Source organism: Rhopilema esculentum, chromosome 20 (assembly GCF_057945365.1).
Source record: "Rhopilema esculentum isolate cy_ngs chromosome 20, ASM5794536v1, whole genome shotgun sequence".
NCBI lineage: Eukaryota > Metazoa > Cnidaria > Scyphozoa > Rhizostomeae > Rhizostomatidae > Rhopilema > Rhopilema esculentum.
In genome coordinates, this window is record NC_142834.1 from 2,390,919 (window position 1) to 2,519,109 (window position 128,191).

Below are 128,191 nucleotides of genomic sequence, written 5' to 3' on the forward strand. Positions count from 1 at the left end.
AAAATTGCCAAGTACTAGAAATCTTGCTGAACTTATGTTCCTTAAAAATGGGCTGTGCCTCCTCTAACTTTTTTATAATCTTGATCAATGGCATGCTCCTCAAGTCCCTTTTCTACGGAAAAAATGTATCTGAAAAGATTCGATACAGCATTCGTTTATATTTATGTACACAACCTAACTTACTTGCCTGTTGATCGCATTAAACGTGAAACTCGGAAATAGCAACTTCGTACCGACATGTTCTAAAGACCAAACAATGTACAGCTTTGTCTATACGGTTGTGTTTAGGAAGAAAATTTTTTGGAAAAGACTATCCATTTGAAGTATGCACAACTTCCTTTTTCTCCACAATGTCTACCATTCTGCTCGGCAACAAACAAGTAAGGTAACAAGTAGTCAATATTGCATGGATTGGTTCTTTAGATGTGGTGGTATCTTAAAAAAGAGAATGCGATGTCGTGTTTCTTTTCATAGTTCTTCGCGCTCAGATTGTGCGTTTTTGGGAGTTTGTGATCCAGTAAAATTATTAATATACGCTTAAGTTCTTTTTCTATAACTTAAAACTTAATTGGTCAAGCAAAGCAAGATGAAATAAAGAATTAATAGAGATTAAAAAACGGAAGGTGTGGAAGTGAAACGTTGCACCAAGGATCGCTAAGTGAGTGAGTAAAGCCATGGGGGTTTTGGGACAAGGGGCAAAGAACATGAATTAAAAGGATCACCAATGCTTGAGCAAAATTTTGGAAACCAAAAATAACTTAAATCCAGCCATTATGAAAGAGATTTTTCAGTTAAATGAACTTGCATATAGTTTACGAAATCAATCGTTTATACAAAAAAGCCGAACACTGTTACTTATGGGCTAGATACAATATCCTATAGATGTAATGAATTGTGGAGTTCTATACTATTAGACGTTCATTCGACAGTAAATTGTAAAGTATTCAGAGCTAAAATTATATAAACGGATCTTGCTTGCTCGTGTAGACTATGCACACCATATATTTCTAGCATTGGATACTTGTAAACATCACGATTTTTCTAAGTTATATTTGTTATTGTTACAATTTGGTGTTAATTAGCTGTTTGTTAGCTAATATTGTGTAGACCAACATTAAATAAACTGAATAAAACAAAAGACCAGCACCTTTAATTCTTAACCAGCCTTAAGCCTATTGAATGTGTGCTGAAATTTTCTGACATCTCAGCACATTACTACTTATGCAAAAAGAGAAGGAGTCAATGATTTATTTCAGACAGCATCAGCAGTGGCAACGCCTCCAGGGCAGCCGGTTTGCTCGATGCAAGCCTTTCGAATATTCAAATGAATAATTCATCGAGATAATACTGTTATGTCTTATTGTAATGTGCTTTCATTAACTCCTAGATGTGCTAATAATTTTCTGTGGTAAGATCAAACCGTTTTTTACCTCTAATGGTTTACATTTTACATCACAAGTTATTAATAACAATTACAAAGGTTAATTATTCATCTGTAAAATCTTCAAACATTACTTTATTGGGTCTTTATCTCGACCAGCGAATTCTTTAAAGATAAAAAGCAATGTTGGATAATTGTCTACTCGAAAGTTTTTAGGTACTTGTGATCGATCGAAGGATCTATTACGTCATAAAATGTCAGCTGATTGAATAGCCGATGGAAATTGTGGTAACAGGTCGTGCTGAGATTTCTAATTTGCATCGTGGCACCATGATGATAAAGTTCCAAATTTGTGCACTGGAAAACAAAAATGGATCGATTCAGTAGGGCTTTTCCTAACGGAAAGTTGGTAATGCAAGGGAAATTTTATAGGAAGAAGAATTTGTTCACATGACTAATCGTATTCGTAAAGGGAAGATAACGGTGTTGTGTGCTGTACAGGAGATCATCCAGCAAGTTGGTGTTGGAATATAACAGATTCATAACGGGCTGTAATTAGTAGAAGCAGCATCAAGCAAAAAGCACCTTGTGAGAACGCTTGATGTGCGAGGAGTGCAAAGTGAAGACAATTCTTTTTGATTGATTACTGAAGAGCATTGAAGCATCAATCCAAAGCAAAGCATCGTAAAGGTGAGTGGTTTGTATCTTTCAACCTGTTTTGAGTGGTTTAATTCTACGAAGCATGGGACTCGATTAGACGTCAGAAGTTGTGTATGGAGCGGGACTGTTTGACAGAAGCTGCACAGCCGGATCCAGAGACATATTGAAGATCTCATCAAGCAAGCAAGCAAGCCCCTTTTCCAAGTGTCTTCGTGCAAGCACCTCGTTAGTGTTTTTCGCCTTTTATACTGCATAGATAAAAGGGTCTGCAAGACCGAGGTGGCTGTTATTTTTGGGGATGAGTTTTGATTCTAACACTAGACGGGACATGTTGTTTTATTCTATCCTCCAATCTATCCACAGCTGGGTATATATATTTCCTAGCGTAGAGTTCTCGATCTATGTTCTGACGTTTTAAACTCTAAAGAGTGTCAGACGAAAAGCTTTAGTTTACTCAAATGTTTGCTTTTTTCAAAGCCATTTTCAATTTTTGTACCACCAAAAGATTGTTTGCAAATTAACTTTCCGTTTCATGATTGCCGTCCAATTTTAAAGAAGGAAGAAGTTGTAATAAAATTTCCTGAACAGAAGCGGGCCAAACGTGCCGACTTTGTCGCAAATTTAAAAGAGTTTCTGTTTAAATGAAAAGCAGAACTCGCCGTTGAATCATTGAATAATATGGGTTCATTTCTTTTACATTAATCTTGCTTTTTGGCATCAACAGTAGATATTCTGTATAGAGCACTTTGGTGTATAGAACAGGATAGTTTTAAGTTGCAGCTCCGAGTTTTACCTTTAATGCGAAAACCAGGCAGCATCTTTGTTAGAACACAGGGCCCTATTCATTGCAGGACATCACGTGACAATTGCATCGTTGTGCTATGATTGCATCAGCATCTGTAAATATGTTTCTTTGTATTACGTAATTATTATTTCAAGGTTCTGCTAAGAGTATATAAAGGGTTGTTTCAAAAGTCAGGTCTAGTCTTAGGTCTAGTCGAAACTTTTTCCGTACTGCTAGAAGCTCTGTCGCTAGTTTTGTCGTGCCTGTTAAAGCCGTGCCGTTAAATGTCGAACTTGTTGTTTTGAGTCATTAGTCGAATCATCGCCATAAAAAGAAGAATTTTGATTTAATCCGCCGTGACCGCATTTTTGAACATTTCTGCCTTCAACGAACTCACGTTGGTAAAACCCCCTTTTAAGTGGTTTTACATCTATGCACCAGAGCATGAGCACCAAGCTCTATATGACAAACCGTTAAACAGTAATTTTCAATTTCCAGATATTCCTTCCCAATTCGAGTCTATCAAATCCGAAAATGGTTTACTTCGAAAATCTAAGATTCGAATAACTAAAAACATAGTCAATAGCTAAAAATTATGATAATGCAATGATCTAGCCAAAGTTGTTTCTGTAAGTCCGCTGGGATTCTAGGATCACTGGCTCTACTCTCCACCGCAGAGGCCAATGAATAGGGATAAGAGAGCGAGAAAAGGTTAAACTGCGCAGAACAGGAGGGGAAGGGGAAAGGAAATATTTTCTCCCACTATTTTCATTCTTCCTTCTCCCTCGCAGCTCCTCTACTTGTCCTTTTCTGCGGTAGTTCCCTTTATCCTTTTTTCCCTTCCGATCCCCCTCCACTATAGCCTCTGTAGGGGAGAGTGCATTGGCACCGTGCCACCCTTCTAATGCATTTTAAGAAGCTGCTACTTATGTTGTGGTGTGGCGTGGTGTGGTGTGTGCATTGTGATAGAGTGCAACTCGGCATATATATATACAACATATATAAATTGTTATTATTTTTCGGCAAATCGAGCCTCGGCGTTCGAATAAAGCGTGTTCTTATTGAAACAGAGTGGTGGGTTGTTTATCTGAGGAAAGTGGTACTTCCACCAATAAAAGGCATTGCTTGAAATTACACATACCTTAAAATCAATATAATCGACAGCTTAAAAACATTTTTATACTGTGTTTTGTTTTGGTGGACGATTTTTGAAAACATCGTATTTTAAAAAGCGAACAAACAGCAGATTGTCACCGGATTATAAACTACACATTGAAAAATTTGCTTTTCTTGTTCCTTAGGTTTGATTTAATGTATTAATTTGAAGGAGATGTGAATTTGACTTCATTTACCCCGAGGTATCATGGTGGAAATTGTTTAGCATTATTATCTAAAGGGATTTACATATTGTTTCTCGCATTTTGAGGGCTTTCATTGAGCGCAATGGGTATCAGAGATTCAGAGAGTCAAAGGATCCTGAACGGGGCAAAGAAATTGCGTACAAAGTATGTACCATAATTGTTTCGACTGGACAACGGGGACTAGGCCTAAAGTTTACAGGTGGTTCATAAGGAAAACAAGTTCATTTGATTGGTAAAACACGTTTTTTTATAAGAAACTGTGACCATAACTAACTGCTAAAAGTTTCTTAGTTTGGCATCCAAATTTTGGCATTTTGTAATAAAATTCTCTTAGTTGTTTTCTTAATTTCCGGAACTAACATTGCCCTAGTGTTTTGAAGTTGAGCTTTTTTTGGAAGAATATAAACGCAGATTGTCACGATGAAAACCAATGCAGATTAGAATTCAAAGTATATTATCTTTTCCGAAACCTTTAGACCCTTCTCCTAATAATTGAAATTTTACAGCTTTGAATGTTTTCTTCAACCTAGTACTAAAGTTTCTTAAACTCTTGCCCATTCTTTTACTAGGTTCTTATAAACCAGTTTCTTATATATATAAAAAAAACGTGTTACTGAAAGAAGAGAGGCACAAGGGCTTCAAGCCACCCTCAGGAACAGCTTTCTGAGGCCCAGACCGTTTAAAATCCAGTTTATCAAAAAGCTGGCCCTAGCTGCTGCGTCAATGTTTTCTGACAAAATTATTCTTCCATCAAACAAAAACACGTCCTCCACGATTTTTGCTATAATTAGCGACTCTGTTTTGTTTTTAAATAATGAAACTTCACATGCTTCGAATAATGTTTATCCTTAACTGAAAAACAAATATCGGAGTTTGGAGCACCTGCCTGGGGGCGTATGTGTTTAATCTAGGGAAGTAATTAATGAGGAGCGTATACAGAAAGGGTATATATAGAGAGGATATGACAGGGTAAGCCCGTTTGATAGTGGAGATGAGATGAAGGGGGGGGGGGACAAAGTTCCCTACTCACCAACGCACATTTTTTAATTATTCAACAAATCTTTGTGGATTTTTGCTTAAAGGGTCTTCTTTAAATCCATTATCTTGTTGTTTTGATGATGATTCGACCAGAAAAATTTTCAAAGGGCCAAAATTAAGCCAAGATGCCTATAGCAGATCTAACTGAAAATATTAGTTATAATTGACTGAAAATCAATTTTCCAAACGCCTGCCTCCTTGTCCTATAGTCGTTTGGCGTCCCCCTTTATGAAATTTCTGCATTCATATTTATGATTTTGAATCAAAGCCACGTAAACTGCTTCTTGTCGATTATTTAGAGAGCTGTTTCTAGGTATAAATCCTGAGATATGGTAAATAACTATCGAAACTAGAAAACTTGCTAACGTGTTATGTCGAAACTTTCAAATGTGCTTTCTATAATCTTGTTTTACGAAAGGTCTTCACCATTATCCTTGATCACGTGGATGGTTATAACCTTAAAACCCTGTTTCTCTTATCCAGAGGTGCAGTGATGTGAAAAACGAGGAACCTCCCCAAAAAATGATGAAATAGTATGACGAAGTAAAACTGGAATAAATTTTGGTATAAACAGGTAGAGAGCCTCCGAGCCCAGTTGGCCACATATCCCTGGGTTTATCCACTGAGAGCCGCTTAATTTGCTCTTTGACGTAGTTAAAATGTTAGGTGACATACATACTTCTGTTCATTCAACCATTGTTTTTAAAGTACGAAGGGACATCTGAAAAAATTATCCAATCGTGTTCGGTCACATTGTCCTGGATTCTATAATATTTTTGCATTGTGGTTGATGTAGAAGTTCAATGCCGTTTGCCATCGTACGATCGTGTGTCTTAAGAATATTATGACATTTTTAATCTAAACAAACAGCTCCAGGGACGCAGGAAATTCTGCAGATTGCGCCGAACAAAAAATGACCAGGTCTGTAAGCACTTGCTACAGATTGGAGAGAAACTCTGAGAAAAACATAAGGAAAAATATTTGCAAGGTCATGTCACATTGATAAATCGTGGAACATCAATTGTTCAGTTCAATCTGGAAAATTAATAGTCGAATCCACAATTAAACGGTCCGTTTGTGAAAGATCCAACGGAGAAAGCTCGTTTGCCTCACGTCGTAAAAATTGCAAAGAAGTGCAAAGGCTCCTGAAGGGAAAAAAAAGAATTTATTGAAAAGAGTGAGAAAGCCTTTGTGTTGTAGCTTCCTATCAATTGCTAAACTGTATTGAATTGTGCTAATGTTATGCTAAGCAGAGCTTTTCAAATCGCGGGTACAGAGTTTGCTCAACATTCGAAAACATCGTCTTCAGTTGAAAGTTAATCGGTGGTTGAACGCAAGGAAACAGTGATGGTAAGAGCAAAACCTAATTTGAAAAATTCACAGCAAAATCTATGCTCTGATGAAATTTAAGGTGATTTTTAATCCTTAACATAATTTTACAGCAACGTTGAATCCTGAATTGAAAGTGTTGATAATTGGAAAGGTAAGTCAACTGTTAGAGATAAGTATGTTAATCGTTGAGGAAAAGGCCTCCCTGAGTTTCTGGAAATCTTGTTTTTGTTGGGATGAAAATACCTTTTTTCGATTCAAGTAAACAGTGCTCCGACGCAGTTACGAATCTTGAGTAGCTGTGAAGCAATATTTTGCGTCACGCAAATTTCGAAAGGCTTTGAGGTAGTACCCTATTCCTACAGTATTTAAAGGAGTGAGTTTGGAAATCGTCCTTCTACTTGGAATTTCTTGTGGTGATGTGACGTTTTGATTTCTACGGCAACACAGAAAACTTTGGAAGCTTCGAAACACTGGATATATAAACGATTGTAATGTAAGGTTACTACCACATTTGTGAGATTTTATTGATTAATATGATGATGAAGAATTTATTGACCACTTAATTAGGCCAACGAGTTTGGTAAAGAACAATAAAGTCACTGATTTCTGGTTTATAGAATCACAACTATACACTAGCAAGATGTTTTCTATATGCGAAGTTCAAGAGCGAAATTCTAAAATTTTCTATATGTTTCATATTACACGTACATCTCCAACATGAATATTCCAGAATTCCGTTGTGCCTTGCAAAAATTCAGAATCGCAAAGAAATGTGCCAGGCGTTGTGCCTTGCTCAAGTTCGCCAGGCTAATTTGTGTTAAAATCTATAGCAAACCAAGAGAAAATATATTAAAGTGAAAGTATTTTTTCATCAAATCGTTTCAGTAAATAGTAAACCCTTGAACTTATGCATTTAGGCAATTAACTCAAAAATATGTGAAAACGGTACATTAATATCTTACATTGAAAAACTAAAATTTGGTACTTTGGCTCAAAATGCTCTTGTTCTCAAATACAATATACAATCTTTTTTTATAAGAACCAGTAAATTTCAGTTCAGGCTGACTGTTCTTAACTTTTTCGAAAATCTGAGGCTGGATTGTTCTTAATTTGTTTTTAAATTAAAAGGGTGTAAACAGTGCTTTTGCTAGATTTTTCGCTCTAAGGAGGTGTTCAGGCCTCATTTGCCAACAAAGTGAGTGAGACAGCCTTAATTTGCTGACAAATTTGAATATTCACCGAAAAAGCACCCACACATGGCTAAAAATCCTCGATTTTGAGAAAAAACGTTGTTCAAAATTGCATTTTGCAGAAGCTCAGCCTCAGCTTGTTCTTAATTTGTTCTTAACTTTTGATAAGTTTTTAGGCTCGTGTTCTTATAAAATTGTTCTTATAAAAAAAGAGTGTATTGTGTGTTAAAATTTTATTGTGCGCAATGCCGTATAGGCAGACTTGTTTACGCGTTGGTGCATAGAATAGGACCTTTTTTAATTAACAAAGTCCAATTTTTCACCCTTCATGTGATCATCAGGCAATTGTTGGTTTTTATTTTTATAGTCTTGTAAAGTAATGCACTGGTGTTCTTCACTGCTAGAACATTATGGATACCATTCTACCGACTCACCGCTGTCGATCCGTAATATTTTTTAACGTTATGGTTTTGCTAAAATGACAAAATCTAGCGCTCAAATTTTCCGAGTTGATACAGCGGCCTCCTTTTGGTTTTGAGGCTAGGACTTGCATCAGCCGGCCTTCCAAGAACCAACGAGGAATTTTTTATAAATGAAGTGATATTAGCCTGAACCCTGGCTTCATAGGCTTCAGAAATGTCCTTTGAATTGGACTGTAGCCAATGCATCGTAATTGCTCGAGTTATAATTACATCACCTGCCAAAATTTACGCCAGAAATTACCCAGTCTTCTGCGGAATGCGGAAATACTATGTAATTGTTAGGCGTTGCCTCTACACTCTTTTTTTATAAGAACAATTTTATAAGAACACGAGCCTCAACACTGGTCAAAAGTTAAGAACAAATTAAGAACAAGCTGAGGCTGAGCTTCTGCAAAATGCAACTTTGAACAAAGTTTTTTCTCAAAATCGAGGATTTTTAGCGAAGTGTGGGTGCTTTTTCGGTGAATATTCAAATTTGTCAGCAAATTAAGGCTGTCTCACTCACTCTGTTGGCAAATGAGGCCTGAACACCTCCTTAGAGCGAAAAAGCTAGCAATAGCACTGCTTACACCCTTTTAATCTAAAAACAAATTAAGAACAATCCAGCCTCAGTTTTTCGAAAAAATTAAGAACAGACAGCCTGAACTTAAATTTACTGGTTCTTATAAAAAAAAGAGTGTACGTGCGTTTGGAACCACCACGTATGTACCGCGGTGCAAGCATCGTGCGTTTGGTACACGATGCTTGCACCGCGGTACATACGGCACTGCGTCGAATGAGGGCAGGCCCACCCGTGTGCCCACCCGTGTTTAGAAAGGTCTAGGCGCATAACTAGGTTATTTTGTCCGGAAATAAAGCTTTATTCTCATGTGAATATATATTCTTAATCGGCTTTGTGAGAACATGCAAAACTGTCCCATGACATTCAAATGACGATCTCCTGAGATCGCACAAAACAAGCCAACCTCGATGCTATTGTTTGTTTCTACAACTCCTCAAATCTACTTGCTGCTAACAGAAAAATAATTAAGATTAACGAATTGATCGGTTTTTAATCTTCAGATTAAACTTAACCATTTCAGTAGTTTCTGGCTGTCTCTCAAAAGCGTTTCTATATACTGAAAAAACATCCTTGAGAACGCTTGGCTGTACTCGTTTCTGGGAAGCATTTGTTGAGTGAATGCAAAATCAATGGTTTCAAAATCGAGCCTCTCTGTACCCCAAAACAATAACCTGCAAAGGGTTGGAAGCATGGAAAGAGCACAGACTTAAAAGATGTGACCTCAAGTGGGACCAGACCAGGGCCATGGACGTAGCAAATGGTACACATTTAGTTAGGGGAGGTCTTAGAATGGTTCTTGCCCGAATATTGTTGCCTCATTGAGATAAGACTGCCCGAATGAAGCCTAAATGCTAAAACTTCTTCTGATTAGGGGAATGCAGCCCCACCTCCTATATTTCCTGCGCCTATGGACACGGCTCGATAAGAAGGGAATGTCGATCAGCTTTAAACAAGATGACTATCGTCAGCTATCGTCCGTCATAATGTTCTTTCGGACCGACATTCAGATTTCTATGGTGATTCCTGGTTGCCCCACACTCCTATAATTTGTGTTTCTGGTTGCATGTATGAGTCTCCTTTTCTGGAACAAAAAATATTGACTGACAATTGTTTTCACAGTGCAACTCTTTATAAAAGACTTTTTACTTTCTATGACATAATCATGTTGCTATTTACTCTAACTTTAAACTAATGTCACGTGTATATGACGTAATTTGCTCTTTCACTTCCTATTCAACAGTGTCATTATTCGACAATAATGAACAAACAAAAGGGATTAGCGTAAACATGAGCTGATTTTATAGACCATATATGATCATTTGCCGACCAAATGATTCAAATCGTTGCTAAGAATTTCGCAAAGATGTTCTTGATGTGGGAAAAAGCTTTTTTGGTAAGTTTGTTCTGTGTAAATTTGCTTTAATTTTCACACGCTTTCCGTGTAATTCATCCTGGTCACAAGTCTTGTGATAAATTTAAGCCAATAGGCCTTCTTCGATAGATTTTGTTCAACTTCTGGGCCAATTTATACAAATCTTGTCCAAATGTGGCCTAAAGTGCCCGAAATGATAGGGGAAAGTGACTTTGGGGCCTAAGCGAATGTGAAACCTTGTTAAATACAGCGATGACGTCACAAAAATCGCATTTAGAATTCTTGAATTCAGATGAAATACCTCTAATTATGCAAAATTAGCTAAGTTATTAGAAAATGGCTACGATAGTCCACACGAGAACATGATCTTTCCCCATCAAATTACCGTATATTGCCTCTCTTCGTCACATGTTGAACCAAGCCAAAATAATTATTATCCTTTAGCAAACTTCAAACCTTTCGTTGGTTATACTTTATCCAATAATCAACGTATTTACCTTATTTTCATTTAGAAGTTAAAATCAAAAATTGTAATATAGAATTTTTTTGACCTCACACTTTTGAACTCAACGAATTGCTTACAGATTTAAAAAAATGTTTGAAATTATACTTTGTTGCTCTAAAATAAATTAAGGAAAGGAAAAGTTATGACACATAAACGTCGTGAAATAAACTGGAATGCTAATTGAAAGATGATTTGAAATTGGGCTTGATAAATTAGTGCTATCCATCTCCTTGGTGCAACAACTAGAGGTTACTCAGAAATAATAGGCAGGATCTGTAGTACAGGGTTCCAGTGGGGATGCTTTTTCAGATATATGCCAGCCCCCAAATCTGTCTTTGCTTCCCAGATAATGTCGGGAATTCATTGACTGCTAACATTTTTTGTCTTGGTGAGGCGTATATGTAGACACGATCAATAATCCTTGGGTATAAACTTCCCTACGTGGTATTACATGCCTCTAAAACCCTTCTAGACGCGTTGGATCTCATCTTATATTTTTTTATCGGCATTAAACTGACAGTCAGAAGAAAGAATATTTATTGTTCGTTGATTAGTGCACGGCGAGCTCTTTCCCTATTCCTCCACCTTCCAGAGATGCTGTAGTACCAACGATTTAGCATTCATTGAGAATTTTAGCCAAAGGTCTTTCAAATTTTGCTTCCGAGGCGGCAAAAAACTGAGGTGAATTGTTAACGGAAATTCTCTTCTTTGTTAAGGGAAATTTTCTTCAGCTTTTTTCATGAAAAATAGTCATCATTACACACATTTTCGTTGTAAGAACTAAACATATAAGAAAATTTATATTTGAAATTGATACAAAAGCAATCGATTGAGTGAATGCAAAATTAATGGTTTCAAAAAGTCGAACAGTTAAATTAAAATGCAATTAAATACAATTAAAGTATTAATGGATTAGAATATACAGGCTCGAATTTTATCGACAGTTTGAGGTTCTATATGTTTTGTTGAGCAAACAAGACAAGAATGACTTTTACACAAAACGTTTGCGGTACACTCAAGATTCTTTTGAATTTACACTATATATATATCTTATAAGAATAATTAAACATAATTTTAGGCCGAGGATCAGAAATTTTTAAGATTATTGAGGCTCAGCAAAAATAATAATATTCATGTGAAAAAATTTTTAGTAACAATGGTAAAATCTATGCAGCACTCTCCGGGTTCAGATGTTTTTGAAAATTAGACGCTTCCCGTGTAAATTGTAACACCACTGTTATCAGAACGACACAACATCTTGCCTCCTACTTCAGTCGCGCCCACCGTCAACAGTTGGGGTGCTTCCCACTCGCGCCCTGCCATTCTGGATAACGGGGTACCAGATAAATTCATTGATACTGTCAAAAATGTACTCAATATTATATAATTGAAGATTTTGAACGTTTATATTTTGTCTTTTATAGTTATATTTCATTTTTTATCTTGAGGAAATGACTCTTTGACATTACGTTAGAAAGTAATGAAGCAAATTATCTTTCGTTAATCGTTTTAAAGTCTTTAGATCTTTAATTCTCATCTCCAAAAACTATTGTTCCGCTTAAACATTACCGAAATTTTTCTGTTACAGATTATGTAAAGAATTTGCCGGGAAGTCCTAAGGCGTCGAGGATCATCCATAAAATAAAAGCCTGGCTTTGAAAGCTGCGCTGGAACTCGTCACGCAAGAGCACCGTTGCCCAGACCTGATAACGTGCAATTCTTCGCCAAGTCGCTTATCCATATTATACAGGCCGATGTGTTGAATCTGAATCCAAAACATTGCGGATAACATGCGGATTGTCGATAACAGTTAGATTAAGCCCACGAGGACGGAGACAAGGGCATTTCTTTGGCTTTTCTCTGCTTTGCTAAAGATTACGATGGTCTGAAGGGCTCATTTAAGTCAGTAAATTCTTTGAGGGTGTCATTCCATCAAGACTTAAATGTAAAAATGCGCAGTAAGGAGAATTTCTTTCTCCTATTGCTCCTGACGGCAAATGTTATCAAGCGGCTCTGCGGCACTAACCGCAAATGCGCGACAAGCTCTCATCGAGTCCGAAGGGACGACTTGGCAGTTCTAGGACACCATATCAACGAGGAAACTTTCGATGCAACCAATGGACGTGCGGCGTATTTCGCGGGACATGAAATCATTGAATTCCGCAAGCCGTTATTGTACAACACTTTCACAGTAGAAGCATGGATCAAACCTGAAGGAGGACAAGCTGCTGTTGCACCGATTCTTAACTTTGTTGATCGTTGCCAAGGCGAAGAAGAATCTATAATTTGGATTTTAGGCCTTAAACAAATGCAGAAAGGACATGATACCCGATTGTATTTTTCACTTAAAGCAGACAGGCTTACAAAACTTCACTCAGTCGTTGCTCACGAGAGTTATAGGCCTAATATTTGGGTACATGTAGCCGCCGTGTTCAACGGAACTTCGCTCAAGCTTTTCCTGAACCAGGCTCTTGTTGCTTCAAGTCATAAGGAGTTCAGTCCTGTCTCAGGGTTCTTTCCAAGTAAATGCGGGGCTCTTGAAGTAGGCGGGGACTCGCAGAAAGGACTGTTTTTTCGCGGAGCTGTTGACGACCTACGAGTGTGGAAAACAGCCAAAAGCCAAAGAGAAATTTTCCAAAATATGAGAACAGAAATTTTAGGAAATGATGAGAACATTGTTTTATACGAGAAGTTTGAAGGTTTGCAGAATCATGGAAACTTTGATTTGGCTTTCCACGCAGTAACAACCTCCTATCCAGAGTTTGAGCCATCTACATTGCCTAAAGATCTGCACCAAATCGAGGTTAAGATACCATTTTGCGGTATCACTGTTTGCGACAATCCCGATGTTGTGCGTGGTTACAAAGAGAACTCTCACCTGCGCAGGAAAAAGACTCTTCGCTATAGGCTTATAAACATGGCAAATGACGATGGAAGCAACCCCCTGCTTTCCAACCAAGAAATAAAACGGAAACACCAGAAACTCAACGAGATCTTTTCGCGATATAACATAACGTGGGAGATAAGCATCTATGTTGTTAAGAATTCGAGCCTTCGAACGAATTCGTTTCTGTTCGACTGCAAACCAAGCAAGAGACGCATGTGTGGCAAGGGGGTGCCCATCAACGACTTCAAACGCCTCGTGAACCTTGACAATCGAAAATATTTGAACGTTTTCGTAGGGAAGTCTGGCGATCGAATGCACGGCAAAGCAACTTTCCCGTGGGATATTTCGGTGTATGGCGTAGATGGCGGCACGGTTTTGGATGTTGACCGGTTTGGGAAAACGAAAGGTGTTAATGATATGGTACACGAATTTGGTCATAATTTGGGCCTATGGCATGTTCATAAAGGAATGACCGATTGTGACGACCCGTGCTTTGAGACGCATGCGTCAATGGAACTAGGTGACCTATGCGCGGACACGAACCCTACTCCATTGAACGAGCGTTGTAGAGACCCAAAACACGAGTTTTGTGGAATTAAACGCTTTAGAAACACGCCGTTTAGGAATTTCATGGGATACGGGGATTGCCAAGATGAATTTACAAATGACCAAGTAGCTAGAATGCACTGCTATATCGATCTAATTCATCACGGTTGGGTTTTGCAAGATAACCCATCACCAACGCCGTTGCGGCCAAAGGTTCTCTCTTACAGCAACGGGCTGCTCCAGATGGAATGGGTTAGGCCGCTAAATCTAGGAAAAGCCTTTGCAGAGAGAAACTGCAATAAATGCAGTCCTCAAAGGAAGAAATTTCATCAGTTTGCAGTGAATGCTTACTCGCCTTCCTCATCCTCAACTTGGCAACCTGAACAGGCTGTAGGCCCACCGAACTCAGAGAGATGCCGAATTGTTGGAACAATATGGATGCAAGATGTAGGAGATTCTTCGAAGGAGTATGTTATAGACCTGAGCTTTGAAAAAGAGGTTATTCCAACAGGAATCGTCGTTTGGGTCACCTATAATGGCTATAATGCACCGTTTGACATCGAGCTCCTTCATGTCGACAAAAGTGTCACTTTCGTAGGTAAGTTGACCGTTCTATAAAGCTGTCAATCAAACATGGCTATGTCAATCAAACATGGTTACCATGGAAATGATTAGGTAGCATAGTTCAAGACATTCGTGCAAAAAAATCGAATTCTTCTTTAGATACTCGTTGTCATTCCAAAACTACAAATCTGCATTATCTTGCAAACCCAGAATTGAGTTCTTAAACAGTTGAGTTTCTCTTTCTGTTAGTTTTAGCTTGTGACCACATTCCAGAGGCAAAGTTTCTAGGATTCAGCGTCGAAAATTTCATATGAAATTATATAGTTTTGTATCGTTTTTAGTTTGCATTCAGAACGATATAGGGAGATAGATTTAAAAACGGAGACATTTGATAATGCATACATTACTGCTTTGTGCAAATGAATGTAGAAACGAAAACAGATATCTTGACAATGCATTTTTGAAAAGTGTGTTCACAGTGACTTCAGGTTGCAGTTTCATGACATAGCACTTATGTAAATGAGAAGCTTTTAACTCTATAAATATTCTTACTATATACAATGTACAATGGTTTAAGCTAGCGTTATTCAACCGCTGTTCCGCGGCACACTAGTGCGCCGTGAAATACTGTCTGGTGTGCCGTGGAAAATTCGCCAATAACACCTAAGTGGTCCAAACAATTGAAACAAGTTAATCATTACCCGAAAGTAATGTGCCGTGCTTTACGTCTTGTGATTGGCAGAGTAATCATGTAATACTTCATGTAAATCTTGTGAATATAAGCCAAAGAGTTTCATTTTTAACATTATCTTTGGTAGGGTGCCACGTGAATTTTTCAATGAAAAATTGTGCCCTAGATTAATACGGTTGAAAAACACTACGTTTAGGGTACGTAGTAATGCACGGAAAAATTAAGTTCATTGAGGAGATTTATAGACTGTTTTAATCATATTTTTGCTTCGATAAGGCTCTGCAATGGCCCAGTGTGATATCCCCTACACAAGAAGAATTTTCACTAAAAAGACGACCAAGACAGTGAGACTACGAGTCCATGATTTGACAGGAATCGACGCTGTGGAGCTCATTTCTGAGGAGAATCATAACCACTGCGAAAAATGCCCCGATGTCAAGTATGTCGTCAACAGAAAGCCTCCGTTTCAGACTGGCAATTCTGTCGAGGTCTCTATACCGAGGTTTATAGACCGGTAAGAGGCTATATTTTAAGTGGAGTTGAATTAAACTAAAACAAATTGTACTTCAACGTTTTTATCTATCAAGTTGGTTTGCAAAATATTGGTCAAAAAGAAAAAAACAAAAAGTTCATCTTTAATCTGAAGAATAAATCTAGTGAGATGTATTCACAAAGCTATACAAACCTCTAAAAAAATAAATAAATAGATGCATTTCAAATTTTGGTAAACAGTTTCCCTCACTTTTGCATAAAAACCGCCGACAGAAAATAGCAACTCGGCGCATTGTATTAAGAAATGTAAATTGAGTTTCCATCCATATTGAGTTTTGATGTTTTCTTTGGCATGTATTTCGAATAAAGAGATTTATGCATCAAGATTTGCAGTCGTTCAATATTTCCACCAATCTACTTTACCAAATAGGGAGGCAAAAATTTTATTAGAAATCCATGACGTCCCAATATTTTGTGGAAAACAAAGGAGCATTCTTGAGGCTAACTAGCCTACAACATGGCTTAAGCCTGAAGTGAGTCAGGCCGTTGTTTCGCGAGATTTACTTTTGTTAATTGGTAATCTTTGGCTCGTCATTGCAAATTCTTCATTTGTTCTTGTCTGGCTGGGCTTAAACTCCAGCAGACAAATACATGTATCGTTAAAATTTTAGCTTGCCTTACAATTTTATTGTGCAAACAACCATACAGATATATCTGCATATTGAGCAGCTACCGAGCAAAAACAACATCTATCCGAATTAGTTTTTCTGCAGATCCAAGCTTGACCTTGCGCTTAACCTGTGTTGATATGAAAGCCACTCTAACACTACCTGTTTTATCTTTTCTTAGCCAAATTAAAGACGAAGCCATCTCATACGAGTATCGCATTCAAACGGTTGTTGGGAGCCATGTCAGTCTACCCTCGCTTCCGCTTAAGTTTCAACCCAAAGCGGGGTTCTGTGGTGACGGTATCATCCAAAAGCTGAGCGGGGAACAGTGCGATGATGGTAATTTGCGCAGCGGTGATGGCTGCAGCATCGAATGCAAACACGAGGATGTGTTCAAGTGCAAAGGCCAGCCCAGTTTATGCTACAAATATGAAGGTGACGGTGTTTGTGAAGACTTCGAGCGACAGATAAGTGCCGTTGACTGCGGGTTTTATGTTCCACAAGGCTTTGAGCAGCAATGGGCAACATCTGCAATGACAAACCCGAGATATGACTGCAAACCAACGAATGGGGCAATGACGGGTCATCCACCACCAGATCTGGTAAGTCCACTCCAAGACATTGTGCTTGTATGGGTAAATGAGAGTAGATACGAACCTCAGTTACGAATTTAACGGAACTTTATTCAGCAGGGCCTTGCCAGGTCTTTATTACATGTATTGTTAACGACATGTATTACAGACTTAACGTATCCCAAGATCCCATTGGATGTAAAATCCACGTCTCACTCTGCTTTATATTAAACATTGCTTTGTTTCTTACCAGAAATGTCATCATACACAACCAGTTGACAAGACGGCCTATGTTTGCGCGGAAGCTGAAAATCAAGGCGATTTCTGGATAAGGTTTGGATTTGCTGAACCAGTCGTAGCTACGTCGGTTGTTTTGTACCTTCAATCCGATGGCAAATGGACGGGCAAGAAGAAGAGTTATATCAAAGTTGAATTGATCGATACTGAAAACAAACTTCGAAGCATTGGTGTGGAAAATTTCACGGTAACATGCAAACAGCATCCAATGGCTCTACCTGTTCTTCATGATATGACAAGGCCTTTCTTCAGAACGAAGGCCGTGCATATCAGCTTTCCCGTGTACCGAAGGGTTATCATTTCTGGTGTTGCTTTGCGAACGTCAAAGATACTGAACCCAGTTGCTGCCAGCTCTTGCGACGTAGCTAAGAAGGAGCTCTACAATCCCAGAATTCATAGCTGTCATCCATACAAATGTCACGTGCCTACATGTAAGCCACTGATCATCAAGAAGGCAGAGGTTAAATGTGAAGGTAAACTATTGCATTTGAAATGAAAGATTTTAAGATATGTCACAGATATGTTCGACTCGATGCTCTAAGCCATAACAATGTGTAATTTTATTTGTAAACGAAATGTTTATTTTTAAATGGTTGAAAGCAACAAGATAACAGACTATTTCTTCTTATTAGAGCATCGTTGTATATTCCCCTAACAAAGCAATAGTGTGCATTTTTCATAAGAGTTTCTTTATGTTTAAGGGGTCAACGACGGAGACACTTGTAAAGTCACATGTTTCAATGGCTACTATCCAAGAAAAGCTGTTGCTGTGAAGTGCATTCTGGGAAAATGGAATGTCAATGACATCAAATGTCTTCCAGTTGACTGTGGCCTAATTAAAATCAAAAGAGCTATTCTTGGTAAGTCTGTAATTTTACTTATAAGAAACTGGTTTATAAACTTTACTACAATGCTCAAGAAAAGTTAGGAAATTTCAAAACGTACATTCTTTAAAAAAAGTCAAAAGGTTTTGGATAAGAAAGAATACTTTGGATTTTGATCCATTTTGTGGGTTTTTTCTGACGATTTGTGTTTCAATTCTTCCAAAAATGCTCAACTTCAAAACAATAAGGCAATTTTAGGTCCCGAAGTAAGAAAAACGCCAAGTTTTGATGGCAGATGAAGAAACTTTTAGTACTTTAGCACTTAGAAAAATTTAGATACCATTTCACCTACAGAAAGACGATTTTACCAACCAACTAAGGATTTCATGGACCAACTGAAGATTCATCGACAAATTCATGAAAAACGGGGGGGAGGGGGGTCATACCTTCTAAATGCTTGCTAGCTAAACTCCTGTTAACCACACTCCATAATTTAGCTACAAATAGTCTTGAGCCAAAATTTGGGGTTTGTTTGCCAGGCAAAGTAAAATAGTGTACCATTACAAATGTACTAAGTATTTAGATTCCATAAATATACTAAATTGCGTGCGGTACAATATGATGCTTTAATAATAGACTTGACTTGATAACGGGCTATGCTCGAAACGTCGTTATTTATTTTGAAAAATAAAAAAAAACTTTTCCTGGTACAATTTACTTACATTGATCGTTATTGTACTAAGTATTTACTCGACTCAATTTTTCATCATGTTTTCTTGAATTCTTTTGCAGAATGCAAGCAGGGTACAACTTTCAAAAGCATGTGCACATTTCACTGTGTGAATCGAGCGCACATGGTGGGGGACGATAACAAAATAATATGCATGGAGGACGGCCTGTGGTCAGCGAGAAAAGCCTCTTGTGAATATTACTGTCCAGCTCCACCTTTGGTCGAGAACAGTCACGCATTAGACTATAAATGCGATGCTAGGCATGCGAATGTCCGGCAACAGAATGAGATGGGGACGGTCTGCAGGTATGATGTTCAGGAAAAACTTTTTCATAAAGACATTTTTATCATATTTAAGCAATGTACAGGTTGGCTATTACTCTGCAAAGCAGAGTGTATTGTGTTGGTTTTGTTTATTTTATGATCTTATTCTCTTGATCTTTTAGTAGTATTGTATTTTGTATTTTGCTACCTAGCTTCTGAAGGTAGTTTTTAGGACACTGAGAAGTTAATGCTTATCGAGCAGTGTCCTGGTCCTTCCTCTTGATGTGACTACACCTCGTGATTCCTACGCCCGGAAATACAAAGAGCTTTCCTCTCTCTGAGTAAAAGTTTCGTCTTACCAGGGACTCGAACTACGGCCCCTTGGATTGAGTCCACCTTCCTAATCACTGAGCCATCCAGATACTAGAATTTTTTAAGAATAGTTGTATCTTGTTTCTTAGATGTTATTTGTTCAAAAAAGGCTTCTTTTAAAGACTTTTTGTATAGATAAATTTTGCATGAATATGTCTCTTTCTTAATCTAGCAAAGTTCGTATATTTTATCAATGGCTTTGTTGATAAAAAGCATTTCTGATCAGTAAATTCTCATGGCAAAAACATCCAACCATCTTTGATCCAATCTACGCTTTTAATTTTCCCAACGTTATCCTTAACCGTTAAAATTTTCATTACCGTTATTTTTTATACTGTCTCCCATTTTAGGTACCAGTGCATGCCGGGATACGTTCTAGATTCCCTAAATTCCAAAGCAGTTGGAGTGTTATCGCGGTTGACTTGCAATGAAAATGGTATCTGGACACAGGACTCAAAATGTGTCCCTGTGAAGTGCAAAGAATTATCTGAATTTGCAAAGCTTGTCTACAACTGCACCAAAGCCAACGAGTTTGGCAGCATTTGCAGAACAGTTTGTTCACAGACAAATGTATGTTATTTCAAAGTAAAAAAATAATATTCCACTCAATTGTTACATGAAATACTTGAATGATAAACAGCGTTTCTTTGTTTGACACTAAAAATAGTCCCCATTTACGTAGATAGGAAAAACCCTTTTGTATTTCCCCCTATAGGGCAAAAGATATATTTTTTCATTTTTTATATATAAAAATCTTATATCTATTTAGATGTGTTTTGAACATCTAGATATTGTCATAAATTCTCTTTTTTGAAGGACTTGCTTCAATTTTGATCCACTCTATCCTTAGTGTATATGTCAAGATATTGGTCTTATTTTATGGACACAAAGTGACTAAATGAAATTAATCTATACAACAAAACTTTTAAGCCAATAAGTACGGTTTCCGTATTGCTTGAGAAAACATTGGCCTTCTAGTCTCGTTTGATTTCGTCTTTAGGAAACCCATGAAGTTGTATGCCAAGTAAACGGGCATTGGTCAACAAACTTCAATTACTGCCAATACGAGGGTCACTGCGATGCTATCAGCTCAACCAATGATATTGCGTATAAATCATGTGCACACCACGTGGGAGGTTCTTGCCAACCATTGTGCATAAGTCAAGGCTATGATGCAGCTTTCAAGGTGGTGAGACGATCCTGCTTACACTTCATTCATTTCTTCGAAATATTACGTATTAATTCTTATTGAAGAGAATTGCGATTAAAGGCAATCTGTCACGACGTTGATTGATTATAAGAACAAAGGGAATTTTCTTTTGTTTCCAGTCCCCCTTCAATTTATCGCATTGTAAAAAATATGGCGGAGCGCTGGAATCGTGTTTAGGCTATTGTTCCAGCTATTGTTCTCGTTAACCAATCCACAATAAGACAGATTGCCTTTAAGCAAATACAGTCATTAGAAATTTTTTAAGTCCTCATACCTACGCATGTGTCTATGAAAATAAGATAAATTCAAGACATAAAATTTTTCTCGTCATAACTTGGTTATGCATTTTTTATTTGTTACTAGGACATGGACTAGAACTTTATTAGTTTGTCTTGCATTTTTGTCCTTATTATTTTGTCGATATTACTAGGTATACTGCAAAAGCTTTATAACACAAAAAGCAATGAAAATAGAGTTTACACAAATCAACTGTATATTTTCAGGCTATCTTAGTTTGCTCATCCCTTTGGAATCTTCATCTATGTGAAGGGTAAGCGCCAATAATTGGTCAAAGACAAGGAAACAGTCAAGCCGCTATTCTCTCTCTCACATTACCTTCGATCCGTATCGTGATACCCAAATTTTCTCTCTACCTTGGATCATTAACAATGCCTATACACTGATGAGTGTCGGTACAAAAGTGCTTTTGCATGCTTTCCACCAGTTTTGATTTAAGTGCAAACTCTATCAAAAATAAATTGTCAAAATATTTGGCAAAAATAGGACTTCAACTCGCAGTGCAAGTTTTCATGCAATACCCTCTAATCATTATTTTAGTTAGTTTTCACCTGCGCACTAGCTGGTACTTCATTTAATTGTCTTGATGAATATTTGATTTAGATTCAGTTTCAGTGAAAATGTTATTGGAAAAACGCCATAATGTCGCAAAACGTCATTCTACTTCAGATCAACAGTTTTGACTTCTTTAATCAGCCATTGCTTAAGTCTATTTTCAATTTTATGATTAAAAAGCCTTGCTTCTAGTTGCACATTTACAACGCTAGTTTCTTACAACAAATTCTGGTGCAGAAGCAACTTGTTACAAAAGATGACAATTTGCATATCTTCGCTAAAATTGTTGGGAGCTCTAAACGTCTGAGTTTTAAAGATCTATACTTCAACAATAGCTCAACAGTTGTATCCTTAATTTGTATGGCGTTTCTACTTTTTGTTCAAAGGGTATGGAGGAAAAACATGACATAAAGCTGTATTGCCTGCCGAATAGAACTTGGTATCCCAGCCCTGGTCAGATTTACTGCGTAAAGTCGTGTATGAAGAGTTACAGAGGCGATAGCATTTGTGACTGCAGCAACAACAACAAACATTGTAACTATGACGACGGCGACTGTTGTGAGCAGACTGTCAAGAAAAAGAAAGTCGAGTTTATTGGCAGCTACCGCTGTATCTGCAGAGACCCAAAGGTTCTTAAGCTAATACAAAAGCCTGTTACTTATTCACCTTTGAGTAAGGATGGGCACATTGATTCCCAAGAGGGGAGTGGGTCGGGGCCACTCAAGACGACGTTTGATAACAGTGATGACGACGATGGTGATGATGATTATGATGATGTTGGTGCTGACAATGGTGGAATCGGGGTCCTGCATGGCTGAATCTTATATATGCTGGGTAGCTGTATGCTCAACAGCAATGGATCAAATCATGATCCTTTAGCAACAGCGCAATCACTTTGAATATACAATTGTATGATTAAAAGAAGGGAAGGATGCATTTTTATTTATTGTATTATTCAAATTGGCTATTTTAACTGGATTTTATCAATATTATGCTGGAAATTGTAAGAAAAAATTTGTGTACCTATGCGATGGTATGATGGAAAGTTGGCATATCAAATTTTGCAGAACTAAGGTATATTTTATTCAGGAAATGGCAAATTTATCATTAACTTTTCACAAATGTTATTATTTATTGTGTATTCCGGCTAAAACTAGTTAGCTTGTTCTAATTTATTTTATAAAGCATTTTAAGTAAACTTGTGACTACGTAACGAAAATTCATAAAACGCGAGGATCGAATTGTAAAGCGTTTGAATAAAAAAATGAAACTTTTAACTACATTAAAAATTATAAACACTTCTTTTTATTGTTGCTTACTATGTATTTTTGGCACGAATGTTTGACTGAGAAGTTTTATGCATTTAAGCCCTTTTTGATACGATGCGATGCTCTTAAAGAATAGAATACAAACACGTAAAAAGGTTTTTCATCTTCAAGTTTGATTGCATATTTCTTTAGCTCATGTTGCCAAAAGCTTTATAAAGACTTTTATGAGATAAATACGTAAATTCTAACAAGATTCATTTACAGAAAATCCTAATACTTATCTGCTTTCTATTGAAGTTTAAATTTTACTGAACCATGACAATACTATCCAAAAATTTCCATTAATGAAGATCCATTTTATTTGAATCAAATCAAATAACTTGAAAGAAATGACCTATATAAAAGTAACTTGTCGTCCTTCCAACCTACTCTATCAAAGCTTATTTCAAACTGAAGATGTCTTATCAACCTGAACCTAAGTCGTTTAAACCTTTTTTAATTGTAGCTAGATTTAATTTCCAAATTTTCAGAAATTGTCGTCATTCCAACCTACTCTATCAAAATTTAGCTTATTTCAAACTGAAGATGTCTTATCAACGTGAAATCAAGCCATTTAATTCTTTTTATTGTAGCTAGATTTAATTTCTAGATTTTCAGAAATTTCAAAGTGGTCTTTTTCAAATGAAAAATCATTTCTCGAAAATATCCATCAGCTGTTAAATCTTTCTTGGTAGCAGACCTAAAGAAGTCTGTGAGTTCTTTAGTGAAGATCTATCTCGTAATTTGCCTTTTTTCTAAAATATTCTTTGCAGCTTTTATTTTCTATTGTTCAAAAAATATTATCGTAAAAATTGTTGGTAAAAAATTGTATTTAAAAAGGTATAAAATATACTTTTGCAGTATTTTATTCATCCGATAAAGGTACAAATATATATATATGTTAACTGTTATTTATAAGACATTATTAGTTTGAATTCAGTTTTATTATTGAAAATATATTACTTTTCTTTTTTCTGTAAAATTTGTTCCCGTTGAATCACAATTAAGAGAAAAGCTGCCGAAACAGCTGGTGCCTGTTGTAATACTTTTGCAAAAGGTTCTTCGGATACCAGGGACAAGTGCTTGGAACGAGATCCCAGTGCAAATAAGAGGCTCTGTTTTAATGAGATCCTTTAGAGCAAGAGTAAGGGAGTTCTGGAGGCAGTGCAACGCAAGCACTTTGGGAGAGCATTTGTATTTCTTTCAATTAAAATTTTAGCTATTTTCTTTTTAAACTGATAGAGTTTTGGGTGTGGACATGAATAAACAAACAAACTCAATTTATTATTCAAAGGTTATATGCTCCATTCTGTTGGGCCAAACTCCTTTTTACAAATCATCCTACCTACAAGTCTTTTTCAAGACTAGGAATCGACCAAAATGCTTAAGAAAACACTTTCAAACAATCTTTTGGTGGTACAAAAATTGAAAATGGCTTTGAAAAAAGCAAACATTTTGATACATATATATCTTTTCGTCTGACAATCTTCAGAGTATAAAGCGTCAGAACTCTACGCTAGGAAATATATATACCCAGTTGTGGATCGAAATAAGCCAATCAGAAATGCAAGCACATGACTGTTGAGGTTGGCCAATCAGTGCCGCTTGCCTATTGTGAATGTTACCAATGGAGTCCTAAGGTGAAAACGAACTCCTTTCTGAGTGCTAAATCAGTGCTGCTTGCCTATAGAAGATGTTTCAAGAACAGTTCAAGAATATATGATGCTTAAGGAGTTTTTAAAGATGCTTCAGGTATGTGCATTCAAATTTCCGCTTGTTTTCGGACTTTTTGTTGCAGCATCACACAGATAAAGAAAATGAAAATTGTATCTCCTCTTCTGCTTCTGGTGCCTCGAGATTGTATCTCTCTCGTTAACAGTTGTCCAATGATCACATTAAACGTGAAATTTGGAGTAGCAACTTAAAACCGTCCTGTTCAATACACCAAATAGCATGTACAGCTATGCCTATACGGACGGCATCGAGGAATTTACGACAAAACTGTAAACAGTAATTTTGATTACCTCTTCTCTTTTAAGTGTTATGACACGAAAAAACGCAAACGTGGCTTTATTCTGTATTCACAGTATGTTAAATTCCCCCAATATGTTTCGTGACTTCTCCAAATCTCTTTTCTTGTATTCTTTATTTGAACAAAAAAGACATAATTTTTAAAAATAAATCCTTTTCTATAACATTTTAGTTTTATTCAAATGTCATATAATACAAATTTATATAATTTAAATTCTATTTACTTAATCAAAAATTTTATATCTAATTAAATAAATCTATCTAGTAATGCTAATACATAAATAATATATGTTGTAAGTATCATTATTTTCCCATTAAAAACACAAAACATTGTATGCTCCTTGGGATCACATTATACTTAAGAATAAAAAATCTACCAAAGTACTACTTGTTTAGATAACAATATTTGGCAAATTAACAATTTTAATATCATGCTTAAAATTCATTACAGTTATTACTTCAGAACACAGCAGCTATTAAGATGATTTTTTTAAGCTAGTATTTTTGCCCTGAATTGCTGTTAAACTTTATTATTTACATGTTCAAGAACAGTTTCTGAATTTGGTGACAGGGGTGGGAGAGCTTTTTTAGCTGGTCTTTTCTCTTTCAGTTCGCTGTTTGTTATTTTATAAAACATAGTAATTTAAAAATCTAATTGATCACTGTTTATCAGTGACTGTTATTTATAAAACCTAGCAATTTTAAAATCTAATTGATCACTGTTTATTAGTGGCTAAATAGAATGTTTTTCATTTCTTATTGAAAATGGTCCAGAAACAAATATGTTTATTCTAAACTAGCCAGTTATCGACAGCTCATAATACTGTCTTTTTATGTCGAGAGAGTAAAGCAATTACATTTGATTTAATCCGTACTAAATCTCCCTTACTTTTTGAAGACTATTTCTCTATTGTAATGTTATTTATTATCTTTACATAACAGTCATTGAAAAAATATCAATTCCCTTAAGTACAATAATTGAATTTTCTATGATTCAATTCCTTGTCTCTATGTGGAGCAAACTGTAAATGTTGCTTCATCAGTTATCTCGTGGGTTTTGGGAAGCAATCCCAGGCGAGCACCTGATGTGTCGAAAAGTCTCTGGTTTGCTTAAAATTGTGTGTCGGATCTCTCTTGTTGTACTTTTCAGACTTTTTATTAGCAAAATTTACAGTAAAATGTTCAGTAACTCGTTGCACTTTCTTGCTTCAGCTGCCTAGGTCGGTTGGTTCTACCAGGAGCTTTAGCACGTCTTTTGATATGTTCACAGTATCTCTTTATGTCAAGCATTCGTACTGCAGCAGCATGACATAAGATACCCCAATCGTGAGTGACAACAGTTATCTGTTTAGCTGCTATCGTGGTGGTGTCCCGTTCAGGGTCTTTGTTGTGTTTCCCCCTTGCCCTGGGGGACTTCCGTGACCATTCTCCCCATCAGAACCGGCGCTGCTTGGGGTACGTGACATAGTACTACCACTCGTATTCAATGTTGGATTTCCAACGAGTCCAAGCCCATTTATACCAGGCGTCGACGTTCCAAAATTGTATGTCATCCCACTCATGGATGTGAAATTAGGAGAAAACTGTAATGGTACAGTGTTCATTATATTTGGCATTCCATTCAAGCTGTTTGTCATACTTGATCCGAAGCCATTTACATTGCCTGAACCCAGATTTTGTGTTGTCCCGAGTCCATTGATTTGATTGACAGATGACAGGCCCACACTGCCATTCAACTGCATGCCTTGAAAGCCATTGATCTGGCTTTGCATTGTACATGGTACTGTTCCCATGTTATTGTTTACAGATAGGCCACAACCTCCATTGCCTAAGTTATTCATCACGCCTGTATTTCCACTGCTGCAATAGTTTGTGTTAAATGTATTCCCTGACATAAGCATCCCACTTAACAGGTTCTCAACACTGTAATTTCCAATCATCCTGGAGAAGAAAATCCCTTCAATTGCCCCCGGTCTGATAAGACGAAGTGCCGGCAGACGTAGTAGAAGCTTGCCAAAACGACTTGATTGAGACGGGTGCTGCTGCCGTAAATATTCTTCAAGTGCTGCTTGTGCTTTCTCTTGCAGGTTTTCTATAAGCTGCGGGTTGCTGATCCCAGGGGTATCTGGATGGCACAAAAAAACAACACACTCTTTCAGTCAAGAAGATCTCCTATATAGGCCATATTTTCCTACTTAGATTGACATTTCTGTATACATATCTATAATGCTTGAAAAATTTCCCACAATATATAGTTGTTTGCCAATTAATGTTTAACTTTTAAAATAATTTGACTTGCAATTTAAAAACTCTGCTTAAATACTGCCAGTTCTGTTGCTAGAAAGTAGGCCTTCACAGAATGTATCAATAGCCAAATTAATCATGCCAAGAATTAACAAAGCATTTTAGGTAATTGTATCTTAAAGTTTTATTAGGTAGCATTTAGCTACAAAAGCATACTGAAACGGTGCTCATTTTCTTTGTATTAATGGCACGACATTGCTTTAATGAGTTTAAAGGATTTAAAAGATTTACTCAAAAGATTTGAAAAATAATACCGATTAACATCAATATTTTTAGGCTATATCAACTTTAAATGTGATGTCTTTGAAAAATTTATTTATTTTGAATTAATTAAATATCAAATTCATTTGATATTAAATTTTAAGGGACAGTTATAATAATCTTCCTAAAACTTTTGGGCTGTAAGAAATAAATTCATATTTGTTAAACTTATTGGCTTATCAATATACTTTGCAGCTTGTTTAGTAGGATATTCCCTGAAAAAATTGGAAGTAGCTTTGTAATATTTGTGATTAAACAAAATAAAGGCACAGCTCCTTTATCAACCCTTTCACTAACTGAAGCAAGTGTCATGCTAATTCAATGTTACACGGGACTTCCCGCGTGCCCAAACGCCCTGCGTGGAAAATATTGAGCTTTATGAACTTTCTATGGGTGAAAGGCCAAACGCTGAATAGGAAATTCGGTTATTTCAGTTAATCAGACAAGCAGTTATCAGCATTTAGCAGTTGTTTATATCCTTGTTCAATGTGCAAAGTTGTCGCCTTCTATTGTTTTATGACTTCCATCGATTTAAAATAGGTCTTTCTGTAGTGTAATTGTCTTATTTCCTTAGACTAAGAATTGCCAAACCGAAATTTTACCAACTATTTGCATGAAAAGATTGAGCAACTTTCTGCTAAACTTTCTAAAGTGACATCAACAAGCTTTTCTATTATAGATTTTGCGAAATTTCGAAGCAATCATTGTGTTATAAGACTTCTAGTTATTTCAAAATTTGAATTACGAACGGAACATATTTGCCTTAGAATGAAGCGTGCATTCCCCCCCTTATCAAAGCTCGGCGCGAAAACAATTCTATGTAATGAAAGTAATTCAAGAAAATAAAAGTTTGCTGTAATAACCGAACATCCTCTGCAATTACACCAATTACACTAACTAGATTGAAAAAACAAAATGTCTCGTGTGCTTTCAGTTTATCAACAAAGCCATGACACAATTAAACCATGAAACAATTCCCGAATACTGATCACGTCATCTACATATACCGGAAGATCATATCTCGGTCTTTGACTTCTTGATCATACCGATTAGCCGGTACAAATATTTACTAACCGGCCGGGTCACCAAGGCTCATTAGCTGCAAAACCTTGCCTGCAGGGACCTGGCTGCCTGTGCAAGCAAACGCTCTCACAGGCAAATACCATTCAATAATGCCATTCCTAGGAATCTCTATTAGCCTTGTAAGCTTCACTTAGTTTTTCGTTTGAAACAAAGTTCTGAGGAGTCGCTAGGAGAGTTTAACCCCGTCCCTTGTCCATCTTTGTTAGTTGTTGCTATGTTAGTAAGGTTTTCCGTTAGGGGACACATTGTACTAATACGATTAAAACCTAAATTCCAATTCAGAGTCACCTCTACCCGGCTATGCTACTTGGCACCTCATTAAACAATTTTGGCAACACGTAACGGCAGATGTGTGACGAAGGTCGTTTGGACACAGATAGATTAACTTTTAATCTTTCGAATACGATAAGGGATGGGAGTTTTGATCCGGCAAAGGCTTGACACGCTTAGGGGTGTGTGATTCTACTTATTAACCAGTCTGTTTTTTCAAAGCCTTGTCGAAAGTTTCTTGCATGTTACAACCCAAAAACAGTATCTAATGAGAGGTAAATCGAATGCTCTAATGAGCAACAACTTAATGTGCATAAACCTTCCTTAGTTGTATTAATACTTCCCGTGTATCGTTGTCCACCCTAAGACGATACGCTATCTCTTAACAAGAGTGGCTGTTCTACGTTCATCTATAGCATCAAAGCGAAATTCTCACCTGGATTGAAAAGAACCAACGCTTTTAAGCAGGAGAATTCTGCCGCATCCGTCTGCAGCGCCTTGAATTTTTCTATCAAATCCTCGAACATCTTCATGTGGTCTTGATTGTTATTTCCGCTGCTGTCATCTGGCGACCGCTTCCCGTTCATCTGACCATTCTCTCCGTTGCCATAAGCCGCAAGCGACCTTGGATTAAACTGAAACGTGCTACAATGCTGCGCTGTACTCAATATAAACAGCTCACTCCAGCAGTTTCGAAGTAACGCAACCTGGTCTGTCGTTGCCAACGCAGAAAAGAACGGGACATTGCGGGCCCAATCGACGGCGTTGAAGAGCAACCGCGCGGCCATTTCGTATACGTGCTCTGTGCCAGAGACTCCATAGTTGGTAGAAGATGATTGCTGGAACCTTGCTAGAGTGTCAGCTCGCAGCAGGAGGTTTGTGTATGCTGACATGAAGTTTTGTGGGTTAGGCATTCCATTAAGAGGGCCATTGAAAGTGTTTGATAAATTGCCAAACTGATCGACCATAGAACCTTCCAAGGGAGATTTTGGTATGCGTCCTTTTTGCACAGCTAGGAAGACGATGTAGAATTTAATTTAAAAGGGTACATATGTCTGAATATACCAATCTTTGAAGTATCAATTAGCATATGATGCTAAAATTAATGAGTTCATTATATATATGCGCAAAATTTTCTCTTTTAAAAATCTCATTTAAGAGCAAAAGTTTTAACATAAAAGGTACTTGTCATTTCAAATTGTAAGAATTTTTTCATAATTTATGATCAACTTTTTCAAGTATAGACATGAGATTTTCAAAAACCGAAAAGATGCCTCAACAAGAAGCTTTGCAGTTATCAGATTTTTTTCAAGTAACTGTAGCATATATTTCTTGATTGATTTAATGCTTTGTTTTATAAAATTAATTTTTAGGCATAATATTGCGGTTTTTAAGTTTGGAAGTCAAAATTGAATATTATGATTTCAAAGACAGTTGCTTAAAATAAATAAGAAGATATCAAGTATTTTGCTGTGAAAAGCAAACAAAAAATATTCTATTAACGTATAAGCAAAATTAAATGCAACATATTGGCTGGATAATTACTTCTAAAAAGTAATCAGCTACTGAAAAAATGAAAAAATATAAAAAAATAATTTAAAAAGAATTTTCAATAAACAGTTAAATACTTGTTACGGAAACACAATAAAATAAATGATACAAATTTGTCTTTTAGCATCAAATTAGAAAAACAGACTTGCTTTGGGATTAACGCCTGTTCTTATGTTTTTTATTGATGGCTTTCTGTAAAAAGGAATTCGCATTCTAGAAAAAATTCACCCAGAAGGCTCTTTCTGTCTCTCTGGTTTTATCATAAACTGGATAATGATATCAAGGCCGCAAGAATGTTAAGGCGTTTTGTTAATAAATATTGATCCACTTTGAAAAGCCTGAGTCGGTTATATTCTCCAAAACAATAAGAAAGGTCACAATCAATGAGGCTTGTGGAACAGTTGGTGCTGACTACTGTACCATTAAAACATACCATTGTAACTTTCATCGTCGCTGTTTTCATCTCTTAATAATCCTGGCATATTCACGAAGAAGTTGAAAAAGTCCTCTTCCATTAGACGGCCATGGATGCGATGGCTTTGAGCGGTTGAAAATGAATTTCTAGTTTAAAGACGGAGAGATGAGCATTGATGCGCATCAGATACTTTACGTAAGGGTTCAAGAGGTACTCCCTTGTAAGGCCTTACGACCCGGACCGTTGTTCGCAGAGAATCGCATATTGTCGAGCGGACGTTGATCCTTATTCAAAACAATTGATCCCTGCTTCTTATAACCAGTCAGCTGTTCATCCTTAACCCTTAACAGGTCTCATCAAGCACTCGGGTCAAATGCGGCTTCTCTGCCGAATATCTTAAATATTTGTAATCGCAGTCACCTAGCAACGAACCGACAACAATAACATGGCAGACAATGTTTAAAAGTCGCAGCGACTAGAATACAAGCCCGGAAATAAAGAGGCAATCGACCTTTTTGGACTAAATACGCGGTATTCTCTGTTATGATATGATAGCGTCAATGTTTTTCACGGAAGAGAGTACCCATTTGCAGGACGTAAGACTTCCTCTATAGAAACACTGGTTTATGCGTGGCTGCGCGGTTAGGCATATTGTCTGGGTTGGTTTGCCAGGTTTCAAATGCATTCTAGATACTGGACAATAGCAAGAACTGTTGTGCCACTTAAGGTAGATGGGCAATGCAAAAGCAATTCAGATTGCAGTGCTACCACACTAGATCAATTTTGTCAGAAAAACCAATTTGAAAATGGTTCATTCTTCAATGCAATACGTTTTTACGTCAGATACTGATTATGGATTTTAGTATACAGGGTAGATTTTATAATGCTAGTACACTTTATGTTGCTTTTATGACAACACAAGGGTAAAATTGTAAGGGAATGGACTGTGTTAGTCAAACTTTATATTTCCGACTTTGCATCTTTTTAAAATCTACAATACCACTGTGGATATACCGGAGCATGTATCAGAACTAAAAGTATGTTTGTAAATCCAACACAGAGCAAAAATGTTTGCAGCCGCTGTGCAAAGGGCATCTGTGCCTGCAAGCTGCGGCCAAAAGGCGACGCGCAAAATATTCTGCCGCTAACCGGCCATACGACATTCAAGCCTCCTCGATAGCCCAAAGGGCAGAGGTTTTGCTTCATAGCAATTCACTCAGTGTGTGGTGAGGTGCATATTTCCTGGAATATTTTCGAAAACTTGAAAGCAAGAAAAATCTTGGTACCGAGATTGTTAATGTGTTCTTTGTTCTTCCTAATTCAAGCTTCTGTCGAAGATCACACCCAGTTACTTTGTCTGGTCCAAAATTTTCAACTTAAAAGCTGTCAATAAAAAACTTTTCAAAATAAAAAATTTCTTCAGTGATTTTCTTGATCTTAAGTTGGGAACCTACAAACATAGATTGAGTTTTTAGGACATTTAATGAGAGTTGATCTGCCTGCAGCCATTGCTTCAAATCATTCAGTTCACTATTACGTGTTTGGTTTATATCTGCTAAGCTCGAAAAAAGAGTAGAAAATACTGGTATCATCGGCGTACATCGTGACTCTACTTTTTTCAAGAGAGAATGGAAGATCGTTGACAAGAACAGAAGTGGGCTTAGACAGGAACCCTGGGGAGCACCACAATGTTTAACATCTTTGAATTTGAAACATGCCCTATTTACTTTGCAGAATTGCTTTCTGTTAGTCAGATAGGAAGTAAACAAAGCAAGTCAAAGATTTCCAAAGCCATATTTCCTCAATTTAGCGAGCAAAATGTCATGATCTACGGTATCAAAAGCCTTATTGAGATCAATGAAAATTATTGCAGTGTATCTGCCATCGTTCATGCTAACATACTAGTGATATCTGTGTTGCCAAGTAGACAAATGACAACACAGTCAAAAACTCTAAAGCCAGATTGGTTTGAAAACAGATGTTTGTTTTTGTCCAAGTGATGATATAGTTGGTCATAATTAAGTTTCTCAAACACGCTAGCTCAAACAGGCAGAAGTGATATAGGTCAGTAGTTTGATTGGTCATCAGGTTGACCACTTTTAAAAATACGGGGTACACAGACTATTTTTCAGCTATCTAGAACCAACCAGTGACAACTGATATATTGCAAATATCACAAAGATACTCCGAAACGACCGGCAATGCAATTTTTAGAAAGAAGCTTGCAATACCATCTTTACCACAAACCTTTAAAGTTTTCAATTTTCCAAAAACTTTTTGTAATTGGAAGGTGTTAATAACGTGAAAGTTTTTTGGGAATTTTTTCAATAAATTTTTCTCCTATGATACAGAGGAAGATATTAATAGATTCTGCAATGTCAGCACACGTAGAGATGCGTGTCCCTTCGATAATTATTGACGAAATGTAGGTGATTTTAATTTTCTTGTTTAAAACGCTGTTGATGGTCTTCCGTGTATTTTTAAGGGTCTCCTTTGCAGGAAGCAATTTTGTGAGTGAAGCACTCTCGTTTTAGTTCCTCATTTAGTTTATTAACCTGATTACGTATATGCCTATAGAGCAGCATCAGTAGTTGGCAGTTTGAGCGAACTGTTGACTTTTTTAGTTTATCCTTTCTTTTCAGCCACAAAAATTAGTTCATCCAAGGATAGAATTTTTCAAGAACACCCCTGTGACGTGTCGGTGCATTTTTTTCAAAAACAAGTGAGAAAATTTTAGTCCTGTTAATAACTGCAACATTAATATCGCCTGTATTCCGCACCTGCCCTGTCAACAATTAACAGATCATTTACAAACTCAGTTTGAGCAAAATTTTTCATTTGCCTGGTAGAAATATTTTTGTGTTGTTATTCGCAAGCACGCTGAAATTTCCTTTAACTTAGACCTAAAAATGATTACTGAGGCAAGATTTGTATATTCACGAAGATGCTATGTTACTTTTATTTATCGTAACAATTTCATTTATTAGAGTAGCAATGATAAGTGTCTCACGAGAAGGACCTTCTATGAATTGATGAAGCAAAATAGATCTATAGCAGACGTACAGACTGAGCTTGAAGGTCACTAGAACTGGTATTGCCCTCTTTGGAATATTTAGGGAGCAAATAAAGGTTTGTATTACCTAGAAGAATAGTTTCCTTGTTTGCCCTGCCGAGGAATCGAAGACATTCTTCTAACTGGTCAAGGGTATAAATACCTACATCAAGAGGCCTGTACCAAGCCATATCAAAGAAAGGAGCAGCACGATCTGGCTTGATCTAAACGCATTAAAGCTCTAGAAATGAGTTAGGATGTTCTTCTCGCACAGTAGGCTTGACTAGAAAGTATCTTTTAGATAATTTGCAAGACCACCACCATTTCAGTCAGAATCGCACCTTTTGACAGTGTAGCCCGTGGGTGTTTACTAGACTATCGTTAATACTCTTGTCAAGCTAGGCTTCATTTAAGGCCAAGATGTGAATCCCCAATTCCTTTACAAGCTTTGGTATTGCATCAAAATGCGAGAGCAAGCAATTGTCATTCAAATTTTATTTCTAAGTGTAATGACCCATCTTATAGTTGGTTCAGACTGAGAAGCTGCAGGGAGAGCATCCAGCAACATAGAAGAAGCCTTAAAGATCCCTTTAATGTCGTTTTAGACAATTGCTTGCATAGGTTCAACTGTAGATGCAAAAAAGAGAAGTTCACTAGCGGACGGGGTTTCAATGGGCGAAATGCTGCCTAGGCTAAAGCCGCTCTTATACGGTCAGATTTTGTCGAATTCGACAATCCTTTTGTCAATTTTGTTCGTTTTCGCCTCTTATTTCTTCGTTTTTTTAATACCAGTGCTATAACTCTGGCAGCTGAAGCAACCTATTCCATTTCATAAACAGAATTGAGGCATTTGACTCCTATATTATTCGACAAAATTTGATCGTGTAAAAGGGGCATTCGATTCGACAAATCTGAAGCAAAACTAGATTCGACATAATCGAATTCGACAAAATCTGACCGTGTAAGAGCGGCTTAGGCCTAGAATCGAATATTTGTTTACCGACTCATCTAAAGGCATATCATGAAGATTCGTTGCTAGGTTCCGTGATGGAAAATGGAGCAAAGTTGTCAAGTAGAAATCGGCTTTTGGAAACAGGAAGGTGGTTTCTCTTCAATTATTTTGATCCAAAAAAATTTGCGGTTTGCAATGCTTGTAATAGTATTTAAAATATTTGCGGAGTCATACAATTACATATATCGTCCAAACATTTGATGATATCTAGTCAATCCCCATTTAAAAAAAATCAATCGCATTTGCAATGTCAAAATGTTAGTGCATTGGTATTGAGATGTAAGCCCCGCTAAATTTAATGATTACCTTGTATATTATCATGTTCAACAAAATTTCATACCACTTCTCAATAAGCCAGCTGTCACCAGTTAATTCACGTGTATTCTTTTCCTTTCGTGGTCCTCTGAGTCTGTCCTCCTAATTATAATCAAAATCCTAGCATCATCAATGTCCTTTCAAACTTCAAAAGCCAGGCCAATCACCTTGGAAGCTAATTCCTTTGGAATGGCTTAGCGTAGTTCGTTAGTCCTCTCCAGAAGGATGTTCCTCAATTATTGGCCTAACATATGACTCAATTTGCTTTTTTGCAGCACCTGGAAATGTCTTGGTGCTGGTCTTCATATGTGATGCTTCACAAATTACGTCTTCCCTCACAATTTTTCGACCCTTTGAATCACCTACAATTGAAACTGTAGGCCTCTCATTTTTGGCTGATTCCTTGCCATTAGAAATAGTTCGTTGGATTCCAATCGACCTTCAAGAAATGAATCTGCGCTCTTCGTGTTTGTTGCTCTCTTAGGAATATTCTCATTTCATATTCTTTATCTACCAGTGATTAAAGACGCATTTTTTGTCCCATGTGAAATACCACTTAGCTTCCTCGCTTAACAATAGCAGTATATCCATATTCTCCAAGGAGCACCATACTTTTATTAGATGCGCCATTCTTTTTCTCGAGAGATTCAACTTCTACTGTGTTATCTTGCAAAATTACATATTTATATGATGTTTGAATACTATGTGGATATGAAAAGTCATTAAAGTTCGTGTGCATTGTTCTAGATTCGACCCTAGGGATTCTCCAGCCTTCTTTCTCTCTACAATGCTTGCCAAAAGTCTTGGAACACTTGCTGTGGTTTGTATACAAGCTGCAACTCCCCTTCCCCTCATAGAACGTTGTTCCTCGGAAATATGAATAATATGAATGCATCTCTCCTACATGAACAAGTGATACATTTTAGCGGACCTTTTTATGGTTGACCTCTATGTAGCTGATTTTTTTATGGCGGCGCATTCTATGGGGAACCTTTCTATGGCGGGCGCTAAGCGATTTGCCTCACTCAGTTAACCAATAGTTGTTAGATGTAGCGACCGAGCATTTTGGGTTATTGCACAGCGTATCGTAATTAAAAGACTAGTATTCGCCGTCCACACGAGGTTAATAGAATCTCGTCTTCAAATTCCCCGGACCAAAACATCAATTGTGATAGGTTGATTTTAATTTTCGCTACTTGTGACCAGTAGGGTACATCAGAGAGAGATTTTAGAGCTTTCTATTTACCGTAAATCCTCGAATTGGCCCCCTTGAAAAAGCCCCCCTCCCCTCTAATAAGCCCTCGCCCTAGAACTACAAATTGTCAATAAGCCCCCCTTTGAATAAGCCCCCACTGCTACCGTATATTCTCGAATTGTACCCTGCAGTTTGACGGTTTTTGCCATGTGAGGTTGCCTGTGGCGTTTTATTGATTTACAACGACAAATTCGTAAAGAAATTTCTACTAAAATAAACGAGATCTTTTAATAATGTCTTCTTATTGTCTACAATAATTTTATAAGCCTCCCCCTCGTATAAGGCCCCCATCCAACAAGCCCCCGTCCAAAAATATCAAAGATAAATAGGCCCCCAGGGGGGTAATTCGAGAATTTACGGTATGTAGAGTTCAGCGTGGATGAATTAAATATTGTTGGTAAAATTTTTTAATATAAATTCAATTTCACTCAATCTTAAAGTAAGATATGATGTGATTTAGTATCAGAATACTGGAAATCTTATGTGTTTGAATCGTTTTTATTCAAAATGTTTTAAATCATCACGCCAGCTTCGAGTTGTTTTTTGAGCCAAAAGCTAGTATGAGAACATAAAAAGCGTTGTTGAGGAGAAGAACCATTATTCGTTCAAATATTTGCTGGCTTTCAAATTTTTGCATCATATCCACATGTGCAGTTTAAATCGGTGAAATCACTTTTACATCGCATAATGTAATCTGTGGTAGGAACATTCGTGAAGAAACTGATGCAGCTATGATATATAATATCATTTATTCACTGTGGAGTGTCATGAGAAGAAAAATGTGTCCAAAAGCCTTCGCCCTAATGCACATATGCATATTATGTTCTTTCTCGTAGATTTAGATAGATTGATAGAATATGGTTTTTCAATAGCTAATTACTGAAAACCTCGTCTTGCAAATAAACGTTTTTGTGTATGCAATCAACACTGGCAGGTTGTGGCACTTACAATTCTGTATTGACATGAAATACAAAATTGTATTAATGATGGCATTTTTTTCTTCCTTTGAAAACCGTAAGAACTTCCAACTATGGGAAAATCGTTTCCAAAACAATGCGTTTTATGAAGGCGCTACTGCAAGCCTGGAAAACCTTACATAATCGAAATAAAAATTGAAGGTAAATTCGTGGCAATTCAAGTATCGTTTCACGTCGTGATAAAAGCTCTGTAAAAAACTATGTTCACAAGTACACATTAGCTGTGAAAAACTGTTTTGTATTTAATGCGGAGGAGCATGCTGTGAGTCTTGCTACTTTTAATGCGGAGGAACCACTTTGAAAACCTTTTGCAATTGATACAGAGAAACCACGTTCGGAAGAGCCATGTTGCAAAATTTATGCTTGATTACCTGGGGAGGTGGAAAACTGCTAGCATTCCATCGAGTGATCATCCCCCGTTCTTACAGTCAAAGAAGAGTCTCAATGGTATGAAATAGTTACGCTCTATGATTACTCTGGACGGGGGATCAACTTGTTACCAGCAACTTGTCTTCTCAAAAGATGGTACCTCATCCCGATCTCCTAGGTCTCCAAAACGACGTGTTTACCGAGCAGCATTCAATCCTCGCGAAAAGCTACCGGGTAATTAGCATGATCACAAACAGCAATGGTAATTCTTTGGTATTAGATAAGGCATAAGCATGGCTATTGATTGCATCAGGTAAGTAATGCAGTGTTTAGTGCAAGCATATATTGTTTATGCATTTGCCCATCACGGCTATGCGCTCAACAAACTGTGCAAGCCTTGGTGAATGGAGCAATGACTACTCATTAGAAAGCATCATGAAGTGTGATACCCCGGGCAAGATAAGATTTTGCAAAGTTGACCATCCTATTGACCTCGCCTTGCAAATAAAATTGTATAAGTATTCGTGTATGCAAACAACCCCGGCAGGTCGTGGCACTTACAATTATGTATTCATATGAGATACAAAATTGTCTTGATGATGTCATTTTTCTCTTCCTTTGAAAACCGTAAGAAACTCCCAACCTTTTCTAGGCAGCATTCTTGCCAAACAACTGAAATGCCAAAAAGCCAAAGAAAAACCGTTTTAGAGACAACTTAAGATTTTCAACCCTTTAGATGCAAAATTGTCTGTAAAATTGATTTATAACGACAAAATTCCAACTGGTCACCATGGTTTATCATTTGAGAAAAGTTTACAAACGTAGGGAAGGAAAGCTGCATTTGTTGGGTCTTTTCCATTTCAGATGAGAATTAACCGAAAAAGTTCCTGATAAGCTATATTTAATTACAATGTGAAAGAAAGCTGACCTAATTAAACTTACACATTGACCTCGGATCGACACACAAACAAGCTCGTTTTATGCACTGACAGAAAAACCATTATTAAACGCTGCTAAGATTGAGGTTGTCTCTGTTTTGAAGTGAATTCTGATGCCAATGCCTCAATGCATCACTTCTATTACCTGCCTCAATGCCTAGGCAGAAAAAACTTCTTAATGCCATTGCGAGCAGTTGCGTCCTTTTTTAAATGAAAAACAGAAACACAATTCTAGATAATGATTTTATCATTAAACCAGACTGCACCCGCAGTTTCTAACTTGCAAATTTATGTGAAAAGTGTCTTGCAATGGAAGCCAGTTGATTACATAAAGCGTAAAATTCGCAGTTGCACTTTTGCACATTCCTGTTCTTTACACCTTTGCACATGCGTTAAAGTTTACATAAAAAGTTAGCAGACTTTTGTATCATGCACTTCCAATATTGTCAAAAAGAGAGATGAAAAGATGCTTAATGACACAACGAAACTTTTTTAGAAGAACCTGCTTTTTAGATTTTTCTTCTGCATTGCCTCTTAATATGTTGTTGGTTTTTTATTCAAGTCTTGGGAAAAGTTTTGCTAAATCTTGTAAAATTCTGGTTTTGTTAATATCCTGCTTACTGCGAAGATCCCCTCCATCCACAAAATCAACATTCTAAGAAAACTCTTAAGCATTGAAGTATCACTTACCCGCTTTACTTTCTGCAGTCTTTGCTGTTGGCGCAAACTCAGTTAAAAGAATCATTAACTAAAAAACTTGCACCAATGAAAATCAAAACAAAGTCGCTACTTCTTACCTTCCTTTCTCATTCCCACTTTGATGCATTTCTTCAATCTGCAATACTGACATTGATTTCTGTGATTGATATCCACGGGACAATTTTGAAATGCTCTGCAGGTATACGCGAGATTTCTGCGTATGCTTCGCTTAAAAAAGCTTTTGCACCCCTCACAAGTGAACACGCCATAGTGTTTTCCCGAGGATTTATCCCCACAAACGCCACAATCGATGTTTCCGACTTTTGGCTTGCTTTCGGGACTCAAGGACAATTGGCTTGAATTCGGCAAAGAGGAGACCCAAGTCGCCATTGACTATGTTAAATTAAACCGCCAAATGTTCTGAGTCTCTAATGATATTTTATCTTGCTTTTTATGTGACTCCGTGGTTGCTTCTTGGTACTTCCAACTGAAAAATTTGTCCCTCCAAAGTGGAGCTTGGAGCAACAACACAGTTTGATGTCGCTTTCTAAAATTAATGTCACTTTCTAGAATTAATATTGATTTAAAATTTCCAGTATTGCAAATAACATACAACGTAATTTGTATTTGCCAGCCCCAGTTAACAGCCTTTTTCTTGCCTTTTCAATATGCCTCCACTAGTTCTTGATTAATGCTGTGTTATAATCCAAGTTGAATCTTGTTGAAACCAAGATATAAATAAGTGTATCCACTCTAAACTACGTCGTAATCCAGCAAGATGTTCCAAGCTCCTAGAGATTTAAGAACCAAAATGTTCCCCAAATCTCTTGAACTTAAAAATCCTTATAAATATTAACTTTTTTGTCCACTGCAAGAATCCTTGGTGATATCAGGTCCAAGAAATCACGAGATTTACCGAGTGCAGCCAGCTAATCCCAGGGCACGTTCCAACCTTGGTTGATGTGGCCAATGTGTAAGCAACTCGCTGGCCAGCCTAATGAAACTGTTCACCCTCTTTTCTGATCTTCAAATCTGTCTATCTCCTTTCAAGGTATTTCTTTAAAACCACCAAAACTAGACAGCTTGCTATCCACCTACCAAAAGCCTTTGCCAATGCTTCAGACAACCAAACTTGCAGGAATTGCCTTGAATTCTTCCAGAAAAGGTTTGTGTAAATTATTGTCACAGCTTTGTTCGTTTGGCTTGCTCGCCTGCTCAGAACTAGGCATAATAGACAAAGGGTATGCTTCGAGGATTTTTCACTGATCACTTTTAAATTATGCATAAGAGGCAGGCAGTTATTGAAGCGTGTGAAGACGGCTTGTTTACAACAGAAAACAAATTATCCCTCTCGTAGAGGAATATTTCAAAAATTCGTCAAAATTAATCTAAAATGACTAAAACTTGAGGATTCTTCACATAGAAATTATATCAATACTGATTTTTTTGCATTTTTAAGAAACCAGATTTGATATTTAAAGCTAGATAAGGATAATTCTAATTAACAGGTCGATCAACAGCTCAAATTTTATTTGTAAGAGGGCAGGGATCACATTGATACTTTCTTAGTCTTTTGCCGCCAATGGTGGTCTATTATGAAACGATAGGACCTGGATTCATGCATTAAAAATATTAATTTTAAGTTTTTCTTAGGCAGCAGAGGTATTTTAGTAGTTTTGCAGAAATTTAATTGGAGTTGAAGGCGCTTCTAATTAGCCAGGGTTATAGATATATTCAAGTTGTGTACACATGTTCGTTACGAGTCGGCACGTGATCAAACAAGGTAAATGGCGCGTGGATAGCGATGACTCAATGCTTAAGTTGTTCGACCTTAGTATGGCCCGTGCAACGTGCCCAATAGCTCACTTGGTAATATTCATTGGCTCCGTATGCACTTTGAGAAAGAATTCAATGGTGCTAATGACTTGTTTGTTCTTTGTAACATAGACTGCCATGCAACTGTGCAAAGCTAATGGAAAATGAATGCTATATCAGTTTTTAGGTGTTATCGGGTTTAATTAAGATATTCCCCAGTCGAACCCAATTGCATTCAGGCAATGCAACAGTTTATGAATTGCAAATGATCTTTGAATCATGTTAATTTTGTAACGTTGCTTAAATTGCAGATTGTGGCAATTACTTTGCATGCTGTCCATGACCAACCGTGCAAATTATGATTGGTGTGTTTTATCTCCTGTACAGTTGTGAACATTCAAGTTTTAATCTAATATAACCTTCAAAGGTGTCGATTTGATTTGAAAAAAGTTCGTAGCACAATATTTCCTTAATATGGCAATATTCTGACAAACTATACTAACTGCATTCTTGGGCAGATCGTAACATCACTTGTTCGGATAATATCATAATAATTGAATTTTCTATTCCTACAATTTTGAGAATTGCTGTATCAAATGTTTTTCCAACATGCTTTGGGAAAACTAGGTTTTGATTTTTCGTGGCAGCCTGCTACCGAAACAAGATTTTCAAGCATTTTAACCACTGGAAATCAATTTTTTCTTGCTTTAACGTACAAAGCAGCTAAAAATTCTCGTAACATTTCATAAAAAAGAAATTATATTTGGTGTTAATAAGCTTAAGGATAAGTCCACTGATTGCTGGCTGTCTTCTACGCTACACGGTAATTTTTTCGGAAAAATAGAATATTTTTACAAAAATCTTTGGCAAAAATTTCAAAGATTATCTGATGCTAAAAGCGTTTCTGCATCTTTCGAAAGGTATTCTTGCACTTGATTTGAACTGTTAATTTATGCAAAACTTTGATGCTCTTATAAAAAGTATTCTAAAATTCCAACGTTATTGTAGCTTCAGCGATTCACATAATTTTTCATTTAAACGAACTATCAAGTATAATTGATAGCAATGAAGACATTTAATTTTTTTTAAATTAAAAAATAACTTTAAGGAACTATAAAAAAAGACTTCAAAACAACAACAAAACTTCCAGACTCGAAATCGTTATTTCAAGGTTAATGTGCTTTTAACTTCTCTCTGCATTTAGAGATTTGATGAAATATTTATGATTACTCTCTGCAAAAGTTAGAGCTTTTTGTCAATTTAATTCTTGTTTCGTAAGTCTTTAAGCATTGCTAAAATTTGATGAATCTGCAAAAATTGCTGCGAGATTTTTAATCGATGTCGCGCATATTTCATAGCACCTCGTAAAGACAATTGTGCAGCGGTGTGCACGTGCGCACTGGTCTCTGCTGGGCAGAGGTAACTCGACTAACCAAGTCAATGAGCGCAGCAACGCTCAATTTGCAAAAGCTGAGCAGGGCTCGAATGATAGCACGGCAGTTGCAGCCATCTAGCTGAATCTCACAAAGCAGCTTGTAAGGACAGGATATTAACAGCTGTAGCTACATTTAAACGATGACGAGATTCGGTCTTCTGCATTCGGTTTTAGTACAGGAAAGATCGTTACAGTGATCTTTTCAGCGAAGCGGCGTCCAATAAACTTGATAATGAACCATTTCAAACCTGACGATAAAATTAATGGTTCTTAGGCCAGATGGTACAGACCCTTTAAACCATGTAGAGCCCAAATAAATGACGAGGAATATTGCGTAACTTAATCAAGATTAGGGAATGAAGAAGTGTCCCGAGTAACGATCCTTGCAGCAAAAACATTTTTCTTGGCGCGCGACTGTAATTTGAGGTCAGTCTAGTGTTGCCCAGGCTGAGTTAAGTGGGGGCAATTTACAGTTTATCTTTGTCTTTGATCGCAGCATCTGTGCTTCATTCTTTCACTCTCATTTACTTCCAATTTGCAAAATGCCTTCTTCTTTGAAGCACATTGTAAAGTACCTTTAATGCAGCTCCGTGGCTGTGATAAATCAAGTCATGTCCGTTTAAAAATTTAAAAGACAGTTATAATTCGCTCTTTCATTGCAATCTTTGTATTTACAATTTCATAACTTTTAATCTTATCAATGAGATAATTAATTTGGTTCTTCATGCGGATCTCTTGGAGGATCTCTTGTGTGTCAGCCCTTAACCTTACGGTTGTATATGCTTAAACCTCTGCGAACGAAATATGGATTGAAATTCTCCCCTGCTCACCTATCGCGGCTTATTTATGAAAGGCTTCATTCTAAAACTAGTTTTTGCTTTGCTCGTGTTCCAGACGGAGTCTTGAAGATGATCCGCTCGAGGTTGCTTGATGAACAACATACATACAGGACTATTAAAAGGTCACGCAGCTGTGCACCTTGCGTAGACAGAACACTATCAATGCCTGGAAACGAGACAACGTACATGCTTCCACCCGCTGAATCATTTGATTTCATTAAGCGTTTTGTAACGAGGCTTCAGTCAGAACAAAACAGAAGATCAGCGACCTTTGCTGGTAGACTTTGTACACCATGTGAGACCTGGCAACTGCCTTACGAGGAGACGGCCTAAATCAACGACAGAAAGAAGATTTGCACGCGTTCTTTCAGCATATAAGCTATTCGTTTGTGAAGACAGCAGAGTATGAATATTGCCAAAAGAAAATATGCTAACTGCCAGGCGCCTTCAGGTAGATTGTCTATTTGCTATTCTAAACTTCATACTTCTGCCGAGCAGACCAAGTTGATCTTCGTTAATCTAAAGTCGTTCAGCCGATAGGTTATTTTTCAACGTCGATAGTTCTTCAACCAATTTAACTAAAAATCACTTTTTGAGCCGATTACGTATGACAGGGTCAACTTTCAAAGAACAGTACTTTTTGCTCTATGAAAAAGACAGTAGCTTGCAAGCCTAACTTTCACTAGAATTTCCACGTGTCCTATCTTCCATTGTAGTCGTTGCTCCTAATACCAACACTGGTGTCGCTTTGCTGTGTATACCTTCACATCTCAAGGCAAAACAGGCTGATCAATTTGGCACCCAGAGGCGATGGCGAAACTCATGTAAGCGCTCAAAGAGACAGAAATATCGCGCAATCAGGTAAGCAACTAGTTTATGTCAGCAATGAGCAATGGACTTGATTGGAATATTAAACTGCATTCTATCTACAAAAGATACATCCCATAATTTTGTACGACTTAAAAGCTTCATACAACTTTAGTCCACGTAAAAGTTTTGCATCACAGTTAATTGAAAATGAATTCAGAAGAGAAATTATCTAGTAAAATATTTAAAAAGATTAAGGTGCCTACGTGTCTTGGTTTCTGTGGCATATCTTCTTGAAGTTTTTTATCGTCTTATCGATTCTCACTGTCAGTTTTTTTAACCCTGATACTGCAAGAGCATTCATTATTTATGCAAATTTATCACGCGTTGTTCGGGTTCAGCCGATAGATATTTTATCGATAATTTTTATAAATTGCTTACTCTTTCTTGATATTCTGTTTTCTGCATTTTAGTAATCACTAAGACTAACCGATGGAACAGCTCGCCAAGTCAGCACGCTCGTGAATCAGTTCAGTCTTTTAAGGCCCAAAAAAGCACCAATGGCCTAAGAACAAAGACGCCTTTATTGACAAACAGCACAGTTCCGAATGAAGAGTACAGCAATACGGCAGTGCCAACAAAAGGATTGCCTGTCAATACGACGAAAAATGCAGTAGAAACATTAGCAAATAAAAATGTCTCGAAGGATTCTGATGGTTTCATGATGAGCAACACATCTTATTCGAGATACAAATTTACTGACTTTGAATACAATAATATCTCCACACAAGAACTCCTTCATGTTGATTTAAAGGCTTCTAGGTCGATGGATATTCTCAGGACTACAGACTGCGAAGCCAAGCTTTCTCACAACCAATCAAATGTTGTATCCAATAGCAACGATGCAAAATGCATACCATATTATAAGATCTTAGATGTATGTACTGCTTCCGAGAGGTATTATCCAGCAAAAGGTCGTCATTGCAAGAGCAAATGCCAACCACAAAATAGTGAACGTTTGTGCTATCTCGTTAATTCCACGAGAACAAGCACTTTTACTAAGATATCTCTGAAATGCTCTATGGCCCTTTGTGATGAAACAAAAGTTTTTGTTGCTACTGTGAACAGCGCATATGGAGTTGTGACAAAACAAAGTTCATATTCCGATGTTAGAAGTCTGGAAAATGGCGTTCGCAAGGCGATAATGAAGAGTCTTAAACATGGCTTCGATTACATATTTTTGAGTTGCGAAAGCACGAATGTTGGGAGGAATAGAACACAGCAAATATTGTTTCTGCCTCCTTTGCTTGAGAAACTTGAAAAGAGAGAAGATAAACCCAAGCAGAAGAAGAATTTACCGCGTACTGTCCAACCCAATATAAATATCGTTGTTTTAGATTCAATATCTCGTGCGCATTTCCCGCGTGTGCTCCCGAGAACAACGCGACTTCTTAAAGAAATAGCAGCCCGCCAAAACGGCCCCACTATCGCCGATTTCAAATATTTTCAAAGTCTGGCGCCTTTCACTTTTGTAAATATCAAATCTTTCATGGCTGGAAAGCAGAAATTTAGCAACTTGAAGAAAAGAGACGTAGGGTTTAGAGAAATGTTCGAAAAGTTGCATAAAAGTGGATATCAGACAATGGTACAAGAGGATACGTGTTGGTACGATAAATGGGGCTCGATACTGACGAGTAACAACAAGCGTGATCGTACTCTGCGAAGTTTGCGTGAAATTGGAGAAGGCTGGAAGGCATTCAAGCGAGTAATAAAACGAAGCAATATCGATGGGGTCGGTTTAACACATTTATCTTGCTATGTTTTACGAAAATACAAGCAAACAAATATGTTCAACAAAGGGCCTAGCTTCTGCCACGACGGAAAGCCGCTGAGCGCACATCTTCTACGTTATGCGAGTGAAGTTCATAAGCAGCAAGAGACCAACACGGAAATTAAGCCGCAATTCACGTACACGCATATAAACATCGCACACGAAGGCTCGGGTAAGCGTGCATGTGCCATAGACGAACATCTCGCTAAAACAATGACAGAGCTCCTTTCGTTAAGCAATACAGTCACCATATTGTGGTCTGATCACGGAGCGAAAACAACACCATACTCTATTCATACATTGCCAGGCAAGTTCGAGACACATGACTCATTTTTGTTAATTTCTCTTCCAAGGAAAATCAAGAAACTCCTTGGAGGTCGTTTGCATGATAAATTTTTGAAAAACCAACATTCAGTAGTATCTGCTGTCGATTTGCATCACACAGTGTTGTTTTTATCAAAGTTAAGCAAAGCCAAATGGCCTGAAAAAAGTACCGAGCTTGGTTTGTTTACAAATAAAACGTGGAAAAGAGGCTGCGACGATATTCCAATGCGAGACTATTCTCTTTGCAAGTGTATCAATGGTTATGTATTCCCAGATTTGAGTTCATGGGCCACATATTATGATGTGTTATGGATGGCGGAATTCGCGATTGGAAAACTTAACAACAAGCTCTCCAGTCAAATTAGAAAGTCAAAAAAACGGAATTGTCTATGGCTGCAAGCCTTGGGTTTCCGTGATGCGATCATTGACAAAAGTACTTCTCCACATTCAAGAAGACATATCTTTGACATTCTTATAAATCATAGAAAAATCCAAGTGTTTAATGTCCAGGTGAAAAATTCGACTTCTGGACTGTATTTATTTCACTGGCAACGAACGAGTATTTACCAGGATTTCGATTCCTGCAAAGATAGAAATGCCTCGCTTGAGCTTTGTATATGCAGAAAAAAAGGTCCAAAATTTGATCTGCAGCAAACGCTCACAACAAATATGTTTGGTAGTGAAAACAGCCTTGATTTCCCACTAACAGGCAATACGTGTTTGATGGTATTAGAAAGGAACCATCAAAGCGAAGTTGCCAGCTTCTCAATTGCGAATCTGTGTGATCAACCGTACAATCTCCATGTTTCGAAACCTAAGTATGATGGATGGGAAACTTCTGCAAAGCTGCCACTGAATCTGACTGTTTCTTCCAAAAGCATTACCTTTATTCTCAGCGCGAGAAAACGAAAGAAAGATTCTCCATCGTGTCGTCTAAAAGTGCGTCTGGCTTAACCCTCATCGCCATTAGTCGGCTCAGAGGTGGCGCCAGAAATCTTCCGACAGAGGGGCTAAAATGACTAAAATAAGCAGTTTTCGTACGTTATTTTGTCAAATTTGCTCCGACAATAACCTAAAATTTCCTCCGATGGGGGGGCTAGGTGCTTCCGACGGAGGGGCTGTAGCCCCCCCCTAGCCCTCCCCTGGCGCCACCACTGGGCTGTGAATGATTTGGTTCTTCTAATATCCAACGCTAATGCTCCAGCAGTCCTTAGTCCTTAAGAAAATGGCTTTTAGCTTTGGCAAGCTACTTGCTTAACAAAAAAAGAAGAAGGTGAATAGATGTTGCATCACAGATACTGGTGTGAGACATGGTTCTTTATTCTTGGCAAATTTGTGACAGTTGTAGGAATTTTTATTCGTTTGCAAATTTAAAAGGACGAGTAATCAAAAAGGTGCTTTAAGTAATCTAAAGAAATATCTCCTGTATATATGTTTTTTATGTGTAAATATATCTTTGAATTAACGAGAAATATGAATTTTGTAACCTTGAAATCAGAAAATTTCCTCACGACCTTTGATCCTTTAATCTTTGATATTTCCACCAGAAAGCTACTAAAACGTGAAAGCAGCATAATATGTTTCAAAGTTTATGCTTCCATTTTACATGATTTACTCCTTTCACGGTCATTTTTATTTTAGAAAGTGAAAAGAGAGATGAAAAAATAGGCTAACACCACCGTCATATGAAAATCAAAAAACTACATGAAAAAGTGTAAAAATCTAAGTGTTAGATGCAACAATCCACAATCAAAAGTGTTGCTACTTAAGCTTGTAAACAAAAAGTGCGTGCTCTTTTCCGGTACACTGACAATTTGAGTTACATTTCTCAAAGTCAGAAGTGACGCAGTTCGTCGAATTACCATACTTGGCGTAAGTCTTTGCGGCATGCGGTCCGCTCCAGCATTCGCCGTAATGCTCAATACCGAAATGGGTGTACCCTTTATCCCTTGTGCGTTGTGCGCAATGATCAATCAATCTACAAAAAACGTTGCAAGATATAAATTAATTTCATTATAGAGTTAATGAGTGATGACGTCACAAAAATATATTTTTTTAGAATTGTTGAAATTTGATCCCTTTATAGAATTTCTTTAAAAATATCTATGCGACAAGAAATAAAGATAAAGTTTATACTTACACTCTTAGTGAATGTGTGTAATTTCCCCATTGAACTTCCAGTCCGTGATAAACATTGCTGAATTTGTCACGATGGGAATCAAGCAGTTCCGGAAGCGGTCTTGGATGTGTAGTGACCGGATCGTAATAGCACCCGACCTTTTCATAAAAGCAATCCTTAGGCAGTGGGTCTACAATGAAAAATGAGGAAAATAAAATATCTCGGTAGCTGCTGTATGTTGCGAAATGAGTGGGGGCAGCCGCGATTCAGGGACTTTTGGGCCCGGGGCCAAAAACATCTGCGGCGCCCTTGTTCTTAACAATTTTTTAAATTTTTCTATTCGGTGCGGGGCCTCTTCTGGCTACCATGAGCGCGGAGCCGTAGCCCACTTGCACCCCTTAACCGCCACTAAGAGAGGGTGTTTGGAGAAAAACTTTCCTTCGTCGGCAAAACGAAAGGCTTATCAATATGTCCGATAGCTTGAACATTATTGCAGTCTGCACATTATACAGCTATAAAAATTACAGTTTATGCAACTGTTTCTCCCCTTAAACAACGCCCTTGTTTGCCAAAGCTAACGATTTTCAAACATGGAAAGCCAGATTTCACGACGTGCAGATTATAGCAATTTCCTTTTGTCCAAAAGACCAAATCTTCGCTCCCTTGAACCAAATGCTTGAAACAAAAGTTTGTCTATGAGACGCAGAGACAAAAGTCACATGGGCCTTAAAAAATGCTGAACCGAAAGCAAATATATTTCTTATCCTACTTCCTGAAGATCTATTCATCAAGCAAACAAGATAGTTGTACAATAAAACCAAACAGCTTGCTCACCTATTCTGTAAACATAATTGGCCTTCTCTTTCCCTGTGCAAAACTGTCCTTTTTTACAAGCAGTGTATTTCCCGTTGACGCAGTTTTTAGATGGACCATCTCGTGCGTAGTTTGATGTTAGGTTCTTCCCGCCCCAGCATTCGCCATAGTGCTGGAGACCAATGTAAGTATAATTCCTCTTTCGGGCTATCTTGACGCAATCGCATGCTAGCCTGGAAGATAAACATCAACGTGAGTATTTAAATACTTGCGTACATGGGCACAACAAAGGTTTAGCCATAGTCACAGATTTTATGACAACTATTACAGTTTAACAGGGCCCGCACCACGAAAGTGGGGGGGGGGCAAGACTAAAAAATTTGGGGGCCAAGGTTTCCTACCTCTTTTACTACAGCTTTTAATCTACTTCGCAAAAAAGTGGGGGGGGGGCCATGGCCATGGCCATGGAGCGGGCCCTGTTTAATACAATTAATACAACTATTTATTGCATAATACAGTTAACTAATTAAGGCAAGCATAATTGTTAAAAGAATCGATGACCAGGATCGTAGATACTCAGGGTTCCATGCTTCCTGCCTCCCTGCCCCTACCATCCTGCCCCCTATCTCCGTACGCCAGTGCCCCTGCCTCCTACCGTCCTGTAGACACGGCCCTTTGTTTACCATTCCTCCGTTTAATCATTTTCATTTGGGCGTTATCACTGTCTACAGAGAAATTGTAAATTCAAATATTTACTCCTGTCTAGGTCCTCATTACCAGACAACATTTGCCCGCCAGTGAACTATTTATCTTCGTTTTTACTCAACCCCTTCCCGCTAGTTTTTTTGGCAAAATTGTACCCAAAGCATTTTCAGGCCGACCATTTCTGAAAATAACTTGTGTTACTACGAACCATACTTATATTTTTCAATTCTCCAACAATACTTCCTTTCTTGATGAAGAATCTTGCGCTTTGATCACGAGGAGTAACCAAAATATTGTTTTTCCCATATTGCCTTAGTTTAGTCGATGATTCAGCCCTGAGAAAAATTACCACTGGAATCCAAGAGAGAAAACGAACTCCTTCTGTCCTGTTCTTTCGGACCCTTATTCTGACATTTTATACTCTGAGGAGTGTCAGACGAAACAGCTTTAAGTAGTATGTTGTGAAATTTTCGCTTTTCTCAAAGCCTTTCCCAGGTTCAGTTAATGATTTTGTCTTGCATACGATATTGAAAAAAAACAGAGATGGCAATAAGACGCAATACGGCTTTACCTCAAAGAACTCTCAACGTTTTAACTGGCATGCTCAAAACATTTGCGCTGCTTGATCTTCCCGACTAGGTGGGTGAATCAAGAAAGAAATAGACCAAAAATAACATAGATTTAGAAAATTATAGATGCTAATTCACCTGCGCATTTACTGACCGACTAAGAATTTTAAGGCACCATGTCCCGATGGATGGATATCTCTGCTCATTTAAATTTTTTATTGGTTGGACTAAACAATAGCCCTATTGTTACGCATCCAATTGGCAAGCTAGCATTCTCGATCATAAACGCGCTGCAAAGCCTATTGTTAAAGGCAATCTGTCTCGTTGTGGATTGGTTAACGAGAACAATAGCTGGAGCAATAGCCTGAACAAGATTCCAGCGCTCCGCCATATTTTTTACATGCGATAAATTAAAGAGGGACTGGAAACAATAAAAAAATCCTTTTGTTCTTATAATCAATCAACGTCGTGATAGACCTTTAACTCTGCACGGTTTACTGACGGGGCATAGTACCGTTAATGGATCAACTGAAGATTCACCGACCAATACAGCCTTGATAAATACGCCCCTGGCTCTAAAACGAAAAAGCCTTACTTTCTAATGGACGATTCCCCGTTTTTCCATTTTATAGATTCACCATGATGAGCTGCACTTGTTGTATCCCTGTGCGAATCGAGCAGGTCAGGCAATGGCCTTGGCAACCTTAGGTTGTCATGGAAACAGCCAATGGGACTGATGTTCAGTTCACACATCCCTGCAACAAAAATTAATCAATTAATGACATAACCTCTTTTAGTAAAAGTGCGCGTAATCAGATCTGAATTTATCATTCAAGAATAAATTTTGCTTAATTGAAAATGGATTTTTCTATGCAAATATCAAATATTAGATCACGTGTCCACTATCAGAAACCTATCGATTGACAGGTTCATTTGACCAATCAGATTCAATGATAGAGACGCGCTCAGGAAGTCAAGCCAGATCACAACAACATTCAAGCGGCCAAGGACGTGCCTTTCTTTACAATCACTGTCTGTAACACAATGAATGGCTTTAGAGCGTTAACCAACACTCACCCTTCTCGCATGAAGCATACGTGGCCTTTGGGGCGGCTTTCTGAGTTTCAAGGACACTATTTCGGTCTTCGTTCTCAGTCTCCTTTTCAATTGATTTGATGCCATTATCTTGTCGGATCAGATGTCGACCTTCTTCAGAAATTTCGTTTTCGCTTGCATCGTCGTCATCCTCATCACCATCTGGCTGTTCGTTCCTTTCTCCCTCTTCATCCCTTCCTTCCTCTTCATCCCTTCCTCCTTCTTCATCCCTTCCTCCTTCTTCATCCCTTCCTCCTTCTTCATCCCTCGTTTCTTCGTCTCGGCTGTCTTCTTCTGGTTCTGCAACAAAAAAACATTTCGAGTGAGATTTCATCCCATAGCGAAAGGGTCATTAAGCGAGTCTCGCTATGATGTCCAACACGAATCACTAATACGAGGCCCACAACGAGCAACTCTCCGAGACTTTAACATATAGACAAAATGGCGACTTTGATGTTACGGAGCTTTATCTTAAAAATTTGACAATTCTCGGTCAGTTAAAATAAATGTCTCAACCACTGTTTAAAATATACATGCATGTCACGCCTCACCTTCAGATTCCTGCATCTCTTCTCTCCTTTCTTCCTCTCTATCGATTGGATCTTTGTCTTCAAAATCTTCTCGTCTGTCATTATTAGCACCATCATACATATCGTCTAAATCCTTGTCCATCCTTTCCAGATCATCTAATTGTGCATCTATGAAAGTGGGACAAGCTTTAGGCAATCTGATCTTAGGCAATCTAAAAACTGTCATCGCAAAAATCACCGTCACATCACAATAACTTGTAAATCATTGTTTATTTTCTCTGCATTTGTAAACTTACATTTTTGACAAAACTCCTTGCATTTCGAGTAGGAATGGAAATTGTTGCCGTTGTTATTGCATCCTCCGTATGCGAAAGCAAAACATCTCTTCTTGTCCTTATTGTAGTAATACCTCTTTGAACTGTCGGGACATGGTCCACTATATTTGGGCAGCGAGCAAATGAATTCTGGCTCTAGATAAGTAAGAAAAGAATGAATTGAATTCTAAATGAGTAGAATTGCAGACAAGAAAAACTGGCAAAAAATTGTAATGATAACGAATTATAAAAAGTCTCTTTATACCTGGCAGGACTAATATGATACAAATTCGAGGATAGGCCCTTTTTCATGCAGCCTCAATTTATTTGAGTATATCAAAAAAATGTGAGATGGTTGTAGCAGTTCTCATTCAATCCGCATACAGGATTCGATCTTAAGTGGATGTTTGCCATAAAAATCAGTAGATTTTTGACGCATTCATCAATAGCAAATCATGTTAAGAGCCATATATCAGTGATTTCCTGAACCCTTGAAAAGGATGACAAATATTATCTGTCGAATCAACTTATAATGGTTGAGTTTGGGGATGCCACTTACTACAATGTCCTTTGTGTAGGACTTTGAAATTTTCTTTGGTGATGCACCGTGCTTTCAAAAAGTAGCAGAAATTGTGATATGTATTGCCATTGCTGGCGCAAACTGGGGCTGACCAGGAACCACATCTCATGAAATGACACATTTTATCTGAAAACAAAACAGAATTCAACAAATAATGTATGATTCAGGGAATATATGCGAAGAGTCATCAGTATCTGGCATAACTAGATAAGGTAGGTCAGATCTACAAAGAGCCAAAAGAGGCAGGATATGACCCCCATGACCCCCCTCCCTCCTTTCGTCTTTAGCATGATTAACTACACTCTCAGACCAAATTTCTCCCATGAAGAATATACGAAGACATTTAAAAAGTAAACATTAAATTTTACGGTCTTCAGATTTAAGTTCTGTTAACATTTATTGTTTGCTGTTTCTCAAAGTTTCTAAATTCTTGTGTCAGACGGGTCTTGACATTTTAAGTGTCGTTTTAATAACTCAAATATAATGTTCAAAGTATTTAGATAGGCCTCAAAGCTTTTTGGCAAGAGCAAACATGAGTTACCAAACAAAAAGAGCCTTTAGAGTTTATTGCTTAACAACGCAAAGCCACGTTTATAATCACAGGCCACAACTTTTATGCAACAAGCATTTCTTGTTCCTATTGAACCAGGGACACAAAATATTACGCAATTTCTTGGAACCAAGGGAATTGTCATACCATGGAACTACTCTAAGGTCCTTAATAGAAGGGTGGACGCTTATTTATTTTTCGATTTTTTTCTGACCCCACCGGAGCTTATTTGGACCCCCCCCCCCCCCCCCCCCGCTTATTGATTTTTATATTCAATCATTCATATCCCTTATTTCATTTGTCCTTTGTTCTTTCAGGTGTAAAATTTTTGTAAAGTTTCTCTTAAATGAAGAGGTTGCATTGTACAAAAGTTTTAACATAGAAAAGTAGTATAACATCCGAAAAAATTCACATAGGCCTGGCTGATGTACACAATGATAATTAGCCTGCTCATTTTAGAAATACAACAATACATTATTACATGGTGATAATTGTCATTTTGTTATCGATTGTATTCAGAAGAAAATCTCATTTGATCCCAAAAAAGAATCATCACGTGATTTTTCAGAATTTTCACATTACCGACCTCCCCCACTTACTAGTACCCCCCCCCGCTTATTTATTTTTTGAAAAATTTCTGACCCCCCCCCACTATCAAGACCCCCCTTCTATTAAGGACCTTAGAGTACATGCCAAGGGAATTGTAATACTATGGAACTACACGCCAAGAGAATTGTCATGCCATGGAACTACACGCCAAGGGGATTGTAATACTATGGAACTACACGCCTTGCCCTAGTGGTTTAACCCCAAACCCTCACGGGGGCGGAAAAACCAATTTTTAATCATAAAATTGAAAACCCAAGAGAAGAAAATCGTGATGCATACGTCACAAGAGACGATAATGATTGGTAAACAATAAAATTTCTTGCAGGCATCATGGTTTTGCATCAAAATGTAGTTATCTATTACCTGAGCAGTGAAATTCACAGTCATGTTTCGTTCGAAAGAAATTTCCAACATAAGAGCATCCTCCATCCCGGGCCGTACATGCCTTCTTCGAATAGTCATATACCCATCCCGCGTTGGAGCCATGACACAAAGTCTTTGTAAAACAGTTATATTTAAGGCCTGGAAATGAAAAATACTCTTTTAAGAAAGAACAGGCCTAATTAATATACAAGAATAAATAAAGTATCTTCAAAATAATTACTTACCTTCAAGCAATGAGAGCAGCAAATGGCAAACGTTACGTGGTCAATGAAAAAGTAGGCCCAGTTGCATGGAACAGAGTAGAGATAAAAAGGGTTCCGAAATTTGACGTTATGAAAATAAAGTTTAATAAGATATTAAACTTGGATATTTAACTGGTCATTCTATACGCTACAGAAATCTTGTATCTTTTTGTTCCTGAGATCATTTTTGAAAGAGTCGCTCCTGCAGTTTTCTGCTTTCCAAATACGACAAGGAACACATACAATGAAATCTGCAAGATGGCAAGAAAATAACAAAGAGTGCCTCTTTAATTTATTCTTTGGAGGGTGCTGAATTGAAAGTAAAATCCCAATTAGCAAATTCAAAGTTTCATTAGGTTCCTATAGAAAGCAACCAAAGAGGGCGGCGCTTAGAACAGATACGGGATGGGGGTTAATCCGATAAATTTGTAACAGCCGAACGTATCAGCCCCTTTTTTTATAAAGAAACACAAAAATATCAACTCTACTTATTATCTTGTATTCAAAAAATAAAAAATTGAAATTTAGAATGAAGTAGATTCCCACCCTTAGCGTTGCTATTTAATAGAACATAATAGTACACTTGGATCAAAATGGATTTCTTGGCATTACCAAAAATCGCAGTTTTTTTAAATTTGAAGCCTAGAACGACCAGAGCAGAATCTGCAATTTTTGTGAGATAAAAAATCATCTGAGACAAATTCTATGTTTAAGAAAATGTTTGTCTTCATCAAATATTTGGAGAAATGACACCCTCCCCTTTATCTATACACCAGTCTCATCACCCCCCCCCCCTCATCACCCCCCCCCCTCATCACCCCCCCCCCCCCCTGAGAGAAGGAATATCATATATCAATCGTGTTTTGGGAAGTGTTTTGGCACCACGGCCTCGGAGTTGAAGGATATTTCAAGGGGTGAGGTATTTCTAAGAAGCAAGATTCATACAAAATAGATGGTCACAAATCTCCCATTCAGCTAGATTTGTGGGTTAGCTTTGTGTTGGATTTTCATCATGGATTTTTACAAAACTGTCGGGCGTATTCCTGGACAAAACATTATCAAAGTCCATTTGCGACAATCTCAATTCTTGGAAAAGTTCTTAAAACAAGGCCTAAAGCTTTTCAATGAATATTTACCACGAACAAGTAGAACCTCGGTTCAAAGTTATTTCAGCTGGTCATCAACTTTCGCCAATCAGGTTGAATTTAAAGGATAGATGCTATTATTTAAATTATATAAGAACTGGTGCTTCTAACCAATATAAATCTGCTTTTGATCATTGGAGTAAGCTCTCTTTTTGGGTAAGGAGATGTCAGTGTCAGAAATTGCGGTTTTTACGAAGGATAGAATAGATTAGCAGGTTCGATAAACGAGGGATAGACTTTCTCTGAAGAGAAGGAATTCTCGAAACTGAATGCAAGGGCATTTCGAGTTTCGACATTTTGGTCGCACGATCCCGTCGATGGAACAAGGGGTTGGAATAAGCGGCGCAGAGCTCTCCAGACATTTCAAAGAAATAAATAGACGGTGGGGGGCTTACTTTCTGCCCTCAGAGTATCGGCAAATTTCGTTTTTTCTTTCTTCTGTTTCTATTGTTCACATCGACGCTGCCCCCTCCCTCTCCCCTAGTGGCGTAACGGAGGCATCTGGGGCCCTGCAGGAAAAAATTTAAGACGGGGCCCCGTTTACGGCTGGAAGAAAGTCCCATCCAACGCTCGCAGACACAATAGTAAGATGGAAAATGAGAAGTTTTGTCGTGGTTTTTGAAAATGAGGTTAACTTGAGCGGAGTCTTAAAAATAATGGATAACGTTCGCCGGATAACAATAACTTGGGTGCCGCTTGGGTCTGGTCCATCGAGCTAAGGTGCCCGCAATCTTAGTCACATGTGCAATCCTGTCATAATTTGATCAGTCGATGGCATTTTCTTCCTGTCTGCTTGCCCTGTGCACTTTGTATAGGCGTAAGAAATGCAGGGGCGTGGAGACTGCATCCCCCGTTATCAGGAAAACGTTATAGCATTCCAGCGTTCAGGCTCCGCGAGGACAGTTCTATAATTAAACGTGTACCACCCGCTACGCCCAAGACACTCTGGCGACCTCTTACCCGCTTCCATCAAAATACATTTACGGTTTTGAATGATATTGTGCAGATCGCATTTCCTAACTAACAGATCATCAGCAACGATGCTGTGTCAATGTTACTTGAGAAAGTTGATATCATGTGTCCTTTGGCCATAGTATCAGTTTTCCACGAAACAGTTCCCATCTGAACACAGTCTACTGCTTGAAAATCATACTCAAAAAAGTCAAGGGAAACCTTTCTTCTCAAAGCTATAATCTAAAACCACGTCACGTAATCTTAAACAAATTCTGTTGCACTAAATCTAGGGTCGAACACATTGGTTTACTGAACAGGCTCTCGGTCATAAAGTTGTATCCCGGAATGAATTTGCAAGAAAAATACTGCCAGGTCTCCACTACATTAATTAAGATAGAGCATTTGAATGCTCTTCGTATTAACACAGAATCTTTCAATAAACAGCAAGATTTAATAAAAGAACTCACTTTGCAAAGCGGTCATCCCTTGCAGAAAGACGAGACCAATGACAAATTGGGTGACTGCCATCTTCAGCATTCTTGGCTCACCTCCAGTCCAGACCAGGAACAAAATGCAGTCTCCCACTGTCGGGAATATTTATACACAACTTGTTCCTGTTACCTTGTTCCTTAATCGCTCTTTCGAAAGGGTTTGGCTTTGACCACAGGTTCTGACCTTTTGTTTCGTCACCTGGAGCGCTTGCAATCTGTCACCAAATGACAGAACACCACTACAGGAATGCAGCGTGATAGCCATGGCAACATTGAAACACCGAGAACTTTCTTCGACAAGTCTGCATCAAATTTCTTTACATACAATCATCAAGTTACAAGATTTTGATTATTTCAATAAGTTTTCCTTTATCTTAGAATATTATCAATATTTACTTCATTTATCCGGCCTGTCTTTCTTGTTGTATATTTAAAGTAAAAGAATGCTGTCTGCCAAACAACACATTACTTCAGTGATTTTTTGATTTGCCACTTGCCAATCTCTCCTGCGCCGTTAGAAAATTTGAGATTTTGATGACTGGTCGTGTCATAGCAAATTTGCCGACACGGCATTTTTCTATAAGGGTACTACACTCTTTTCTATAAGAACGATTCTATAAGAACACAAGTCTCAAAATTGGTCAAAAGTTAAGAAAAAATTACGAACAAGCTGAAGCTGAGCTACTGTAAAATGAAATTTTGAACAACGTTTTATCTCAAAAAACGAGGATCTTCAGCCATGTGTGGACGCTTTTTCGGTCCATATTCAAACTCGTTGGCAAATTAAGGTTGTCTCGGTCCCAGGTGAGTCATCTCACACTATCACGTGTAAGCAGCCGTGTTCAAGGGTCTAGAAAACTGACCCTCATCTCTGATATTTGATTCCAATTTGATTCCCCTTTTCTTTGAAACCAAAGAAAATTTATACCCTTGTTCCTGAAATCAAGTAGTTGAAACAAGGCCAAACAAAGAAAAATTAGAAACTATGTTAAGATTCCCATATCATACACCCCTTTTTTTCTATTTTCTATGTCCTAAATATATGGCAAAATTGAACCCCTTTCTCAGATGTATTGAAGAAACGGGTGCTTACCCCTGACAATGAGAGTGGACACGCCGGGTCTCGGGCACTTTTTGGCAAATTAGGCGTGAGCACCTCCCTAGAGCTAAAAATCTAGCAATCGCATTGCTCACACCCTGTTGATTTAAGAATCAATTAAGAACAATCCAGCCTCAGATTTTCGAAAAAATTATGAACAGTCAGCCTGAACTTAAATTTACTGGTTCTTATAAAAAAAAATTGTAAAAATTGTGTCAAGTTTCAATATTCTTAAGAAATTTTTCTTTTCAAATCTGATATGATTTCAGGGGAACATCGACCACCTTCGAAAAGAAAGCACGCTTTTAGAAAAAACGATTTTCGCAGGGCAAAACGGATTTTTGCAGGGCAAATTTTTTCTACCAACGGATCTGTTTTGTTGTTTTTCTTATGTAACTGTAACAAGAAAGTAGGTTATGCTTGTCATTTGTCTACTCCAAAAGTAAGGTGATACAGACTACCAGTGACACAAAGTAGAAATTGCCAGCGTGACCTTGGGTTGGATGGAAAAGATTTATAAGTTGATCCTGATTTCCTTTCAAGTGTTACACCCATTTCTATGGTTACACCCTTGGTTGACATTTGTGTCTTATTTTAAAACTAAAACTAAAAAGACAAGCACCGCTTGCCAGAAAACTAAGTAACTGTAAACGGGGCTATTTGATGGTATAGTTAAGCATATTTGGGTCTAAATTTGCTTTGACTGTAACCAAAAGCGTTTTTATATCTACTTCTTGTGGATGATATAAGGTGTATTGTAAAAAAATACCTGAAGGTTTTCAAGCTTGTGTTTGCCAGATAAAGATTATGTCATCGATAAATCTTTTCCAAAATATCCGACTACACCCATTGCTCGAAATATGTTGTCATGAATATGTTGGCATAATTTGGGGCAAAGGGTTGCGGTTTCTTAAGAGGGGTTAATAAAATTTACCATTACACTCTTCTTTATAAGTGCCAGTAAATTGAAGTTCAGGCTGGTTGTTCTTAATTTTTCGAAAATCTTAGGCTGGATTGTTCTTACTTTGTTTTTAAATTTATAGGGCATGAGCAGCGCGATTGCTAGCTTTTCACTTTAGGGAGGTGTCCAGGCCTCATTTGCCAACAAAGTGCATGAGAATACCTTTAATTGCCACCATGTTTGAATATTCCCCGAAGAAGCATCCCAAGATGGCAAAAAACTCCTCGTTTTGAGGTGAAAAATTGTTCAAAGCTACATTTATCAGTAGCTCAGTCTCAGCTTGTTTTTAATTTGTTCTCAACATTTGACCAATTTTGAAGCGCGTGTTCTTATAAAACTGTTCTTATAAAAAGAGAATGTAAAGGTAATATAATTATGTTTGAGAATAAAAATCACCTGTTGTATTTTATATGCAGCAGGGTAGTTTCCCCATAATGATTTTTGATGACATTGAGGGATCCTTTGATTCCCTCATCTTGTTAAATGCTACTGTGTATATCGAAAGTGTGTTGTAAAAAATGAGCGCATGCTCTTTGAATCCAGGATGGGGGGTTGCCTTGTATTTTCATGCTTGTGGCTTCTAGCAATTTTGTGGATGAAAAACTTTCTAACCTTCCAAAAACTACTGATTAATATTTGATTGTGATCTATCCTTTTAATCTTTCGTTCTACATTACATTGTGCTAACAGTATCGATTTTCCTGCAAAAATGGAAACACTGCACACAAAAGAAATACTTAATTTTTACTCGTTTTTCAAGAATGAAATTTTGCTTGTGTTTACCAAAGGTAAGCTAATTTTTTAGTTTCGTTAATCAACTCTAAATTTTCCATATTTTAAAAATTTGAGCATTGCTTATATTCTTACTGTCGATAGTCTGTCTTTTCAATTACGTTAGATAACTTTTTCAGAATGGAATCATTTGGTGTCTTCCTGTCAATAGACTAATGTTTCAATCTAGTTGAGTAACTCTAAATTTTCCAATTTTTTTAGCATGGAATCATTGCTTATGTTGAAAATATAATATGATTTAGTTTCGTTGTATAACTCTAAACTTTCCTCAGTTTTTAAGCATAAAATCCTTATTTTGGGCCTTGCTGTAAATCTATTCATTTATTTATTTATTTATTTATTCATTTACTTGTGTTGTAAACATTGAATGACAATGGAGGACACAAATTACAAAAGAGTTCATCGGAAAATGACAATCGAGGACACAAATTGCAAAAGGGTTAATCCGATCTTTCAATATTTGAATCATCTGAGGAAGAACCTCCAAATAGGAAAGGGAGAAGGACAGTGGAGCATGTTACAGATTGAGGGGGCTAAAACATTTTGGGGGCTAAACATACTTAATAGCAAAAATAAGGTAGTTTTGTAGTTGGTTTTAAGTATATTTTGCAACTTTTTTTAATAGGGGGGGGGGGTAATGGGGGGGGGGGGCTATTGAAGGGGATGAATCCAGAAAATAAAAAAAGCAACACGGGCAAGGAAGGAATTTTCAGCGAATTGATGACAGGCGCGGATGCTTTAGGAATACTGGTGCACATAAGGAGATGTCTCACGTTTTGCCACGCAACCAAATCTAGGTCAACCGGCTGATAATCGAGATTTTTCCTTGCATATGAATTCGCACCGCCTACTCAAACATTTTGAATACCATAGTACCGCATGCGTGTGTTACCAATCCAACGGAGATCCACTGGATTAATATCATTCTTCGATTTCACAAAATTCTTTGCCTTTTTCTCCAGAAACACCTCCAGTTAAAACCAAACACTGTATTTCATCCTACGACTTTTTTAAACAAAACTCCGCACCATGGATCTAGAAGCGGAATTGGAAACCAAAACGTCATGTTGATTATAAAGACGACTATTCTTCTTTGAAGTATGTTTCCAATATTCAGAAAACACCGCAAATCTGCCCTATTCGCATTCTTCAAATTTTTCCTTGTATCTTTGGTAAAAACGTTCCTTAGAACTGGAATTGAAGTAAAATCATACATGGTTTAGCAATTTTGCATTGACCATCCACAAAACTACTGCATCGTTGGGTAACCTTCCCCCGCCCGGCTCACTGCCGTGGAACCGTAATGTCTCCTGGACTCTGTATATTTCTATATTTTATTAAGAACTCGCTGATATTTTGCTTTTTTCAAATACAACATTCCTTTTATAATTGCCTGAAACTACGTGGAGCCCTAAAAATATTTAAAGTGAACTTTTGAGTTATTGAAAAGTTAATAGATTTAGAAAATGAGGAGCTTTGGGGATCCAAGAATATATTGTTGAGTGGGGATGTGGAAATCACTCTCGAATACACTCTTTTTTATAAGAACCAGTAAATTTAAGTTCAGGCTGACTGTTCTTAATTTTTTCGAAAATCTGAGGCTGGATTGTTCTTAATTTGTTCTTAAATTAAGAGGGTGTAAGCAGTGCGATTGTTAGCTTTTTCGCTCAAAGGAGATGTTCAGGTCTCATTTGCCAACAAAGTGAATGAGACAGCCTTAATTTGCTGACAAATTTGTATATTCACAGAAAAAGCACCCACACATGGCTAAAATTCCTCGATTTTGAGAAAAAACGTTGTTCAAAATTGCATTTTGCAGAAGCTCGGCCTCAGATTGTTCTTAATTTTTTCTTAACTTTTGATCAGTTTTGAGGCTCGTGTTCTTATAAAATTGTTCTTATAAAAAGAGTGAAAGTCTTTATCAGGAAATATGATTGTTTTAACAAAATTGTACGATCGTCTATTTGTAGGAGCGTTAGGAGGAGCTTTCTTGATAATGGCGGAAGCTATAACTTCGCATTGGGTGAGACATGTCGACTTGGATGCATGAAACAGATTTTTATACTTGGATGCATGAAACAGATTAGCCTCTTCGTATAAATCATCTGATACAAGGGTGGGTTAGCGCTTTTCGTTGTTAAATTTTAGCGTCGAGGGTTGATAAAAAGAACAAACGATGAGTTAATTCACAAAAATCTTGGAGGACTGTAGAGCAAAAATAATCTGAAAACATTAATAGTCTCCAAGCGTTGGTAGGGAAAATCATGTGCTTCATTTTACAGGCTTTTTTTAAAAGGAACCACTTTAAAAGGAACCTACATGTAGAAGGCCGAAATATTTAAAGAGCTTATACTACTAAGTACGAAATCCTTAAGGAACTTTCCAATTTGAAGGATTTTTATAACTGCAAGCATCAAGAACTGAAAAGTCGGTTCCATTCATTTGCAGCCAATACTCGCAAAGATTGTTTGCTATTCGTGTGTCAAGTGCTTCATTGAGTAGTTTCTGCATATGCTGTCTCGCCCCTCTCTTCATTAAATGTTATGGTTTATTGTATTCAAAATACAGAGAGTAAGATTTTCACTATACATAGCCTCCTTTGTGTTTTTTCATAGATAGGCCTGACTTATCTATATCGAAACTATTTTACTCTTAATCCTGTTACATTCATTTTTGATTCTCGTGACAAACACACATTCGACTTTCTTAAACGAAACTGCCCTTTATATACTAGGAAGAAATTTTCCAAGTACAAGCAGTTGGTATTTCAATCGATCAAAGTACAACCAAGATGAACCCAAAAAAGTAGAATTAACTAAAGGTTATTCTTACCACGCATTCAACATGACTCCTCTAGGCGCAGAGTACCGAAGTGTGACGTCATAAAAAAATATTTTTTTTAGAATTTCCTAAATTTGACCACATTATCTGAAAGAGCAGCATAAAATACCTCACAATATGCAAAATCAGTTAGATATGCTCAATATTGGGCGAGATATGGCAAATGGAAGGTTTAAAGTTTGCTAACAGATTACTGTTAATTTGGCCTGGTTCATAAAGTTATGAACCAAGACCAAATTACATAGGTTTGATGGGGCAAGAGCCTGTGCTCATGTGGCCATATCTCAGCCAATTCGTAATGCTTTGAATTGAATTTGCAAATTTAGGGGTATTTCACGATGCTCTTTCAGGTTCTGGGATCAAAATTAAAAATTTCTAAAAATAGATTTTATGACGTCATCACTTCGGTACTCCAGCCACATAAACAACGGACCAAACGAATTCATTATAGATAATGCTAAAAAACATCGCCAAAATTTGCATTGCATCTAGTGAATCAAAAGCGTCCGATTTCCAGCGGAAGGGTACCAGTAGCCAATTTTTAAGACAAAGTACTTTTTATTTTTTAGAAACGTACACAGGAATGAATCTTTTCTGCAATAATTCAAGACCAGACAAGAAAAATTTCACAAGGATCATTTGTTTTTCTGTTCGTGACTTACTCCTAAACAGAAATTAAAAAAACACAACCTATGGCTATGTAACGTTTTAGGACTTGTATTCTTCAGTAATTATTATTATTATGTTTAGCTAGATCTTTGATTATGTTGCGTGTTAATGTCACATGTTTGTTTGTCGTGCTGTTGTGTTAGTAACTCCCTTTCCGGGAAATGTGCGTCACTGTCATCGTGTTGTGTGATGTTTCACAGTGTTCCTTTGTTGTGTTTTAATATAATGTAATCCTACTTAGAATAATTTAGTCTTACTGTTTTGACAATAGAGATAACATCAGATAACGAGTATCTCTTGTGTGCTATCTACTTGGGGCTAGGCCCGTTGGCCTAGCCCATCGCTCAGCAAACGACCTGATACTTCACCGTGATGACAAGAACCCAAATCGTTACATTTGGTGACAGAGTGGGATGGCGGTGGAATGCGTTGGTCTTTACACTTTTAATGGAATTTTTATCGAGAATGATTTGGATTCACTGAGTGCTGCTGATTCACAGCTTTAATTTGATTTTCAAAACAGAAACTTTTTGCGATGGATTTGGGTTCAAATTGCTGCTCATTTCGCTTGGTTATTGTTCTTTTTTGGAAGAAGACATTCCACCAACGGAAAAGGCATTCGTTTTCCAGATGATGCAAGATACAGTCAAGATTTCGTGAGAAACTATGTCACCGTTAATTAGCCGATTGTTTGGGAGCTGGCCGGAGAGAGGTTGCAGCTGAGAAGAGCTATAGAGAGCCTTCGTATGTAATAGGACTTTTTGAACATTTCTTTTTGGAGATATCATCACGAAATTGGGCAAATAAAGTGATGTTGTAGGCACTACCTTCGCTTGCCAGTTTATGCCTCCGGGCCGTAATGACACTTCAAACACTTTTATTTATGACGTAGAAGAACTCAGTGACTTTTCAAGGTTGTATCGTGTATTTTAAAAGGGAGGGGATGGTGTAACGTTTTAGGACTTGTATTCTTCAGTAATTATTATTATTATGTTTAGCTAGATCTTTGATTATGTTGCGTGTTAATGTCACATGTTTGTTTGTCGTGCTGTTGTGTTAGTAACTCCCTTTCCGGGAAATGTGCGTCACTGTCATCGTGTTGTGTGATGTTTCACAGTGTTCCTTTGTTGTGTTTTAATATAATGTAATCCTACTTAGAATAATTTAGTCTTACTGTTTTGACAATAGAGATAACATCAGATAACGAGTATCTCTTGTGTGCTATCTACTTGGGGCTAGGCCCGTTGGCCTAGCCCATCGCTCAGCAAACGACCTGATACTTCACCGTGATGACAAGAACCCAAATCGTTACATTTGGTGACAGAGTGGGATGGCGGTGGAATGCGTTGGTCTTTACACTTTTAATGGAATTTTTATCGAGAATGATTTGGATTCACTGAGTGCTGCTGATTCACAGCTTTAATTTGATTTTCAAAACAGAAACTTTTTGCGATGGATTTGGGTTCAAATTGCTGCTCATTTCGCTTGGTTATTGTTCTTTTTTGGAAGAAGACATTCCACCAACGGAAAAGGCATTCGTTTTCCAGATGATGCAAGATACAGTCAAGATTTCGTGAGAAACTATGTCACCGTTAATTAGCCGATTGTTTGGGAGCTGGCCGGAGAGAGGTTGCAGCTGAGAAGAGCTATAGAGAGCCTTCGTATGTAATAGGACTTTTTGAACATTTCTTTTTGGAGATATCATCACGAAATTGGGCAAATAAAGTGATGTTGTAGGCACTACCTTCGCTTGCCAGTTTATGCCTCCGGGCCGTAATGACACTTCAAACACTTTTATTTATGACGTAGAAGAACTCAGTGACTTTTCAAGGTTGTATCGTGTATTTTAAAAGGGAGGGGATGGTGTAACGTTTTAGGACTTGTATTCTTCAGTAATTATTATTATTATGTTTAGCTAGATCTTTGATTATGTTGCGTGTTAATGTCACATGTTTGTTTGTCGTGCTGTTGTGTTAGTAACTCCCTTTCCGGGAAATGTGCGTCACTGTCATCGTGTTGTGTGATGTTTCACAGTGTTCCTTTGTTGTGTTTTAATATAATGTAATCCTACTTAGAATAATTTAGTCTTACTGTTTTGACAATAGAGATAACATCAGATAACGAGTATCTCTTGTGTGCTATCTACTTGGGGCTAGGCCCGTTGGCCTAGCCCATCGCTCAGCAAACGACCTGATACTTCACCGTGATGACAAGAACCCAAATCGTTACAGCTATGCCAAAATGTTAAGAGACGTAATCACAAAAACGGGATTGCGGATCTACCTAAACCAACACTGTTTTAACCCTGGCTACAAGTGCCTCGAGAGGGAGTCGAACAGAACATTGGAATCGAGGTCCACTGTTCCATTACGGTACACAGTTTTCAAAGCAACTCGAAAGCACAGTCGCTGCAAGAAGCTGCTTTCCATCACACCCTTTATTACTCCATTGAAAATTGTCGACAGTTAAGCTGTAGTTTTCTGTTCCGTAAGCAATTTCTTGGGGGCAACGAGGGGCTTCCCCGACCGATAGGTTCCAACACCTTTACTTCTACAAATATTAACAGTTTCTGATAATTTGTCATTCTTTTAATCAAAAATTCTTTCCCGTCATGATTTTCCTTGGTGTCTTAATTTTCATAATTAGAACTTTTAATAATTGGAAACTTTCGACAATTTGTTTTCCTATGAAAATTCAAATCATCAGGCGTGCAGTGAATTAATCTTTAGCTGCAATTTTACTGTCTGAAATTAAATATCTAGCATGGAATAAATGAAAATTCAGGAGTGAAACATGCGGAGGAACAACTTTGTACCGTGTTTTTCTTGTTATGATCGGCATTCGATGAGATTAATAACAGACAAGGCGTCTGTTTCCTAAGACATGTTTATATTCACAAAAACAACACGATAAGTACAAGTTATACAACGAGAGTCCCCTTTATTTCGACGAAGCAAAAATACACGACATTAAGATACAATAAAGCAAAGTTTACGGCAGAGTTACCCGAGTTACTACAATGTAAAACTTCATGAACTTTGTTGGGCATAATAATTGTCATAATAATAATTGTGGGCTATGGCATTATGTGGGGCAACGTTCGACGTTTTGCGACGAGCATTTTGAGCTATGTAATATACGACTGAACGCCTAAACACTTGACTTCTAAACAAATTGAAAGAAACATAGATCTGCACATGACTTCGCGCATTGCACAAAATTTGTTTCCAATTGAATAATACTGCAAGATTATAAGGATATATAAAACAGCAAAATTTACTTGAGTTTTTCGAAATGAGGAGTAACTTGATCATGCACAAAGGTCTACAGATCTTGTACACGGGTTATGATGTAACAGTTAGCAGAAAAAGCCTATCGTAAACTGAATCTCGCATCGACCAAGAAATTGCTAATTATTCTCAACTTCCACAACACAGCTTGGCTTACTGCTGACTTTGACGAAAAGAAAAGTGCCAAGATTTCATTGGCGAAATAAGTCATCTTCCTCTTGGATCTATACGAGCAGTTCAAAATCATTTCAGTCGCTTCAAGAACCTTGCTGTAGCAATATGACATTAATTCTACCTCTCCAAGTACAGATTTAAGCAACTTCTCCCTATTCTAAAAATGACGTTACAAAGCTTTTGGAACTCGTCATTATGTAGGGAAAGCTGAATGTTTTTTCAATTCTGCGATAAACCATTTTCCTATTACTAAATAACCCTTCAAACAGCTTTTGGAGAATCTCGCACGCTTGAAATCTTTTACGAACAATAACGCAATCGCTATTTAAGACGATTTTCGATAAACAAGATAAAATATTGAGCTTTAATCCACGACTTTGGGAGAAAAATTGAAGAACGCGTGAGTTATTTCGGCTTTAGATCCAATTCTTCAAAAGGGATTTACTTTTCTCACATATTTTTAATGGGTTGAGGAATTATACGGAACTAATATCATAAAATAATACTGTAAAGGCACACGAAAACAACAAATCGACAAAAGCCTCTGTTTGCTCATTTCCAGCCATAACGATGATTATGACATCATCACGGGCTTCGCTCCAACCATAACTAGACGATTACGTCACAGTGAAAACTTTTCACCATCAAGCGAAAACTTTCAATCATTAATTTGTTAGTACCAGGCCACAGAATAGGAATTAGGCAGAAGGGGAACTCCTGCCAACGGGTGAAGCCTGGAAAAACTAGCGCATGCGTTAACTTCTACGAGGCTTAGCATGTATCTGTCCGGGAAATTTTAAAAAAGAATGATAGTAAACAACTTTATTTGAGACGAAATGCCCCATGATAGTGAACAAATTCAATTATGTATCATAATTCGTTTATATCTGATTAATTAATGATTATTTGTCATGGCTAAGTTCTTCTAATGAAATCGAGGTTAAAGGGGACTTAAGGAATTCTATTGTTGACTCAGGCTTAAAAAACAACAAAGGAACCGACGAGGGTTACCCTTCTGCCTGTTTCCTATTCTGTGACCAGGCCATGACTAGGCCAAGTATATGTGAAATTCACTGCCTTATTTTGCCACAGTAGCGTTTCCGAGGGAAGACAACAAGCACTCTACATTAAGTGCGCCCTACCCAATAAATTCGTTTTAACAGGCCTCGACATAGCATAAAAATTACCTAATTGGAAATTTTAACGTCTAAAATAAGAATCTACTTAGCCTTCAATTTTCAGTAACTTTTTTACCCATCCTGCAATGTTTACGGGCTCGTTTTCCCAATGCACGATAAACGGATGGGTCTGAAAAAGATAAGTATTACCAAATTTAGCAACGACTTAGAGGCAGCAAATTTTTCTTGATTTGAAAACTTTTGAAAAAACCAAGCAGGTTGATCAAAAGCACATTGAGATTTTTCTTGGCTGATATAAGATTAACTGAGATACATGGTTCTCGCGGCACTCGCGCTTCTGTGTTGAGACTCTCGCGTCTCTGATAAGGCTCTCGCGTGTTGAGACTCTCGCGTCTCTGATAGGGCTCTCGCGTGTTGAGACTCTCGCGTGTTGAGACTCTCGCGTCTGTGATAAGGCTCTCGCGTCTTTGACGTTACTTTCGCCTCGCTGACATTACTCTCGCGGCTTTGACTAGACTCCCACAATCAAAGTAAAGTAATCTATCTGTTCACGAGAGCAATCTGCAGCTTATAATTATTTAAGTATTCGAAACAAAGAAGAACGTTCTCGCGGCGATGAGATTTGCGCTTCTCTGGTGGGACTCGCGCGGCTCTGATAAGGCTCTCGCGTCTTTGGTGTTACTTTCGCCTCGCTGACATTACTGACGCGGCTCTGGTGAACTCCCGCGTCTTTGGCTAAACTCCCATAATTAACGTAAAGTAATCTATCTGTTCATGAGAGCAATCTGCAACTTCGATGATTTAAGTATTCGAAAAAAAGAAGAATTTAAATTCAGGTCATGTGGAAGCGATTTTCATTGCAAACGATAGTAAATATAATATGAATTCTTTACAACTGCAAAAAGTCAAGACCATAGTATATGAAACAGGAAATACTAAATCTTGGGGATGCTTCACCGAAAGAAACTAAAAAATCCAACTCACTATTTGAGTTTAAGAGAAAAATAAAATTCTAGCACGTTAACAGTTGCAATCGCAGATTGTGCAACAATTTTACAAAACATTTTGTAAAAAAATTTACAAAAAGTTTTTACAAAAAATAAAAATTCATTCATTGAAATAATCTGCTAAAACCTGAAATAATAGCAGCTGGAAGATTATTTAAAGATTTTTATTTTGAAAGGAACTTTGCGAAGAAGTAGGAGATTTTTAAACTAGCAGATAAACAAAAGATTAATTATGAGCAAATATAAGAGACAGACATACATGGCATGGATAGCAGAAATGAGGAAAAAGTGAAACATACCTTCAGTGTCTTGAGATCAGGTCTTTCGTTTGGATTCTTGTATAAGCTAAAAATTAAAGATTTATTAAAAATCAAATTCTTGGTTTTATTATATCAAAATTTAGCGATAATTTAACGATAATAGTCTGGAAATTTAACGATAATATAGTAAGCGAATAAATTGAGTACCAGAATGAAATAAAATAGTTTGATTGTTAAAAACACGACGTTTCGAGCATGTACTCGTTATCAAGACGGACAACTTAACGAATAATAACGGATAAAATCTAGAAAGACTTGCATCTAGACATAACAAAGACATGAGATTGATCATATTCTTGACATGCTCTTTAAGATATCATTGATAAAATTAACGAGTTAAACAAATGAATTTGACAAAGGTACTTAATTCAGAGTAGCACAAATAATTGTGAAAGTTTTGAAGTTTCTAAACATATTGTTACAAGTATGTGTTACCATAACTTCGTTCAATTTCGTTATGTCACATTGAGCTAATAAATAAAAGCAATCAACTTGATTTCTTACCATTTATTGGTGAAATCGCAAAAGTCCTCTGAAAAGTGTGCAGGTGGTAACTTTGGAGGAGGCTGCAGTTGAAAATGGATAAGATATCTAAAATCTTTTTACGAATCGCTTTGGGAGATCAACTAAGCTACGAACTATTCTTGAGTAATTTATGGTAAGTCTTGTCATATATAATATATAGTATTTGTACAATAAAAATAATTGTGAAAATATTGTTGTTTTTAATGGGACAGAAGACCACGGAGACAAACCAAAAAACTCAGTGGATGATGGAGCATAAAACATTTTTCTCGAAATATTTAGCATTGGTGATATGACAATGTAGCATAAACAACTACAAAATGTTGAGGTGGGAGATCCTGCAGAATAAAAACCAGGGCGCTTTATTCAGACTTATGAGGGGAACAAATCAAATCTGAAAAGCATTAACGATTCAACATAAGATTAGAAATAAGATGTCAAAAAATAAATTTTCTTCAGTTTACAAATTTGGATCCATTAAGGTAAAATATATATCTGTGGTATAGCTGGGACTTGTTCTAAGGGATAGGAAATTCAGGATATTGTTCTGGGCTTAAAATGCACTGCTTTTTAATGTAAGAAGGATATTGCAAGTATAGCTTCAAATTGTTATCTTATATAGACAACGATTGAAAGGAAAGATATACAAAGGAACGAAGCACTCTAGAAGCCAATCGGTAGCCAATATTCTTCAAATTATGTGAGAACTAGTGAATTCGTTTACGTAATTTCTGATTTATTGTATATAAGCTGGGGCACAGTTTATCCTATAGTGCAATTTTCACAATATACTCAACTGGGAAGGTCCCCACAGTTGGCTTAAAGGTAGCCCTACATTCAGGGATATCAAAAACCCCAAAACGAATATGATATAATAATTGCAAATACCTCATTTACTATGTAATCCAGCAGCTCAAATATCGCCAATGACTTTGTTTCCCCGCCGCCGCCGCCAGCACCAGGTGGCGGTGTTTTATCATCTATTGCAGGACCGTTCGGCGGCAATTTGAAAATATCCTCCAGGTCTTCAGGCCTCGAACTGGGGATTGGATATCTACCTATGGCTAATTCAACCAATGAGAGGCCCATGCTCCATACGTCCGACCGGACTGTGTACCGGCTGCCCTGTAGTCGCTCGGGCTAAAAGTCGGAAGAAAGTGTCGAGTAACTTCTCTTAAGGTACCAAGGTTTTAACAAAACATAATGGGAGAACTCTTTTGGTGCAAAATTTATCAAAAACTTACAACCCGCAATTTTTTTTAAAAAATGCATGAATCTCGTTAAAATCATACATCACAAAAACTAAAATGAAAATGATTGGGTAAAAAAATTAAACAAAATTTCTGCTGAAAATGGAACATCAATATAAGTAACTTTTCATTTTCACTTTCACTTCAAAAGATCTACCCCCAGAAGTTTTTACAATATTGACAACAGTAGTTTGTTGAGGGAAATTTTTAAAATAACTTTAAAGGTCACTTCTCCACCAAAATGTTTCCCCTCTTTTTTCTAAATAGTTTTAAAGTTCGCTGAAACCTGATATCTAAAATCCAAACATTGTCTAGTTGTCTAAACATTGAAAATAAAATAGATAGGTGAATAAAATATCTTTTGGGCGTTATGGTAAAATTCCAAATAGTCTGTAAAATATCATTTTCAGGGTGTAGCCCCGGGTTCCTTTGCCCAACAGCTAGGTTTTTCTTTGGTACCACGCCAGAGACGCCTTCAAATTTACCATATAATGGACTTCAAATTTACCATATAATGGACTTCAAATTTACCATATAATGGACTTCAAATTTACCATATAATGGACTTCAAATTTACCATATAATGGACTTCAAATTTACCATATAATGGACTTCAAATTTACCATATAATGGACTTCAAATTTACCATATAATGGACTTCAAATTTACCATATAATGGACTTCAAATTTACCATATAATGGACTTCAAATTTACCATATAATGGACTTCAAATTTACCATATAATGGACTTCAAATTTACCATATAATGGACATCAAATTGATTCACAATAAACCGGACTCATGTTATGCCGGGTTCCTTTCATAACAGACCGGTTCAAACAATAAACAAGCATTCCGATACAAGGCTGAATCCGGGGTTAAGTCTAAGTGGACGGGAGCTTACACGGTCAAGAAATTGCTAGTAATCAATTTGAAACTCGAATGTTAAAGACAACATACCGACATATAAGAGCGGGTGCCAACAAACGAGATGGCAACAGAATCGATTAGCTGGCCACTGACGCCAAAATCACAAAGCTTTATATCACCCTTGGTATTCACAAGAATGTTGGATGATTTAACATCTACAAGAAAGAAGATGACGTCATAAGGTGTAAAGTGATGAGATTTATCATTTGCCATAACGTTGTGGGTTGCCCAAAGTATACTGTTAAAGATTTATATTTGAATTTTTTCCTGGGGGGTCGAAAGTCGGGGTCATTGAGGAGGGGCTTGATGGAGAAAGGGACTTAAAGGAAAAGGAACCTAATAGAGAGGGGGCTTTATAGAGAGGGAGCTAAATAAAGGGGGCTTAAATGAAAGGGGGCTTAAATGAAAGGGGGCTTAAATGAAAGGGGGCTTAAATAAAAGGGGGCTTAAATGAAAGGAGGCTGAGATGAAAGGGGGCTTACTGAAGAGGGGGTATAAAGGATACACTTAGATATCTTGGACCATATGTTTGAAGACTAAACTCGATAAAAATGAATTGTACACATGCAGAGTAAACCGCGAATCCCTCTGAAAGCCCTGCGAATAGAAATCTGTAACATAGAGCTATGACGTACAAAACAAAATCCCCTTACCTCGATGAATAATGTCATGTTTGTCCCGTAGATAACTCAAACCTTTAATTACCTGAAAATAACAGATAAAATCGATTTTGGCTCGTCTTTAAATGTTTCATTATAAACTGTTAATAAAGTTTCATCAGTACATAATTTTCTAGCCATTCAATCGTCAATACTTTGAGTTTTAAGCCCAAATATTTCAAAACAAATTTTCCATCAAAGATTCCTTTGAAGAAACTCTCCTAATAGAACCTTTTCCCATAATTTTGTCTAATAAATTCTAACACTGCCTAACGGCAATTGCAAAATTAACCCTGGAATCTTTGATGGCCCCTCTCTAATTTAGAAGCAACGGGTATATTTAACGATTGCTTCTTCCTATTCACATTTTTTGTCTTCAAACCATTGAACTGAAAAAACTTGAACTGAACTGAAAGAACTGAGAAATAGAGGTCATAGCAAAAATTATTCCTTTGTTAGTTTTAAATGTTATTTAGATAACTAAGTATCGTTGTGTGGCCTATAATCCACGTCCAATGTAGAGTTGTTTTACATAGCCCATGGTTTACCGTTGTTAATGCGGGTAAACTCTATTGTTTATCATTGTTTACCAGGGTAAACCAGATCATTTACTATAGTTTACAACCAGCAGAAAGAAAGAAATTTATTTGGAAAATAACTCACAGCTACACCTATTTTCCCAAGAATCTCTTCTGACAGCCTGTTTGTTCTCTTCAGCATAAGATCCAGAGATCCCCCATCCTAAAATAAAAAGCATCATTTTAACAGCTTGGGGAAATACTTACAGGAAAAGTTTTGAAATCCACACATATTTTGCAGTGGTTAACTTGAGAAACCTTGACAAAAAAAACAAAACCTCATTTCCTTTTGGGAAATGTTTACAGCCCCTACAAATATTTTAGAAAAGTCAAATCTAATTTACGCAACTCATTTTCCTTATCAGGTATTGCTAAGATAACCAGAAATCTTCAAGTAAAAACTGAGATATATGATTTCTTGAAAAAGTACCATTCTGACAAGGCAAAAATTGTCAACAAGCACACGAAGGTTAAAACTCATAGCAGTAACTTAGAATCACTCCATCATTTCAACAGCTTAAGTAAATGCTTATGAAATAATTCTTGAAATCCACATATATTCTGCAGAGGCTAACTTGGGAACCTTGCAGAAAAAGCAAACCATTATTTCCTTTAGGCAAACGTCTACACCCCCTACACACATTTGAGTAGTCAACAAAACTCATTTTTTTACCTAGTTTTGCTCAAATAGAATTTTTATGTAATACAACGATGTAAGATTTCCTGAAGAAGTATTTACAAATAAAATGTGACGAGGCAATAGTTGTCTGATGACTGTAATAAGCATGAAATTCGGAGTAGCAATTCAGAACCATACTGTTCTATACACCAAATAGCGTGTACAGCTCTGCCTATACAGTGCAGTGTTCAATCACTTTATAATAAATCAGTAAATAGAAATTCCATTTCCTGATAAGCCAGTAAATTGATAATTTGAAAAAAATCGTCAATCGTGATCGTCGTTCCACCTAGCAGTTTTAGAATCTATCTACATAAGCACGACAAAACCGCTACTGTGTAGACAAAAGGAGTTCGTTTTCACCTTAGGACTCCACTGGTAACATTCTAATAGGCAAGCGGCACTGATTGGTCAACCTTTACAGTCATGTGCTCGTGTTTTTGATTGGCCTATCTCGATCCACAACTGGGTATATATATTTCTTAGCGTAGAGTTTTCGATCTATGTTCTGAAACTCTGAAGAGTGTCAGACGAAAAGCTTTAGTTTACTAAATGTTTGCTTTTTTCAAAGCCATTTACAAGTTTTGTACCACCAAAAGATTGTTTAAAAAAATTATAGAATATTTGGGAAAAACTGGTTTTAAACCATCAAGTCAACTTAAATGAAATCTGACGCTCACATGTAAGTGCATAAATTGAAACTATCAACTCACCATGTACTCCATGCATAATGATATTTCCCCATCACTGTAGAAATATCCATAAAACCCAACAATGTATGGTGATATGCACTCATGAAGTACCTTTAGTTCGCGCATAATCTGATTGCGAATGGCTGGCTTTATTTCCAAATGTATTCTCTGAAAACAAAATGTTTAAAATGATTTAGGAGTTCTAAATTAGGAGTTAATAAATTGGGGCTTGGTAAAGTGGAGATGAAGAATGTATGTGTTAATTTAATTTGGAAATTGTCTGTTGGAATTACTGCACCAGAAGCATGATGAAGTAGGGTCTAGGATAGCAAGTACTTCTCTTTATTGCTTTCCAGCCTCACTGGTGTGGCTACCTGCTCGCCACTTGCTGACTTGTGGACAAACAGTGGCCAAGTACTAGACTAGTGTAAAGGCATGGAAGTATGGTGGAGATTTATACTGTTTGTTGACACTTAATCGGTGGGAATACTGTGCATTTGGTGGGTATCAAGTGATCACAAATGAGATTGTGTAAACAACAGAGTTCATTTTCTAACTTAAATGCCTATCTACATTAGAGGTTGGCAGTTGTTAACAGTTCAACAAGGAACTAGTGAATTTACATTTGATTGACAGCTAAATAAAAATATCCTGGGGCAATTGTGATACAAAACATGAATAAGAATGATGCAGAATATATGCTACTTTCTTGTGTCATATCAGAAAAAATGTTATGAAAAATGTTGAAATTTTTTTCAGAAACTTAATGCACCCCTCCCCCCTTGTATCAGGGCCTAAGATCAAACTTCTAAATGCAATAACTTAACTCCTGGCAAATAGACCTAACGCTCAAGACACTTGAACACAAGAAAACTTGTCAGAGATATTCCTTTTCTTTAATCTTCCAATGTTCCTCTGATCAGAAAAGAAACTTAACCCTAGTATTTTTCCAGCTTGGATAAAATTTACATTTCGATTCGCGCTTTATGAAAATAATACCAAGTGACATTGACTTTTCTGTGAGTAAATACCAACTCACAGAACTGACATCTTGTTATGTCACAAGCAAACACAAAATGAAAACTAAATGTGCAAATATGGAATGAAAAGAGCAGAAATGTCAACAACCAAACATGCATCAGACATAAAAACATAGAACTGAATACTACAGGTTTTACAATAATGCTTTTCAAAACATAACAAACTTAATTTATCTATAAAACATGTAGTTTATTAGTAGACTAATTGTAAGAAAACAATAAATATATATATTTCACTCACTTTTCTGGCCATTATAATTTTTGAAGGCTTATGCCTGACTTTTGCCACCACCCCTCCATTGCCAGCTCCTAAATCTTCAATTGTCTCAAAATCCTCATCTTTCATCTCACCAATCTTTGCTTTCTGGCTGAAAAACTCTTCAAGCCTCTTGGTCTGCTCTTCACTAATGTCACCAAGATCGAGCTCACTTAATTGCTGGGCTAATTTATCTTCTAGTGTTGTGATAGGCTTTGCACTGAAATGAGATATAAAGAAAGCATTTTAAAAAACTACAAGACACAGGTGTTGCAGATGTTCTATCAAATATAAGAAAACAGACAGAGAAAAAATTAGGCAAGAAAACAAATTTTAAAACTCAACTGGCTCAAACATTGAAGTTTGAAAAAAAGTCAAACTGGTTTCTATATCAAATATGGCTAATACCCTGCTAGGTTGATAATTACAAAGTATAACTTAAAAACTGCAACACAGACAAAAAAATTGTTAGAGATACACAATGGTTTACATTGCAGTTTAAATGCTGGTTTCAAAAAAGCAAATTCTGTGGTTTTTTTACTTTGAAACCAGCATAAACATATAAATTCCCTTTTTGAAATAAAAACATCATCTAGAAATGTGGTAAAATTCCATATACGTTTCTATTTCCAATTTCAACCTTTTTACAAACAAAATATGCAAAGTAACTATTTCTAAAAACGTTCAAATAAACATAAAATACATAAAAATTCAAATAAATTGTTTTCATAAGCTATATTAACTTACTTCAACCATCAGTTATGTCAGAATATGTTTCTGAAATTACCTTACACAATGAGAGCTCACATTTTGGCCTCAAAAATACCTTTACATGACAATCATGGGTAGTTTATTTTCTTTCTTTAAGGCACTGAAAATTCTTATTTGAAACCATAAGAGCAGGATTGGAAAAGCATCCGAACCCTTTGACATGCTTTATTGCTTACTTTGTTAGATTTTTCCACAGTACAAACTTTCAAGATTACAATTAAATTTCTAGAGTTAAAGTTGAAATTTTATAACTGCTCCAACTATACTATCCAAAAAGCAAATTAATTGAATCTTAAAAATTTGTCCAAAAATATTGCTATATAAAATACTACATAGGAAAAACATGTTTATATGTAAATATTTAAAATTAAGAGCTATAATGAAATGATGAAAAAGCAGACAATATTCAGGAAAAATCTTATCTTGACATATAAAGCTGAAATGCTTTCTTTCAGGAGCATTTTAACATTTAATTTTTTGTGTAAAAAGTGTAGAGAACACAGAAAACAGCAAGACCATGTTTAAATGTCAAAAGTAAGTACAAAAACAAGAAATTCGGTGAAACAGTTTATTACAGATTTCAAGCAGAGAAAAAAACAAGACAGTTGCATTGATGGTAGAATCAAATGAACCAAAATAAGATCCTGATATTCTTGATAGCTCAGTTATTTAAATGCTTGTCACTAGATACAGAAACAGCTTGAAGACTAAACTCTAAATGAAAAATGACAATGGAAGAAAAAACTAAAGATATTTTCATAAAGAAGTAAGATTTGTTGAAGAAACTTAAACTGGAAAGAGATGGTACAAGAATCATATACAATGTATCAAAACAAAGAACAAAGAAAAAATGCCATACAGGATTAAAATATCAAGAAATTGGACAACATCTGAAGCCTTAATGACCCATCAGTCCCGGCCATGGGACTTTCAGTAGGGGAGCAGTACACAGCTCTCCCTAGTAATATTTAGGTGAGCTATTTGTAGATAAATACGAATAGAAACAAAGGCAAATTGATTTAAAGCAGATCAACTTAGGAGAGCAATCAGTAGCTTCCGTTAAGCATTTTGAGGAGAGCAGATTTCCCTAAATGGCCAGACCTGACCCATCCTTTAGAAGTAATGGAGAAACAGCCCCCAAAGTTGCACCAGATAATACCTCAACAATTATAAACAGAGAAAATCAATTACAACTTCCGAAAAAAACCACTAGAAAACAGGGTGACATAAAAGTATGAAAAAATAAAGCCTGTGTGCCACAAGATTAAAAAGCCGTATCAATTGAATATGGATTAAAATTTGCATGTATACCACAAAGCTATTTAAAGTTATTGAAAAAATAACAAATTTGGGCATTAAGATTTTTTAAGACAAAAACTGAAATCTTCAAAATATTCACATCCTTAATAACATTTGAAAGCAAAGGAAGGCTAAACAATGAAAAGATGAAGATAATTGGAAATTTTTGAGTGACTGGCCATGGCAGAGCATTCCTACATGGTAGAGCGTTGCAGTAAACCAAATCTGAGCAAGTACTTGGAACAACAACTCATGCAGCTTTGAGAGAGCAGAAGCAATTGACAATATAAGACTTCGAACTATTTTATACTTGAGCAAACATCCCAAATATAACAACTCTGCTATTTACAACTGAGAGACCTTCCATTCATGTTATAAATCACTAAAGGTTCTATCTTTGTGTGAAGGATTTGCAAAAATTCCATTAATCCATTCTAGAAATGCATGAATCTGTTTGAAGAGAACAATTGACACTGGTTGGTCATTTTTACTTCTAATCTTTATGTATTCTAAGACAATCTATAGTGCAAACATAAGTAAAGCTTGTAGGAAATTCTGCCAATAGAAAGATATTCAAAGAAGAAAATTGCTTTCATGAGTTAATGAAAAATCCAGATGCAATGCCAAAAACAGCAAAACAAAACAGGCCCGTAGGAAAAAACCTGATACTACTTGCTTAGTTAAAAACTTCACCTAATGTTATTGTGAAAATCATCATTGCATTGCAGTCAAAGAAAGATGCTTTGGCAAAAAAACAAAATATTGGATCACAACAGGTTGCTCACTGTACTGTAAACAAATTTTGACCTGAACTGTCAGACTGCATCAAAATAGTTAAATATATGCCTGAAATATATTTTTTTAAATCATTACAAGTTTACTTGGTGTGGATATCAAAAAAAAGAACGAATTTGAACACTGCCTGTGCAAACTTAGTATGCATGTTTGACAAAGTTTCACATAACATAAAATTCTGAATATAAGCCCTGGACTTATAACAGCTCAAAAGCTGCTTTCAGGGGGCTTATATTGGGAAGTGACATATAATGTTGCAAGTAATAAGCATCAGAAACTTAAAGGTGCCTGACACAGGTAAAAGTGGCTTACAGCCACTCGACTACAAGCAGTTGACTAATGAAATTGCGCACAGAGAAAAACGCATGAACAGTTTCTGCCTTTTTGCAAATTGGTGAAATCCTAGAGCATCGCGCAGTGGTTTCATGTGAACAGTTTCCAATTCCTTTCTTGTGTGCTTGCTCTGATCAATTTGGCCTAAGTCATTTTTGGATTCACTGTACTTATAAATGCCTTTAAAGTGAAAATGCACTAAAGAAAAACTGAAGAACAGAACTTATTTTTCTTGTACTTTGTCACAATAATGGCATGTATGTGCATTAAAGGGAGAAAATAGAGCTGTTATGTTTATCCTAAATAAAAGTCCCAAGCTTAAATTCAGAGGGCCTATATTCAGAAGCAAGATTACCTCATAGAAATTGAGGGTATATATTAAGTGGGGTTATATTTGGGGGGATTAAATTTGGGGGAATTAAATTTACAGTAAAAATCAAGCACTCAGAATACATAATGCTATGCAGTGTAGAGAGATTGTTGAATCAAGCAAACAGACAGCAGGGTAACAGACTTTATTTCACCTCTATATTGCAATATTGCAGAGCAAAGAAGTGTACCTAACAACCTCCCCCCCCCCCGACCCACCCACAAAGAAGCTTAGAGGCAGAAAGATAAGTACCCTCCCTTCCAGTCAAAGTTGAAGCATTTGAACATATATATATAGCATAAATGTTTGCAATAGCCTGAGGTAAGTACCAAATGTTTCAGATAAACACCAAGGGGCTTATTTCCAAAAAAAATTGGGGTGGGGCTTATTCATGGGGTGGGGGCTTATTCAAGGGGGCCTTATTTGGAGATGGGGGCTGATATAGGAGCAGCCAAATATAAACCAAAACAAATTCTCTTCCTCTATATGAAGCACATCAGTGTATTTATTGGTCCCTATTGCTACCAAGGCAGTACTACAGCCTACTGGAGCTTATTCTTGGGTGGGGGGTTTTTGTCACAAAAATTACTTTAGGGTGGTGGCTTATTTGAAGGGGGGCCTATTAGAGGGTGGGCGCTTATTGCAGGACTTACAGTAATATAACTGGACACTTAAATTTATCATTTGTAAACTAACCTAATGACTTGTGTAATTATGTAATGGTGATAAGAGATAGGAGAAAAGCAGGGATCTAGAAAAAAAGGGGGGGGGGGGGGCTAAAACACAATAAAAAGAGGCTTTATTAATGGTTCATTGCTTAATATAAAGCAGTTTTTGCAAAAAGCATGGGCTAAAGGCCCCTCCCCCCAAGCTCTCTGCTCCCAGTGCCTGAGCCACAAAACTTGTTGCCTTCACTTTGATACCATTTATGACTACTGATAGGACAGTAAATTCTAATCTGTGGCAAGTATGGGGGAACATGGGCTCAGACGCCGGTTGGAAAGTGGAGGTGCCAAGAGAGGGGGTCATGGTCCCCCCTGGCCTCCCTTCGTCGGAGGCCCTGAAGAAGCCAGGCAGGACTATCATCAATCATTGGTTACAAAACTCAGGAACAATGCTTTAGGGACAAATAAGAAGTACAAGTGAACTATGACCATGAAATAAGATTTAGTTGTGTAATGATAATCCTTGTTGTTGGAAATGGCTTTTGCATTGCACATAGATATTTGACAAAAAATCAGATCAGAATAAAAAATCAGTGTAATCAGAAAAAGTATTGATAAATCTGTTTGAAATATTGCCTAAGAATGCAATCAGACATAAAATAATCATATGGTTTCTACCTGGCAAAAAGTTAAAGACAGAATTTAGGATTAGGATTTTTGTTGCAGGTTCATTAAAAAGGACAAATTGAAGCAAGCAAGATTTCTCCTCAAATAACTGCCTTTTTCCCAAAATTGGCACCATTTCAAATTCAATATAGCTTTTGAAAGTGAACAATTTCATTGATACCAAAGAATTTATTTGTATGAACTCAAATATTGAAGTTCTTATGATTTTGGGCCGAAATTTGAGGTTGAAAATTGCAAGCTGTATTGTATGAAATGAAATGAAAAATGCTAAGTTTTTTGCTCAAGGAAAATGAGATTCTGAAATCTATGCAAAAGTGTGACTGCAAAAACGTTCACGACCTGACCGATAGCTACTATCTTAAGCCAATTTTTTCCACTTGGAGATATCTGAGAACAGCACTTCACAAGCCACTCCGTAATTCAATTACTCCCAAATGACCCAGTATCTAATAAAGTAAAATGCTAAACACAATTTTTGAAAATCGCATTAAAAAATACGCGTACGCTTGACAGAGTTTGAATGTAAATATCAACAATCATTACTTACTAGGGAGGCTCTGAAACACTGTTTTCTTCGACTGGAGGCATAATTTTCAAACCAAGTTTGTTTTTTCGTGCACCCGCACCCTGAGACATGATTGCTGCTAGCGGGTTAGGCCGAGTTCTTCAGGTGCTTTGCTCGCGCGTTTATGCAAAAAAGTTTAACAATACAGTGAAATTTCCTCAGCTAAATTTCCACGGAATCCGCTACTTGCAAAAATCAAGTCCATCATCTATGTAGTATATCCATATGACTCATTTTATTCTCGTCCTTGCTCACATCTGCGACCCGAAAACCCTACACTACAACTGGCAATGTCATGCTCTTCGAGAATCAAACGCTCCTGTGCAGAGGATGCTGCAAATTGAGGGATGGTTACTCTCCGATTCTTTTACACTCTTTTTTTTATAAGAACAATTTTATAAAAACACGAGCCTCAAATGGGTCAAAATTTAAGAACAAATTCAGTTTGCAATGCAAAATGCAATTTTGAACAACGTTTTTTCTCAAAAACGAGGATTTTCAGCCACGTGTGGGTGCTTTTTCGATGAATATTAAAACATGGCGGCAAATTAAGTTTGTCTCTACGCACTTTGTTGGCAAAAGAGTCCTGAACACCTCCCCAGAACAAAAAGCTAGAAATCGCACTGCTTATACCCTATAAATTTAAGAACAAATTAAGAACAATCTAGCCTCAGATTTTCGGAAAAATTAAGAACAATCAGCCTGAACTCAAATTTACTGGTTCTTATAAAAAAGAGTGTATATCAGCACAAGTTGTCCTCTTTGCGGCAATAGCGAAGCCAAATAGAAGTAATTTTTGCCGACAAACTAAGGCGTTTCTCACTCTTTAAGGGTGTGGTCAAAATATAGATACTCTTATATGCTGTTTTTATGCGTTTCTGTTTCAAATTTCATACTTTAGTGCCACACATTGAAAAGTTCGTTTTGGTACTGCAGAAATTTTGATACGTTACAGTTGTTGCAAAATAGTTAAAGGAAGAGTACACAAATTGCTTCTTTTGACCGGCAAAAAATCCTTAATGTGTCGACGGGTAAAGTTTTGTGCACATAGCCACATGAACGTGTAGTGAACCCCTGTGAGGAAGTGAAAGCTGAATCTCTTCAAAATGAATATCTTGCCGACAACACGTTATCACATTTTAATGTTTGGGAGTCCTACCCCCAATTCATACCCCCGTTGGTGTCTCCAAAATGGGCGACGAATTTATGCTTGGCGAGGAGTCGTGCCGTCTTTTTACTGCATGCTGCCCGAAGGCGATGACTTGTAAATGTACCCTCCCCTTCATGCTGGAAATTCCATCAATACTGCGCATGTGCTTAGAATGTCAACCGCTGAGGAAGGAAGAAGAAAGTATTAAAGAGATTCTTCCTTTTCCGCTGCAAGGAAGATAATAGAATTGAACTTTATTCTATGAAGCCTTCTCGGAAGCAGGCCTTCTGAAAGATTTTATGCGACCCAAGATTGCCCACAAGTTATATAGGGTATATTCCAAAGCAACTATAAATGCATGAAAGGGGGCCCTTGAAAAGGGATATGGTCAATTTTTCTTAAAACTTTAGCATTGATCTTTATTGAACTTAGTATATTTAATTCTTATCTTAATCTTTTTGGAGATTTCTGCGTCAGAGTACAAAGCCAATCTGTAACTTTCCTCTCCTTTTTCTTTTGTTTTTCTTTATTTTTCAGGTAGAGAGAGAGCAAGTCCAATCTGCCATTTGATCTTCCTATCTTGGTAGACCCGGCCTTCTGTTGAAGCGTTTGTGGACTCCTTCCATCTTGGATTCAAGGGCGTCACTTCATACTTTTCGTTGGATTGGGTGGCTGCATATTTGCCCTGCAGAAAACATCTTGCCCTGGCAAAAGTTGGCCATGTAAGGAACTGGCCCTCAGTTCCCGTAACACTAAACGATTCAGCCTCAGATTGCAGTCAAAGTTACAGTCAAAGCAACTTTAGACCAAAAAATGCATAACTTAGTTTTCTGGCAAGCGGTGCTTGTCTTTTTAGTTTTAGTTTTAAAATAAGACACAAATATCAAACAAGGGTGTAACCATAGAAATGGGTATAACACTTAGGTGAAAGGAGATCAGGATCAATTTAGAAATCTTTCCCATCCAACCCAAAATCACGCTGGCAATTTACACTACGTGTCACTGGTAGTCTGTATCATTTTACTTTTGGAGTAGACAAATTACAAGCATATCCTACTTTCTTGTTACAGTTCCATAAGAAAAACAACAAAACAGACCCTACTTCCCATACCCCTCTTAAGTGACGCCTCTGCTTGGATTTCTTCGCATGCAAAGAGCCATGTACTTCAGAGGATTACTTTGAAATCTAAGGTAATGCTCTGAAGTTTAATCTCCTGGAATTCCATTTAATCTACCTTATCACGAGCTTGTTAATTGGTTTCTTCGTTTCATCTCGGCACTTTTCAAACGTTAAATCTAGGATGTGGATGTGATCAAAGTTTTGCTTTCCAGAGAATAGATTTTCCCTGTTCCGAGAAGGATTTGCACGTTTTACCCTGTTCTCTACTGGAGATTTTGCATATTTCAACTTATTTATTTGAATCATTTGAAAAATATTAACATCACCCACAAAACTAGGTACATACACATTTAGTGAAATATATTCAAATAATTTCGAGAATCAAAACATTTTATGAAAAATAAAACCAATGAAACGGCTTTTTGTAATGAAAATTCCCCTCAGAATGGAAAAGCCATCTGATTATACCTATCAAGTAATCCCCTCATCTAGTTAACAAAGTTATTTTCAGCTGTTGTTATATCTGATCACAAGCTTAATCATAGATCTCGAGTCAAAGTTTTTACTGTAAAAACAGAGAAGGCAGAAAATGCGACGTGATAAGATTAAGGAGACAGACAGTTCAAGAAAATCTTCAGATTCTAGAGAAATAACGAAAAGCATTGAGTTTTTTGAGGCCGGGGTGCACCCAACACGTGTCTCCTCCCCCCCCCCCCCCAACTCTGGGAAACTGCTCTTTTTCAAGAAGTAACGTCTTTGCTACCCTGGGTGCCAGAGCCTTAGAGAGTCAAAGGATGAAGAACGGGGGAACGAATTGCGAAGGACAATAGAAGAGGAAAGGGGGGAGACGAGGCTCGTCTCTTTGCATAAGTGTCTCCTTTTCTGCGACACAATGCACAACTTTCTTTTTGTGCCCTTTCAACTTTGAAGCTGAAGTCCCTGGTAGTAGGGAAAGGAATGAAGAAGAAATGTAGAACTTTTATGAATATGGAGAGACTGTTTAGACACCTAAATGCAGGAGAGCTCTCGGAAGCTCCTTCGTCATGTGAACAAGTCCTTGATAAATATTAAGCGCTGTACTCAAATGCATTTGCAATTTTGTGCTTATAAGTTGCATCATAAGCAAACTAGCTACAAGGGAGCACGGGATATGTAAATGCCCGAAAGACCGAATTTGTAGAACAACACCAATATGCTAGACTTTCCCAAGGTCTATTTTTGTAATTTTTGGCTATTTTTTGTCCTTCGCCCTGTATTTTCTCCATCGCAGTTCAGATTTGCCCCTCGCAGTGGTACGAATGCTTTGAAGATTTAACAAAAACAGATTTTTGGAACGTCCACCATTATGTAGACCGAGGGGCAAATCACTCCAAAAAAATCTCGTACACCTTTTGTGAAAATACTATTGTTTTATCTGAAAATCCCTGGAAATCCTTTTGTTTTAGGTAAAATCTCGTACGCTATTTGCGAAAGTGAATTACCCCTCGATGCAGACCAGCAAGGCAAGCAACTCCTCCCCCAGCCCCCTCCAATCACGGCGACATTTGGCTTTTATTGCCACCCAAGATTTATATTCATATCAAACAGTGGTGTTACAGATCTTCCCCATGTAAAGGCTTACTTCATATTGCTGCTGTTGCTGCTTTCTCTACATATCATCGACTTGTTTTGCTTGATGCCAAATGACATGCGCACTGTTTCGAATGTCTAGCCTTAATCAGGGTTGTTTACAAGTTTATTTCTTGGTTCTCGTGACACTGTAAGCAGAGTTCTTGCGTGACTTTCTGTAGAACTTGAAGAGCTGTTTAAAAAATTAAGCTGCTAGGTTTCACAGAGCAAATGGGGATTACCCACTGGCATGCCAGATCAACAAGCAGGTGCTGTGTACCTATGCTGATCTAAAAAGGGCAAGATCTCTTCATTGCCTATACTGCAGGCACGAATTCATCTGCCAACACCGAAATTTATTGTTTCTCTTGAGTTATGTCAGCCTGCAGCACTGTGACGGCTTTCGGGGGAGCAGTTTTGTGCTGAGTCCTCTTTTGATGCAAGAAAGGCTTTACCCCTCGTTATCAACTTGAGCTCCCATCCCCTTCTTTTCTTTCCAGCACCACATCCATACGTTGCATACTTCCATTGAAATTATAATCTTTTCATCGCAGTCTTTTTCTAAGAAACTTAGGTAAGGTAAAAGGTGACCCTGGGGATAAGTGCTTCATATGATATGCAAAACAAAAAGCGGGGGGGGGGGGAGGGGGGGGAGAAACGTTCTACAATTGTTCCTTATGAGTATTCTGAGACATCAGCGTCCATAGTAAGGTAGGGTAAACCTAGAGCAAAAGCTGGAATATGAACGCGGCCACATTTTCAAGAGTGACATCAATGAAAATGAACAAATAAATGATGACCCTGTGGTTTCAGCACTCTGTTTATGCACTGCATTTAGACGTTAAAACAAATGTTTTCTCATCTTACAAAGGTATATTGACGAATCAAGGTATAATGTGTCTGTTGGAGCACTTAAATACGAAACTGTGTTTAGTTAGCACAAGAAGGGTTCAAATTTATAGCCCTAGTACACTCATTTTTTCATAAGAAACAAAAATCGATGTTGAGTACTCCAATTTCTTAATGTTCTGGAAATTTCAATACGCACTGTTTCTTAAGAGATTCTTAATTATGATGTCATGAATGATGTTATGAAATGTTCGTGACATCTTTTCACGTCAAGAGATTCGCTTTCGTTCTGACGCTGTATTTAGACGTTGGAATATTTTTATCCCTTGTGTCTTAATTTCTAGGCCATCAGAGCAATCATGTTCCTGGATTTTACAAAATGTCGTTGTTCTCAGTTTTATCACAATTTAATAGTTTCTTAATTTTTTTTGCTTCGAGTACTTAAGTTTCTTAATTTTTTCTGACTGTCCAGTACTCGTTTCTTAAAGCCAGTTTCTTGTAAAATGCGTGTAACATAGTATACCAAACCTATTTCTCTAAACACATAAATGTTCGGTTATAAATGCAAACTCTAGCCATCTTCTAGAAATCCATAGAATCCATCTGTTCTCCGATTGTTGAATTATGCCTTTTCTCACTCACTTTTTCAATGCTTGCACATTATTTTCATACAGCATTTAAACAAAATTAAACATAGATAAAATTCATTGACTAAAATGTTGTTAGAGGTAACATTCATTATCCAAATGTGTAAGCATTGTCCTTTCAGCAATTTCAAAGGCCTAGCGAAAATCTATACTTTTCACTTTATTTTTATTTTTCAGTTCATTATCAGTATTTGTCCTTCTTGTGAACTATTTTGTAAGAAACAGCAATTTGGTTTGTTATGGATTATTCAGTTTATTTTGCTTCTCGGACAGTTAATTTGCAATTTTATCAGCCATATTTTCAGCCATCTAGAAAGTGCATTAAAAGACTACTGAAAGTTTCTGTTTGCATTGCAGATAATTTTGTGAGTTTCAAAAACATTCTGTCTTAGGATTTTATAAATTTTGCATATAATCAAAACCATCCATGAACAAGAAAAACTTCCTGGCTTGTGTGTAGGGTTTCCCTAACCTTCCCCTGATATATGCAATCCAACTATGAACAAAAGTATAGCCCTTTATTCTCTGAGAATTTTGATACCTTTTTGCAATCATTGCAAGATTGCGATCTGACATGCAGTGTACACTCTTTTTTAAAAGAACAATTTTATAAGAACACGGGCCTCAAAACTGGTCGAAAGTTAAGAGCAAATCAAAAGCAAGCTGAGGCTGGGCTTCTGCAAAATGTAATTTTGAACAACGTTTTGTCTCAAAATCGAGGATTTTTAGCGATGTGTGGGTGCTTTTTCGGTGAATATTCAAATTTGTCAGCAAATTAGGGCTGTCTCACTCACTTTGTTGGCAAATGAGGCCTGAACACCTCCTTAGAGCGAAAAATCTAGCAATAGCACTGCTTATACCCTCTTAATTTAAGAACAAATTAAGAACAATCCAGCCTCAGATTTTCGAAAAAATTCAGAACAGTCAGCCTGAACTTGAATTTACTGGTTCTTATAAAGAAAAGAGTGTATTTGAAGGACAATGATTGTTCGCAAACCCACCCAGAATACAACTAAATAATTCAATATTTATAAACAATTACTATCACGTTAACTTATTGTCTTTACTACTTTTGTTATCATTACCAATAATCATAAATATTAGTTCTATCCTTTGTTTCTTTATTACAACTATTGGACTTGATATAAACCTATCCATTATCAGCAAAATTTGTTTTTATTTGAATACAATGCCAGGCATTGATCACGCAATGAACTTTCGTAAGGTTTCTAATGGTGATTTAAACTGTTATGCTTTGTAAACAAATATACCATTCCAGTTTCTTTTGCATAACTTAACCAAGACAATCAAATGCTTACCTTGGCTTTGATTTCAGTCTTCAAAAGATATGAAAAATTTACAATGCTAAACTTGGCTTGAAAATCTACAATGCTAAACAATGTTAAACTTATAAGTTAAGAAGCAAGAAATGTTCATTTAGTGCCTAAACATATGCATGGATAAAATGGGGTCATTAAAAGGTCAAACAGGAGTCAAGTGACTAATACCCACAATCTTTGAAACATGGAAGTGTCCCTTCGTTACAAAACTTAATCAGATAAGATGTATTAAGTAAAATCTTTGAAAGCTTAAATTCTTTAACAGCTTTAATTGAGGGTTGCGGCAAAAAAGTGTGTCAGAGATGTGGTAAAGAGGGGTCACTAAAGGGTATACATGAAAAAAGCCACTGAGCATTGATTTAAGACTTCCCTCTCTGCAATTTCTAAATGAGGAAAAGAAAATGGCTGTTTCTGGGGAGACATTGCTTAGGGGCAGTGGGGCTACAGTCATTCCAAAGCAACAAATTTGTCAGAAAATTTCGGAAATCCTGCTGCTTTGTCCGAATTTTCAGGAAACACATCGTTAGCCCCTTTCAAGTAAAATCCTAACGAGCTACATAGCTGTCCATTTATCAAAGTTAGAACTCAAGAACGATCACGAAGGTGCTTTGTTCACAATTTACCCTTGCCATTTTTCCAAGCGTCTTTTGTATGTAGTAATTGGGCAATCATCTTACCATGATTATTAACCATATTATTTTCAAAACCCATTTTCAGGACATACTAAAGCAAAACTAACGTTATTATTGGGCCAAACAGCAATCTTCGTTTATATTCTAGATTAAATTTTTCAAACCTTTCTGGATGGAAAGGATCTCAGTTCAAGGTTATCTGGATCCCTTCTCGAATATTTTCTTAATTTTCAGAAGAAATAATCCTTTATCTAGAAAACGAGTGTAAAAAGTAAAAAGAAGAAACGACCCTAAACTTGTTACTCAATAATTAGCAGAATCTCCGCACTCTGGATACATTTTGCCACGTCAATAAGCTAAAATGACCGCAGGATTTCATTTCAAGATTTGTGGCTGCTTCGTGCAACTTCCCTGGCACCGTAATTCTCTACCCTATGTCCGGATTATCAACTCTAAGCAACAACCACACGGTTGCGGTGAACTTCCAGGCTGACTTCCAATTCGGAAATTAGGAGCCCTGGAACCGGAAAACATGGCGGTCACACACACGACCGAATACCATGAGCAAGTTCTTTTTTGTCTTTTAGGCCCTTTTTCATGTTCATGGATGTAAGCCAAGCGGGATTGAAACGGTGCCAAAGCTAGGACATGTCTTCGCCGTTTACAAAGAGCTCATAACACTAAATGGATTCTTGTTAAAAATTGTATTAAATATACCTACAGAGATGTATGAATGAATACTCGGTTTAAAGCTAGGAGATACAAATTACAGGTCGTATAGGACATTTTCTTCTTTGAGATTTTCAATTAACACTTTTTTGCAAAAATTTTGAAAAGCCAGAGGCCACAAATAACTTTTTCTTGCAGAAAGAAGGTGGTCGTGTTGTGTCATCAGCATACATGACTACTTGACAGTTTTCCAGGCAAAACGAAAATTCATTGATATTAAGGATAAAAAGAAGAGGCCCAGGACAATATCCCTGTCGAACACCACAGTGTATTTCTTTAATCGTGACACAATACCATTGACAATACATAACTTTCAATAGAAAATCAGAAATGCACGTAAGAACTCCGTATTTCTGTATCTCCTATTGACAAAGTGAGGTAGATGAGTGAGAAAAATTTGGACCTAAGTGAACGAGTTGCTTCGTTACAATATCGGCTCTTCAGTCGTCGAATATAAAATCCTTATAGCGTAATGGAGTTTTCGTGGTGCAGTCATTTGGGTGAATAATCATACATAATTCGTTTGAAGTGTGTTATTTGTTTGATCTGAATACTAGCTAAGCCAAGACAACTTTAGGCCTAAGTTAATCAAACCAGCAAACAAATTATCCCCAGGAGTATTAGGGGTATGGATCCTAATTTGGCAATTGCATCGTGCAAACGCATGTGACTTTTCCTATTTGACATAACCTCTATTTGTCGCTGAATAATGTGTCAGAGTGCAGAAAGAAAAGTAAAAAGTCCTTTCAAAGAAAAGTAAAAAGTCCTTTCAAATGGCTTTAATAAGTCATTAGACAAAGCACGCAGAGCTAGGGATCAATGGCCCTCTGTCATACTACTATCCTGGCCTTCTTTTGACGCCCCTGATGTAAATTGGGTACGCCGAAGTATAAATAAAGAAAAATCTCTGCATAAATTAGGAGCAAGCATTCTTTTGCCCGCAACATTTGCAAAATGGATCACTTAGGGCATTATAACAATGCTTCGGGGTGCTAGCCTGTTCCTGCTCGTAACTGGAGGGAGTTAGTGTTTGTGAGACAATGTGAGACAATGGCAGTTCAAACTCATATTTCAAGCATTTGATGTGCGACTAGGCATTAAAGGTAAAAAAGGAACAACTGTCACTCAAAAATCACAACGAAAAATGAGAAGGAAACAAGAGACGTTGTGAAAATTTAGTTTAAAAAAAGCAAATATTTGCAAAACACAAATTGAGATCGAATCATAGGACAAAGATTGGTTTCAATTGTCGTTTGTATGACGTAACATCACAATTTCATGTACGTAAGAAACATTTTCAAAGCTGGAAATCAGAACAATCCTAACTGAGGAAGTTTATGGACCTCGATTTGTTAGTTCCTTGTTTGAACGGGAAACTCCCATAAGAACTAGGTCTTCTTTTCTAGGAAAACGCATTCTTCGAAATATTTCCTTTTTACTGAAGCTACACGAAGGCATATGAAAGTGAAACTTTACGGAACCAGAATTGTGATGAAAACTTTTGTGTTGAGGGTGGTCAAGGGGTTGGTCCCTTTGGTCTTCAAAATTAGCTACAGTGAAAGACCACACTCTTTTTTTATGAGACACTTTATAAGAACACTGAGGCTCGATTTGCCCAGAAAATAAGAACAAGGCTAGAACACGCTCAGCTTCAGATGAGAAATTTTAAAGAAAACAATTCGCATTTTGAAATTTATGTCATGTCGACAGAACAAAACTATGCAAGTTTGTCCATAAACACTAGCAGTCATTGTTTTATTTTAAACTTTACCCAGAAAAACGTCTTAGATCAGTAAAACGTCAGTAAAACAGTATGTAGCTTCTCAAATATTTGCGAAAAATCACTCTTAAAATAAGAACAACTTTAAGAACATTTGAGCTTAAAATTTTAAAAAAGTTAAGAACATCGAGGCTCGGCAAAAATTATCTAGTTCTTATAAAAAGAAGAGTGCAGTGACGTAAACCTCCCAAAATTGTCCAAAAGCAAAATTTTCCAACAATTGGCAAATAAATATATAATGATGATTCTTTTCTGTGGTCTAAGACTTGGGTAGGTATCGAAAATACACTCATGACCAAAAAAATGAGTTTATGGTTTGCGGGGTTTACTGTGCGCTGGTAATACTTGCTATAACAAAAAAAATTCTGAAAAGATTCTCGCAGCTACAAGCATGGTTTGTTACATTAAAAGTCAACTTTATTTCTTTCCCTAACCCCTCCCTCAAGTCTCAGTCATATTATTTCCAATTAATATGAACACATTGGCAATGTTTGCATTAAACAATGAATGTCGCCATTTACCTAATTTTTATGAAGATAAGAAACCATTCTCAATAAATAGCAGTTAAGAAGCAAACAAAACAACAGGTTCAACAAAGAAGCAACTATTCTGAATATTTCAATACGCTCGTACAATATTCTGCGATAAATTAGGTCGACGCTCCATTTTGCCTTTATGAAAAAGTGAACTTGCTAATAATTTAGACTATTTACATTGTCCACGTCAAGGACTGGGAACAAACACGTGACAAGGTACGGGCATAACCATGATGCATTGCAGCATCTAGGAATTTACCCATGCTTCCCATTCATTTTCATAACGGGAATTTGAACATCCAGAACAAAAAATTGTGATTTTACAGCGGCAAAAGAGGGAGCCGCGCGTAAAAAAACCCTGAAACTGTCATCAGAAATTTTAAGGAAGGGATCAGCATGCATAGTAAATCTCCACATTGCTTTATCAATATTTAACAAAATTCATTGCATGTGGAAAAATTAGCCCCCAAAAGCCCCACACCCGGGGGATCACCACGTGTTTGTTCTTTGCCCCCATTTAACGCATCAACCAAGGATAAACTATGCCAGTTGATAATAACTGTCAACCTTTATGATATAGTTTTAAAACGATCTATCTATACGAATTTACATGAAAACGAAGCTATTCGAGGAAATCAATCGAAACTTTGAATACATTTTGAAAAATATTTTAATTACATGAATGCAATTACGAAAGAAACAAACTAAAATCAAGATATCAAACCTTTAAAGTCGCAAATAAACATGGAAAACAAAAATACGACAGTAACAATAATCAATTTCAGCAAAATTAAAAGAAAGATCGCATTAGAAATTAACGGTATACAAAAGCCTGGATCACTGGGCCTGAAGCAACCGCCGGGCAATGGCTTGGGTTTGTGTGTCGTAAATTCTTACAACAAACAACTATTCTTGGTTGATTGTTTTGCCGTCGTCTTGTTGTCTTAGGCCTAGAATCCATATGGCCTGCAATGGATCTGGCTAAGACTTAAACCTTATTCAAGTGGTGACCACAGGTCAGTCACCTCACGCGAGAGGTTAGGTTACTGGCAAAGACATCTACAGTTCGACGTTAAACAACCGGGTGTTTTGGAAACGAAATATCTTTTCTCGTTGTTTTTGACTGAGAGCGTTGTGGGCGAGGAAAGAGGGCAAGACGACGCTTGTGAAACGACTCAAAAAGTCATATATTTCAAGCAAGCCAGCTTAGTCAATGAAAATGTTATGCCCGCATAACCAACAACACGTAACCCGAAGACCATTGCACCTGCAAGGAAGCTAGTTAAAATAGGCCCATGCCAAAAAGTCCAGTGATCTATTAACACCTGATATCAACTCAGGTACCTATTATTAAACCGGCACATAAATTGTCTAGCAACACGCAATTCACCGCTTGAAACGATGGAAAATCAATTACAACTCTACTTTAGTTAATTTGACTTTGATAAATACGACTTCTTATTTAAAATCGACCGTCCTAACGAATATTATATGTTTTAACACTATTAACTACCCTTTCAATCCTCAACTGAATAACAAAACCACATTTTTAATCACATTAAAAATGGTCCAAATTTAAGTTCTAACTTCGAAAATAGTAACAATAACAACAAAGATAAACACATTAAACTTATATTTGGGTTTTTAGTGAACGTTGAAAGAAAACAATAAAACAGCTAGGTTTGTAAATATATGAAATTTACTTTATATTCTATTTGCAAGTTTCCTTATACATAGAAAATAACTTTGAAGGTAGCCTACGTTTGGTAATACATCTGGCGCGCGGCTATCAACATAATATAATATGACAATAAAAATAACAATAATTTAATAACAATATAATGATAATAATACATAATGGCCATGATATGAAATATAATAATATAATGACCGCTTTAATGAAGACTGAAAGGGCACATATTAATTTGAAAAGCACAAGGATCTGCAATATTTATGCTATGACACACTTCGTTGACACGCTACCAAAATTTTCATTCATACTTAGGCCTAGTTTGGAAATGGCACGCAAAACGCGAAGCTTCATTTCTGCAAACAACTGAATATGAGGTGGTTGGAAACATTTAATCCTCCGATTAAAAATTCTTTTGTTCTATTTCAATTTGAGAATTTGGTTTTGTGTCAACGGCAGCCAACAAAAAGTGGAATTCCAGTTCCAAAATTTTGTTGGCATTGTCATTTGCAGTGGTGCCATAACCCGTTTGATTGCAATACAAAATTAGAACGCTGGGGTATACAGACGGGAGGCTGTCTCCGCAGAGTTGCCAACCTGAAACAATTGAACGATACAACTTATTTACAAACTTGCCAACCAGTGCCTACCTGTGAAAACCGCGATAATTATGCGAATAAACGCGACAGCTTCCTTCCAAGCCCTAGAGGCTCTCCAATTTTTAATAGAAATAGTATATAAAATCGTTTTAAAAAGACCCTTATGGTAACTGGGAATAAAGAATGGGAAAACCGCTACAAAGAGACGCGAGATCCCAGACGCTTTGCCGCGCGGTATCGTTTGTCAATAAAAGCGTTTTCTCTTCGGATTTCTTTATTATGTAAAATAAAATATGCCTCGTGTGTTACACGATGGTGTAGACAAAAAACCTGCAAAACTCAAAAGCCCTTGAATTTTCCATCATTTACCCAGCAATCATACCGCCCCCAAGGAAAGTTAGGTTAACATTTATCCGCCAAAAGGAAAGCAAGACAACCATTTATCTTTTCACTCATTCATTCATCCTTTCACTCATTACGATAAAAGAGAAGATAACAAGAACTATCCTTCGTAGAAAATAGATGATTCAACCATTGTTAAAGTTTCTCTTTTATAATAATAACCGACGCCAATTTCAAATGTAATTCATTTTTATAGCTGGACAAATTAAAAGATTTTAAAAGACCAGGAAACTATCAAATTAAGAAAATAATACTTAATCTTTCTAAAAATCACCAACATTTTCTCCTTTTATGTCATTAATTAACCTGCCTCAAAGAGCGGTTTTGTTTCATTTCTAGTCTAGTATGTGAAACTAAAAGCTCTTCATGATAGGAAAAAAGGTTCTGGTCAAATTTTTTTCTTTCTTCTAACCTTGCGAATATTTTAAAGCTTTCGTGACAATATAATTGTTTTATTTGCGTTTGTTTACAATCGTGCAGTCCAACCTACCTGCAACTAAGCCAACCAATCCAGGGAATGACCGATTTATAGCTTTCGTGTCTCACGGTTTTTAACAACAGTGGGAAACATAAATGCCGAAAGGCTTTCACAAATGGCTGAAGACAGACATATTCTTGTGTTTCTCAAAACCTGCGGTAAATTTCCCCCCGGTAACACGAGATAGCTGAAAGACAGCCCGTTCTGGTTCACCATTCATTGACGCGCGGAAACTGGGCGTTTTTGTTGCCCGAGGAAAAAATTTTGGTTTTCATAGCCAGACTTGAAACTAAGTTTATTTCAAAATAACAGCTAATTTCTGATCAAATGACAAAACCAAGTTCCATGACATTACTATGAAAGTCGTAATTAGGAATGGAAACATTCAAGATTGTATAACGACACATCCATGCGGAAATTCGAGACAAAATGCATGGCGATTAGATTTGTTCATAAAAGGAAATATTGAAACCAAAAAAATGGGATGTATCATAAAGTCCTATATTAAATTCAAAAACCAAACACTATACAAGCTAACTAAAGAATATCCTTGAAGTAAACGCCCATTTTACTGACACGCCCCTGATATTTACAACACGTGTTCAGCATCAACGCGGCAAAGTACCCGCATTCTGCGCGCGCTTTCGGAGACGCCCTAAAAAGTGGGTGGGACCCTCCTACTCTCCGTGGTGCGCAGAAGGAAATTTCGCTTTTCTTACTTTCATTGATTTGTTTTTTCGTGAATAAAATCGGTATTTTCACAGGTAAGCATGGCCCATACGACACTGCATACTGCATTTAAATCATTACGTTTTAAAATAACACTTACTTACCACTTGAGATCTCCAAAGTTGGCGCAAATGATAACGACACGTGCGGGCCAAACGTCTGAACAAAGCGCCGTTTAAGAATATTCAAAACGTTCAGTTTTTAAAACTCACATTGACTTGGTGCAACTCAGTCATTTCGGGGCCTTTATTCCTCGTGTGACCGGATCATAATTTGGGTGCCTTTTCGCGTGTTTGGTGAGATGGTCACTTCGCATGAAGCGCTTGTCACAAATTGGGCACGCGTATCTTTTTTCTCCTGTATGAGTGCGGTAATGTCGTGCAAGTTCGTCTGACCGCGCGAATTTCTTACCGCAGTCCGTCCAATTACAGTGAAAGGGACGCTCACCTGTGTGAGTTCGGAGATGTGCTTTCAAATGCGAGCTTTTCCCGTAAACTTTGGCACAATCCTTGTACCAGCAAATATGCATTTTCTTCTTCCATGCCAGCCTGACATCGCCAGTGTTTTCATAGTCACTTTGTTTCAAGGCAACGGCCCGTTTCCTGCCATTGTTTGATTTGGCAGGCGCTTTCACATGCGAGGAGCTTTTTACTTTCGAGCGGCTTTTATTGTTTTCTTCCAAAACATCAAGGCTAAAAAATTGTTCCGTTGTCTCGTTGGTATCGTCCATTTCTGTTGGGGAAGCAGTACGGCTTCTAGGAGGAGTGAGCCAAGGGCTTTCTCCGTCTTCTGAAGATTTCTGAATCTTTTCCCGGCCTTCTTTCAAATTGGCAAGAAAATCGGCAACAACTAAGTCTGAGGATTCATGTCTAGCTTTATCGTACGATGATGCCTCCAGGCCGGCCTTTTTGGTACATCCAGAGTTGGACATGGCAATTAAACATTGGGCCGCGGTGTCTACATCCATGTCGTTTGCTCTTCTAACCAACTCGATCGACATTTCGTTGTCCAACATGGCAATTCTAAAGAAACGGCCTAACTCAAGTAACGAACGAACCGGTTATTGAAAGCAATCAATAAAAAATTTCACCTGTGATTTTATCTGTTGGCAAAGGCGGATTCCGTAAATTTCCCCACGAGAAATCCTGCGTAGAAGAACCACCAACACTTTGACATAAAATAAACCACTTTGACTCTCAGTAAATTTTGCTCTATCGAAGCAGAATTGAGTCAGGCTAAACCACAAAAAGTTTGCTGCGTGTCGTGAACTTTTCCTTCGCCTCAGATTATCTTCAATTCCAAGATAAACTCATCACACAAATCAAAAAGTTTCTCTCGTAGGCTCCGGTAAACAACAACCCACCCTTGATATCCTCATCACAAATCTGCCCATTGCATGAAAATAAGAAGTAATAAAGCATGCGTTCCATCTACCGGCAGATGTCTCTATTGTGAACTAACTTTTGTCTGAAAGAACAATAAAAAAATTCAACCGGCCCTGCTGCTTCGGTGGGCGGGTACTAAACAAGAAGGATTGCGTCATGGAAAAGCAAGCCTGCTTGGTGATTCCCTTAACGGTCATCCAATCAAATGATTGCAGTCAGGGAATTCTCGCTCAGAAACAATACTGAAGGACAATAGGCACGTGTATTGGTACAACACGTAACCGGCTCACGAACTTTGATGAAAAGGAAGAAAATAGTTATTGATCATATGTTTATTCCGTGACGCAGTTTAGAAACGGCTGTCGAGATTTTCATCAAATTTTTTCAATTTGAGGCAAATTATAACAAAATTGATAAATATAGAGGCTGTTTTAGTTTGAGCATGTCATTTAAGATATTGGGATAGAATTGAGAGGCTGGTATTTTTGGGGTTTTTGTTGTCCTGTGGGCTACACCCCTTTTTAATTGTCACAGGATTTTTGACAAACGTAATCTACTCAATGATAAACGCTTTATTCAACTTTGATTGAATTTATTTAAACCAGAACATCAAGCTTTTCTAAATCAGGAACTAAAAATGCAATGAAATTTTTTATCTTTTCAATCATTTTTTCTATTTCATTTCATTTTTCAACATCATTTGAACTTCCATAATTGTGGCTACCCCATCAGTTCAAAAGGACTGCATTTTAGAGGGCCGTGTAAAGAGGTTTTTGCAAGTAAATAAATTATATAACAATTTAAAATTTAAAGCTAAAATATACAAGCTCTTACTGAAATGCTGAAAATGTTAAAATATCAAAAGCAAAAATTAGCATCTTTTAATTTTTTCAAAGATTTTGCCTGCTTGACTTCGAAATCAAGAGGTTCCAAACTACATCACTATTCCACGCCTACTTGATCTTACTCAAGTTGTATGACAATTTGATCAACACACGAATTCTCTTGATGGCATCCCCATTCGGGCAGCATGCCAAGAAATAGGCGTGATTCTCTGTAGTGGGCATCGGCGGTCATTGGCCCTCCTATTGTTGGCCTTATAGTGGCCCTCTGTTATCGTGTCAAATCAAAACAAACGGAAAACATTAGTGCTCGGGATGTAAACAGAAGGTTTCACTATGTTGTGTAAGGCGCATGAACAGTAATGCAGTGTAATGATTGCGTTTCATTTTCGTTATTTAGGCAGCTACTTAGAAACCAAACAAACAACCGGAAAATCTCCGTGCAAGTCGGCCCCATTGCCACACTTTCGTGTCATTTTTCCATTGTTTTAAATTTTATATAACAGGTAACAGAATGCATTAAGGACGGTCTCGCAAATTTATGGGGGCGTGGCAAAGGAGGAATTGACGGGGCTTCCCCAACAACAAAGAGAGGTGGAACTCAAATAGAAATGAAAGAGTCATCGAACGATCATCACACCACTCCAGAACAGAATCTTTTGGACCACTTTAAACGCGGCCTTTTAAATCTGTCTGGCTCTTTTCGTTTGTTCCAGGTTTATCTGACTGGGGTCGCCATTTGAACTAACTGACCATTCAAAATTTGTTGAAAGGAATCACATACTTCAATAGATACTCGGTGGCCATTTGTAGACAGTTAAAGGAAGAGGTGGTCATTAGCAAGTGATAATAGCGAAAACATTGCTTTCTTTGAATAGAGCCATCGCAGGTTCAACACTTTGGCAATTACAGGTGTTGTACAGCGTGCGCAAGTGGCAAATTTATCGTCGACTCCTTATTATAATCAACACCTCAATCATAATAACAATCATAATCCTGATATTACCTGATAAATCATTGTATTCATCATAATCATAATTACGATCACATTCAATGTCATAAAAATGACACTTATAATAGCAATGCATTCTTTTCTATAAGAACAATTTTATCACAATACAAGCCTCAAATTTGGTCAAAAGTTAAGAGCAAATTGCGAACAAGCTGAGTTGAGGTATTGTGTAGTGTGATTTTGAACAACACTGTTAAACCCTTTATAAAATCCCATCTCAGAAACCAGGAGTTTTTTGCCATTTATTGGTGCTGCTTTTTCGGTCAATTTTCAAGCCTGTCGCCAAAGGATGTCTCACTCACTTTGTTGGCAAGTGAGGCCTGAATACCCCCGAGAGCACACTTGCTAGCGATTCGACTGTATACACCCTAGTAATTCAAGCCCAGGGGGAGTCACTCAAATTTTTTATTTAGGGGGAGGTCCATCTGCAGTTATCAAAGTTCACCCAAAAGTATCGGAAACAATTTTTACAGACCCAAAAGTATCTGTTAGAATGTGTCGATAAGACCCAAAAATATCAAAATACAGAATCTTGTTGCTTAGCACCACAGTAATTCACAGTTAGTCAGAGTAATTCACAGTCAATGTTTCCTATAATATTCAGTTTAAACACATCTGTTCATTTATTTAATTTTTTGATATGTGTTAGTTTGGGTCCCCCCCCCCAACTAACAAGTGTTCCCTCTCCCTTTCCCCCTGTATTCATCATAACAATGATCATCATCATTATCAGCAACGTGCTCTATCATGTGGTTAATTCGATCGCGGGGGCCCCTCAGTTATAATAAACAAAACCCTAATCTCAGGAAAAACATTTTGGGCATTTGGTGCATCAGCCCTTTTCTTGACTGAGCAATAACTTTATGGTCGGTGTTTGTTTCCAGGGAAAAAACTGCCTAATGTTGGTTACCCCGAAAATTAGACTGATACACCTGTCACACAGTCGAAGGACTGTGTAAGAAGAAGTGAGGCGGGAGAAGGCAGGAGAAGGCAGGAGAAGGCAGGAGGAAGTGTGGCCATGGTGTGGCGTGACTCGAGCTGCATCACTGTGCTTAAACAAATATGCTAGGGCAAGGCCTTTTAGAAAACACCACAAGATAATTTGCAAAAAACTAATGTAACTTGATATCAACAGCCTACTGAGGACATACGTGTGGGGCCACCCGATGTTAGAAAAGGGGAATCCGCGCACTTTCCCCGCAGATATAAACACGAATTAAGCGGTTAATTCCCATTTTGATCCGGTCATCATTACGTGAAACAAACCATCAACTGGAAGGAGGGCTCTCAGAAAACATGAATGTTCTTTTGCCAGCTTGTTGACGGATTTCGAATATGATCCCCACGATACAAAGGCACACACGTGTCCACTTGTTTTTGTGGTTTGTTTGGAGGTGGCGACCTTTGGATGAATGCACGGAAGCAATTGGCATGCAACAACGAACGGGCATGTCGTACTACCCCTGAATGCCTGAGTTTGATACCTGCCGGGCACCTGCCAATAACCCCGAGCAACAAGAGGGAGGTAAAAGAGGCGATTGGCCGGGGGCAGAAACAGCGCTACGGGAGTGACTGGGGACACGTCCCCCCAGTTCTCGGTAGAATCGAGTTTATATGAGAAAAGGTTAGGGGAGGGGTACAATTTTGGCAATGTATTTTTATGATGTGTTCCTATAATTTTGAAACTGGCTTTACGTAACCAAAAGTTGGTTATGGGCTTTCCTTATTGGCAAAATTAGCGTTCCTTGTTGGTAAACGGGCCTTTTCTGACAGTAAAAAACGAGTGTCATAAAATTTTTTGCTTTGTGGTTGGAGCCTAACTTGTCTGGCGCCGCCCCTGGCCGGGGGCCATTATTTGGGTGCAATTGTTGTTGCTGTGAGCCCGGCCCATTCTTGGAGCCTACCAGAATTCTGGCCTTGCAATTTGGCCGGTAATGCGAATAAAAAAGAGCCATGTTAATGCCAACCCCTTTTCAGAATCGCGTCCCTTTTTGTTTATAAGCGCAACATTGATATCAGATCTTCGCCAAAAAAAGTTACAGAGGGTACTAGGCAACATAGAATCTGAAGTTTTTTAAATGGTACGTCTGCCCACCAACTGCAATTACCTGAGAAAATTGAATAAAGAAACTCATTTCTTTGACTTGATTTATCTAGTTCAATGGCCATCGTGATTTTATTTGATTGTTGCTGAATAAACGCTAGACCGTTTAATGAGGGCGTCACATTATATGTACACCAGCGAAGCAGATATCTTGGGTATGCACTTGTATTCATGTCGCAGAAACACCTGTTGTTTGCAGTCAACCATTCAATGCCGTTCAGTAAATATGAATCCACGTGCTACAGGTGTGTTACATAGAGTAGAGATATTCTCTGTGTTACGTGTATTGACACCTCTATCAATGCCGCGGCGTGATTTACGAACAAGGCCTCCAAAAGGCGCAAAAGACTGTGATCTTAAAGTTACTGAGTTTCATGTTAAACATTCTGCTTCTCCAGGGTTGTGATTGATTCATTATATCTAGACCCAAGGGTGTTGTCAGGGAGGGTATCCAAAAAGGGGCCTGTGTGTCCCGAAAGGAAGATTAAAAATGACTCGACAAGACGGTTGGTGTCTTCCTAGAACAGGTAAATCCCTTGTAGAAATTTCACTCCAGAGTTTAAAATTGTTGCTGGACCAGGGGCAAGTGTTCCCTGTTAAAAAGTAGTTCGATTCACGGTATCACTGAAGTTATGTTTGAATTTGTGAAAATTCAGCTTGCTAAGTCCAACACGAAGTTGTGTCAAAATGGATAAACCTTTTGGATCGTGGAGGATGTTGTAGACTTGTTTTTGAGGTGGACGGATAAATGCAAATAGTTATTTTTTGAAAGGACTTACTGAGTAGGATTGTTTGATCTCTGGGTCGAGTTTTTCCCATTCAGATAAACAATTTGGATAAAAACTAGCTTTAAATTTCTTAGTTCTCGCATGTATTTGCCCTACTGAAGCCTGTCTGTGAAGAATGTAGCCAAATTTCCTTTGAACTGTGTAGCTTCGTTGTGGGCAGTTCTCCTCTCTTTCCATGATTTACATTGGATGAAAACTAAAAATTTTCTAAGAATCTAAATTCGTGATTAGCATTCAGTTTTTTTATTTCAGTCCTTAAAGTTTCTTAGATACTAAATGCTAAAGAGCCACTTAGAAGCATAAAAAAGTAGCAAGGGACTGAAAAACACCTAACGAACACTAAAAGTCACATACACTCGTTTTTTTATAAGAAACTGGCTATAAGAAACGAGTACTGGACAGTCAGAAAAAATTAAGAAACTTCAGTACTCGAAGCAAAAAATTAAGAAACTATTAAATCGTAATGAAACTGAGAACAAAGAAAATTTGTAAAATCCAAGAACAAGATTGCCCTGAAGGCCTAGAAATTAAGACACAAGGGATAAAAATATTCTGACATCTAAATACAGCATTGGAACGGAAGCGAATCTCTTGATGTGATAAAAAAGGTCACGAACATTTCATAACATCATTCATGACATCATAGTTAAAAAACTCTTAAGAAACAACGAGTATTGAAATTTCCAGAACAATAAGAAACTGGAGTACTCAACATTGACCTTTGTTTCTTATAAAAAATGAGTGTATAGGTCTTCTTTCTAATGGCTATGTCTAATCGCCAAAAAAATAATTTCAACTCAATATTTTAATATTAACAGTTGTCGAGCAGTTTCTTAAAGGGATACAGTACTTTGGTTGTTAATTTTTGGCCACCCTAGAATATGGCTTTTTATAAACGATTTCTTGCAAAAAATTGACCCAGGTTAAAAAACGATGCCTTATCTAGAAAACTATAGGAGAGATTCTGGAAATATCGTATCATGCCAATATTGTATCAAGGGCCTAAAATCTGGAATTCACTCCCAGAATCAATAAAGATAGCACAAAATACCAGACAATTTAAGAATTTGATCAAAACTTGATTCCTTGAAAACAAGTGCGCATGTTCGTTTTGCAGTAAATGAACTGTCTTATGCAATCCTTGAAATTGCTTCATGTTAGTCTTAATTAGTGTATATTCACTATTGTAAAAACTAACATTGAATAATCTATAATACAATACAATACAATCATGCGTTCGAATCACACACGTAACAAAATGGCTACTCGGACATAACCCAGAGAATCTCAAAACTCCAAAGCTTTACACCAAAATCGAAACAAGCCTGCACACACAACATATCGTGAAGTTCGAGGGGCAAATCATTCTGAGAAAATCTCATACATCTTTTGTTAAAATCCTATTGTTTTATATGAAAATACCTGGAAATCCTTTTATTTTAAGGGAAATCTCTTACGCAATTTGCAAGAGTGAATTGCCCCGCCGATGAAGATAAGGTCGATAACGTCCCAAGGAGTGGGTTGATGCAATATTCTAAAAAATTATTTCCAAGAATCAAGTAGGGAAATCTTATGTACTTTTGCCTCCTATTGAAACTAACTGTCAGTTTTCAAACATTGAATAATAACCTGCAGATCCAAAGGTGAGGGTTATAGAGAAAAACAAGTTAGCTTTACAATTGCTGAAAGTTTATGTGAGTGAAAATACAGGGAGATAACCCGGCATATACCCTGATAGTTTACAAAGAGGAACTGCGCGAGGGGGCCGCGAAATCCGCACTTTCCATGAGTTGAAACCGCGATAAAGAACGTTTGATAACGCGCGGCTGATTTGCGTTCATTGAAATTTGTTCACGTTGTTTTCGGTACTGTAGCGACTAACATGAAGTTGTGACTAATATGGTACCATCATAATATGATAACAAAAAATGACGGAACGATAAGATAATAAAAAATAGTTGATGTGGTTTTGACTAAATGAAAGACACAGGAAACAAATGACGAACAAGCATGGACTCGTCATTTTTGTTATTTGAACATAAAAAGATAAAAAAGTCTTTGTGAGTACCTTCAGACGAGGTTTTTTGGAAAGCAAGTTTGGTCTTTAATGACGAAAACAAAGGACGCGCCGTATTGTTCTTGGAAGTTTAAAAATAAATTTTGTAAGAATATTGAGACTGGAAAATGATGCAATTGTTGGACTTTTACATCGGCTTTTTAGCAAGTAAGACAAGCGGGACTTTGACGCAAAACCTTGGAGCTGCATTCATCAAGCTTATATTGTGCTAAAATGCTTCATTTTTAGGCTTGTTTTCATGATGAAGAATGACCGCAGTAAATTTTATTCTAGTTTATTTATTTTTTTCAAACGATTTTACAAAATATTTGGCTCGAAAAATAATATTCTAGGAATAATAAGCCTAAGCAAAGCTTGCTGGCAATAGTTTGCTGCCAAAAATGATGCCTTTTAAAAGAACTATGAAAATTTTGTTATTAGCTGCTTAAAATTGTGATAGTATAGAAATTGGTTGAAATTAAGTTTTATGATCCAAGATTCGATAATCGGCTCCTAAATTACGAATAATCATAATTTCAGACACTCTTTTATAATAAAAATGCCATAAGGTTTTCCACCCTTCATATTCTTAAGAAATTCCCCTTTAAACCTGAATATATTCTTAAAGTACAGTGATTCTATATTTATTCAATACCGTGTTACTGTTTAGGAGAGCATCGCCCGCTTTTTAATAAAAACCATCCTTTTTGAAAAAAAGACAAGATTGATCAGTTCTTTGATTCTTTGTTATAAACATCGCAAAATAGACAACAACTAAGACACAATTATATGAGCTGAGAGTGAGCAATATTCTTAAAATATTCTTAAAAATTGGATGATTCTGAGCTTGAATATTCTTATAAACAATATCTTATATAATAAAAAATGTGTACGATGCATATCTTTTTATGGGGGAAATTTTAAGGGAATAAAGAGGGAACAATTTTGGTGATGGAAAATACCTTGTTTGTGAGGCGATACAAAGTTCCTTGATTCGGTACTTTCCACAATTCAGGCTGACTTTGGAGATGCAGGGGGGAAATCCAATAGACACAGGAAGCAATAAGGGCAACTAGGCCAATAGCTAGCCCTACCCCCTTGCCACCAGAGGCAGTACTATGCACTTGTCAAAAATGATGCATTGTTTTACACGAAATGCAGGTCCGCAGCAACTATTGTTCTTACGGAAGCTCATTCCCCCCAAAATTATGAAAATCCTTTGTTGCCAATAAAAATGCCTATTGTTTCTTTTGTTCTAGAACAATGCTTTAATCGAATGATTCTATTCTTTCCACGGCACTTAGATATTCCATCGTGTGAAATTCTTTCAGCTGTTATGGAGAATACATTTTCTCATCATTGTTCATCTTATAAGCAATGCTGGACTAAAACCTTTTAATCCAAGCTAGAGTTAAAAGACAGGAAATAAATTGGTTGCTGCAAATAAGCGCGAGTCGGATCTTGTAACTGTCTGGCGCCGAAGGAACTGAGCGCCTAGGCCGGTAAGCTCTCTTTGAAGAGAAAAACCTCATTGAGCCAACATCAGTGCTAAAAATGGAAAGAAAAAGAAATCCGATTTTAAAGCATTTGTTGTCTTCCTAGAAACCGTTTCGAGTAATGCACTAGATTTTTGTTTGGCCCGGCGCTTGTGTCAATATAAACCAGAACATTAAACCGGTCTTCGATCGATTCGCTAAAACCCCACTGTATGCCACGCAAATATCGTACGGAAAATCAGGTAAAGGAGGCAAAATACCCAACCAGTGATGGTTCCAAGGACAGCCTTTTTAGGCAAATCCGTATGTGATTGCCAATGACTTATCAAAGCTTCAAGAAACTGTTTTAAATTTGACGTCAAAAACAATTGAAGTTTCAGCACATTTATGTGTGCATCTTGTCGCAAAATTTTTGTTAATTTAGAAGACAGAATTGACAAATGCTTATAAAGTAGATTGCCAAAAATCTCCTTCTTCTTGCACAAACTGCCATCCATTATTTAGTCTTCGCATATTTTCCTGCTACCCTTTTCATTACAGCAGACAGCGACGAATTGTAAGAGGGGGGGGGGGGGGGGAAATCATACCAAGAAAATTGAGTTAATACTTGCGTTAAAAAGTCATCCACATAAGTTTGTTTATAAACAGGTTTTGATGTATGCTCTTCTTTAAGGACATTAAAAGCATGTATCAAAATATATCTTACTTTGTGGGATGACTTTTGCAAAGTTAAAGCAAATTGCAAAAAAAAATCAAAAGATGTTTGTACAACTATAGCTCGCATTGACACCAATAGATCAACATTTAAGGCAAAATGTAGTTTTTCCAGTATGATATTAATTGGACATGAAAAACAAGAAACCATATGATATGATTTAGTAACACCATATGTCGATATGACAAAATCTTTGTACATGATACAAACCATTTTAACTACTCAAATACAATCTTATTAAGCAACGAATATAACAAATACGTCTTTACAACAATATTGGATATCATGCCAACATTGAACATATCGTTTTCTTTGATGCTGTTTTCCAGGGGATCATGTTTCAACGCAAAGGATTCAAAAAGCTTCTCGTGTTCTCTTAAAACTTCGGAGATCTCCAGCAGCAATAACTTATAAGTTTTTGAAAAAGCTAACTTTTTGAAACGCTCGTAAGCTTCTTCGTATGACACTTTTCAGAGTATTAAACGCCAGAACGTTGATAATGAGTTTTCAATCTATGTGTTGAGATGTGACTTATATTCACCTATAAATGAACATGAACATTTACCATTATGAAACATTGTCCTTTCAGTGGTGCCTAGTTCTCTGACCGCGCACCACGTTTTTAGTTAGTTCGATTAGCAAGATGGCAGATATTGTTATGTTAACATTTGTTTATGTTGAATGCGTTATGTTACCAATAATCCAATGAGTTTTCTACGTTTTACCTCCGTCATGAGTAAAGATTTAACACTATGTTGTTACGTTTTATACTCTGAAGAATGTCAGACGAAAAACTTGAATCAAAATGTTTTCTTTTTTGTACCACCAATGCAATTATCATTTTTTGTACCACCAATCAATGTCGTTCCAAACTTTAAAGAGTAAAGTGGTAAAAATGCTGGAATACCTAATGCTCTTACTGATTTAAAACTTTTGTAACCACTTGATGGTCTGCAAAAATCTCACATAATGGTAGTAGAAAAGGGAACAAAAGTTGAACTCACAGTAAATAACTAAATATTTCAACATCTGAAAAGGTGAACAGTTAAAATTAACATTGACTTGTATTCTGCTTTCTTAAAAATGTTCTTATAACAAGACATGTTGGAAATTCATTGCGATATGCAACCGAATAATCTAGGGTAAAATCTTAAAGTTATTATCTGAATATGTGACATCATTATTATTATTATTATTGTGTTGTCTCGTTTTGCTTAGGCATCGGGTTGCTTAATTAGGTTCATACGAGGCTGTCACTATGGGGGTGTATTGGGAGGAAGGTGACACCACCCTTGGAAAAACTTCACTGTAGTTTGGGGGTGCTTCGTCGGCAACTTTGCAGTTTTGTCAGTAGACAAATGACTCACTCACTTAATCGTTAAATGGGATTCGCCATCCGTCCCCCCCCCCCCCCCCTCTGTTTTACATTCACGTTGGTAGTAGAGAGTAGGTTCGACTTGACCACGAAAGATAAGTACGAGTTATGAGAATCAGACCCCGCCAGACACTATAGAAATACTGTCACGATACCTAAGACGAAGGTGCCGAGTTTTCCACAGGGGTAAAGTTCTTAATTTCGGAATATTGTTTGGAAGTGAAACTTTTACAAAAATGCTATTATGGGTCCAAACATAGCTTAAACGATGATATTATAGAACAAACTAAATTAAAAAGTTGGAAGATAAAAGAGAACTGTGTAATTAAATTTGCAATGTTAAGACAACAAATGGGGTCTGTAATTCTCGAAGATGTTAGTGAAGAAGAAATCTAGCAGAAATGACAGTTGATGTAAAAGTTTTTTCAAAGGCTTAAAAATTGTGAACATCGAGGTATATCTGGCTACAAAATCTAGCCCAAAAAGTTTTGTAAACAAAGCAAGAATATTATTGTGAATTTCAGAATTTGAATTTTGAAAATAAACTCTTTGTTCAAACTATCTTTGCGTGATCAGAAATTGAAATACCAGCTGCTCTACTTATCTTAGGCCAATGAGATTAAATTGATTTGAGAGTTCATTTCAAGGTTATCTAAACTTGTTAGTCGATAACAAGATCATAAAAATACCATAATATGGCTTGTTGAACGAAGAGATGTAAACAATCAGGACAAAGTTTTAAGCCAGAAGTTTAAATGCACGCTGAATTTTCTTATCTTTGCATGAAACATTGTCTTTGCGAAAATTATCTTTGCGAATAGATTTCATATACAGTCTAATACTAGGGTGTAAAGAATAGGAGAGGGGCTAAGTCGAATATAAAGATACTTTACTTGTGGTTAATTTCTTAATATTTTGCATGTTTTGCCAAAAGTGGGGGTAAAGCCCCCAGCCCCATCCAGCTCCGCGGAGCCTAGAAACGCCATAAAATGTGAGCAGTTTTACCTTGACAAAAGGTGACTCGATGGTTTTCTCTGTTTTATAACACTGGGGGCAGCATTTACACCTTTAGATACTGCCTGCTTGAAGGGGGCCTAGAGGGCTTCGTCAGTGACACTGATTATTGACTGTTTCTTTTCAATGATGCGAGGGAGGAATTTCATTTTTCGCAAGTCTTGAGTCGCTCCTGTTACGGTGGACTGCGGTTCTATGAGTTAGGAAAGTCATACCAAATGTTGCTTCAAAATTTGTGACTGACTCGCTTCGCTCCCAGGTGATCCACGTTTCCTTTTTTACCCCAGGGGCCTTTATAACCTCTCTGTGCCCTTTTTGCAAAATTTGAACATAGCATAGCTGATAAAATATTAGCCAGTACTAAATAATCAATCAAACAATATATGACCAAAATCAAAACTGCTTGTGAATTGTGTATTTAATTTCAATTCCGTAAAGATCAGCCAAAATTTCTATCGGATTCTTCTGAACAAAAATTATTTTCAAACGTATTTCCCACTGACGAAAACAAGACAAAATGCATAAAATGAACGTACGACTTGTCAAAAGTGTTATCGGTCTACCTCTTGTATCATCAATTGTCTTAGATGAGATATCAATCTTGATATCGAAAATCATAAATGGATTGTTCTTTTTGCTACTTAATTATGGCGTGGTCAGCAAAGAATTCTTAGGGTTCCGTCAAAAAATCACCTATTTTTATCAAAATGTGCAGTTTCTTTGAAATTATACATGGTCCGTGATGTTCTTTTGTCGGAAAATCGTAGGCCCCCCCCCCCCCAAAATGAAAGCCTGAATTTCCGCCACTGAGTGGAGCTAAATTAAGTAGTTTTGCATATTTGGGTCTGAATTTCATGCGTCTGTGACTTTAGGCGGAGTGTTTATAAGCGGAGTTGATTGTAATGTTTTTAGGGAGAGATCATCGGATGACGGGGACGTTCTTTTCACTCTGAGCAGCTTACAGCAGCTTTAGGATTGCTCAGATTGCTGTCTGATGAAGCTCTTTACGATAACACACTCTATTCTTCCGTAATTGACTCATTTTATCCGATTCTTGTGCGTTAGTCACGCGAAGTCCGACTACACCCCCAAAGCACTATGAATGACTAATAGAATGCAGGGTCTCTGCCGAAGGGTGGGGGGGGGGGGGCGGGAGAACCATGCCCATTATTTTGCTAAAAATAAAGCGGATTTAAGCAACAATGATTGGGGGGGCGTGTTAGACACTAATTTTGGTGCCACACCCTTCCGGTCACTGGTAAATGATGGAAACGCCCATTTTTAAATTTAAGGTAAAGACGATAGGAAGTAGTGGGGCAAAGAGGAGTAAATCTTTGCTGATCAGACCCTTAAAAATTTGGGAAAACACCCCATTTTGTAACTGTGTTTGAAAAAGCTATTAATTTTTTAAGTGGCAATTTTACATTTATATTCCGAATTGTGTAAAGCGAGGAAGCACTACGTATAAAAACTGATTATCCAAAGTTGTAATCAAATATCTAACAATAATAGACAGTATTCAAAAGTTGCAAACTAAGTCCGTTCTCCTTGGAGCAAAGTCCCCGACAAGCATTTCAGAATCCAGTTCTTTTAAGGATTGAAGCGCTTTAGCATTCTAGTTCCTATTTTATCAGGATTGTCTAAAGAATGTGAAGGATTTTTCTATATAAGCCCCAAAACGTGGGAAAAATTGTTGAACGTTCTGTAGGGTCATACAGAAGGGTCCCCTGGGAGCGAAACGAGCAAAAATTATTTTGCGACAACGCCCTTGAGATTAGATTCAAATACATTTCAGAATATTTCTTAAGGTATTAATTTTATTGCAGATTTGCACTTTTTTCAGACACCGACTTTCTGAGCGGCCGCTCCCCGGTGGCAAGGGCAGCTCCCTGGTGGCAAGGGCCGCTCCCCGTTGGCAAGGGCCGCTCCCCGGTGGCAAGGGCCGCTCCCCGGTGGCATGGGTTCTATGACAATCCGTCTATCGTTCTATGACCATCCGTCTATTGTTCTATGACCATCCGTCTATTGTTCTATGACCATCCGTCTATTGTTCTATGACCATCCGCCTATTGTTCTATGATAATCCGTCTATTTTTCTATTTTCAGTATTCTATTGTTCTATTGTATTGATATCAGTTTGGTCAAATTTGACCGAATTTTGAAATTGATTTGGCTGAATAACCTGAAAATGATCTACCAGCCCTGATAAGTAGATGAGTAAAATGAAATATTGGCGTTACTGTGTTACTACTGACTACCAAAAAATGATTTTTACCGAATGGAACAAAATTTACCGAAAGACACAGAAATTTGGGTGGGTGTTGCACCCACTACACCTCCCCGCTAAATCCGTCCCTGAATAGAGCATTCTTCAAAATATCTAGTTATGGTTGATAAATTTTCCCATGCTTCCACTCCCAACCTGTGCCGGAGCCCATGGAATGAGCCATACCTGGAGGTTCTGTCACAGAAGATTGAAATAACACAATCATAGGCCATTTCAATGGATTTTGGATGGATCCAAAGGTTGACAGGAGAGCACTGATTCATCCTCAGACATGACAAGATATTTTGAATATAATTTTTACGATGACAATTCTAAAAAGTCGTGTGTGATCAATTGTATATTGTATTCAGGGACACACTACCACGTTCAAAGGTCAATTTATAGCGGATTTGTCACTAAAATCTTCTTTAAGAACATTGGGCCTGGATGCGGTTTATTCTCAGTGGATTACGACGAGCTGCTTTCAAAGGTACATGCGACTCCCCGGAGCAAAGCAACGAGGTTAATCGACGCCCATGGGAATATACAGGACGGATTACCCTAACTGTATTATTGTTACTAATTCCCATGAGTAAATGGCCTTTTGAAAATGAATTGGTCTTAGTGCAAAGATAAACGTGCTTAGGAACGACAAAGCTTCGTTTTCATAATCATAATACCAGAATGTCCAGTTTTAAGACATTTATTAGCGTGGGGTAGATACATTTCAGCCAAAAGGATTATTAATGTTTATCGGCTATTATTTTAGTCTATCAGAAAGATTAAGTAACTCATATCCCAACCAAATTAACTAAAGATGGCCATGACACTAGAAATTTGCATTGGCTAGACGCCATGTATTCAGAGATTCCGATTGACAAATGTTAAAAAGCATCTTCGTAGGAAGCATTTTGGGTCAGCAAATAGGTTTTGTCCCCGTTCCTGAATAGCTGGGGCATGCCTTCTAAGCTCTTCCCCGGTTTCTGCATTCAGGGCAGATATCAAGTGTTTACCAAAAATTGTTGTGACAGTGACTTTAAAGTTGGCTACAAATGCGTTCAAAATAACTATGCTTGTTTAAAGTAATACAATTGTTCTGCCTTGCTTGTCTAAAGACGAAATAGCAATCAAATGGCTTTAGAAGCGAGAACGAACGGTTGGAGATGTACTCCACGTTCCTGTTGACTTCAGTTACGAAGAACTCGGCTGTCTAAACATTTTGTGTTGGAATCGATTCAAACTTTTAAGAGAAGCAGCAACAGAAAGAAGAAGAAAATTTATAACTCTCGAACACGATTTGTTTCAAAACAAAAGCAGTAAGACTTTCAGCTCGATGCTAAGATTCATTTCAAAATTAGGTTGATTTTCAATTGGTAATCTTTATAATATTTTACCATTGACAAATATGTAAAAGGCGGTGCATAGTCACAAAAGTCCTCTTCTCATTGCTAGATGAATATTTTCATATTTAACTATCATTTTCCTTTTATCTTTAATCTATCTCTTGTTTCTAAGTTTGGTCTCTCACAAACTAATTCTTTACACAGATCAACATTCGATTTGGCTGATCAAAAGCGTTAACTTCAAAACACGACCCCCTGGAAGAACAGCAAAATTAACATATTTAGATTCTACATTGCCTCTGAAATTATTTTTATTTGTTTTATTAAATGTTGTATTATTAAATGCGGAAGGGTTTATTTTTCGTGTACAAATATTTTTTAATATCACATATATCATACAGACAAAGTTCAGCAGAAAGAGCTTCAAGCCAAATACTTGTGACACACCATCAGCCTACAAAAAACATCTTCATCTTTTCATTCAGCTGCAAAAGAGCACCCGGATTCTAATTGGAATTTACGATGCAAATGTATGATAGCTTGAGAATCAGAAAACACAACTTTTGCCATGTGAGTTTAGTGGCGACTCATTTTTGCTTACGTTGTGCTCACTTCGTCTGCATCAACTCACGGCCGGGCAACGCACGGCAAGGCACCAGAGCACGAAGGAGCTTTCGATTTAAAAACCCGCCTCGTTGCTATTAAGAGGCTAGAAGTTGCGCTATTTCTTCTGTTATACGTCATTGAAATCGACTTTTGTATGGTCTATGGAGTAATATGTCATTGACATCGTGTTTTTTGAATCCTAATGTACTGCCCCATGTCGTGCAATGCGCTGCGAATGCTGATTGGATCCTACCGTCCCTTTTGCTGCAACTAAACGTTGCGTACCTGCCGAAAGACCGTCTCTGGTTTGTGTGAAACACTTTCAAAGGAATAGAAGTATCTTTCTGCGGGAATAGCAAACTTTCAGCGCGGGATTTTGCGGGACTGTGCGGGTCACAGAAGCTTAATTGCCAAAATGATAACCAGTCTACCTTACAGTCTATCCCAACGATACATTAGGACGAAAAGTGGTAGTTTTTGGCTTTGGTAATTTACAACCATATTTGCTTTCTCTTCAAGGCCTAAATCATCGCATGTAACTTTTCCGCAGATCCGCTGCGCAAAGTCATGTGCGGATATGCGGCTATTTTGATAGCTTTAACAGCTTGGAGGGAGAAGACACGGAGCGGTAAATGCAAATATACTCTTTGGATTTGTGCTTGCCTCAATCGCTAGGTCATGCTAAGCAAACTGTCGGAAAGGGTCAGATTCATTAAATTCTTGGTCAAATTTGTTTGCGGGCAAACTGGAAGAATTCGATCAGCGTGTTTTATGTGACCATCATTGTGCGGAGAAAACAATCAAAGTTTTGTGCGCACAATCTTCCTAATAGCATGTTATAGATATGTTATCATTTTGTTTTCAGGATAATATTTAAATCTTGTTACGGGCAACACCTGCCCAAATTTATTGTACAATGGAAGGTAAGGTACTTTTAACATCACGATATCAAACAACAGAGATCTGTGATGATATTCAGCGTTTAACAAGAAATAAGATTACAAAAATTAGCGCCATCTGTTGGTGGTAGCGGAGATGGAACGGCAGGAGACTAAATGTTGCCTTCAATTTTGTCGAAAATATTCGAAGAGTCTTAAAGCGTCTTTTATCTCTCCGAATATTCATCTTGAGCAAAATCATCAACCAATTTTTACAGAGTAACAAAGATAATATGAGACTAAACTCTTCTACCTATTAAATTTATAGGGTGTAAGCAGTGCGAGTGCTAGCTTTTTCGCTCTAGGGAGGTGTCCAGGCCTCATTTGCTAACATAGTGAGTGAGACAACCTTAATTTGCCGACAAGTTTTAATATTCACCTAAAAAGCACCCACACTTCGCTAAAAATCCTCGATTTTGAGAAAAAACGTTGTTCAAAGTTTCATTTTACAGTAGCTCAGCCTCAGCTTGTTCTTAATTTGTTCTTAACTTTTAACCAAATTTGAGGCTCGTGTTCTTATAAAATTGTTCTTAAAAAAATAGTGTTATTCATTTAGCAAAGATACACTCATTTTCTCGAGGGGCAAATCGCTCTAGGAAAATCTCGTACACCTTTCGTGAAAATCCTATTATTTCATATGAAAATTCCCAGAAATCCTTTTGTTTTAGGCAAAATCTCGTACGCCATTTGCAAGAGTGAATCGCCCTTCGCATTTTCTGATTTTTGATAATTTCATTGCCAAAAGTTCTTAAAGTTCTTAAAATGCCAGATGCTGACTTTTCAGAAACACAGTAACGCAACACATCATTACATGAAATTCAACACTGTTAAATCACAAAGAGCTCTTCTTTCTATTTATCTAGCAAAATAAACAAGAAATAAGTGCCTAGTAGTCAAAAAAATAACTTCCATATCATATTTATATTGATATTTATATGGATACTGTTATAGATATTGTAGGGAATGTAATACTGTAACAGGTGATATCGGGACTGTAATACTGTAATAGGTGATATCGGGACTGTAATACTGTAATATGTAATAATGGGACTGTAATACTGTAATAGAAGTATATGGACTGTTATATTGTAATACATATCATATGGACGGTAAAACTGAACTATGTATTATAGGGAGGGACTGTAATACTTAAGATATTTCATGAACTGTAAAACTGAAATGTATTGTATGGATTGTAATGAATATTATTTAGATTGTAAAGCTGTGATATTATAGGGACTGTAATACTGAAAAATATATTATAGGGAAAATACTGAAGTAATACAGGGACTGTAATACTGTTGGATATTATAGGGACTGTAATACTGAAAAATATATTATAGGGAAAATACTATAGTAATACAGGGACTGTAATACTGTTCGATATTATGGGGACTGTAATACTGAAAAATATATTATAGGGAAAATACTATAGTAATACAGGGACTGTAATACTGTTAGATATTATAGGGACTGTAATACTGAAAAATATATTATAGGGAAATAATACTAAAGTATTACAGGGACTTTTAGAAAATAAAGACAAAAACAAATTATTTCGTTTGTTGGAAGTGAGTAATTTGGGACGTGGCGGGTTGTCACTGCAGATTTTGCTCCTTCTAATTCAAATCCACGAGGCTCGGCAGCAGGGTTGGTAGATTCTTTTGGGGCTTCAAGTCAAATCAATGTTGGAAAAAAGCCAAATTAGGCCAAAATGTAAACGAGGCAGCAAAACAATAGAAAATTTCAAGTTGTAAACGAGGCTAGAAGTAACTTTTTTGATCAATCCATAGGGTGCTTCACCCCCTTTACCCTTACGTATTTCTCTACCCACGGCTTAAATTTTCCACTCTTGTGAAAATGCTTAGGTATTCTTCAACTGACTGACGGAACATTTTATCATTGTATTCATATAATTCTAACACATAATTTAAATGTAGGGAACGCATTTTTAGTAAAATTAAAACAAAGCAACAAGGGAGCAAAAAGAAAAATTTAGGCTTAGTCGTTTGTGCTATCAGAATATTTACCCTTTCCTCAACATTTTATCATCGGATTTAGATAAGGTACAAAGTCAGTCCATACGACACAACCTCCTCCAAGTCCCCCTCCCCCCTTTTCGCATCGCGGTCATCAAACCCTGCTTCAACAGACAGAAAGAATGAAGAACAAAGCGAAAACCACGTAGCAATTGGACAAGGTGGATAAAATCACAGATGTTCAACAAAGTGTCTAAATCACAGTAAAATATGTGCATTAACTGCTTGAATTGTCAATTTCTGTTAGAATGATGAAAAAAGAAGGAAGGTAGGAAATAAGTACTTATGCCTGTTCTTGTGGAAAAAAAGCCAAAATTAAGCCAAAAAATTAATTTAAGCTAAAAGGAATTTCTGAAGCCAAACAAGTTCGAAAAAAGCCAAATTTCTGGAATTTGGCTTAAAAAAGCCAATATATCAACTCTGCTCGGCAGTCCTGATGGGAATCGCCAAAGGTTTTGCTGACTTCATAATCACCCATGTTTTCGTCACAGGCATTGCGTAAACAACTGTGCTACCGATTTTAACATTTTCCTAAATAGTTTTTTTTAATGTAAACAATTTAGCTAGCAACATGACGAGAAAAATCAAACTAGCCCCTCCTCGTCTTCGTTGTTTATTTTAGCTGTTTTTGTTTCTCAGTCAACAAAATCTATTTAGGATAATTTGATTGAACTTCGCCAACCTTTTTTAAAAATAGCAATCTATGTTCCTAATCGGTTATTTTTGGTATTACTGTTCTATTTTTATCATTACATAAATGTCCTGATTGTACAGTATGTTGTCCGTTTAGAGTGCCTCTTCCCATACATACTGTGTGGAGGAGAATTTCTTTCTACAAATCCGGTTCAACCCCAATTCCGTTGTTTTCTCTTGTTCTGTTATTTTCATTTTAGCGAATAATGTTTTCTTAAACAAAGAGGTCTTCTTTACGGGTTTGGTGGACTGGGTCGGCCTTATGTGTCGTACAAAAATTCGGCCCAATGTACCGTAGGGAGAGGTTTAAGGCACACAGATTATCATTGTGGCATTAACCTCAGGCCTAAGGCAGATACCTAAGATGTTGCTGTTGTTGATGTCACAAGCATTTTCACTGTAACTGAAGTCCAAGCTTTTCAACGTAAACCGAAATTATTGTTTCGTTCTGATTACATTTTGTTAGCATAACAACATAGTACATTCTTAAAGGTTTGAACAAGGATTGATAATGGGTTTAGCGAATGCCAGTGTTAAGGTGGGAGGGGGGCTTAGTATAGATGTTGCCCGAGTATTATTGCTTCATTGTCATAGAACTGCCGGAATGGAGCCCAAAATGTGTTAACTATTGCCTGATTAGGGGGGCCTGCAGCTGCACCCGGCAGTCCTACCATTTCTTGTGTTCCTTACGCTTTGAAAATGATAGGCATGTCATGTCAGTTTTCAAACATAAGCAGTTTAGCGATAGGCATGTCAGATAGCGTAAGAATACATCAATTTGTGGGATATGGCAAGAAATTTGAGGGCCCGTTCACACTACTCCGTTTTCAAATGAAAACGGAGTCAAACTAATCCGTTTTTGCCTTGCGTTCACACTACTCTGCTGTAAAAACGGAGTCGTTTGAAAACACTAATGAAAACGAATACTTTCGCATTTCGTATTGAATACGCTCCGTTTTCAGTGTGAATACCAAAAACGGAGACATTTGAATACGCTAACATCGGCAACAAATTACGTGCTTTGTAGCAGTCAAAGTCTCAAAAATTTTGAAATTGAGAATTCACAATGGTAGCTGTTACAGCAAAAAATTTTTAAGATTTGCTTTTATTTAACTTCATTTATAATGACGCCAATTTGTTGAGGATTCGTGAACGCCTTTTTCCAAAAATGAGGCCTCCAACATCATTTTTGTTGATGTAGTGTGAACACCTATCGTAGGCACAGCGTATTCGTTTGAAAACGGATCAGTGTGAACGGACATCGTTTTCATCAACGAAAACGGAGCGAAACTAATACGGAGTAGTGTGAACGTAGCCTGAATCTATTGGTTTTAAGTGACGTCATTTCTGGCTACGAAGACGAAGCGTCTGTCAAGTCTTTGTTGCTTGTTGCAAAAATAGCGCGATATTTACAGCTCACACGTAACTTGCTATGAAAGAACGTCAATGAACGACAATGAAAGAACGTCAATGGATGTTTTTTCTAGCAGTCTCAGTAACAAACCCCCTGTTCAAATTCATTCTAAATAGTGTTTATCACAGAAGCCATGTGGTAAGATTAACCCCCGTTTTTCATTTCACCAGAATTTTCAGCTACTAACATTAGTTCTTGGCATCAACAGTTTCCATCATATTTCTAAATGATAATAAAATGTTCAAGCAAGGTCTGTTTACCACTACAGTGTCACGAAATGTCCGCTAAATTACCCACTGAAATCTCTAGAATAGACCCATTTCAAAATTTTAAGAAACTTTTCTGAAAAATTCTGAAAAAATTCAGAAACTTAGTGCCCAAAAGAAAAGGAATTTTTTACTGAAAATTAAGAAAAATTCTTAAGACTGAATTTCTTAACTTTCGATTGATTTGAATACGTCACAGTGTTTAAAAGCGCCACAAATCGCACTCCATCCTCAATTTGAAACGTCGTATGGCTTTAAACACCAACCAAGTCAGGGACGCCGGTTAACCGCTGAAGAGAGAACAGGTGCCAAGTCTGCATAAATTCAAACTTGCATCATAATTAACATCGGAAGCATCTATATTTTTGTAAAAACAAAGTCCCGCAATTTCCATTCCGAATTAGAAACGGCTTTAGAGGTTGGGGGTTTCTGTTGCAGACAATCGCACTATTTATGCAAAAGACCGGGCTCCATCCAGTCTCCGGAGCTCGGAAGCTTCTTGAGGGATTAGTGTCGATAACCTAAATTCAATTTCCACGGGGGGTGGGGGGTGGCAGGATTGCGTATGGCAGCCAAGAATTGGAAATGTTGCGACGACAGTGTTGTAGTGTGATAGTTTTGCATTGGCAGTGGGGCAATGTTTAATTGGCAGGGTGGCATTGGCAGGGTGGCATTGGCAGGGTGGCATTGGCAGGGTGGCATTGGCAGGGTGGCATTGGCAGGGTGGCATTGGCAGGGTGGCATAGGCAGGGTGGAATTGGCAGGATGGCATTGGCAGGTTGCCATAGGCAGGGTGGCATTGGCAGGGTGGCATAGGCAGGGTGGAATTGGCAGGGTGGCATAGGCAGGGTGGAATTGGCAGGATGGCATTGGCAGGTTGCCATAGGCAGGGTGGCATTGGTAGGGTAGCATTGGCAGGGTGGCATTGGTAGGGTAGCATTGGCAGGGTGGCATTGGTAGGGTAGCATTGGCAGGGTGGCATTGGCAGGGTGGCATAGGCAGGGTGGAATTGGCAGGATGAGATTGGCAGGTTGCCATAGGCAGGGTGGCATAGGCAGGTTGCCATAGGCAGGGTGGCATAGGCACGGTGGCATAGGCAGGGTAGCATTGGCAGGGTGGCATAGGCAGGGTGGAATTGGCAGGGTGGAACTGGCAGGGTGGCATTGGCAGGGTGCTATAGGCAGGCATAGGCAGTGTGGCATTGGCAGGGTGGCATTGGCAGGGTGGCATTGGCAGGGTGGCATTGGCAGGGTGGCATTGGCAGGGTGGCATTGGCAGGGTGGCATTGGCAGGGTGGCATTGGCAGGGTGGCATTGGCAGGGTGGCATTGGCAGGGTGGCATTGGCAGGGTGGCATTGGTAGGGTAGAGGAGAAAAATTGTGATTATCAATAACTTACTATTCATCTTACTGGAAGTTGTGGGGCCTATGACCTCTGCTTACACAGTTCAAAATGCCACAGTTCTTTGCGTAAGAACAACAGCGAGGAACGATCATTTAACGCTGGAAACTGTTTACTTTATCTTAGTAAGGCATTTAAAGATCCTCAAACATTTATTGGAAATTAAATTCATATGTTGTTCGCGGTGCACCCCCAGGTTTTGCGTTTTGTCGTGTGTTCACTACCGCTCCGGACGTCAGCCAGTTAATGAATCACAGCGATCGGATAACGATTACAAGAAATGACGCAATTGGCAATTTCTTTTACTGGCTACAAATTTGTAAACAAAATACAATCTAAACGATAGCCCTGAGTCAGATTCACGCAGATTTCTCCGGTGGCCTCCCCCTAGCGGCAACAACAACAAGAGAGGCCAGCCTCGCCCGATGGACTCAGCCTCAGTGGTCACAGTTGCCATGAGCAACAAACATAGCAAAATTTGTGATAATGAACAGACAAAAGCACAGTTCCCAATAGATTTCAAAGAGCACAAGCAGGCCTTGAAGTGATCTGAAAGAAAAGGATCGTGAAATCGTTCTTGCGTCAAGAATTACCTCACAGTTACCATGTATGATGGCGAAAAATAGTTGCAATTTTTGTTGCTATAATGGGAGTAATTTGAATTCACAGTTCAGTAGTAAGACTTATAGTACATGCACCGCGAATTAAAATCGCACTCGTGAATTAAGAATGTACGCGCGCTACGCATCATCATCATAATCATCATAACCATCGTCAAAATCATCATAAAAATCATAATTCCCATAATTTACACCACGCTCAATCTGTGCCGTACAGAATTTTATCCGGATAGAAACTTTGGAAATTATCCGGTCGAAGAACTTTGTCTTGTACGCGACCTGTTTTCACTGGGTCGAAAAATGTCATAAACTTTTGAACTGCGTTTATACAAGACCGTATCTTGGAGCTTGCGCCAACGATAGTGCAACAAAAGCAAAACGACCATGCCACGCCTCGCCTTTCTCCGTCTACTGGGAGCCGCCTAGACTAAACGTGGATAGAAACTGATGGGATAAAACAGAAAATAACCGTTTACACTAAAAGAATTTGTTTCAGAACTTGAAAAATTCAATTTTTGCACGAAGAAATATCGTCCAGATCTAACCTCAAAAGTGAGTAAAGTCTTTTCCCATAGACCAGGTCTACTGTAAATGCGTGGACAAATGTATCCGGATTAATTTGTTTGTGTCTAGTGTAAACGGGTCGCGGTCATAAAGCTACATTTTTCACGTCCTGCTTCGGATCGAAATGAGCCATTGAAAAAGCACGGCCTAAATTGACTTTGGTCTAACGAATCAGAGTCTTGTATAGTTTTATTTTATTACCCTATTTAGATCTGCAAATAATAGAAAGGGCACAATCGATGTGAACTTCCATACAAGATATACCGCAAAAATAAAAGGAACAACAACAACAAATGATCCGACCAGATACATTATGCTCGTTGGGGAACATTCTCAATGACCACCGCATACAGTTTAATAAACGCTCACGTTGAAAATACTAACCCCGTCCTATTCAATGTTATTCTGAACAAGATTTACAAATAGAGAAAGTAACATTATATAACAAATACTAAAAAAATTTCACTTTTCAGACCAGCTATTTTCAAAGCTCTTAACGAAAATTGAATAATTTACTTAAATCATTATAAGATTGAGCTAATAAATGACAATACATGTTAATTTGCTTTGATTTGACCAATCGGTTTTTCTACTTTCTACAAGTGTACGATGTTAATATGAAATAGCGGGCGATCGTGATAGCAAACGGTTTTATACCTATACTAAAAAAGAAAGGTGGAGAGAAGAGAGAAAAATGGTCGAGATAACGGGTTTTGGAGACGGGTGTCAACTGTATATAACATAGGCCCCGATGCAAAAATTTCTAAGAAATATTTTAAAAAATCTTTTTGTGGTATAATGTTTAAAAAATGGCTTAAAAAAGCCGCACATTTAGTAAACTAAAGCTTTTCTTCTGACACTCTTCAGAGTTTAAAACGTCAGAACATAGATAGAAAACTCTACGCTAGGAAATATATATACCCAGTTGTGGATCGAAATAGGCCAATCAGAAACACGAGCACATGACTGTAAAGGTTGACCAATCAGTGCCGCTTGCCTATTGAAAATGTTACCGTTGGAGTCCTAAGGTGAAAACGAACGTTTTTTCAAAGCCATTTCTAAAATTTTAACAAAATGCTCACAAAGGCGTGCATTGCAAAAAACCGGATAAAGTTTCGAAGAAAAGCGCCCGACCGGGACTGTGCAAGCAAGATAACTTGGCAACCAGTGCTTACAGGAATGGCGGAGGCTAGGCTTAAACTTCCCTTGATTATTTTTTCACCATTTCGCGCATTTTAAACGTAGGCAACCTTACTGTTATCTCTATTCCAAAATACTACAACTATAACAACATTCCATTTCTTTTTTATTCATTAGAAGCATAATCGATTGCAGTAAAATCTATACGCCGACTAAAGGCATCGGATATTTCTCTTGTTAGAAGCTCGCTCATATCTTCACCAGTGTGTGAGTATATCCAGTGACCATCAATGAAATCGTATCGTTTAGGCCCGCTAAGATCAGAAAAACAGCAATGTTACCATTTTCAAGTGAAGTAGTGCATTAACATGTTTCAGAAAATGATTCCTTGGTTTGGCAGGAGCAAAAGAAAAACTACTGGATAAAACCTACAACCGTGACAATAAGTTATTGTACCAACTTGCAATTTGCGGCCTTGTTGAAAAATGCCCTACATCCCTCTACTTGCAGTTTTGATATCCTAATTTCTTCTTATTCTGAATGATGGAACGCATCTCTCGCAGTAAGGCCTGGTTCAAACGTCGCGCTTCTCATGTGCCGAACCTAACTCGAGAATTAAGTACATGAGGGGCGCGACGTTTGAATCAATTTGGTACGGCAGATTGAATTGGAGCGGCAGACTAGTTTGGATCGGCAGAGCTTGCCGAGCTGCACGACTCCAGCACGGCACGGTTTCAAGCGTCGAACTTGTCATGTACCGAACTCAATGCATAATTATATTTAATTTATTTTCCTTCCCAGAATTCATTTCTTTCTTGGAGGGCGCATGCGTTTCAAACAAATATTTGAGATTCCGCGCCAACCAAGACACTTTATGTAACAATCCTAAAACCCATTTGATGCGACATAATTAAGCTCGACGTTTGAAACGGGAGTCGCGCTAAACATGCTCAAGTGTCGCTCCAAACAGAGTTAGGTTCGGCACATGAGAAGTGCGACGTTTGAACCAGGCCTAAGGGAGACGGGTTTTGGTATCATGAAAATCTTTTTTGTCTAGTCCTGTAACGCTTTGGTCACGATTGTGATTTTGAAGAGGCAAATTAGAATTGGTTTCTCTATCTATCGGACCGCAATTACTTGTGAACCTATATTATAAAGCCAATTAAAGCCAGAGGATATCTTGCTGAATGCAAGCACCTCCTCTGCTTGCTAGGATTCATGCTTTAAGAAGCAAATGGCACTCCGTCTTAAACGTGTTTTTAACGTCCTACGTCTTACACACTAAGCAAAATAAATTGTTTTTTTATCTATCTATAATGGACATAAAAGAACCATTTCGTTTACACTATTTACAGTACAGAGGTTGAGAAAACGAGATCATGACAAGAATACAAAATGAAACAAAACCAAGCATTAATTAGTAAAAATCATTTATGTGTATTTCTTGAAGCCGTGTTGTGTTCTGTTTATTGTGTTCTGTTACGTGTCATTCATGTTTATGGCTGCGGAGTTGTCATGGTATCTTACACTCCGTGATATCGTCTTTGTGGTGTAATCAAGTAGATTCTATTTAGTATAGTAAGTAGCTTGTAATTGTAAAATTTTATATTGGATATAAAAAACGTGATCTCATCCTTGCTACTCACTATAGAGAAAAATAATAAAAATCTTTACGTTATTAAACGCTTATAGCTTGCTTCCAACAGATATTATCTAGATGAAATTGTCTAATAGGGTAAAAAGGACTGGGGACGAGAACAGAAATGACGTCAAAGAGATGGAAATTTTTACAAAAGCAGAAAACCGGAGTAAAAGTTTAATTAATGGAGTGATGGTGATTCGATTTATTTAAAGAAGGTGATAAACATTGGTTGAATAAACTAACAATAGGATTTCCGATCGAAATTGTATCTCAATACAACGGACTCCTGTGGGACCCAAACTCGGGGGGTAAACTAAGCCTAATTTTTGACGGGGGCGTGCCGTTTTGGTTAAAAATGTGGACCCATAATTCCGCAAATGGCCGGAAAATGTGACCCATAATTCCGCAAACATGATGAAAACTATACCCATAATTCCGCAAAGCAAATAAAATTTTTAAAGCACATAAAAATCATTAAAAACATTTTGCATGTCTTTTGCCCCAAAATCTCAATATTATACAGATTTCATAGTTTTATTTCTAATTGGTCACTCATTTTGTTAATGCTAAATATCCCTCCTTATAATTTTGCAATATTTTCCCAAAATGGAACCCATAATTCTGCATGTTTCTTCAAATGGTACTCACAGTTCCGCCCGTATTTCAAAAACTGATACCGATAATTCCGCACTTTTCAGAAAAAAGTATCCCTAAATAATGGCACGTCCTAGTACCTTCAAACATGTTAAGGTATCCCCCTCCCCCCCCCCCTCCCGAGGACCTAAACCGCAGTTTTCTAGAGGCTGGTTCTACGAGACTTTGACTAAACAACGGACTTGTGTGGGACAATCATAGTTTTTTCTGTAGGTCCCTTCTACGAAAGAATCATCGTTGTATTACAAGTATATGCTTAGATGGTTATGTTGCGAAGGCTCTCAAATTCCAGGCACCATTCCTGCGTCGTTTCATCTCATGAATATGGCACGAATTATCAATGATTCACAAAATTGCAATCACATTGTAATCTTCGCTACAAAGGGCAGCTCAACTTAATGAAAACGCTCAATCTCTTTTGTTTTTCCTATTTGCCCTGATTTTCCTGTTCATAAAAAAGATTAAAAGTTTTCTTCTACGATAAAACCTCTTCTGATCCTAGGCATTAAAACAGTAACAGGGCGATTGACCGTCTCTTCGACGTATCCTCGCTCCACGGCCTGTAAACGGATACCGGCGACGTTTCGATTCGATTTATTTACAGGGGGCTGTCGGGGTGCAACATTCAATAAGTTTTGATTTGATTCGGTAGAAAGAGGTTTTGGTAGACAGTAGTCACTAAATGATGACAAGATTTTTCTTCATTTATCTTATCTTCTTTCTCTTTTTAAATAAATGATTTTTCAGTGTTTAGGTTGATGATTTATGTGATCAAAAACAGAGATTTCAGACATTGAGTTCAAAATGGAAATGGAAAAATAGGCGTTTCCATCATTTTCTAGGGGCCGAATGGATGTGAAACTTCATCCCTGATTGTATCGTATTAAATATGAAATTAAATATTTCTAAAATTTCTCGATAGAAAAGGAAATAGTTTGTATATTTCGAGATGCTCCTGTCCCTTTTCCCTGCATTTATTGGTCAATGCATTCAAAGGCACAGTCGATTGATTTGGCAGATTCTATGTCCTTTTGTTTCTGTGGCACAACCGTCGTACGCTTTTGTGGTCCCAAATCCTGATTGTCACCTTTACTTTTCGTGTTTGGAAAACAAGGAGACAGCCCCTTTTTCAGGGAATTTGGATCAATTTTCATGCTGATAATAAACTAAAGGGCGCATACCTTTTTGGAGAAGATAACCAAATTTGGCGATTCGGTGATTGCTTGTTGATGACGTACGTGCCCCAGTCCCCTTAAAAAGACGCAATGTTATTAGTCAGTGGAGGAAAGCTTACAGCAAATTGAAAGATGATTTAAACAAAGACATATTGGCTTTATTGATTGATGGAAACGGGAATTTATCCAGGATGTTTGTTTAAAAGCTACATAGCAAATCTATGTACACACAAAACGTATTTACCAATTCAGAAACGAAAGCTGTGTCATTAAGCTTATTATTACAAAAAGAAGACGTGAGAACACAGGGCAAATACTACATGTACAAAGAAGAAAGGTTAAGTTTCTATCGTTGGTAGAAGGAGAAAATTTTCTTAATCCTGAGTAGGCGAAAAACGAAAGCTGAAAAGCAAGTGAAACTGTAAAGTTTAAGTTCTGAGGCGGAAGAGGAATCAATGTACAGCTGAATCAAATTTCAACAAAAGTGCTTTCGTCGTAACAAACTACTACGCTATAACCCTGGCCAAAATTACTGTATATGGTAAAAAAAAGCCACAAATGCGAATATTGTGGTGTTTCCACAATTTTGGTTAAGAACTGTGCCTCCGTTCGACTATATTTCAGCTAATGCAGGCTTTAAAAGCTGCTGCTAAAGTTTTAGTCCCTCGAACATTGACAATTATATCTTTAGAAATTCACGCAATGTGTCAGTTCAATCACAACCACGAAACCCAGGAAGAACAGAATCTTATCGGTTGTTTTCTTTCAAAATTCAACGGTAATCGATGTATTTAGCGTAAAGATTGTATTTTAGGTAGCTGAAGCACTGTTTTGTGTCCACAGAATTATTACTCTTGTTATTGTTAATATTATTTTTCGTACTACATGTACACCTTGTTCTTGCTTAACCAAAAAAGTTTTAAACAGTTTAACGTGTATGTTTGCTTTTTCCACTGTACAAGGTTAGCCAATTGCAATTGCCAAAATATTATGAGGCTTACAGTTGTGTTATTAAAAATGAAAATTAATTAAGTTTTGAAAAAATATTGATATTATTAAATAAATTCTTTATTTAAGACCATATTGAAATTCAGCAACATTGTAAAGGAAGGAGGGGATAGGGAGTGTTTAAATTTCGGGACTAGGGCTTGGATGCCACTGTACCTCTCTCCAAATAGTAATTGGGTGGCGTAACACATCTTACAAGGGCATATGCCTGAGACCTTCCCTTATTATTACGGTGACCTATGAATATGGAATATGAAAGTAAAACGTGATTTGGCATACAGTTAAAGTCTGTCTGTGCATTTCAGGAGCGAGGTTGTGGCGATAACTTATCCAGCATCGTTTGATCACAGATAAAAGCCCCTTTCTAGGCATTTTAGGATCGAGGTTACCTGATAAGGGCGAGCTTACTTCTCTTTAATCTCTCTTTATTACGAGACACCAGCCTCTTTTACGAGACAAATAAGAAATCCCTTTTGAGATTCAATTAGACGTCAAATTAGTAACTTATAAGCCTAGCAAAGCGACAGGACACTTATGACGTCGGAATAAAATACAAAATGGCAGATAACTATCGGAGAGAAGATCGAATAAAGAAGACGATTTCGCAGCTTCAGTAACGGTTCATGATGGTATTCGTTAATGTTATTTGACGACACGGATAATACATTGATGGTTACGACAAAATTGTTCGTTTGTTCTTAATAGCAGCTTCGCATTGCTGCCCTGGCACGCCTCGCGGCACTTCTTTTTGACGAGCGTCTTGGCATCGACTTGACAGCGACTGGCTTTCGCGTTGCTGGTTTCCGTGCGATTTTCTTGACTTTGCGCGTTGTGCGTCTCTTCTTGCTAACAGCTTTGCGGGCCTTTCGTGCGGCACTCCTTGATTTTCGTGCGCTTCGCTTCATCTTCTTCACTGATGTTTTCTTTGGTCTTGTTGCTCGCTTTTTGAGCGTTGTCTTCTTTGCAGCGGCGGGCTTCGCTCCACCAGTTACCTTTAAGCGGAAGCGTCCGTTGCTCTGTACGACTCTGCCTGCCCTGACTGCTCTTCTTAGTGCCATTTTCATATTAGCGGCGTGCGCAGATCCGACCTTGAAGTTTCTGGCGATGTAACGCGCAATCTGCTGCGCGGATGAGCCGTTTTTTTCACCAAGCGCTGCGATTGCTTGGCGAACCATTGCATCGTATGGCATCTTTTGCTTTGCCGCTGATCGTTTCGCTGCAACTTTACGAGCCATCGTAAACTTTGTAGCTTCTGTTCTTCTTGCTGCTTAGAGATGTCTTGAGTCTTGCTTGTCAGGAGCGCAGAGTGAAGAAAACTCTCACGGCGTCGCCC

The 128,191-nt window shown here is 37.4% G+C and overlaps 7 protein-coding genes across 18 annotated transcripts in view; 2 read left to right on the forward strand and 5 right to left on the reverse strand.

The window, feature by feature from the left end:
• The first annotated feature begins 1,475 nt into the window (after window positions 1-1,475).
• LOC135686972 (pappalysin-1) lies at window positions 1,476-23,902 on the forward strand. Of its 9 annotated transcripts, none has more exons than XM_065203377.2 (11): window positions 5,920-6,707; window positions 10,031-10,183; window positions 12,256-14,698; window positions 15,632-15,869; window positions 16,697-17,117; window positions 17,341-17,857; window positions 18,086-18,244; window positions 19,001-19,244; window positions 19,925-20,144; window positions 20,575-20,763; window positions 22,023-23,902. In XM_065203377.2, exons 3-11 carry the CDS (start codon window positions 12,619-12,621, stop codon window positions 22,452-22,454), a joined length of 4,500 nt encoding a protein of 1,499 aa, XP_065059449.2. In that variant the 5' UTR covers window positions 5,920-6,707; window positions 10,031-10,183; window positions 12,256-12,618; the 3' UTR covers window positions 22,455-23,902. The 9 variants fall into 9 exon arrangements, with proteins under 9 accessions (XP_065059453.2, XP_065059449.2, XP_065059450.2 ...); XM_065203378.2 differs by having other exon boundaries at window positions 5,920-6,574; XM_065203379.2 differs by lacking the exon at window positions 5,920-6,707 and adding an exon at window positions 6,733-7,049.
• Window positions 23,903-23,966: 64 nt separating this feature from the next.
• LOC135686975 (nuclear receptor subfamily 2 group F member 1-B) lies at window positions 23,967-40,900 on the reverse strand. 4 transcript variants are annotated; one of them, XM_065203388.2, is made up of 3 exons: window positions 39,574-40,900; window positions 29,329-29,892; window positions 23,967-27,099 (listed from the first exon to the last, which is right to left on the reverse strand). In XM_065203388.2, the coding sequence occupies exons 1-3, from the start codon at window positions 39,863-39,865 to the stop codon at window positions 26,330-26,332; spliced, it is 1,626 nt and encodes a 541-aa protein (XP_065059460.2). In that variant the 5' UTR covers window positions 39,866-40,900; the 3' UTR covers window positions 23,967-26,329. The 4 variants fall into 4 exon arrangements, with proteins under 4 accessions (XP_065059460.2, XP_065059459.2, XP_065059463.2 ...); XM_065203387.2 differs by having other exon boundaries at window positions 29,329-29,904; window positions 39,574-40,896; XM_065203391.2 differs by lacking the exon at window positions 39,574-40,900 and adding an exon at window positions 30,877-31,406.
• Window positions 40,901-42,821: 1,921 nt separating this feature from the next.
• Window positions 42,822-48,062, forward strand: LOC135686973 (uncharacterized). Its single transcript, XM_065203385.2, has 3 exons — window positions 42,822-44,015; window positions 44,281-44,425; window positions 44,845-48,062. The coding sequence occupies exons 1-3, from the start codon at window positions 43,992-43,994 to the stop codon at window positions 47,478-47,480; spliced, it is 2,805 nt and encodes a 934-aa protein (XP_065059457.2). The 5' UTR covers window positions 42,822-43,991; the 3' UTR covers window positions 47,481-48,062.
• Window positions 48,063-48,191: 129 nt separating this feature from the next.
• On the reverse strand, window positions 48,192-58,022 carry LOC135686974 (uncharacterized). The gene is made up of 10 exons (XM_065203386.2): window positions 57,603-58,022; window positions 54,774-54,932; window positions 53,231-53,377; window positions 52,654-52,827; window positions 52,379-52,525; window positions 51,810-52,127; window positions 51,328-51,487; window positions 49,480-49,691; window positions 48,667-48,835; window positions 48,192-48,504 (listed from the first exon to the last, which is right to left on the reverse strand). The coding sequence occupies exons 1-10, from the start codon at window positions 57,670-57,672 to the stop codon at window positions 48,288-48,290; spliced, it is 1,773 nt and encodes a 590-aa protein (XP_065059458.2). The 5' UTR covers window positions 57,673-58,022; the 3' UTR covers window positions 48,192-48,287.
• An 8,774-nt stretch (window positions 58,023-66,796) lies between these two features.
• LOC135686976 (dual specificity mitogen-activated protein kinase kinase 2) lies at window positions 66,797-82,314 on the reverse strand. Its single transcript, XM_065203392.2, has 10 exons — window positions 81,996-82,314; window positions 76,514-76,748; window positions 75,254-75,400; window positions 73,947-74,024; window positions 73,278-73,329; window positions 72,655-72,779; window positions 71,332-71,583; window positions 70,423-70,484; window positions 69,898-69,943; window positions 66,797-68,760 (listed from the first exon to the last, which is right to left on the reverse strand). The coding sequence occupies exons 1-10, from the start codon at window positions 82,082-82,084 to the stop codon at window positions 68,677-68,679; spliced, it is 1,170 nt and encodes a 389-aa protein (XP_065059464.1). The 5' UTR covers window positions 82,085-82,314; the 3' UTR covers window positions 66,797-68,676.
• Window positions 82,315-92,456: 10,142 nt separating this feature from the next.
• LOC135687694 (uncharacterized) lies at window positions 92,457-97,825 on the reverse strand. The gene has a single exon (XM_089114388.1). It carries the CDS (start codon window positions 97,315-97,317, stop codon window positions 96,535-96,537), a length of 783 nt encoding a protein of 260 aa, XP_088970514.1. The 5' UTR covers window positions 97,318-97,825; the 3' UTR covers window positions 92,457-96,534.
• Window positions 97,826-121,550: 23,725 nt separating this feature from the next.
• The window catches only part of LOC135687288 (frataxin, mitochondrial), a 15,282-nt gene continuing 8,641 nt past the window's right edge, over window positions 121,551-128,191 (reverse strand). The window contains exons 5-6 of the mRNA XM_065203814.2: window positions 125,857-125,926; window positions 121,551-122,693 (exon numbers count right to left, since the gene is read on the reverse strand). Coding sequence (XP_065059886.2) covers window positions 122,546-122,693; window positions 125,857-125,926 — 218 coding nt within the window. The 3' untranslated portion in view covers window positions 121,551-122,545. The remainder of the gene's footprint in view (window positions 122,694-125,856; window positions 125,927-128,191) is intronic.

Excerpts from the sequence above, each read along its gene's own strand:
- LOC135686974 (XM_065203386.2), bottom strand. The coding sequence starts at position 57,672 with ATGCTGAAGATGGCAGTCACCCAATTTGTCATTGGTCTCGTCTTTCTG. Across the intron at positions 53,378-54,773 it reads CTGTGAATTTCACTGCTCAG|ATAAAATGTGTCATTTCATG; the intron begins GTAATAGATAAC and ends TTTTGTTTTCAG. Across the intron at positions 52,526-52,653 it reads CAAGGAGTTTTGTCAAAAAT|ATGCACAATTAGATGATCTG; the intron begins GTAAGTTTACAA and ends CCACTTTCATAG.
- LOC135686975 (XM_065203387.2), bottom strand. The coding sequence starts at position 39,865 with ATGGCGACTTGGGTCTCCTCTTTGCCGAATTCAAGCCAATTGTCCTTG. Across the intron at positions 29,905-39,573 it reads AGTGGGAATGAGAAAGGAAG|CTGTGCAAAAAGGACGCATA; the intron begins GTAAGAAGTAGC and ends TCGTCTTCCTAG. Across the intron at positions 27,100-29,328 it reads GTTGGTTCTTTTCAATCCAG|ATACCCCTGGGATCAGCAAC; the intron begins GTGAGAATTTCG and ends TGTGCCATCCAG.
- LOC135686973 (XM_065203385.2), top strand. The coding sequence starts at position 43,992 with ATGCTAACTGCCAGGCGCCTTCAG. Across the intron at positions 44,016-44,280 it reads TAACTGCCAGGCGCCTTCAG|TCGTTGCTCCTAATACCAAC; the intron begins GTAGATTGTCTA and ends CTTCCATTGTAG. Across the intron at positions 44,426-44,844 it reads CAGAAATATCGCGCAATCAG|TAATCACTAAGACTAACCGA; the intron begins GTAAGCAACTAG and ends TCTGCATTTTAG.
- LOC135686972 (XM_065203381.2), top strand. The coding sequence starts at position 12,619 with ATGCGCAGTAAGGAGAATTTCTTTCTCCTATTGCTCCTGACGGCAAAT. Across the intron at positions 15,870-16,696 it reads ATACCGAGGTTTATAGACCG|CCAAATTAAAGACGAAGCCA; the intron begins GTAAGAGGCTAT and ends ATCTTTTCTTAG. Across the intron at positions 17,118-17,340 it reads GTCATCCACCACCAGATCTG|AAATGTCATCATACACAACC; the intron begins GTAAGTCCACTC and ends GTTTCTTACCAG.
- LOC135686976 (XM_065203392.2), bottom strand. The coding sequence starts at position 82,084 with ATGTCTCAGGGTGCGGGTGCACGAAAAAACAAACTTGGTTTGAAAATT. Across the intron at positions 74,025-75,253 it reads CATTATGCATGGAGTACATG|GATGGGGGATCTCTGGATCT; the intron begins GTGAGTTGATAG and ends TTTTTATTTTAG. Across the intron at positions 70,485-71,331 it reads TGGATTACATAGTAAATGAG|CCTCCTCCAAAGTTACCACC; the intron begins GTATTTGCAATT and ends TTTCAACTGCAG.
- LOC135687694 (XM_089114388.1), bottom strand. The coding sequence starts at position 97,317 with ATGTTGGACAACGAAATGTCGATCGAGTTGGTTAGAAGAGCAAACGAC.